General features: G+C 55.4%; 2 protein-coding genes across 10 annotated transcripts; one reads left to right on the top strand and one right to left on the bottom strand.

Moving 5' to 3' along the window:
* Positions 1–9638: 9638 nt before the first annotated feature.
* On the top strand, positions 9639–77540 carry CAMKK1 (calcium/calmodulin dependent protein kinase kinase 1). Of its 7 annotated transcripts, XM_074190557.1 has the most exons (17): positions 38246–38958; positions 44755–44945; positions 45549–46051; positions 50361–50408; positions 53692–53745; positions 57231–57282; positions 59253–59386; positions 60073–60109; positions 60936–60957; positions 61303–61391; positions 66043–66242; positions 66441–66494; positions 67424–67497; positions 70388–70475; positions 71909–72037; positions 73264–73361; positions 75977–77540. In XM_074190557.1, the coding sequence occupies exons 3-17, from the start codon at positions 45596–45598 to the stop codon at positions 76032–76034; spliced, it is 1593 nt and encodes a 530-aa protein (XP_074046658.1). In that variant the 5' UTR covers positions 38246–38958; positions 44755–44945; positions 45549–45595; the 3' UTR covers positions 76035–77540. The 7 variants fall into 7 exon arrangements, with proteins under 7 accessions (XP_074046659.1, XP_074046662.1, XP_074046661.1 ...); XM_074190558.1 differs by lacking the exons at positions 38246–38958; positions 44755–44945 and adding an exon at positions 9639–9721; XM_074190561.1 differs by lacking the exons at positions 38246–38958; positions 44755–44945 and adding an exon at positions 25610–30260.
* Positions 77541–87827: 10287 nt separating this feature from the next.
* Positions 87828–101396, bottom strand: MELTF (melanotransferrin). Of its 3 annotated transcripts, XM_074190564.1 has the most exons (16): positions 101263–101396; positions 100090–100244; positions 99331–99430; positions 98994–99176; positions 98575–98731; positions 98196–98263; positions 96412–96599; positions 96013–96193; positions 95484–95635; positions 94732–94828; positions 93955–94149; positions 93510–93666; positions 93342–93409; positions 92716–92903; positions 90372–90570; positions 87828–89353 (listed from the first exon to the last, which is right to left on the bottom strand). In XM_074190564.1, the coding sequence occupies exons 1-16, from the start codon at positions 101309–101311 to the stop codon at positions 89277–89279; spliced, it is 2214 nt and encodes a 737-aa protein (XP_074046665.1). In that variant the 5' UTR covers positions 101312–101396; the 3' UTR covers positions 87828–89276. The 3 variants fall into 3 exon arrangements, with proteins under 3 accessions (XP_074046665.1, XP_074046664.1, XP_074046663.1); XM_074190563.1 differs by lacking the exon at positions 101263–101396 and having other exon boundaries at positions 93955–94146; positions 100090–100558; XM_074190562.1 differs by lacking the exon at positions 101263–101396 and having other exon boundaries at positions 100090–100558.
* Positions 101397–103313: the final 1917 nt, after the last annotated feature.

The following is a 103313-nucleotide window of genomic DNA, read 5'->3' on the forward strand; positions in this document are numbered from 1 at the left end:
ACTGATGATGTGAAAATAAGAGAAAAGAACATGAATGTGAATGTGATAGTTTAACAAACCCTGTGCAAAACTGAGAACTATATTAATGTATAAATGAGATATAGGCATGTATGTAAGCTAGGGGGCACCACAATGCAGGCCTTCAATCCTGAAGGCCTGAGCTTAAAATCAACCTCAAACATTTGCTAGTTGTGTGACCTGGGTAAGTCATTTTGCTCTGTTTGCCTCAGTTTCCTCATCAGCAAAACTGGGATAAGAATAGCTTCTATCTCCCAGTGTTGTTGTGAGGATCAAATGAGAGAATCATCATAAAGTCTGTAGTGTGTATCTAAGAAATGGGAAGCATCTTGGAAAAGTTAGCAATTACTCTATAGCTCACTATAGTTATAATGTTTGTGTGTTCTTCTGAGAACTCCCATTCTCACAAAAGTCTTGCCATTGCAGTAGCTCTTGGAGACAAGTCTTGGATGTTAGACCAAGGCTGCATCTGCCTCAGAGGATTAGGGGGATCCCTAGGAGTTGGAGGTGATGTTTAAAGCTGTCTGCTTAAGCCCCCACATTTATGCGTGTGTTATTCAAAATTCAATTCAGGCAGAAAAAACTGTTGTCAAATTTCAAAACTAATAAAGACAAAGAAAACTCCATTTACTGAGAAATGAATATTGTTTATCATATTCAGGACTTTGTGAAGTGGAGATAAAGGAAAACACAGCAACCCCTTCCCCCCAGAACTCAATGACATTGTGCAGAACTATATTGATAAATAAACACAAAATAATTTGGGAGGGGGATAGTAATGAGAAAGACTTCTCTTTTCATTTTGTCTGAGTCCTGAAAGAAATGGAGGATTCTGGGCTCTAAATGTGAGGGAGTAGTAGAGTCAAAGGAAGTCTGTGAGGCTCAAATAAAATGAGAAGCTTTGAAAAATGCATTTGCATCAATTCTTCCTGATAAATGCAGATCCCTGGAACATGCAAGGCACTGGTCCTTCATTGTAAACTCAAAGCCATTCCCTCGCAGAGTGATGCAGTCACTCAGTTTTCAAAGGAAGAAATGCAAACTATCAATGACAATAAATGCTCCAAAGTCTAATGAGGAGAGATCAGTGAAAACCACCCTGAAGTTTCACCTCCTAGAATAGGACCAAGAACAGAGGACTCCATATGGGTTGCCATTGACCCTTTCATGGCACCTTTTGGGGTCCAGTCATTTAGCCACCCTTCCATAGCCACATAACCATCCTGCTATCTAGCCGACATCTTTCCACCTTGTTCACAAGCACCAGCATGAGACCCTTGCTTGGGAATTCCAATGAGGAACTGGTTGGCATTGCTCCTCAGTTATTATGGCTGCAGCCACCTCTCTAGTACTCATGGCCTTAGAAATTTTCTCATGGGATTTAAAACCAATCTAGGGATAAGCTTTGGAATATTCTCAGAAACCACCAAAATTAGAAAAATCTAATGTCCCAGCCCAAAGGAACCATCCCTCTCTCAAACCCTGAATTTATAGACCTAGACAAAATCACCAGGAATGGCCACGCCACTATTAGCCTTGATTGCATAGCCTAATTGCAAGGAAGCTGCAGGGACCCGCATTAAATGTTGTTGCTCACCATCAATGCGACACTGTGAGACCGTCCCTGTGAATGATCCCTAAGTCAATCAGCATGGCCAAACTCTGGTGAAAGGTGCCGGCTCCCAGGCTGGTCTTATGCAATCAGCACAAGGACCCCATTTTTGTAGGGATGCCCCCCCCACCCTGGAACTCCATGAGCTGGTAGCAGCCCATCCCACCCCATGTGCTTTTGGGCAGTCACCCAGCCAAGTTCAGTTTTGGCATCCCTTACAAGGGATCTGTTGTGATGTGGCACGTGTATAGGCGGCCCCCTGCTGGAGGAGAGTGGGTCACGCATGCAGTTGGGCAAATGCTTATGAAGAGCTCCCCGGGTCCAGGTTACCTGCTGCAGCCCAGGGATGCGAGGACCAAAGGAAACAATCCCTTGGCCTCAGTAGCGGGTGTGTAAAGTGATTCTAGGAGGAGGAAATGGCAAAGTGCTGCTATCAGGAAAAGCCTTCTGCGCCGAACAGGGCAGCTGAAGAACCTGGAGGTTCCAAGAGGCAGAGGTGAAAAGTGGGACTTCCAGGCCTGGGGACAACCTTGGCAAGGGTGGGGACAGAGGGAGGGGGAGCGTCATATCCAGGACATGGCTAATGGCCAGCTGGGCCCATATAAATAGGAGTGAGGAAGAAGCATGTGAAGATCTCTCTAGAAAGGAAAGTTGGAATCAAACAGATCATGGAGGACTTTGAATGGCAACCAGAGAGTCTGTATGTCATCCCAGAGGCAATGAGGAGTGCCATTGCTTCTAAGCAGGGCAATGACATGGTCAGGCTCTTGTAGGAGGATTCCTTTGGTAACTGCATGGACGACAGGTGGAAGGAGGGAGCAGCTTCCCCATGGCTCTTAGTGCTGCCTTATGGGACTAGCCAGAACAAGGGCAATCCCCTTTTTCTGTAACCCCCCCACCTCAGATCTTTGAAGACAATACCGTGTCCCCTAGAGGCTTCTTCAGACTCGTACTCATTTTTTCTTTATTCTGTCCTTAGGCAGCTGTCTCGAGAAACTGCAATGTCCTGCCTGCCTGCCTGTCCCCCTCTAGATGCTATACAGTTTTCTACATGAGATATTCACTTTGGGGGCTTTTTGCTAGGCAGTAGAATTAAGTAACTTGCCCAAGGTCACACAGCTAGGTCATTATTAAGTGCCTGAGATCAGATTGGAACTCAGGTCCTTCTGACGCCAGGGCCGGTGCTCTATCCACTGTGCCACCTAGCTGCCCTGAGATAATATAAATGGAATTTTTCAAACCTTAGAGCTTTATATAAGAGCTAGCCATTTATATATAAATCTATATAAATCATCTTTTATCGGTATTCTTTCTATTCTATGGTGGCCAGATTGGAGCATCCTAAGGGTGATGATAGAGGGCTGCTTTCTTTCCTCTTCCTAGAACCTCTGCTCTCTTTCCCACTGATCACATCACATCTGACTGGCTCATATTGGGCTTGTGCAGTAGACCTTCCTCAAGCTTTCTGACCCCTCCTCCCCCTAGCTTGTGCTTAGGGAATCAATTTTCTGAGCTTCAATGTTAGACCAGTCATTTATTCCTGGATAGGACTCTGACCACAAAAGCAATTGTTTGGAGAAACTATCAGCTAAACTATCCCAAGGTCAGGCAGATTCACAGGTGAATTCTACCAAACATTCAAGAAACAATTGGTTCCAGTTCTCTGTGAGGAAGGCAGAATGAAGCAGCTCAAAGGCAATGTGACATCGGTAAGTTCAGTGCCCACCCCAGATCTTCCCACGGACTATTTGCACCCACACTGTGGTAGAGCGTTTCAGGCACGTATTGGTCTGATCAGCTGCAGTGGAGCACATTGTACTTTGTCTCAAACATAGAAATAGCATTTGGGTCTTCTTCAATAACAAAGGACAAGAACGAACCAACCAAACATTTGAGGAACAACTGGTGCCAATTCTATATAAACTGTTGGAAAATGTAGGTGTAGAAGTTCTACCAAATCCCTTCTTAGTCAACGCTATGGTGCTGATACCTAAACCACAAAGAGTCAAAACAGAAGAAACTTAGAGACCAATTTCCCTAATGAATATGGATACAAAAATTTTAAATAAAATATTGGCAAAGTGATTAAAGCAAGTTATCACTAGGGCAATGCACTATGATCAGGCAGGATTTATAGCAGGAATGTAGGGTCAGTTCAATATTAGGATATTGCATAATTGATCATATCAATAACAAACCTAACAGAAATCATAGAATTATTTCAAAAGATGATGGAAAAGGGGTGGCTAGGTAGCCTAGTGGATAGAGCACCGGCCCTGGAGTCAGGAGTACCTGGGTTCCAATCTGACCTCAGACACTTCATAATTACCTAGCTGTGTGGCCTTGGGCAAGCCACTTAACCCCATTGCCTTGCAAAAACAAAAACAAAACAAAAAAAGATGCTGAAAAAGCTTTTGACAAAATATAGCACCTATTCCTATTGTATACACCAGAGAGCATGGGAATAAGTAGATTGTTGCTCAGAATGATAAACAGTATCCATCTAGAATCATCAGAAAACATTATATGGAATGGGGATACATCCCAATAAGATCAGAGGTGAAACAAGGATGCCCCATATTGTATTTGTTGTTTTCTTTGGGGGGGGGTAGGTTTTTGGCAAGACAATGGGGCTAAGTGGCTTGCCCAAGGCCACACAGCTAGGTAATTATGAAGTGTCTGAGGTCAAATTTGAACTCAGGTCCTCCTGATTCCAGGGCCAGTGCTCTATCCACTGCCACTAGCTGGGCCCCATATTGTATGGGGGGAGGGAGAGAGGGAGAAAAACATAAAACTCAAAACCTTGCAAAAAAGATAATTGTTGAAAACTGCTGTTGCACAGAGTTGGGAAAATAAATAAAACATTTTAATTAAAAAAGAAATGTGAGCTTTGGCAATAAGAGAAGAAAAAGAACTGGAAGGAGTTAGAATAGTACTGAAAAAACAAAGCTTTCACTGCGGCTGATATGAGGGTAAACTTTGAGAATCCTAGAAAATCATCTAAAAAGCTACTGGAGACAATAAATGCTCAGGACAAATCTCCTCCTCCAAGTCAAGTGCTCTAGCTGATCACTGGCAGTTCCCATCAGGCACATACAGCATAAAAGGGAGGAGAACCTCGAGATCTGAGCAAACTGGATGGAACACTGGGTCTCACTAGGAGAACGGTGCTATTCTGTTCTTGGACAGATGGGGGCAGCAGGTCTATCCCAGGAATAAGGAGCATTGATGATGATGCGATTCTGGGACAAAAATTCTGTCAGTAGCCTGGATTTCAGTACCATAGTTGGAACTTTCCTCTTTCATTGTCTACCTGGAGCCTCTTCTGGGTCTTCAGATTTCCACACCTCTTAAATTTCATCTTCTCACATTCAGCTCCATAGTCTGTCGACACCTTGTCATTCAATGTTAGTTATCCTTCCAACCAACCAGTCTTAGAGGCTATGTGATATTCCCAAGCTCAGGAAGTTAGAAAATATCTGAGGCAGGATTTGAACTCAGGCCTTCCTGAGGCGTGTGCTGTGTCTACAAGAGAAATGGGAACCCCATTAGACACTAGGACACAGATTGATGAGGAGGCTGCTGAGAAGATGGCCAGAGAGGAGGAAGTAAAAGTGAAGCAGAGTGAAGTCAACCTGGGGCCTGCCTGAAACAGGGGGCCAGCCAGGGATGGCACCCTGGGCCTCAGAGCAGAAGCTAAGGCTGAAAGGACTAAAAGCCATGGCTGGTTGGAGTATCAAGAATGGGGTAGAAGATACTCAAAAGCCAGAGAGCAGAAGTGTACTGAAATATGGACTGGGTGCCTGCCTATTAAATATATTCCATGAATAGTCTGGTGGAAAGAGCCCAGGGTGATGTTTGTCCTTCATTCTCAAAGAGGACCATGTCAAGCATATGAATTCGATATGAGTGAGGGGTGGGGCAGTTAGGTGGCCCAGGGGATAGAGCACCAGCCCTGGAGTCAGGAGGACCTGAGTTCAAATCCGGCTCAGACACTTAATAATTCCCTAGCTGTGTGGCCTTAGGCAAGTCACTTAACCCCATTTGCCTTGCAAAAAACCTAAACAACCACAACAAAAGATTTGAGTGAAGGGGTGTTGTGCAAAGTCTCCAGTCAGCCGGGATCAATGGCCACCAGATAGGAATCTGGATGACTGGAGATGACCTTGGAAGTGAGGCTAGCAGGGTGGAGAGACTTACCCAAGGTCACACATCTAGTAAGTATTAAGTGTCTGAGGCAGGATTCTAAATCCCTTCCTCCTGACTCCAAGGCCAGTGCTCTTATCTACTGCACCATCAGGATAGCAGTGAGAGGAACACTTTGACTGTGGGCTTAGCCATGAATCTTTTCTATTTTTATTGTGTAAAGATTTTATTTAGCCTTTTCCATGCTTAATGTCATTGTTAGCTTGAATGCTTTCAGGATGCTGAAGGAGTTTTTTTTCTGAAATAAACCACATTAGACCATACAGGTCAGAGTATTCCTGGATGGGGACATGTGCCAGAGAGACTATGGAAAAACGCCCCCCAAATTGTGCATCCTCCTGGCAGGAGAGATGCCCCAGGACTAAGGCTGAATTAGTGCGTATCTGCTGCTATTTTCATTCTCTCTCACTTCATCTTTCTTTCTCATGTCTTGTTCCAATTTGTCATTCATTCATAGACAACAATATGTTTAACCTTTCCTTTGTCACTGGCCAAATCAGCAGTTTGCAGTATTTTTTGTTATCATTACTAAAATAGAAATACGATTTGGCCTTTCCCTTCTTTCAAACCTCTTTATTGTCCAAGAAGTGGAGTCATGGCACCAGAATATATAACTTATTAGATATAACATATATATATATTTCCAATCAAAAGGAGGAATATATAATTAATATATACATAATGTATTCTTTTTTTTATAATGCTACTCTATTTTTTCAGTAAAATCCTATCAATCTCACCTCTACCTGTAGTTATAGGGTGCCTGTGTTCCACAGCATTGAGGCTTATCATTTCCAACTCTTTTCCCCTTTTAGTGCCTATATAATGGGTTCATGCATTGGTTTGGAATTGAGACCAGCATTGATGTCACTGGCACAGGACCCCCCATCACAGTATGCCCTTAACGCTGAAGGTGCTGTGCTCTGTGAGCCAAGGAGAGTTGAAGGAGGTCAAAAGAAACATGAGAGGTGCAAGTTTAGAGAATCCACCTGAAATGTTTGCATAGACCATTTGTTCCAGGCCTTGGCAGAGCTTTCAAACCTCATCTTGGACTGATCAGACGCCCTGAACCTTGACTCTAATGGGTTGATGCCATTTTGGTCCTCTTTGAGAACCAAGGAATCCTGATAGTTTTCATTTGAAACTCCACTGAAATACTTTTCAGCAATTATTGATGATTTGTGTATCTTCTTTCAGTAACTGCCTTTGGTTGTCTCTCTTGGAGGGAGCACGTCTTACTCAGAAATTTGTGTCATTCCTCCACAGTTTCGACGTCTGCTTTTTATAAGAAATGTTTGCAGCAAAAGCTTCTTCTTAATCTATTTTTTTCCTTTTAAAATAACTGTCTATGGACTCAACTGCATTTACCTTTGGATGCTCCTTGCTTTGAGTTGTGCCAAAGGCCCTTTCAAAATAAGCAGCTCCCTCTCCTTTGCCCCATTATGCCTTCTATCTGTTGAGTAGAGATCATAAGAACAATCAGAGGCTTGGTGGCTAGTTCTCTCTGCTGTTCTATTTTGCTGAGAATCTCCTATGATTAACTTCTGTGCAGGAGGGAGCTTGCTGCAGACAAGCTTCACAGGCAGCTTGGTGCCTGAACCAGCCAAACGGGTTTTAGTCATTTGAAGAGGGTGTTAAACCCTCCCAATGGGTTCTTGAGTTCTCTTTCCCTTGGAGTTGGTTGTGTGGTTGCAAAGAGAACCCACTGTGGCATGTGCCTGACCAAGGTCTGACTTTTCCTGTCACTCTTCCTCATGGATGCCTTCAATCAACCAGCCAATCAGCAAACACTGAAGTGCCAGACATGGTGCTGTCTGTTCACGGGTGGGCTTGGTGCTCGTTGTGGATCATAGGTGCTGGAGACCCAGACTACAATGGTAGAGTTTCTCCAGTCAAGGAGTTTATAATTGGTCTTCAGTGGCATCCTCCCACCACAAATCTCAAAATATGAAGGTTTCTGAAGAATTCAGGGCAGCAGAGTCATGTGTGATGGAGTCATGGGGACTGCCAGGATGACCGGCCAAGGGTTGCCCAGAGGAAGTAGGGTACATATGACCAGACAAGCTGATCGTTCAGGTAGCAGGAGAGATCACGGGAAGACAGCCCAAGAGACAATCATAAGACATACAGGCTGTTGATCGGACAGAGGATTTCCAGGAGGATGCCCAGGCTGGGCTTTGATCTGCAGGGCTGGCTGGAGAAAGGACCCCCATTCCCAAGATCCCAAGTGCTACCTCATTTCCTCTGCCTAAAGGTGGCTTTGCCTTCCCAGAATTCATCCACAGAGTCACAGACCCTCAGAGCTGGAAGGAGCCGTGAGGCTGCTAAGCCAAAGCCCAGACACTCTTCAGACGCCAGCCATCTCACTATGACTGAGCACGTGGATGTTGGCACTGGCCTTCCTGCCCACCTCTTCAGAGGGTGAGAGTCAAGACCTGTTGGCCTAGCTGAGCGTGAGACCGGATCTCAAAGCCCTAGTGAGTTCTTCCGCCTCGTGAGCACGGGTGACCCAATGCTTATCCTGAAACCTTTCTTCCAGTTCTGGAGGAAGCTCGAGGTTGGAGCTCCTGGATCAATTCAGGCTGAGTGGCAGCGTGGCAGCGTGGCAGCGTGGCAGCGTGGCAGTGTGGTGGCGTAGCAGTGTGGTGGCATGGGGGGGGGCAGTTTTTGGACAGTGCAGAGTCGAGGTCCAGTGGCCTTCTTCCTGTTTGAATGTTTTAAGTCTCGCCCTTGCAGAGAGTGTAGCATCGATATCTGCCCACCGGCCTGTCCGGCCCTCCCGCCGTTTGTGCTGGTGGCGGTCCTGCACTTGGCCTCTGGTGTACTGGGGCCCCGAAAGCCTTTCTCCTCTCTGGAGGCAAGTCAGGAAGAGTCAGAGACAAGGAGACGAGGAGGCTGTTCCTCCATCCCCGCCATCCCCGCCTTCCCCGCCCGGGCTCGGTCCAGGGCTAAGGGTGTACAGCTGGGACGGGCCTCAGGGCCTCTCCCGGCCCTTGGTCCAGCGGTTGGGGCTGCTGTTCTGGCGCTATGAGGCAGGAGCTCTAAACGTGCCTTTAGCCGACAGAGGCCTGGGGGCCTGGTGCCTCGGGGGCCCCCAGCTCCTCTCTGTACCTGCTGGGCCTCGCCGAGGGACGAGGAGGTTCTGGGCAGTGGCCGAGGGCCAGGCCCGGCCCGTGTCGGCCCCCGTGACGCCGAGGAAAGCTGCCGGTGGCGGCCTGGTGCGAGGGGGCCTTGGGCCGGCTGCACCCCGGCCCTGCTCCAGGCTGGGCGCCGCGGCCCCAGCTTCTGCCCCGATGCCCCCACCCAGGAGGGGGGGGAAGGTGGAGGCGAGGGTATGAGGCCCCGTCCCTGCCCGCCCCACCCGGAGAGTGACCACCCTCGGGTGCCCGACCGGCCCGTGAGCGAATGAATGAAGGGATGAGTGAATGGGTGAATGGATGGCTGGACGGAGGGTGGGCAGTGGGTGGGCAGTGGGTGCCTGGGCCTGCCCGGGGCGGCGGCTGTGGCCCGCCCGGCCTTGGCGTCCCCCGCCCCGGCGCAGGGTGAGGGGCCCAGAGGGCGGGGCTGGGTGCCAGTGCGGGGGGGGGGGGGGGGGCGGGGGCGCGGTGAAAGGCGGCCCGGGGCGGGGCCCCCCATCCGCCCCCCCCCCGGCCTGCCATTGGCCGCCGCCGCGCGGGGGCCCGCTCCCCCGGCCCAATCGGGCTGCGGCGCGGCCAGGGGCCAATGGGCGGTGGCCGGAGGCGGGGCGCCGGGAGCGGGCGGGGCGGGGGGCGGGGAGTGGGGGAGGGGAGGGGGAGGAGGAGGAGGAGGAAGAGCGGCGGCCCCGGAGCCGGAGGAGCCGCAGCCGGAGCCGGAGGAGCCCCCCGGGGCTGCGGCCCAGGCCAGGTAAGCGGGGCCCGGGGGGCGGGGGGACTCACCTGTCTGAGCTGCCCGGGGGCCCGGTGCGCGGGGGCCGCCGCCAGGCCCGGACCCTCCCCTCCCTCTGGGGCTCCCGGGGCCCCCCAGCGGCTCCCCCGCTCCCCGCCCCCCACGGCAGCTTCCAGGCGGGAGTGGGCGTCCGCTCGGAGGAGCCGGGGCTGAGAACCGGGGGTCGCCCCTCCGCTCCCGGGGGGCAGCCGCAGCGGGGGCCTGCTCCCCGCAGGTCCCGGGGCTCTGCCCATGGGGGGTCCCCGTGGCCCCGGCAGCTCCTCCTCGTGTCATGATTGTAGGTGAAGGCCGGGCCGTGGGGGCCGGGCCGTGGGGTCGGGCCGTGGGGGCCGGGCCGCGGGGTCGGGCCGTGGGGCCCGGCTCCCCTAGCCCTGCGCCCCCCTTCTGGCTTCAGGAAAGGGCCGAGTTCACCCACGCTTCACGGGCAGGTCCCGGGGCGCCTCCGGGACGCCTCCGTCGCCTCGGCCCCCGCCTGGGTGGGCCGGACCAGAGAGGGTCTCCCGGCCCCATCCCGGCTGGAGTCCTGGGGTCCCCGGGCCTCGGCCAGGCTGGCACTTGTCCCGGCTAAGCCTCCGGCCCATCTGTAAACTCGGGGCTGGGGAAAGAGTGACCCGCAGACTCCAGGGCCCTGGAAGGGGGGGAGCCTCCTGCGGGAGGAAACGAGGTCCCTCTCCAGTATTGGGAAGGGGCTCCTCCGGCCACCAGGCCCAGCCCAGCGATTTTTCTGAAGTACGGCCTCAGGCCTTGCAAGCTCTCTGGGGGGAATCTCTCCTCTGAGGCAGATTGCAGCCCTTCTTGTCAGTGAGTGCCGGGTGGATTTCTGGACTCCTTTCCTGGTCCTCAGATGGTCCACAGAGCCCGTGCTGTTCTGGCCGTGACTTGGTGGGCTTAGAGCCACACCGGGGGCCCACCCACACCACAGTCACAGAGGCTTCCGAATAGAACTTCAGAGGAATTCAGAGACTCTGAGTCTTCTCTCGGAACCGAGCTTCTCTTCCGGAGGCCCCAGAGGGGCCTACAGGTCCCCAGACCCTAGAATTTGAGTCAGGACACCTTCCTGCCTCTGACCTCACTGGCTGTGTGGCCCTGGGGCAAGTTGCTTGGTCTCTTGGCAGCCCCCCCCCAGATGAAGAAGCTGAGGGGTTAGCGCTCTACATCAGCAGAGGGACTTTCCACACAGGGATGACATCATCCACGGCTCTACCCCCAAACCGAACCAGTGAGTCAACAAAATCCCATCGGAACAGACTGGGAGACTGGAACCACAGTGGGCTTTGGAGTCCAGACCTCTCGGCCCCCAAGGCCACACCCCGGGCCCTCGCCGGGGCCCTCCAGTGACCCTCACTTGGATGCTCAGCAGATTTTCTCCACAGCCTCCCTGAGGCATTCCCTGCACCTTCCAGCAAATGGAGTGAGTCTAACAGATACATGAAAAATGGTTTTATGACTGAAATGCAGAGGACTGAAGAGTCTGGAGATGTGAGCCGCATTCAAGATTGCCAGAACGTGGCACCAGAAGGGCCTTCGGGAGCCATCACCCAGCTCTGTCCAAGACCAAGCCCCTGGGTCTGGGAAGAGAGGAGGAGGCTAACAGGGAACAGCCAGGGGCAGGGAGGAGGCCATGTTGGCAGCTTGATACTGGAAGGTCGGCCGTCCGGAAGGTTCCAGGCCCTTGGGTGTCCCCAGAAGATCTCCTCCCAGGGTGGCTGGCAAGGGCCAGCCAGGCTCTGATGGCCTAGCCAAACTGCAAGCAGCCCCAGGTCTGTTCCCTCTGGACCTCTGATCACAATTGGAAATCTAATTTGTCGGTGGGAGACCATTGGTACCAGGCCAGGCTGGGGGAGGATGTGGATGCTCACCTCTGGTATTCCAGCTCTCTGGGCCCTGGACAGGGCTGCCTCAACTGAACCTTCTCAGAGAACCAGGGAACCAGGGGAAAGCCAGGGCCCATCTATCCCTCTTATTAGCTCCTCCGCTTAGACTACTTGCGGCTCTCCATGTGGGGCAGCCCTCTGCCAACAACATGCTGGAGGTCTCAGGGCCCAAGACTGGAGGGAACTGAGGCCAAGAAAGGGGAGCCAGGGACTAGCTCAACCCAGATGGGAGATCTGTTCAGCTCCAGGTAGAGAGCAGCCCCAACTTCAGTCAGAGAGAGCTTGGGGAACCTGGTTTCATGGGCCCCTTCTAAGCCTTAGGTCAGCTTCTTCAGGACCTGGAGCTCGGGCAGCCTTGATTTGGATACATTGGTGGCAAGCTTAGCTGTTTTCTTGGGATTCAGTCAGGGATGAGATGGGAAATGAGATGTAGAAATGCTTGGGGGATATAAAGGGTCCTCTTGGGCCTCAGCAGAATTGGAGCTAGGGAGCCACCCTTGAGGGCCCTGGGCCACAGCTGCCCCTTTGAGCTCCCAGTCAGAGATGGCATTACTGGCCACTCAAAGTGGTCCTCAAGAGTGCTCCCCTGGTTTGGAATCCCTGGTAATACTTGTATGAACTACAAGACCACAGTGCGGGGAGAGGAGGGAGGTTCCTCTGAGCAGACAAGCCAGTGGGGGGGGGGGCTCACTCAGCCCAGGGAGGGAACAGAGGACCCTCAATGAGTGTCTCAGCCTCATTGATGGGGCAGCAAAGGACTCCCTGCCACCAGAAGTTGGCTATGACCTTGCCCTCCCCCCATGTCCACCTGCCATAATGGTCCCATTGTTTCCATGTACCCCATGGTGGGCCATGGGAAGCAGACTGGCAACAGAGCTGGATGGGGCCTTGTGTGAGGCAGGAGGTCTTCAAGCTGGGGCTTGTCCCACAGGGCTGTGGTGACAGGTCAGTGGAAGGAAGTGGGCAGGATGAAGAGAGAGATGCAGTCAGGGGGAAGACTGTGTGAACCTAAAAACTCTAGAGAGGATCAGCACTCCCCCTCCCCCTCCTCCTCATTCTCTTCTCCCCTTCCCCCTCCTCCCCTCCTCATCTTCCTCTTCCTCCTCCCTCTCCTCCTTTCATTCCCCCTCCTCCTCCTCCTCCTCTTTTCCCTTTCCTATCCTACCTCTTCCCTCTCTCCCTCCCTTTCTTCTACTGTCCAGTATGGGGCACCTGCCAGGGGAGAGGATAATCAAACCCATCTGGCTTGTCTGGGAGCCTGGAAGATGTGGGCCCAGAGACTTCGGCCCTGGGCCTCTGTGGCCACTTCAGTCCCAGCACCAGGTGCTCAGATTTCTATCCAGGAGAAAGCACTTGAAGCGGGGAAGACCCTGCGCATCCTTCATTTTACAGATGGGAAAGGTGAGGCTGAGGAAGGTCAAGTAGCCAGTGAGAGAGGTAGAGTGGGCCTTCCCTTGAGTCAGGAGGGTCCCCCCAAGTCCTGCCTCCTATCTTGGGGCCCCTCTTCCCTGCCTCTTGGAACATCCACACTTCCAAGTGGCTGGCTGATGAAGGAATCTGGAGGATGGGGAGGAGGGAGGTGGTTGTGGCAGCTGGGCCCGGCTCTTGAGCCACCCCACCTAAGCTGCTGTCCCCAATTAGTCATCACAGAATTGTATTCTGCCTGTAGATTTCTCCCAGAAATAGTCTCCCCATCAGCTGACACAGGCCACCCTGTTCTGGAAAAGGTAAACAGCCTCATTCTTCCCTTTGGCTCCACGTTTCATCAGTAATTACAGAACTTTGTCAGGGAAGGCTCTGGGGGCTCTGTCTGGGTCACCATGGGATAAGATGAATCAGGAACTCTGGGATCCCAGGCAGGGAGAGTCCCTCAATTGTCTGTGCTCTGCCCTGGTCAGGATGGCCTCGGTTCTGGGAACCCTGGTTTAAGAAGGTCAGAGACAGTCTGGGCATGGCCACAGAGGGGCAGCCAGGACAGGGAATGGCCTGGAGTCCTTTGGTTCATGAGAAACAGCTGAAGGGATTAGCGATGTTTAACCTGGCTGGGAGGAGGCTCAAGGAGACATGAGAACTATGTTCCCAAAAGGAAGAGATTTGGTGAGTTTGGCCTCTAGAGACAGAAGACAAACTGAGGTTTGATGTCACAAATACCTTCCAGACATTAAGAGCTGTCCCACAGTGGGAAAGGGGCAGCCTCCAGAGCTGGGGGCACCCTCTCCCCGAAGGTCCATTCTCATTGGGTTATTGTAACACAGAGTCAGTTCCACCAGGCCACCGTGGCCTGGGCCCCTTGTGGCTCTCGTCAACCATCTCTGACTCGATGTTCCCAGGGAAGCCCAGGGCCAGGTGCTTGCTTCTGGGCTACTCATGGAATGATCCAATGGATGCGTGAGAGTGTGCATGTGTGAGCTCACCTGTGTCCATGCCAAAGCCCCCAAGGGCTGGTCTGCTCTCCTCTCCTAAGCACCTTCAGGCACCATTCTGTAGCAGAGATAGGAGGGGTGGGGGCCCAGGCCAGGCTTCACTCACCTCTGGGGCTCAAAGCCTACCTCAGTTCTTTGCACAGCCTTGGGCAATGTGAAGACCTGGGTTCAGTGAATACTTGGTGCATGGATTTGGGAGTGAAGGAGAGAGAGACAGAGAGGTCCTGGAGCTGCTGCATGCTGGGATCTCTATGGCTTTGCCATCCTGTCTGAGGGATTGGTAACAGGGCACAGCAGAATGGCATTTGGGATGTGCTGGGGAGGAGGTGAATTCGAGGGGAGTTCCCTTGGACCATGCTTTCTTCCCAGTTGTCCTGGATCCCCCCCCGACCTCCCCTGCCTGGTCAACTGAGGCCAAGGGGCTGAGCACCGGCCCGGAGCCTGCGCCACTTCTGCTGCCCCCACAGTCAGGGTGCCGAGCCTGTCTGTGAGCACCACCATCGAAGAGGCTGATGCTTCCCAGCTCTGCCAGGCTCTGACTCATCTCTGCAGGCTGGCTGCCGGCCGGCCAGCGAGGCGGGGGGTGACTCACTTAACCTGGACAGGAGTTGCTTGTTGGCAGCCACCCCCAGCACCACTTAGCACCAGGCAGGGGCTCCTCTGATCCTGAGCGGGAACAGAAGTCTGCTCACTGGGGCTTTGCTCCCCACTTAGCACCCTATTTTTGCACCAAGGTGAACCTCCACTCTCTTCTAGGAAAGGCAGTGGAGAGCAGTGGAGAAAGAGGGACCAGAGGGTTGAGCCTTCTGCTCCTTCCTGCCCAGACTCAGAGCATCCCTGAAGGAAAGGGATTAGGAGGCCTTCTGCTCATACCCTCTCCAATTGTGGCAGAAGAAACTGAGGACCAGGGGTCTGATCCAGGGTCCACAGGGAATGAGAAATCGAATCCAGGACCTATTCAGGGAAGGGGAGAAACTTGGCCCCCAGAGGCATCTGAGCCTCAGGGCCCAGATTTAATCCAACCCCTGCTCTGGCTCACCTCTGAAAAGCAAGGACTGGAAAGTGGGGGAGGATAATCAATCCCAATGCTCCCTTTCAGCCAGAGCTTCTAACCCTGCTGTCACCATAGCTTTCTCCTGGTTGGCTCTAAGGAATGTCAAGTGCCCAGTGGGGGGGCAGGGAGGTACTTGTGAGCAGTGACAAAGCAGGGAGAAGGGGCATTGGGACTAGGCCTCTCCTTGTCCCCCTGATTAAAGGCTAGTCAGTCAGACAGAATGGGGTGCCTGGATAAAGGCAGAGAAGGCAATGTTTGGGTCTGATACAAAGCTGGGAAATGAAGCCAATTACAGAACAGGTATCAGAAGCAAAAGTCAAATTGAGTCAGATGGGCTGGCAGAAGGAGCCCAAACTCATAAGGAGAAATGTAGAAAAAAGTCTAGCATGGGGGTGCTGCCAAACCTCAAAGGCAGGAACAAGGAATGGAGAGAACTGATTTCACAGCAGTTTATGAGGAGACCAAGGTTATGACCGACCATAAACGCAACATGAAAGTCATTTGAGAAGTTTGGAGAGAGTTGGAAACCAGCAGAAAGGAAAGATGGCATTGCTTGGACCTCTGGAGAGGACTACTCAGTGAGGAGCCTGTGGTCTCTGGCCAGTGGGGCAGCCTCTTTGTCTATCCTTCCTCCGAGCTCTGTGAATGGAGAGGATTGGCCTCCTATGAGATGGTTGCAGTGATGGGGCATCCTCAAGGGAGAACCAGGTTATAATGAAAGAGGATGTGGGAGGGTGCTGGTTGAAAAGTGGAAACATTGAGGGAAGTATTTGACAGTAGAACCCAACCCTTATGCCTCAGTGTGGTATGGAGGTGATCCCTATTCTTGACTTCAAGGTTTTTGATAAGTGGCTCTTCCCAGATGGAGGGACTTCTGGTATGGGGAGGGCTGACATCTGAGAACTGACGCAGCTCAGCATGGCAAAAAGTTTATTGGTAGCCTGACCAAGGGATGATAACTGGAGGGACCATGGCCTGTTATCATTGGAGGGATCACATGGTGGTCACTGGGGATCATCAAGGATTAGATGTCCAATCAGCACTTGTGGGAGGTGGGACAAGAACATTGGGATGGGCTGTGAATGGACAAAGGACCATTAGGATGATTAGAAGCCTGAGAATCAAACTGCTTGTTCCTGAGATGGACAGACTGAACTCACCTCAGGAAGTAGGGGAGAGGAGCTTGAGGACCATGTGGACCAAGTTGACCTGATCCACATGGAATTAGGCCCTGGCCCTTGAAGGGGAGATGTCTCTGAGTAGGGATCATTTCCTTCATTGGATATGTCCCTGATGCCTAGAACCCAAGAGGTGTAAGACATTGATTTATTGAGAGAACTGACCTTGGGGCTCTGGGTTCTAGACTGTCATGCTTCAGGGGGAGAGGAGCCAAATAGGACTCCAAATAGCAAGTCTATCCTCATTGGAACTTCTCTCTCCAAAATGCCGCCTATAACACTGTATGTTGTAATTCCAAATTGGTTGGTGTCTCATCTCTTCCTAGACTGTGAAATTCCCGAGGGCAGGGGGTATCTGATCTAAGTTTGTGGTCCCAGCACTGTCCAGCATACAAGAAGCACTTAATGATTGCTGAGTTGAATTGGAGATGCTTCCTCCAGTCTCCATCTTCAAAACTATTCTCTGTGGTCCAGACAAACTTGATTCATTTGATCATTCTTTGATGCCCTCTGCACTCTCCCTTTCTGGTCATCTGCCCCTGTCCTTGCCATCCAGCTTGCCAGGACAAGCCTCCTCTCCCCTGGGCCTTCTCAAAAGCTTTCCCTTCCTTCAGGGTTGAAACACCAATAAACCCGCCAGCCTGGCTCCCCTTAGCAGGATCTGAACTCTACTCCCTCCACTAATCTCAGGTCCGAGCTAGGAAATTGTCATATTCTAACGTACGTGTGTGTGTGTGTGTGTGTGTGTGTGTGATGGGTTCACCCAGGCCCTGCCGGAGTAGGAGGAAGCCTCTTGAAGGCAGGCCCTGACTTTCTCTTCTCCAGGTCCTCAGAGTTTAGTCTTCCCCAGTTGCTGAGATGAAATGAGGTTTTGAACTGGCCTCCTAAGGACTTTGCACAGCTCTGCCCCCCCTAAGTCCAATTTATAGTCAAGTGAAGGCGTCACCCTCATGATGTTATTGGTCCTCTGCTGAGAATGAAGGGTGAAGAGCAGCAGTGGCGACACAGAGCTCGGCCAGTGGGACTGGCCATTTCTCTAGTAGGTGAAGAGCTTTGCAGCCCTTCCACGGTCACCGCGCTTGCGCTTGCTTGCTAGGAATTTAATCATCAGACGGTCATTCTGTCCTCTCCCCCTCCCCCCAACTTGAGGAGAGGCTGGCATCAGCCCTCTGGGTGTAGCCTCTGAAGTTGGGCTTTCTCCTCAGCTTGTACTGGGCATCGCCCTTCCCCACTGGGTCTGAGGGAAGGAGGGGAAGGAGGGTGTGGGGAGAAGATGGGTTAGGGCGAAGGAGGCTCTTTATTTCCTGTCTCTTGTCGCTCACAGCTCAAACCCTGAGAGAGGAGCTGTGTTTGAAAGTACATTTAGCTCTTTCATCAGGGAAGGAGGGGAAAGATAACTCGGCAGTAACAGGGGAAGTGGGTGAGGGAAGAAGAGGAAGCTCCTCAGAAGGCCCCAGCAGAACCTCTGTGTCTTGTGGGGGTTGGCCTGGGAGGGGGAGCCCATGTTGGGGGCCAGTGGGGGGGTGCACAGCCAGGCAGGGGCCCGTGATGGGGGGCCAGCCCGGGGAGGGAGAGTCCACAGCTCCGGCAGCCCAGTTTGGCAGTCATCCCTACCTGACCCCAGATCAGCTGCCTTTTCAGTTACCTAATAAAAAAGAACTTATTGAACCTGTCTTGTGGGCCAGACGGCCCAAATCAGCCTTGCCCTCAAGGAGCTCCCAGTCTTTGATTGTTGAGGCGCATGCCAGATCCATACACAGGAGATCAAATTACTATTCCTCCAACCAGAGCAATCATTATTTCATCAGTTACATGGCAAAAATTGCCAAGGGCGTTAATAAAAGGCAAACCCATCTGCTGCGTCACTTTAGAGTTCAAGATTTATGTTTTATCAAATTGCAATCATTCTTAATTTTATTTGAATAAAATAAAATCTCCTTGTGGTAAAAAAAAAAAAACCAAAAAGAGGAAGGAGAAATGGGTGTTGCTACACAAGTTTGCAGGCCCCTCATGCACAAAGGGATGGCCGGGGAAAGCAGCATGGGGAAATCCTGGGAGAGGGTTCATTCCACTGACACAGATCGAGACTAGTGGTGCCAAGAGTCAGAGAGACTCCTTGACTTTCTAGGGTCACACAACCTGCATGGGTCAGAAAGCAAAGCCAGACTGGAATGCAGGCCTTCCCTTTCAAACTGGACTAATTGGGGTTGAGGTGAGCCGTCTGGCACACAGTCGGAGGTCCTGAGAGGAAGCTGAAGCCCTGGTACCCACCTGGGAGGTGACAATCCCCCATGGCTTTCCCAGGGAAGCAATGGTGCCTTTGGCCTTGGAGAAGATTACATAGAAGCTAGCCTCTGGGGAGGGGGCAGCCCATGGGCTGCTTTGTGTTTATGGAGAGCTTTTACCATCCAGGGGAGGACCTTGAGGTCAGAGAGGTGGACTGCATCTTTAAGGGTCTCTGGAGTAATGGGCAGAGCTGGGAAGGAAGAAGTAAGCATCTATTGAGAGCTTACTGTATGCTCTCAGATACCGCGCTAAGACTCTACAAATGTCTCATTTTATCCTTAGAACAACTCCGCAAGTAGGTGCCCTTCTTAACTCCTTTTTTAACATTTGGGGAAACGGAGGCAAACAGAGGTTAAGTGATTTGTCTAGGGTCAATGTGACTAGTAAGTATCTGGGACCTATCATGTACCAGTTGGAATTTGAACCAAAGTCCTCTGAGACGCCTATTCAGAGAGACTGGTGGTTCTAGAAAGATGGACAGCGTTGGATTAGAGTAGGATTAGAGTCCCCAGTTGAGAGGTCAGGAAGGAAGGTGTCCAGCCCTGTGGGGTGATTGTAGGGTGACTTCAACCCAGAGAAGCTTGGCAGTCTTCCCAGAAAGGGCCCAGTCCATGTCAGCCTGCCTTTACCTCCCTAGAGATACAAGGTCAGTCCATTAAGTATCTTCATAGTCAAATGGTACGAGACTGTACCTTAGCTTCAGGCTAAATGTCTGTTTGGAGGCAGTGAGTGGGTCTGGAGTCAGGAAGGCCTGGGTTCAGATTCAGCCTCAACCACTTCCTGGCAGCATGACCCAGGCAAATCGCTTCATCCCTGTTGGCCTCAGTTTCCTCACCTGTAAAATGAACTAGAGAAGAAAATGGGCTGGACTCCATGGGGTTACCAAGAATTGGACATGACTGAACAAAGGTGTTTTCACCCCCAGGCCCTCATCCAAAAGAAAAAACTTGAACAGGACTTGTGGGGTGCAGTGCTCCCTTATTTCACGGCCTCCCTTAGTTTCTCATTTGGCAGGGTGCCATCACTGGCTGGGCATCAGCTGCTGTTGGGTTAGCCTTGGCTAATCCTCCAATTAGCTCGTGCTCCCACCCAGAGAAAGTCTGCTGAGAATCTGGTTCTCTGGTTCTCTCTCTCTCTCTCTCTCTCTCTCTCTCTCTCTCTCTCTCTCTCTCTCTCCCTCTTTCTCTCTCTGACTATCTCTCATCTCTCTTGTCTCTCTGGCTCTCATTTCTGTGTATCTCTTTTTGCGTCTCTATCTCTGTGTCTCCCTGACTCTCTTTGTGTCTCTGGGTCTCTGTCTCTTCTTCTGCCACCCCTTCCTTCTCGCTCTCTCTGTACTTTTCCTTTGCTAAGGTGCATACTCTGTTCACCCTGCCCCAGCAAATAGGAAGCTCCTTAGGGGCAGGGTATCATTTTTCTTTTGCCCTCCCCCCCAAGTCATGGCCAGCATAGGCACTAAATATTGCAGATGACCAAACTGAGGCCAGAGAGAGGAGAAAGGATTTGAGACAGGATTTGAACCCGCGTTCTTTGACCCCCAGTCAGGGTCTTCCCCATCAGACAACATGGGGGTGGGAGCGCTACTAAATTCACTGCTAAAACAGAACTGGATACTGTGTGTATGTGTGTGTCTCTGTGTGTGTATGTATGTGTCGGTGCGTGTCTGTGTCTTTGTGTGTGTGTGTGTGTGTCAGAACTGACAATGACGTCCCCCCCACCTACCCCGGGGAGGTTCCATTTGTGTCCCAGTTTCTCTGGGGCTGACTGAGCCCCTTCTGGCTTTCCTTCTTTCAACCAAGCCTTCTCGCCCATCTGAGGTCAGCAGCTCTCTGGCTCCTGTTGTCTCTGCCCTGTTCTCTTCCCCAGACGGGCCCTGGGAGTCACCCCCAACGAGTCTCAGCCCTCGTTGGCTTTCTGCACAGATTTCCTGAGGAAAGGACTTGGTGTTTTTGTTCAAGGCCTTCAGCCTGGATGTGGTGGGACACCAGGCAGTGTGTCCTGAGAAGCAGCCACATAGGGCCTTCCCCTCCTCCTCAATGCCACCACCCAGCCCAGGGCCTGACTTTGGGATTCCTGCTGGTCCCTTGCCCAGGCGCCAGCAGGTAGCCTTAATTGCAGACACAGGACCAGGGACATCCTCATAGGCCATGTCTGGGGACGTTCTCCTCCCCAGGACGTGACCCCATCACCAGACAGCCTAGGCCAGGGTGGACAAGTGGGCAGCAGAAGCCAGAGCTCTGTTATGAACCCGTCTACCTGGGGACTGAGAGACAGAGCTGGCAAGGGAGGGAGGGAGGGAGGGAAGTGCGCAGTAGGCACCCAGTGCTGCCTGGGGCTGAGCCACCCCTAGCTAGCTTTAACTGCCAGCCCACAGCCCTCACTGAAAAGTGATTCTCTGTTTGAATTCTGCAATCGGGAGGCATTTCCCTCTCCCCTGCTCTGCTGGGTCACTTACTGACCTTGGCCGCACCCTGGGTCCATGTCCCAGGAAGGATGTCAGGAGGCCAGCCTTGACCCAAGGAAATGAAAAGACATGAATTCAGGGTGGGGGTTGGCTCCAAGTCTGGGGCTCCAAGCCAGGATGCTTGATCTCAGGGAGGGGTTGGAAGAAAGTGCCACTTCCCAGGGGAAGGGCTCTGCCCTTCAACGTGTCTCTGAGATCCTGTGGGTAGAGGGGCTGGGAGGGAGGGATCCAAAACTAGAGGTGAACCCTCCCCCCTCCAAGCTAGCATCTTCCCGCCTACCGGCGCCTGCTGCATTTGGGCTTTTCCAGCCCAGGGCCTGGTAGGGAGGCTGAGATCCCACCGCTCCAGAGGGCCCTCAGAAACACAATAACACGAATGAGCAAGAGCAGATGTGTCTGGAATGCCTTCTGGTCTGCAGAACATTCACAGACTGTGATCTCAGTGGCGCTTCCCAACAATTCTGAGAGGAGGCACTGGCATGCCCACAAGACAGATGAGGACGCAGTCACAGAGCTGGGGTAGCTGAAGCAGATTCTGAACTTGGGCTTTCTGCCTCTAGTCCTCATTTCCCAGTGGATGTCAATGCCCTCTCATGGCCTTCCCAGCTCCCCCAAACTCCAGCCACTTTAATAGAAGCAGGATGCCGGCAATTTCATTGCGCCTAAGGCCTTTGAAAGGGGTCTTCCTGTCTCTCTCTATGCCACTCTGGGCTGGCAGGCCCACCAAGTTCAGGTCAGTGGGCTTGAGGTGAGCAGCTCTCTCTAGGCAGTCAACGAGCCTCCTCCATCCTGGCTTGCATCAGTTTGAAACTAGGGCCCCCTCTCTTTGGTGGTGGGTGGGTGCTGGGAGGGGTGGGGTTTGTGGGCTTCTCTGCTGGCCCTGAGTAATCTCCATTAGCTCAAACCATGGGTAAATTCCCCCATGTAATCCAGGGCCCGGGCTCGGCCAACACTGTTGCGTTGACGACTGTAACCAGAGAACGGCCGTGCACTCAACAAACAGTGATTAAGCCTCTACTGTGTACAGACAGGAGCAGCAGTTGTCTAGCTGGGCTGCTGCTTGTCCACGTGGATTGTCTGGCAGGGGGTTGCCTCCCTGCTCCAGGGTTTTCCGAAGCTCTGTTAGGCAGGGTGTGGTGCTGGGGCTGCTGCTGCTGAGGAGCAGGGGACCTCTGAACAGTTTGGAGCCATGCAAGTGCTGGGGTTTCCTCGGTTTCCCCAAGACCAGGTCCAGGAAGACTAGGGCTGCTGGGTGAATTTTTCTGTTCTGTTCCAGCCCTGGCTGAAAGCTCCTAGTAGCAGCTGCTCTCTCTTTTGTATAGGAATGAAAACAATATGTAAATAAATATTTGAGTAGTTTCTTCCAAAGGGACCAGCAGTGCAGAAACCTCATCTGGGTGAGAGATGCTTCCTCAGCCTTCCCATTGCACACTGGCATTCTCATTTGCCCAGGAACCCATCCTCCCTTCAAGACTTTGCTGCCAAAAGCTGATGGGGGGGGCAGACAAATCAAATTGCTCTCTGTAATTTTTAAAAAATTAAATGGCCGCCTGACGAGAAGTGGAGCCAGAGTCCAGGGATGATGGCTGCAAGCACAGCAGCATGTACTTGACTGCTTTTCTCCGAAGGCTGACGTCACAAGATGACGCAGCAGACGGTCCAAGTCACCTATTGGATTCATTCTCCTGGCATTGGAGAGAGCGTCCCTGGAATGGGTCAGGAGCCCAGAGCCCAGCCAGGCAGGAACATTGGGCATCATCTTTCAAGATTTAATTGTGGTTTTAAGGATAAAACACCATGCTGGTGCCAGAAAAGAAGAAAGAATCTCCTTAAGAACCAGATGGAATAGGAGAAATGCCTCAGGGGTGGGTGGTGTGCTGACAGCTGGACTCCCCTCCAGTTCAGGCTTCCATGGAAGGCTTTATAGAGGAGATGAAGGTGCCCCGAGGATGGCTTGAGCCATGTCCAGAGGTGTGCTGGGGACAGCCCTTACTCAGCCAGTTGTTGAATGCTCAGGGTGAGCATTTACCCCTTAGACTGATTTTTTGGTTGTTGTCTAGTCTTAGGAAAAGGATGGAGAAAATGATTCTGGTGCAGCTTATTTTGTTTTTCATTCATGTGTTTTCAGGGAACCAGTTGTTAAAAGATTTACCTTGATCATGTCCTGTGTTGGTGATGAGCCTGGTCTGGCAAGATTATGGAGAAATGGGAGACAGTTACACAAAGGCATGTTAGAGCCACCGTGTGGAGTGGGGAGGGGGCTTTGAGTGTCAGATCAAGAAGATGGCACTTGATGGGTCTTAATGCCCACAAGATCTGTAAGCAGGTTCTTCCACTACCCAGGTGGGTAGGGGTGGGAAACACAGCAGCAGAAAGGGGGACCAAAGGTCGGAGGTAGAAAAAGGGTCAAGATAGAAGTGACAGGGCTTGATCACTGAGCGGAGGAGAGAGAGGGAAAAGAATCTCAAATATAGGAGACTGAGGAAATGGAGATGCAGGTTTGGGAGAAAGAATCCTGAACTCCAATTTGCACTCTCAGAGTAGCAGGTGCTTGTGGGGCCTCCAGGTGGAGATGCCTGAGGGTGCCTCCGTCTTCCAGAAGCAGGAGGCTGCACCATCATCTGTACGGGTGGTGAGGAGGAGAAGAAAAGTTTTAGAACCGAGGCTGAATAAGGGGAGTTCACATGGGTAAGGTCGAGGAATTGCCTCCCAGGGGTGAGAGCTCAGCTGCAGTTTTACTCTGAATAGCTACGCTTTGATTTCTTCCTTGTGACATTCTGCTCATGCATGCTCAGCAGCCCTGGAAGGAATTCTTCCTTTTCTCTGAGATATATTTTAGAGCAACCTCAAAGCTAGGCTGTCGGCAGCTTTCACTAGTAATTATAGTACCTGGGGATGGGTTTTGTCTAACTTTTTTAAAATAACTTTTAACACAGAATTTCAGGCCATCTTTGGGGTTATAAATGTCCAAAACTTCTTCAGATTTTGTCCTGAATATTAGCTGAAATGAGTCAACATTTCCTCACCCATCTCCAACTCCTGCTACTATTTAGTGAATGAAATGCCTTTCTTTTAATACATGAACCATTTGTGATTTATAAGTTTGACCTTCATTTGGGGAAGCACTAGCTTAGCTTCCATGGAGAGTAGTTAATAGATCATAGATTTGGAATGGAAGGGAATTTGAGATGTCCTCCAACCTACTGCCTTTCTTTCCTCTTACACATTTGCTTCTGAATGAAAGCAGAGAAAATCATCAGTCTCTTCTACTGAAGGTGGGACAATTTTAATCTCCTCATTGGGTCCACAATGCCCTCAGCTGGGCCTTCACTGCCCTTTGTGGCTATAAACTTGGAAAAGGCTGCCTTCCCTATGACTCTCTTCTTCCACCAGTATAGTCTGACTTCTGAGCTCATCACTTCACCAAAACTTAATCACCAGAACCAGAGCTCTTTTCTCATCCTCATTGTCCCCGACCTTGCTGCAGTCTTAGACACTGTCGGTCACTCTCTCCTCCCATATACTCTCTTTTCTCTAGGTTTTCAGGACATCCTTTTGTGTGTCTGTGTGTGTGTGTGTGTGTGTGTGTGTCTGTGTGTGTCTGTGTGTGTGTGTGTGTCTGTGTTTCTGTGTGTGTGTGTCAGTCTCTTTCTGTTTCTGTCTCTCTCTCTTTATCTCTGTCTCTGTCTCTTGTCTTTCTATCTCTCTGTCTTTCTCTGATTGTCTTTCTCTCTCCTCCTACCTCATCCTTTGTTAGATCCTCCTATTTGGGATTGCATCTTCGAACAACGGCAGTAGCCTCTAACCATGGGAGTCCCTCTCACTTCTGTCCTGGGCCTCTTACCTCCCTTTAATCTCCTCAGATTTGACTTTAAGACAACTTGGACTGGATGTCCAGTAGACATCCTAAACTAGACAAGTTTCAAACAGAACTCATTACCTTTCCCCCTCAAATCTTCCCATATTTCTGCCATCCCTGTTATTGTACAGATACTATATGCTCCCAGTCCCCCAAATTCTCAATCTAGGAGTCATATTGGACACCTCCCTCTCTCCCACCCAAATAGTGTCTTTGTGGTATCTCCCACCCCTGTTCAAAACTTCCTCAGCTCTGACCTGGACTGTGATGATAGCTTCTGTGTATGTGTTTGGGGCAGCAGGGGTGGGGGGCTCTAGAGGTTCTCCCTACTCTAGTCCAGACTCTATTTAGAGATTTTCCTAAGATGCAGATCCAATCATACCACATGTTCAACTCCCACTCAATAAATTTCAGTGATTTATTCTAAGTTTCAGTTTAAACCTGATCTTCCATAGGAAGCCTTCCTTAAACCATCCTCATTCCACTCTCTCCTGTATGTAACTGGGTTGCATATATTTGCTTATGTGTTGACTTTGTACAAAAATTTTTTAATTTTACATAACCAAAATGATCTATTTTACATTTTATAATGCTTTCTGTAGCTTCTTGGGACCTAAATTCTTCCCTTATCCGTAATACAATAGATGATAAATGATTCCATGCTCTCTTAATTTACTTATGATATTACAAAATGGGTAAATCAGGTACCCATTTTGACCTTATCTTAATATACAGTGGAACTGCTGGTCTGTACCTAGTTTCTGCTATACTGTTTTCCAGTTTTCCCAGCAGTTTTGGGCAAATGATGAGTTTTTGTTGGCTCTTTGGGTTTATCATATATGAGATTACTATGGTCATTTACTATAACGTAGTTTGTAACTAACCTATTCCATTGATCCACCATTCTATTTTTTTTGCCGAGTACCAGACTGCTTTGCTAATTGTCGCTTTATAATACAGTCTGAGATCTGGTATGACAGTAAGACCACTGTCTTAAACATTTTTTCCCCTTGATTCTCTTGCTATCCTTCTTCAAGATGAATTTTATTTTCTAGCTTTTCAATTATTTTTGATAGTTTGATTGATATGTCAGTGAATAGAATAATCTAGGTAGAATTGTCATTTTGATTATATTGTCTTGGCCCACTTATGAGCAACTAATATTTTTCCATTTGTTTAGCTCTGACTTTATTTTTATGAAAAGTGTTTTATAGTTGTGTTCATATAGTTCCTGGATTTATCTTGGCATGGAGACTCCCAAGTAGTTTATATTGTCTACAGTGATTTTAATGGAATAGAATTTCTTTTTCTATAACATCCATTTCAAACTAATACTGCATTTGTTTCCGTTATAGTTACATTCAATGGCATGGCTTATTTTGTGATTTTCAAGCTAAAAAGTGCACTATCACCTTAAGGAATTCGTTGTTCTGTTGACCTAGAATTTCTCCTCTACCGGCTGTTGACCTCTTTGTACTTCTATTTTGTGAATAAATTCTTTGAGGTTTTCAAAGAGATTCTTTAAAGGGAACTAAGGAGTACCAGGGGGTACAGACAGATTATTTTGATCCAGAGTGAGGAAAGCCTGAGTTCAAATATGACCTCAGACACTTATTAGCTTCATGACTCTGGGCAAGTCTTTTCACCTGTTTGCCTTGGCTTCCTCATCTGTAAAATGGAGCCCATAGCAGCACCTGCCTCACAGAAATCCTATGAGGATCAAATGAAATAATATTTGTAAAGTGGCTTGTACATGGTAGACCCTCTCTAAACTGAACTTCCCCATCCTTCCCTTTCTCTTTCTCCTTTTCCCCCTCCCCTTTTACAGAATATATAGAAAGATATATAATTGAGAGATTGACTCCTGGGCCTTGCTTGTCATCTTTCTCCTGTGACTGAGACGAACTATGATTTAGTTGGTGTTTTAAAGTAGTTTTCTTTTTTTTTTAATGGTTAGAGATTCTTTCTTAGCCTTTATAATTTTGGAACCTAGCAATCATGTCCCTAGAAGGCTTCTTGATAGGATTCCACCTTGCTGGGGTCCTGTGAATTTTTCTACTTGCCTCATTTATCCAAAAGAACAATTTTCTGTAGCTGCTGAAATGTTAGGTTTTTGTCCATTTGCTTGTTTTTATATACTTTCTAAAATTTTGACTAAAAGTGAAATTTTCTGGCCTTTCTTCCAAGTTTTCTGCTCTGACTCACGTTGCTACTCATTGTTTTCTAAGGTTTGTGACATTCTGGTCATTATGCAATTTTATCTTCATTGTCCATTGACTTTTCTCTTCTGCACATTCTGCTGGATGGTCCCTTCTGAGATATGTCATTGTATGTATGTGTATGGGAGGGTCTGGATGGCTGTTGAGGTGCTCCCCAGCTTCCATTCTGGGGCTTCAAAGTCTACAGCTTTCCATAGAGAGTTCTGATGCTTCTAGGTTCCTTTCCTGTATCCCTATGCCTTTTTCCCTCTCTAAGTTGGCACACCTATTTTGTCTCTTTGGCCCATTTACTGTTTCCTGTCTTTTCTCCTTTCATATTTCTTGCCTGCCTGCCTACCTGCGGTGTTCTGATGCCAACACTGCTGCACTAGGCTCTGTCCTTGTCTCACTCGTTATCATTTAGATAAGTTTTATTGAGCTTGGTTTTGTTTCCAAAGTGCTGTGGAAGCCTTGAAACCTGCTCTTTGCTGTTGCCTCTCCCAGAGGTCTCTGGTCCTGGGTCTTCGTGTTCCCTCCTCCTTGTCCCCTCTGGTTATTCCTTCCTTGTTCCTTTGCCCTCCCAGGACTTGGAATCTCAAGATGCCAGGACTGTGGCCAGCATGATACCTTAAAATGAAATTGAGAAAGTTTACAAAATGAAAATAAAACATGGTGTTTCAAGATAATGTGGTTTTCTAAGTCAATCTGTGCCCATCCTTATGGATGGTTTAATGGGGCCCACTTGCTGTTTGAGTTTCATGCTTGAGGGTGAAGGAAGCACTGAATTTGAATTTAGGGCCCCTAGGATTGAGTTCCAGTTCTGATACTTATTCCCCCATGACCTTGGGAAAGTCCTTTCAGTTGACCTCAGTTTCTCCTTCAATTCAGGGAGAGGACCAGGTTTACAGAACCTATGAGACACTTCTAACTCTAAAATGGCAGTTCCTGACCTCACCTTGTTTCTCTACTTCACTTGCCTTCCTTCCTTTGGGGTGACAGTCATAGGAGGAACAGGCCATGCTTACAGCATACAAGGCCGAGGCTGTGGGTCTTGGAGGGATGGGTGCCAGTAGGAGGCAAAAGCTTCTGAACTGAGTGAGACCAGAGGCCTTGGGCTGGGACCAAAGGGAGCCATAGCCCAATCGAAAGCCCTAACTTCTAGACGCTGGTGAGCTGCTAGGCTTGGCGGTGAGACAGGACTGGCTACCTGTTCCCTGCTGGTCAAGACTAGTCAGGGAGTCCTCCCCACTGTTGGCAGGTCAAGTTCTGGCAGTTCAGGGGCAGCTGAGCTGGACTTAGTGGTTTCCTGCCCTAGCTGTCCCCTCTCCTCCCCCCCCCCCCCAGCTATGTAGAACTCATTAAGCTCAGTGCTAGAGACCACTCCCTACCCGTACCCCCACACTGCCCCTCTTGGGCAGCTGGTCAGCCAATTGGCTACCTCCTCTGTCTCTTAATGACTTAATCTGTTTGTGTGAGTATAAATAGGGGAGGGAAGGGGGCAATTGGAACTTTTGCCTCCCTTGCTGCTCTCTGCTTCTGCCATCCATCCAATTCATAATTGGCAGCAACTGGACACGTGCCCTCAGGAGGCCTAGAGGCAGAGAGCAGGAAGCAGAGCTTAGAGGCAGGGAGCTCTCTGACATGTATGGGTGGAAGGGAAAAGTTCTGGTGGCAGAGGAGAGGAATAAGATGGGGGTAGAGGGGCATCGGCCTTGATGATGAACTGGATAGGAAAAGGAAGCCAAAGATAATAGCTTGAGTCTGGACTGGAACTTTGGGGGGGGGGGTGTTTGTGCCTTGAGAACTGGGCTTCCCAAGGGTCAGTGAAAACCACCTGAGCTCAGCCAGTGACCATAGCAGCAGAAACCAGGGGCCTGGTGGGAGGGACACTAAAGACTGACCCGACAGGAGAGAATGATGCTTCTTGCCTTCCATCTGGGGCTGCTGAAGAGTGGGCAGCCCAACCTAGTCCAGGGATGCCAAGGCAGGGAGATCATTCCCTGGCCTCAGGAGAGCCCCCCCCCCAAACCCTTCCCTATCTGATGGCCTGATTTTCTGTTCCAGAGGTGCCTTCATAAGCCTTAATTAAAGAGGAGATGGTGATTTTCAAGCCTCAGATGCTTCCCTGTGCCACCCTGACAGGACCTGTTTGGTAGAGGGGATGGGGAAGACTCTCCTCCTCCTTGGCCTAGGAGGGCTGCCTAGAAAGGGCCAGGGCTAGGACACCCTCCCTCCCCTCAGCCAAAGGTGGGGACCGTGCCTCCCTAGTCTTGCTGCCAAGGGGTCTGGCTGCAGCTCACTGGTGAACTTTTGCCAGCATGGGCCTCTGTGGAGACCTCTCCTCCCTTCTTCAGGACAAGGGGAAATTGCAAAGGAATTCTAGCCTGGTGCAGACTGTAAGGTCGGGAAAGGAGGGCCACCAGGGCTCCCCTTCGGGAGTGCTGGGGTGAATGGCAGAGCTCTAGAGGTCCCATCAGACCACCAATGTCTGCTAGGCGAGGCCAGTCCTGGGTCTGAGGGGAGACAAGGCCTGAACTGGAGGCTGGAGGAGCACACCCCTGCAGAAGCTCAGTCTCAGCTCTCAACTGGGGTCCAAAGACTGGGGCTGCCTGCCTGTAAAGTTCTAAATTAATCTATTGATCAAATAATGACCTTTAAAAACTGCCACCCTATGTGCCAGTTCCTAGGCTGGTCCTTGGGGTGCAGAGACCCTCAAGGGCTGCCACTCTAATAGAGGAGGCATCAAGGAAGAGGGGAGAGGGCTAGGCAGGCCAAGCTGCCCAGGTGGCTCCTCTGTACACACCCATCAGCAGGGCTTGGTCCAAGGGTGGGAGCCCTTGATCAGCACTTCCCCAAGGACTGGGCCTGCGTCCAGGAAGGCCCAGAGGGGCCTGGAAAGTCAGGCCTGGGGATATGCCTGGGGAGTCATCTGGAGGGTTACACACGGCTCTCTCGCTGTGAGGATCTTCTCTATCCACCAGCTGGTGGAGACTGGGAGACTCCTGGGTGGGGCTCTTCTCTGAACTCGACCGGCGGGTTCTCCCCCAGCAAGCTGGGCACTCTTCCCTGGACCTGTGCCCATGCTACACCACACCTGCCAGGCTGACATGTGGGGCAGAGGCCTGCAGACATATGTCTGTCACGGTTGCATCTGCTAACTGGTAAGATCTGGGGCCTGGGTGGAGGGTGTCTGGGGAGGCTGAGCCCTGCCCGCCTCTCTCCTTTCGGAGCCAGGCCTCCAAGTAGAAAGCAGCCCGATGAGACGGCTGGTCTAATCCCTGGGGCAAGAAGCAGCCTGCAGAGGTGAGCAGGGAAGATCAGCAGGCAGGGATCCTCCCACTTTAATCTGGGGTCTCCCTGGGTCTTCTGGCCTCTGCCAACAGGCTCCTCTCTGGATCTGTTTGGGTCCTTCAGATTTCCAAACTATCTGTTGGGGCGGGGGTAGTGACTGGGAGACATCTGGCCAGGCCTGGTTGCCCCCTGGCCTCTGGGAAGGGCTCCAGGCTCACCGTCCCTCGGGTTTGGGAATTGAGGGGCCAGGTGCTCACTCCTCAGCTTTGTACCCACTTTGGCCTCCTAAATGGATTTTTAATGTTTTTTTTTTAAAAAAAGAAAAGCGTTTTGTGGGTTTTTATATAATTCTGTCTGTGAGTCATCAGGAGTGGGCAGTAATACAGAGATTCTGGGCTGGGTCTGGTGGGAGCTTCTTCATGGTTGGTGCTGGGGGTTCCCTGGCTGGCCCCCCAGGGAAGGCAGGCCCCAGCCTCTGGCCCCCATGCCAGCCCTTCCATGGATTTCCTCCAAGCAGGGCATTTTCCAACTTCCCCAACTGCCCCAGAGGCTCCTGGTGGGCCCCAGGGACCCCTTGCCATCATTAATTGGGCCATTTTGCCCTCCCCTGCTACTACATCTGCTAGAATTCTTGGCCCCCTGAGCCTTGGGAAACCTCCTTGTTCTCCACCTCCTACCCAACCTGCCCCATTCTATCTCCTCCCCGCTCATCCAGGGGGCCCTATGCTCCAAGAGAATGTAAGCTTCCTGAGAGGAGGGCACTGGCCCATACCTGGCCCAGAGACAACCATTCCTCCCCAGGAAGGCCACCTGAGCCCTCCTGTCTTTCAGCTGCAGAGACCAGGGCACCAAGTCCTCTGGCACTTGCTTCTAGGTGGTCTTGGGTAGTCCCTGGTCATTCCAGGGTCTTTGCTAGGCATTGACTTGGAAGTGCAGTTAGGCTGACCATGGCTCTGGGCTCTTGGTTCCTCCCTCAAGGACAAGGTGGCTACCTCTCTGAATGTGCCATCCAAGGCAGGCTGAGGGTCCCAAAGGGGAGCCCATCAGAAGTTGTAAAATTTCACTTGTTCTACTCTTGGGGTCCTGAAGGGAAGGTGCCAGGCTTGTGCTTCCTCAGTGGATCCCTCTGGCATCCCTTGAAGCAGCTCTCTTTTCCCCCCTTTGGAATGAAGAGAAAAACAGCAGGGCAGGGAGAGGAAGGCAGGGTTGGTGAGACCACACTTCTTAAGCCTCTTCTTTGCCTCCAGAGGGCCTGAAAATGAGTTAGTGTGGGTTTGTAGCCATTGGAGTGGACGTGTGTCATTTGAACTGCCTGCTGGAAGTGCCCAAAAAGGCAGCTGGTGATGGAGGGCTGATGCTCAGGAGAGACCAGGGTGGACAGAGGAATGGAGGCATCCCCTGCCCGGAGATGACCATGAAGCCCATGGGAGCTGATGAAGCCCCAGAGACGGTGGAGAAGGAGAGGGCCAGGACACCTACAGAGAGGGATGGGCACAGAGGAGACAGGGGCATACCACTGTGAGGTATGGAGGAGATGGCCAGCTTGGGGAGAAGCCTAGATGGAGTTCTGGAAGAATCTTTTGGGCTTGCCAAGCACAGTCACCTCAATGCCCACTGACAGTGTCATCTCAGAATAAAGTCCGGAGGGGTTGGGCATGGGTAGCCCAGGGAAGAGAAGGCTATGGGGTGCTCAGGAGGGCAGTCAGGGACTTGGGTGAGGCTCGTTCTAGGAATGAATGGGCAGTATGGAGAGGCAGATAGCAACTCAGTATTCAGAGAAGTCTTGACTCTGGGGAGGAGAAGGGCTCATTGCCCTCTGAGGAAGTCCAGCAGAGCAGGAGGACCCTCATTAGCCAGGGGCTGGAGTTGGGCTCCACTGATGGGGCTCTGAGATTCTGCCGTCTCGGTACACCAAGGGGCAAAGTTCCGAGTCACCTCGGGACCTTGCGTGTCTGCTCATGTGACAGGATTTCCCGCTCTCTTGGGCTTCCTAGTCTCCAGGCACTAGCAGTAATGGCCTGCTGAAGAATGGGCAGGTACTTCAAGACTCCTCCTTGGTCGTCAGAGGTTCCATCTGGGGCTACATTTCTCAGATGGGAGGATTCCATCCCATGGCAGAGAAGGGGCCCTGAGGGGGAGTTCTGGAAAAACCCCCTTTGCTTTGGCTCAGCCCCCTCTCCAGGGCAGCTTTCTTGGCCTCACTGCCCATACTTACTTTTCCCTCTGAACAGGATTGGCTTTGGGAATACCCAGCTACCCTGCCTGCTCTGCCCCCTCTCTGCTTCCCCTGCCAGCTGCAGCAGGGCCTTTACTGTTACCCTTCCCAATCTCCTGTTCCCCCTCTCCTGATTGAGGTAGGAGGTGCCTGGAGGACCAACCCCTGGCCTGAGCCAGGTTGGCCCTTCCATCTAGTGACTCTTTTGGTCTTTATCCTCTCCACAGGACCAATTCCCATAGAGCCTTCCCTTAAAACAAAAGAACAGTTAAGCTTGTTACCCAAACAACAGCCACAGGTATTGGTGTATGCAGCTTCCCTAACCTGTGGTTCCCCACTTCTCTGTGGAAAGGACAGACGGTGCTTTGCTATCTATTCCTGGGGACCAGGTAGCTTCATGAGCTACCTTTCTGTCCATCTCATGTAGGTGCAGACTGTTCTCCTGATCAACTTTTAAGACAGCTGGTGGCTCCATGGTTCGAATGCTGGGTGTAGAAGAGTCAGTGAGACTCAAATTCAAATCTGTCCTCAGATAATTTGAGGAGCAAAGAAAATACTATCTGTGAAAAACTTAGCACATAGAGCCTGTTTATCCTGCTCCCTTTCTTCAAAGGGGGCTTCCCAAGTCTCTTTGGATTCCTCAGTGTGGTCATCTCAGGACCCTTCTGTCCTCGCTACCTAAGCATGTTGGGGGATTATTGTCCTTATGTCATCTCCCATCCCCCTTCTCCTTTTGCCATCCATAAACTCTCAGTCGAGACTTTTCCAACGAATCCCATCTTCTCATGATGTGTGGCCAAAGAATTATTGAAGCTACTGTTTCCGATTTGACCTTCCAGTGAAAAATAGAATTTCTTAAAGTATTGACTGATTTGATTTCCTTGCTGTCCAAGGGAGCTCAAAAGTGTTCTCTGGCACCACAATTCTGCGTTTTGCTTTGCTTATAATCCAGCTCTCCCAGTCAGACATTACCCCTGAAAAAGCCCTCGCTTTGACTGTATGGACCCTGTCTCTGCTTTTTAGTCTTCTGGCCAGATGGGCCATAGCTTGCCTTCCAAGGAGGGAGCATTTTTTTATGTTCGTGGCTGTAGTCACCATCTGCAGTTATCTTTGAGCCCAGAATAGAAAATCAAACCTTTACTGGGACCTGATTGGTTGTTCTCAAGAAGCTCATTGCTCAACCATGGAATTTCCTTTCTACTCCTGGTTTAGCTGAGAGGATGAAGGAACGATGTATGGGAGAGATGGCACTTGGACTGGACAGGTCAACATTAGAGTGGAATGTAGTCCCAGCCTTCAGGAATTCCTAGGGTGGGGTGGAGGAACATGAGATGAGATCAGGGAACACTCCCTGGTCCAGTTTGTCTGGAAGAGGAGGAGGATTATGCAATGAGGCTGGATGAACCCAGTGAGGAAGGACAAAGGGAAAACAGTTTGGCTGAACTGGGGGATGGGAGGGGCCATCCAAAGCTCAGCCCTTGGAGGATGCACACAGGCGATGGTAGAAAGGACATATATCAAGGATATGCAAGAGGGCAGGAATGCTAGGAAGAGGTGTTGAGTGGCAGCCCCTTGAATGCAGGACATCTTCCTTTTGTGTCTTGGTAGCTCTGCTCCCTGCCAAACACAGGGCTTGGCCTCTTGGGGCTGAATGAGTGTCTGGGGTGTGCTGAGACTTGGTCTCAAAGCTTCCAAAGGGTCCGAGTCAGCCGTCTGAGGAAGGGAGAAGCCACTAGCTGCTTCAGAGAAAGCCAGAGAGTGCCAGTGTGATGGAGCAACCATTTGTGGCTCATCTCTTACTGTGGAGGAGGAGGGTGATCAGCCTGGAGAGGGCGGGCGGCATGCCTTGGAGAGGGAAGCTTGGCAGAGTAGGTGGTGAAACCACAGCCAGACCGATCGGGTCTCTGATTTGAGAAAGGAATCTGCTGCTGGGATCCAGGAGCCCCGACTGGTCATCTGAGGACCATGGTCAGCCTGCCAATAAACATTTCTTAAGCACCAGCTATGGGCCACACACCGTGCCAGGCGTCGGGAGAGGGCTTGGGGGAAAGGCTTGCTAAAAAAAAGTCAAAGATCCCAGTTTTCAAAAGGGAGAGGGAGGAGGCAGATTTCCAGAAGACAACATTACCCAGAGTGTTGTAGGACCTGAGAAAGCCAACCTCGTTAGCTTTCTGATAATGAAAGTTACCATATTCATATGATGCTTGAAAATTTGTAAATCTCTCTGGACTTGGAAATTCGATCCTCATAGATCTTCAGGGTTACAGATGAAGAAACTGAGGCTCCTGAGGAGAGTAGTGGCAGGACCAACCTTGAGCAGCTTTTATGTGACAGCCCTCTCCCCCACCCCACCCCGTGCTTCTCCGGGGCTCTTCCTCCTGGGCCACTTTGAGTCTGATTGGCTGTGGCAGGGAAGGATCATGCCAGGCTTCCAGCCAGTCTTTGTGGACATGATAGAAGTGTGTGGATTACTGGGTTGATGCCAACTTGGAAGGGTCAGGTCTTGAGGGGAGGGCCTCTGGGCTCTGTCTTGTTTTGTCAGTGAAGCCAGCAACTGGTACTTAAAACTCTTCTGAAAGAGTGAGCCAAAATGAACAAGGAGGTGTGACTGGATGAGAGGGTGTTCACATAAGGAGATGGAGAAAACCCTCTGCCCGCATGGGGGCTACCCATTCTGGCTGCTCCCTTCTGGGCCCAGCCTATCGTCTCCTTGCAACTCTGATTGGACCGTTAAAGGACGATCATGCCAAGTCACTGCCTTTGTCTGAGAGCCAAAGACTCAGCTACTTCATAAAGCGCCATCCTGAGCACTGATCCAAGAGCTCCATTATCGTGCGTCAGTCAGTGGGGGCTGGGGCTGAAGAAGACTCGGGGCTCTTGGATGGACCAAGGAGCTGAGCTGGGGCCACGCCTGGGCCAGAGAGAAGGAAGGGTTCTAGTAAGGTCTGAACTGTCAGATCAGTTCCCACTGTAGGAGGGTGGCAGGACCCGTGCCCTCCCCAAAGCCCTCAGGGCTTGGCTGTGGCAACCTCCAACTGTTGTGGCCTCTCTGGGAGCTTGGGGAAGAACCAGTCCTGGCAGGAAGGGAGCAGGTAGGTGGGTGGGAGTTTGTGGGTTGTGCATCCATGTGAGGCTATGTGTATGTACGTGTGTGTGTGTGTGTCTATTGTAGAGTCCTGGCCTAATGGTACAAGTGGGCAGTGGCAGGGTGGGCAGGGAGTGGTTGATCCATTGCTGGGTCAGTGGGGCTGGCACCTGGGGTGGAACAGCGGGGTGAGGCCTCTTCAGATGCAGACTGTGGGTCTCCTGTTGAGGGGGGGGTCAGATGATCCCGTCACACGAATCCCAGTATTTGGGCATGCTGGGCAGCCCAGGGGAATGGTATCGGAAAGCTGACCCCGAGAAGACTGGATCGGGCGAAGCTCCCGAAGCAGCCTTCTGGGCCTGCCAAGAATGGCTGATGTTTCTGTTTGAGTGGATTTTAGACTGTGGAACTCTTGGCTGGGCTGAGGAGCCTCCTGCAGGTGGCGAGGGTGAGGGGCGGGTGCCCAGCCAGGCACTGGGGTTCAGAACCTTTCCTTTAGGTATTGTATTACACTCCAGTCTGCAGAACCCACCCTGGGCTTGTCAAGATGCCTGGAAATCCCATTCCTAGCATTACCTGCATTTGAGGAGGAGACCTGGCAGGCCGAGACATGTCCGGAGAAGGACGGCCTGGCCGGTGATGGTGACCAGGATGGGGGCAGGGTGGTCAAGAGAGCCACTCCCAGCGTCCCAGTCACAGCATCCTCCTCCTCCTCCTATTGCCGCCTTTTCTCTTTACACCAGCGTCATATCAACCCTCCCTGGCCCTCTGCCCCCCAGGGGCACTGCTGTCTGGTGATTAAGAAACACATTTAGCCAGGACTCAATAGACTGAGAGAGCTGTCGATCCCAGCAGCCCCTCACCTCTCCCCAGCGAAGCTGATTTGCTTTTTCTGTGTTCCACTCCTCGGAGCCTCTGTTGAGCTCTGGCTCAACTCATCCCAAGCCTCCCATGTTTCTCCAGATTGCTGACATTCCTCATTTCTTATAGCTCAATGGTGACCCTTATCTTGGCCAGTCCCCTAATGGCCTCTTTCTGGCCTGTTCCCCCAAAGGTGCTGGGATGGATGTTGAGGGGCCTCTACAGGAGCTTTCCTTCTCCTTGCCTGCCTTGAGTCATATGAGGTCACTGGGTCAGAGGACAGGGCCAGTTGGCTCAGTTTTCTTCCCCAGCACCCCAATTCCCCATGGGCTCCACCTGCTGGGTCCCCGCCTTTTGCTCAGTGACTGGCTCGGACACTTCCCATTTGTTGATGCTTTTGCAGTCTGTTTTTAAGAACAGAGGCAGGAGGTCCCAGCAGCCCCAGGGAGACATCCTTCCGGAGAGCTCGGCATCTCGAAGGTGCGCCCATCCTTTGGGGACCCCTGGAGGAGGCGGCTGTGTTCATGCCTTTCCCATCAACAAAGCTGAGCCAGTTTTTTTTTTTGAGCTTGATCAGTAGGTCACAGCCGGATCCCCAGGAAGGTCAAACCCTGCCCTGTGGAGCGGCAAGCCCCCCCCATGTCTGGCTACCCCACGAGAGCCCCAGGGTGAGGGTGGCCCCACGCTCGGGGCTGGGGCTGGCTCCTCGGGCCTCCTGGCGCAGCTGGCTTCTGGGAGGGTTTTTCCATGGTGTTTGTTTTTCCCAATGTGAAACCTCCTCATACTGACTCATCAAGTAGAGAGAACCGAGAAGTCCTGGGAGGCACAAGTCATGGGGGCTGAAGAGCCCTGGATCCTCTGCTCTGACCTTCTGCAAGTCACAGCAACTCTCCAAGCCTCAGCTTCCCCAGGTTGGGGAGAGTATTGGAAAGGCTGTCACACGGAAGAGGGAGCAGAGACCGAGGCTAATTAGAGAATGGCTTGCTGGATAGGGCAGTGAGTTCCCCGTCTCTGGAGGTATTCACGTAGCAGCATGGTGCACTTCTGCCAGGAATGTTTGCTGTTGAGGACTTTTCTGTTTTGGTGGGCTGTTGGTCTAGACCCGTGGGGTCCTCTTGATTCTCTGAGAGACTCAGCATTCCCCCCAAGGTGTCTGGTTGTGTAGACCATCTCTGGCTGGTTGGGAAGGGGGCTCAGTTCTCCTGGAGAGCAGAAGCCCGGGAACCAAGGGTGCCAGACTTGGGAGTGCCAGCACCCCGATGTGAATCTGTGATCTGCCTCAGTGTTCTCATGTATAAGTGGGGGAGTGTAGACCAGGTGGCCCTGTGATCCAAGAGGCACCAGGCAGGTGGGCAGGGGCCTCACTGCCCAGGAGAACCCCGCGAGGAGACCAGGGGTTGGGGGGGGCTGCTGTGGGAGGGAGGCAGGCCGTGGTGATGTGCCTGCCTTGGCTGGAGAGGGGTTGCCATGGCAGCAGCTTGTTGTGCTCTTGGATCCAGGCCTGGGTCAAGGCCCCCTCCCGTGTGGCAAAGGAGCCTAGAGCTCCCTTGGCAGAGGCAATGTGGGGCTCTTAGAGCACTCACGGGGCTGGGGACGGGCCAGGATGTTGCCCCCATAGAAGAGAGAGCGGGCACAAAGCCAGCGGGACAAAAGACACAAGGAATCAATCTAAAGGAAATAAGGTAATGAGTTCCCTGTCACTGGAGGGATTCCTGCCTGCTTGGCCTCCTGCATGTCCCTTCCTTCTCCTCCTCTGTCTATAGAGGGGGAGCTTGAGTGACCTCTGGGGTCCCTGCCCGGGGGAGGATGATGACCATGGGGGAGAGAATGGGCACATCTGCATCAGAAGAGGGACAGGGGCTGTGGGGGAAAGAGGAGGACCCACGCCTGCTCTGGTCCCTCCACGGGCCCCGGGGGCCTCCTCACTGGCCAAGCCATTGGCCCCTTCTTGAGCCTTGTCCATGGGGCCCCTGGTCCGAGTCAGCCCTCCTCCTCTGGGGCTGCCCCTTCCCAGCCTCATTTGTTGGTTCTGTCCCAGGGTGGGCTTTCCTCATGCTGCCCCCCAGGCTCTGTCTTTCCCTCCCATGTAGATGCTCCTGAGAGGCCCATCTCTCCCTCCTGGACCAGATCCCACATATCCAAATGGAATCTCATTATCCCAGCCCCCCCCCATCAACACCCTCCTTCTGTTTATGCCAACTTAACTTTTACCCTTCCCTTTCTCATCAATGATATGTAATCAGTCGCCCCATCGGGCAGATTCAAACTCAGCCGGGCCTCTCAGCTCTGTGGCCTGAGGGTGAGCAAACCCTTCCCAGGACCCTCGAGGAAGAAGCCTGGCCAGCTCTGCACTCTGGGGGTCCGGCTCTAAATCCTGGCTCTGCTTTCAATGAGTTTGTGACCTTGGGTAAGTCACTTCACCTCCGGGCCTCTGTTTATCCATCTGCAGATTGAAGATCCAGAAGTGTGATCAGATCTTAAGGGTCCATAATAGATGGGAAAGGGCCCGGGAATTTGGATTCAAAACAATCCACAAGGGAGCCCCTGGAGGCCCTGGCCCTCAGAGGGCCCATCCCACTGCTTCTAGAACCTTCTCTCAGAATCCCCACTCTTCTTCCCTCCCCCAACATCCCCTCTGCAGTCAGTCCATCCTGACTTCACATCCTGGCCCATTCAGTGAGTCAGAAGCATTTATTGAGTACCCAGGGTGGGCCTGGGGAGTGCCAGGGGCCGGGCATGTCTGACCTCGTCTCCTCTTATTCAATCATCTCTCGGCTCCTTGTTGCCGCCTGCATCTTCTCGCGCTCCTCAGAGTGGATTTCACGGCCTCCATGGTGGCACTTTGTCAGCTTGTCTGCCCTCCTCTCCCTTGGGTGCTCTTGGAGCCAGACCAGCCGCTCCTGGGTGCCCCACACTTGGGGGGGCCTCCTCTCCTTCCTCGGCCCCTCTGTACAAATAAGAGCCACTAATACCAAAGCCTGCCCAGCCACATCTTCACGGCCTGGGTCAGGGCGAGGGAGGGATGGCTCCTCTGACCTTGGCCCTCCTCACGCCCTGGGCGACCCCTTTTAGGAAGCTCAGGAGTAAGCTAGAGAGGAGGGGGACAGGAGGGGCACGGCCTGGGACGTCGGGGGGGCCTGGAGAAGAGGAAGGCCTGAGGAGGTCTGAGGGTGGAGGGTCAAGTACTGGTGGAACAGGTTGAGGCCAGTTGTGCTCAGCCCAGTGGGCACCAGGGAGGGCCGTAAGGGGAGAAGCTGCAGACTCACAGTCAGGGGAAGCTGGGACATCCCAGGGCCATGGCCAGCCTCCGCAGCTGGGGGGAGCAGCCCCTGGGGATCTTTGAGCAGCCCTGGACCCCTGGTGGGGGCATTCTGGGGACTCCTTCAGTGGGTGTGTTAGAACCATGGCTGTGGGCCTCCCTCCTTCTCCCCCCACGCTCTTCCCTGCCCCTTATCCCATCCTCCCTTTTCTCAGCCCCATTAGTCTGGACTCTGCCGCTGATGCCTGTGTGTCCTCAGAGCCGGTCACAGGTCCTCCCCGGGGAGCCTCCCTGAGATGATTGGGCCTTGGAGCTGAGGCAACTGGAGTGCCGGAGGCCCAGCCTCCTCCAGGGGCTGTCAGCTCTCCCCTCTGGCTCCTCAGCTTACCCAGATGAAGCCGTCTGGCCTCCCAGGCTGGCGGGAGGCCTGCCCCCAGTGACGAGGCCAGAGGATTTGAAGCTTGCCTGGGAGAAAAGGCAGGGTTTGTGTTGGCAAAGAGGCAAGGGCTTGCCAGGGAGCAGGAACTCCTGGGCAAAGATGCCAGGGCAGAAAACCACAGGGCGGTCCAGGGAGCTGTGCGTTGTCCAACGTGACTGGAGGAAGACTGAGGTGGGGGGCCGATGAGTCACAGGAGCCTGGAGCCGGACTGAGCTCCCACCCACAGGAGGAATCCTCTGAAGCAGCCCTAAGAAGGCTCAGCCCTTGTCCGGGTGCATCCCTTCCCTGGGCTGAAGCTCCCCCCACCTTCCTGGGCTGAAGCCCACCCCCACCTTCCCTGGGCTGAAGCCCCCCCCCCCACCTTCCCTGGGCTGAAGCCCCCCACCCCCACCTTCCCTGGGCTGAAACTCCCCCACCTTCCTGGGCTGAAGCCCCCCCACCCCCACCTTCCCTGGGCTGAAGCTTCCCCACCTTCCTGGGCTGAAGCCCCCCACCCCCACCCCGTGACCTCTCATTTTGCCCTTGGAGATAGTACAGAGTGGTGAGTCTGTCTAGGAAGGCCTTGAATGCCAGCACGGCAAGTTTGGACTTGATCCCAAAGGTGATGGGGAGCCCATGCAGCAGCAGTTAGGTCTGATGTGTTTGAGTCACAGACTGTGGGGAATGGGAGCGGGGAGGGAGGAAGATGAACAGACCTGTGTCTCCCTTCCCCCTTGCGGTCGTCCTCCTTGTCGACCTCAGTGTTCACGCCGGGGGCCCCACGAAGAACTCAGTGTTTGGCCATGTGACTTTGGTCAAGACCCTAGGACTCCATTTCTGAAAAATCAAAAGGCTATTTTGGGGATTGTCCCAGCCCCAGATCTCCATCCCTCTTCAGCCTCTTGCCTTCTGGCTTCCCACCGGAGCCCACCTTGGTTCTCTGCTCTCCTCTGTCCATGCTCTCTCCCAGTGAAGCCCCTCACCTTCCTGGCTTCAGCTGTCTCCTTCAGGCAGGTGGCTGCCAGCTTTGGAAGCCCCAGTCCTGCTGCCCCTCCCCGGGCATCCCACCCGGGCCTGAGCCCCAGCTTATCCCACAGCTGCCCCACCTCAATGACAGCAGCATCCTCTCAGGTACCCAGGCTGACACCTGGGCTCCATCTCTGACTCCCCCCGACTGAGTCACTCACCCCCACTGTCACTCGGCCAGTTCAGGTTCTTATCACCTCCCACTTAGAGAAGGGGCATGTAATGAGCTGTGTGGTGGGGAGATGCTGGGGGGCCAGGGAGCGCAAGAGTCACTAAGGGGTTAGTGTTTGGGGGATCTGTGCCATCCCAACTTCTCCTCTCCCTGCCCCCATTGTCCAAGGTGCAGCATGGACTGCCCTCCATCTCTAGGTTCACAGTACGATGCCCCGCACGGGCATCGCCCTACTCTCTAGACCTGGACAGCTGATCAGTCATGGCCTTCCAGGTCTCAGACCCAACACTGGCAGTCTGCTTCATGATAATGCCCAGTCTTGGGTGCAGAGCCCAGTGGGCAGGAGGCCAGAGGGTAGAAGCTCCCTCTGTGCCCTTGCTGGCTCTACCCAACCAGTCTCCTCCTGTCTTGTCAGTCACCTGGAAATGTTGGTGCCTCGGGAGCACAGGATGGGCCCTTGGCCAGGTCAGAGACAGGACCCACTGGACCAGGATAGTCAGGACTTGGACAGGGGCATTCTTGCTTCCTAGGCACTAAGTCCAGCCTAGGAGTACAGTATCTTTCTATGGGATGTCCAAGCTGGGAAGAGCCCCATCCACCACACCATTCTCCCACTAGAGTGGAAGCCACCGTGTTGGTCCCCTGTGGGAATGTAAGCTCCCTGAAGGTAGGGGCTTTTGCACATCCATTTTTGTAGCTATGGTACCTAGGGAGCACCTCATTCATGCCTACCGATTGCTTAGTTTGGCCTCTTCTTTCTTTTCATTCCTTCACATCCTCTCCCCTAAAATCTAGGGCCTGGCATTCTCTTATCTCCTTCCTGTGTGGATAGAACCTGGCATCCCCCACTGACCTGCCTACCTCTGCTAAGGGCGATGGATGGTGGGAGAGGGGAAGCCCCGCTTGGGTGAGTCTGGGGAACCCCAGGCTCTTGGGCTTGGAGTTCAGATGAAGAGTACAGAGCTTTGCTCCAGAGAACTCTTCCCTGGATTACTCTCCAAAGGGGAATTTGGAGGTAAAGAAGGGCGGGAGCCGGCTAGCAGTGAGTGGGGCCACCTCGAAAGTGGGAAAATCATGAACTCAGCAACACCAAACACCCTTCCCCCAGTGGTCCTTAGCTTGGAAGAATACAAGCCTTCCTGGATCAGAGAAAATGGCCCTAGATGACAGCCACCACCCAGGAGGCCTAAACCTGAGGAAGTCTGCCTGGCCTTCTCAAGAAGAGAGACAGAGACCAAGAGATAGAGAGACAGAGAATGCGAGAATGGGACCAAGCTGTGAGTCCAGACTGAACTTCCAGCCTTCCTGGTTGCTACCTGTGGCTCAGCTTCCATCCCCATATCTTTGAGCTGGGTGGGCCGGGTGTACAGAGGGCCCAGGGAGGTGGGGCAAACCCACCATTTTATTGTCCGGTGATTCTCTCACCACCCTCATCTCCTCCTGGACTTTACCCGGCCGCCACTCCCGCCAGTGAGGCAGCTTCGGGTCGTTTGACCTCTCCCTTGTCTTGCCTTTCATCTTCTCTGCTTCTTTTAAGATTCCCCTCAGAGAGATGCCTGTGCAGCCACACCTGCCTTGTTGGGGTGCTCCCTTCCTGCCCTTACCAGAATAGCCTCGAGTGTCTCTCAGGTCTGCAGGACTGGGCTCCCTTCCAAAGAGATTTTCACTCTTCCTCCCTTTTCAGACTTCCGATCCCCTCCTCTCCTCCATGCCCTTTCTGGTCCAGCCATGTTGATCCTCTTCGGCACTCTTGACTCCCCATTTCCCACTGCTGGGCCTTTGCACCGGCTCTCCCAAGACTCTACCTCTTAGAATTTCTGGTTTTCTCTAAGCATCAGCTCAAAAGCCCTCTTCTTTCTCCCTGAAGTCTCTCTTCATCCTTCCGGCTGGTCCCTGGTGCTCTCTGACCCTGAAACACTGTATTCATTGGATGATTTATTTATTTATTCATCCCATCAGCACCCGCCTTCACCTCCACGTGTTGGCTCCCTGGTGGAGTGTGAGCTGCTGAGGGCAGGAGCTGATCTTCATCTCTGTCTTCAGTGTCCTGGCCCAGAGCAACATTTAATTAATAATTGCTGTATTTTTCTCACCTTTTCATTACTTGACATCCCCTCCTAAAGTCTGAGGTCCACTTAGTCTGCCTGGCATCTCCCTATTGTCAAGAGTCTGCCCTGTGCCAGTCAATAAACATGTCCTAAAGCCCCTACTCCGCATCTCGCTATGCTCAGTGGTGGTGAATGAAGCCACCCCCACTCACTCACTCCCTCAGAGCAAACTAAAGGGTGCAGGTCATTTGGGGAGGGAGGAGAGGCCTGACTGGGGCAGCGCTGGAAAGGGCAAGTCCAAGTGGTCACAATGTCGAGGCTTCTGCACCAGCCACAGCATTGTGAGAGTGGTGGCTTCCTCGGCTCCCCAGATCTGAGAGGCCATGGGAGCCCCACCTGCACCAGAGGATTGCACATTAGGGACTGGAAGGAAGCCCAGAGGTCCTCTGGTCTGAAACCTTGAGAGAGGCTTCTGCACAGGCTGCCTGGCTACAGATGCCACGGGTACCCATGACCAGCACATTTCTGTCTCTTGAGCTCCATGGCCTCTTCCTCAACAAGGGGTCACTACTTCAAGACCCCACCCCAGCAGTAGGGAGTTTATGACCCTCCAGGCTCCCATGCACCTGCTCTAGTCTTGTTGGATCCAAGCTGGTTTTTCAGAGGATCTCAGTCATGAAAAGAATCAATATGGGGAAGAGGGAAAAAAGAGGCAGTGGCTTAAGGGGACCAAATCCCCCTTCACTGGGAACGTCTTGGAGTTTGTCTTCTTGGTCAGTGTGTAAGAAGGGGAGAAAAGCATGGCAGCTGTGCCCCTTCCTCCTGGAGAGCTGACCAGGGCCTCAGGGGGGACGGGGGGCTGTCCTCCGGGCCACTTTCCACCACTGTTGGCCAGAAGCTTTAGGCCAGGTCTTCATTTACTTTCCCTAGGTCTCAGTTCTCATCAATAAGTAAAAATGAAAATGACCTTCCTACGTGTCCTTCCTAGGAATGAGGAGGAATAGTAAAAAATAAAGATTCATAACAATGATAGAAATAATAAAAGCATTCATAGCAATGATGATTTTCCTCCATTCTAGGGTTAGCATTCAGCCATGTGCCTGGAGACAGACACAAAGAAAGAGGGGAAATATGCCTTTGTTCAAAGAGTTGACAATTGGTCAGACTTGTATTTCTAGATTAAACGAAGTTTAGCCCTAAGTAGAATAGGCTGCTTGGGGAGGTAGTGAGCTTCCCACCCCTGGGGGTCTCCAAGCAGAGGCTGCATGCTCTCTTCTCAGATATGCTACAGTGAGCTCACTTCTTCAGGGATGGAATGGGTTGAACTCGGCGGCCTTTGAAGTCTCTGCCAGCTTGGAGGCTCTATGCCTCCTGCATCCTACCCCTCACAGCATAAGCTGAACCAGATCTTAAGTTGAAGAGACCAAGTAGGGCCAGATCTGGTTCTGGTGGAGCTGCAGTTCTCCTCAGGGTGAGTGAACTTGGCCAGGGGCTAGGAAGCTTGGAGCACACACCCCCCACCATGGGCCGTTCTGCGCCTTGCTCATCTCCAGGAGGGGCTGGGAGCTGGTTGACCACCAGCTGGGTGAGCTCCCTCCCAGTCAGGCTAAGCTGAGGTGCTCCAGGTGTTCACAACTTCTCCTGCATCATCAGTTCTGTATCCTCCCTTCAAGGAGTTCAGGTCGGGTTCTGGTTGGGTTTCTGGAGCAGTTCCCAAGTATTTTGTCTCCCTGAGCACTGGGCAAGTGAGAAGAGTCTGGGTTTGTTGATCCAACTACCCGGCTACCTTGGGGTAGGCTCCTAAGTCCTCACCCATAGGTGGTGGCCTTGAGGGAGTGGACGAGACCAAAGGGCCCTGGAAGGTAAGGCTGGACAACAAGGAACCTGGGATTTGTTTTGACCAAAAACTGGTTTTGCAGAGGAAGGAGAGGAGGTTCAGAGGGGACAAAGGACTTGTCCAAGATCATTCAGGTGTAAGAACCAACACTGTCATGTACAGGGGGAACAAGAAAGGCTGCATCTGGACAGGCCTGTGTGGCCGCTTATCACCTCTTTCTGTGTCTTCTCTCCCCAGGCTGATCGGCTGTTCTGACCAGATTGAGACCCAAACTGCATCAGTGCATGAAACTGGCCCTCGTCCCCACCATGGAGGAAGGCTCAGCCCTGTGCAGCCAAGACCCTTGTACAGAACTGGTGGAGAAAGTGGTTGCCCTTGATGTGACTGATCTGGGGGGAGTGGGCGAGGGGGACGACTGTGGAGTCTTCTCTGGGAATGGCCGCAACCAAGACTGTCGGGCAAGCAGCAGCCCCCCTGAAGCCAGAGAGAGAATTCCATCAGCCCCCTCCCTGACCGCCATAGATGCCCATCCCCCAAAGGACCCCAAGAACATCCCTGTCCGGCCTTCCCTATCCAACAGGAAGCTCTCCCTCCAGGAAAGACCAAACAGAAGCTGTCTTTCAGCTGCCTGTCCTTCTATGAGCGGGCCCTATGCCACAGGTCCTGCCAACCATATCTCGCCCCGCATTGTGCGCCGACCCACCATCGAATCCAACCGTGTATCCATCTCAGATGTGGAGGTAGGTGAAGCCATAGGCAAACAGTATGGGGACACCCAACCTAGAAACAGAAATGGGAGTCATGATTTGCTGAGCCCCTCTGCCAGTGGCAAGGAAAGGGAAGAAGCTCCTAAGTTTTCAACAAGCCTTTCCTGATTTCTCCTATAGTCCCAGCCCTCCACTAGCCCCTATACTATAGGGCAATCAGGAGGAAGAGGAAACACTGGGCCTTGCCTGGAAGGTGGGGTGGGTAAGGGCAGTAATGCAAGCATAGATAAGGAGCCTGGCTATCCTAGGAGGGAGTTGCAAGCATGAGGAAGGAGGAGGCCTATCCTAGAAGAGTGCTGCAAGCATGACAAGGGCAGCTATCTAGGAGGGTGCACAAAGCAGCCTCCTCTGGGTGATGGCAGAGGAGCCAGGGGAGGCTAGTGACCTCAGCTTCCTTGCCATCCATGCCCAGCTGGAGAATTATTCATTATCCTACTAAGCTGCTTGGTGAACATTTGGAAAGAGAGGCTGTGATCCCAAAGGATTACCCCTGGGTCTGTGGAGTGACAGTCAGGTCAAACAGAGCACATTTCCTCTTTGAACAGGAGAATCAGAGAGCTTAGGGGAAGCTTATAGCTGGCACGAATCTTAGTAAAGTAGCTGACAGGCCAAGGGGCCTCCTTTTGGCTATATGCCATTCCATAAGGTTATCTATCCTTGACTAAGATAAAGGACCAAGTGGCCATATGTTCATCAGGTGTGTAGGTGATGCCCAGCTGGCAGAGAATACTACCATCCTGGGGGTCAGGCTCAGGATCCAAAACCTCTCAGAGCACTGAGCCAAATTAAATCAAATGAGACTTTGTGGGGAGACATCCAATCTTTTTAATTTTTTTTATTTTTGCAAGGCAATGGGGTACAGTGACTTGCCCAAGGTCACACAGCTAGGTAATTATTAAGTGTTGTATTTGAACTCAGGAACTTCTGACTCCATAGCCAGTGCTCTATCCACTGCACCATCTAGCTGCCCCCATCCAATCTTTTAAAAGAAATTTTACCATTTTTAAAACAATGAGCAGGCACAGGGGAAGGGGGAGGGAAGTGAGTGGGACTGACCAACAATGGCATTTTGGTGTATTCTGTGACCAGCTCAAGAGAGTGTGATGATGGGAGGGCTGTCTCACACCCAGCTAGTGACAGTCCTCTGCCTGGGCCAGAGCACAGAGCCCCTCTAGAAAACTATGCTGAGTCCTGAAGAAGGACCTGGAAGTCAGATCAGGTGGGGTTGAATTGGCCCGAGTCTCCTAATATTTAAGGGCCATCACCTAGCAATGGAGTTAGGGTAGGTTCCCCAGGAGAGCCCCCTGGTGGCTGGTGTACCAGAGAGGCCAATTTTGACTGGCACATCTGGCTATCCCAGAATATAAAGGACTTCCCCTAGCAGTGGTTGACCCATCCCTGAGGTATCCCAAGAACATTCCAGACAGACACTCTTCAGGAAGTTCCTGAAGGGGTTCCTCCTCAGGAGTGATTGGGCTACCTGCCCTCCACAAGCCCTGAGAGCACAGGGGTTGACATCCTCTCCAACCTCCTCTACAGCCTTCAGCAGGGACTTCCCAGCTCCCCACACAGGGCCCTGCATATAGGAGGTCATGAGATTCTTCTCATCTCCTCCTTTGAGTCTTTGGGGCTTCCATTGTCTTCTTTCTGCTCAATGGCTTGCTCCTAGAGCTTCCTGCCCTCTGCCCACCAGCTCCCCTCCTAGGCTATTGGCATGAGTAAGTGATGGGGGAGGGCACAAGCTCAGGACTGAGCCAGGATTTTCTGGGGAGCTCACCTTTGTGGGCAAAGACACAAATGGGGCATGCCCTTTGGGGGGCATGGTTAGATGATTCTGGGTATCATGATTCTCCACAGCGTCTGGGTTCAAAGGGCAGCTTGAGCCCAGGCATAGGGACCAACTGAAGAATGGTACAGGCCAAGATGGCCTTGAGTTGCCTCTTCGTGTCCATCAAAATGTCAGGAATCTGCAGGTAGATCCCAGAGATGAGGGCCAAAGAATAGGCAAAAACACTTTTAAAAGAAAAAAAGGTGCCAAAAGCACAGGGAGGAGGATGAGCTTCCCAAGTAGCCAAAATCCAGCCGAGAGCCATTCCCCTTCACACAAATGGAGAGCATCCGCAATGTGCAACTGAGGAGGGAACAAACGGGTTTGGGGAAGTAGGGCATCATTAACAGTGCTCATCTCATGATGAACTAGATGACGGTGATTCAAATCCAAGACTCCCTATACTTATTGCTTAGGAAGACATTTGGATTGGCAGAGCCAAAGACCACTAGAAGGGGTCTCTTGTTGCAAGGTTTCTCTCACCCCTACTGTAAAATGACTCAATATTTCTTGGGAAATGTAACAATAGAAATAATAAGCCACCGATAGTAAGCATCAGATGACACAGATTCAGAGAAATGTCCATTGGTCCAAAGCAGAGACCCCATGGAGGGTCAGTTCCTCTGGACAAGTTGTTGGTGGCATGAAGCGCCGAGACCCAGCAGAGCCTCCTGGAAGAGATCTGGGATCACTCAAGAGAAGTTCAAAACACACACACACACACACACACACACACACACACACACACACACCAAATGACCAGATTCCAACACGTATCAGAGTGGACTCCCTATGGAGTTCCCCCCAGTGTCTGAGCCTGTTCAGCAGGACAGACTGCAGAAGGCCAATGGGCTCAGATCAGATGAACCAAGAGGAGAGCAAGGTAGGAACTGACACGTCTCATGCAAGTAAAGCCCTATCCCTTTAATACCAATATAGGGGAGAGTGATGAGACCCACACTGAGAGCAGTGGAGAGGCTCAGTGGGGCAAGCAGACCCCCTAGAGGAGGCCGCAAGGAACCCCAAAGAGAACCAGAGCTAAAGATGTCATCAAGGAGCTGTGGGGCAGCAAGAGAAGATGGATTGGTCATGTTATGAATGCCGGTGGCAGATGGAGAAGTGGGGAGAAGGGAGGAAGACCCCTCCCCTTGCCCCCTGGTATACTGGGGAGAGTCTGTGGCAAGCTGCTGGGAGGTGAGGAACACAAGTCACATAGGATGGGCTGCAATCTGCCCTATCGGAGGGAATGTCCAGACTGGTGAGAACACAGATCTGTGTGAGAAGAGATGTCAGAGGCACAAGGTGGTGACAGAGATATCAGTGGAGAATCAGATAGAACCATGGCTATGATCTCTATTTCTTTTTTTTAAATTTTTAGGTTTTTGCAAGGCAATGGGGTTGTGACTTGCCCAAGGTCACACAGCTAGATAATTATTAAGTGTCTGAGGCTGGATTTGAACTCAGCTCCTCCTGCCTCCAGGACTAGTGCTCTATCCACTGGGCCACCTAGCCTCCCTGACCCATGGATATAATCATGAGCTTTTGTAGCTTCTCAATACCCTCCCTTCCCCTGCAGCTCTCTAAAACTGTCATTTAGGAGTGGTTAATTGGCATTGGAGGAGGCACTTTCCAACTCTGGGAGTTCCCTTATTGCTGACATGAATCCTAGTAAAGTAACTGACGGGCTACAAGGTTCAAATTCACTGTTGAAAACTACCTTTTTGCATGTAAAAAAGTTACTGATTCAGGCCAGGAAAAACCAGGGAGGATCAGTTCTGCCTGGGGTCTCCGGAGGCAGATAGGTCAAGGGGGAGCACCAGAAATGATCTGCGGCACTTTCCCCCAGGTTCCAGGGCAGGTCCACACAGACATTGTCTTCCCTGTTTCACAGATGGTGGTGACGGTCCAAGGTTTTGCTTTGTTTTGGCCTCAACACCAAATCCTTGTCTTATAATAGTGACCACCTCCCAGAAGCCCATTTCCAGACACAGGCATTAATGATGCCAGTTGAGACGATGCTATTTGGCATTGCCCGTAGTTTCTGCCACCTGTCTATTCCTGGGACTGCTGCCAAGATGGGCAAGCTGGAGTCTGGGGGGACAAGGCTGGGCCCATGCTGGATCTGGCGAGTTCTTTACCATCCAAATCATCAGCTGGCCTGCCAGCCCATGGATGCCAGGGAAATCATGCCCTTTGGCAACACCTGCCCAGAAGGCCTGCTTCTCCAGTGGGTTGCTCTCTGCTGAGTGCCCTTGTGCCCGCTCTCTCCCTAACCAAATGAGTCCCAAGCTTCCCCCCAAGGCTGAGATGATCATCCTGGGGCCCCACCCTTGGATCCTTAGGGGGGCAGGCCACGGATGTATCGGCCCATGAGATTCTGAATGCTCCCAACCTGGACAGGGTGGCACAAGGCTTGGCTCACCCTGACCCTTTGCTTTTGTCTTTCATCCGCAGGACTGTGTCCAGCTAAACCAGTACAAACTCCAGAGTGAGATCGGAAAGGTGGGTGTGCTGGTGGTGGCCTGAACTTGCTCCCCTGGCCTGGATTCTGCCCTTGCTCCAGGCCTGAGCTGGTCACTCCCCAGAGGCAGCTTCTTCTTTGCCTCTACTGGGGCAGAGGTCCAGACTGATACTGGTGAGCAACGGCGGTCAGGGCTTCTGGTCTACCTGCGCAGGGAGGCAGTTTGCATTCTCCTTTCCACATGGGAAGAACCTGGCACTGAAGAGCCAGCCAAGAGGAGAGACAGAGAGAGACAGACAGAGAGACAGAGACAGAGAGAGATGAGAGAGACAGAGATATATAGATATAGATATATGTACAGAGAGAGAGAGACAGAGAGAGACAGACAGAGAGACAGACAGGGAGAGATAAGACACAGAGATGAGAGAGACAAAGATATATAGATATAGATATATGTACAGAGAGACAGACAGAGACAGAGAGAGATGAGGCGGAGATGAGAGAGACAAAGATATATAGATATAGATATATGGACAGAGAGACAGAGAGACAGAGACAGAAAGAGAACAAGGTGGACAGACAGACAGAGACAAGAGACAAAGATATGTCGATATATACAGAGAGAGGAGCCCCTCCCATCCAGGCTGCTCCAAGGGCTGGGAAGGCGTTGGGGGTGGGTCTCTGCCCCTCACTGCCTGTGGGACCCCAGGCACTATGGCTCACTTCTCTGGTCCTTGGCTCCCTCTCTGTGAAATGGAGCTGACCCCAGGGAGGATCTGAGGAGAAGGGAGCCAAAGTTGGGGAGCATTGGGCTAAGAGCAGGGGACAGGCAGCAGAGGAGACCCAGGCCCAAGTTCCCCCAAGAGCTGAAATGGGTGGTCAAGGGGGAGGGACGCACCTCTTTTCTGCCACAATGGTGATGATCCAATTAAATTCAGTGTGTGTGTGTGTGTGTGTGTGTGTGTGTGTGTGTGTGTGTGTGTGTGTCTGTCTGTCTCCAGAAATGAGGACTGCTCCTCCTTCCCTCCCCTGCACCCCTTAGACTCCCTGCTTCCTCTAAGGTTCATCTGGAATCCCTGCCTTGGACACAAAGCCTTTTCTGGTTTCCCCACCGACCTTGGGTTTCTTTTTATCTATTCTGCAACCCACACACACACACACATTCTCTCTTTCCCACACACTGACACGCTCTCACACACACTCATACATTCACTCACACACTCTCACACACTCACACTCACAGACACACTGTCCCACATACATATATTCACTCACACACTCACACATATACTCACACACACACTGACACACTCACACACAGACACATATATTCACTCACATACTCACACACACATTGACATACTCACACATACACTCATACACACTGACACACACACTCACACACTCACACACTGACACACACATATTCACTCACATACTCACACTCACACACACTGACACACACAGACACACATATATTCACTCACATATACTCACACACATTGACACACACACTGACACACACAGACACACATATATTCACTCACATACTCTCACACTCACATACACTCACACACACACTGACACACTCACACACAGACACATATATTCACTCACATACTCACACACACATTGACATACTCACACATACACTCATACACACTGACACACACAGTCACACACACTCACACACTCACACACTGACACACACATATTCACTCACATACTCACACTCACACACACTGACACACACAGACACACATATATTCACTCACATATACTCACACACACATTGACACACACACTGACACACACAGACACACATATATTCACTCACATACTCTCACACTCACATACACTCACACACACACTGACACACTCACACACAGACACATATATTCACTCACATACTCACACACATTGACACACTCACACATACACTCATACACACACTGACACACTCACACACACTGACACACATATATTCACTCACATACTCACATACTCTCACACACATTGATACACTCACACATACACTCACACATAGACACACATATATTCACTCACATACACTCACACACACTGACACACACAGACACACATATATTCACTCACATACTCTCACATTCACATACACTCACACACACACTGACACACTCACACACAGACACATATATTCACTCACATACTCACACACACATTGACATACTCACACATACACTCATACACACTGACACACACAGTCACACACACTCACACACTCACACACTGACACACACATATTCACTCACATACTCACACTCACACACACTGACACACACAGACACACATATATTCACTCACATATACTCACACACACATTGACACACACACTGACACACACAGACACACATATATTCACTCACATACTCTCACACTCACATACACTCACACACACACTGACACACTCACACACAGACACATATATTCACTCACATACTCACACACACATTGACACACTCACACATACACTCATACACACACACACACTGACACACACACACACTGACACATATATTCACTCACATACTCACATACTCTCACACACATTGATACACTCACACATACACTCACACATAGACACACATATATTCACTCACATACACTCACACACACTGACACACACACAGACACACATATATTCACTCACATACTCTCACACACATACATTCAGACACACACTGACACATTCACACACAGACACATATATTCACTCACATACTCACATACACTCAGCACACATTGACACACTCACACATATACTCACACACACTGACACACAGACACACATATATTCACTCACATATACTCACACACACATTGACACACACAGTCACACACACACTGACACACACAGACACACATATATTCACTCACATACTCTCACACACATACATTCACACACACACTCACACACTCACACACAGACACATATATTCACTCACATACTCACACACACTCACGCACACATTGACACATTCACACATACACTCACACACACACTCACACACACACAGACACACATATATTCATTCACATACTCACACACACACACACGCTGTCACACAGCATTCAGCTCCTGTTGGCAAGGGAGGAGCGGGGGTGGGGAGCGGGGGAGAGAGGGGCCTCCCTGTGGGGAGGGGGCCTGAGCCCCAAGGGTGGGACTGCCGGAAGCTTCTTTGTGGAGGCTGAGCTCTCCGGGCGGGGGGCCTCAGCCGGGCTGGCCGGCCAGGCGAGGAAGCCAAGGACCCAAGAAGCTGAGCCGTGTCCCTTGTGTGTCCACAGGGCTCCTACGGGGTGGTGCGCCTGGCCTACAACGAGTCTGATGACAAGTATTATGTAAGTGAGCACGCTGCATGGAGCTCGGGGGATCGGCACCATTACTGCCAGACCGAGGCAGGGGAGCTGAGTTCAAATCTTGCCGGGCAAGTTGCTTGGCCCAAAGGAGAGGCGTGCCTCAGCTTGATGGGGCACCCGATGGGTGACCCAGGAGGCTGAGCTCCCTCAGAACTGCATGCTCCAGGTGGAAGGTGGGGCCCAGATGAGCCCCCACAGAAAGACCCAGTTGTCCCTCCTGCTGAGTCCTCGGGCCCTGGCACTTGGGATTCCTTCTCTGTCTTTTGTGAAGCAGCCGATTCCACCCCATAAGCATCACTAAGCACCAACTGTATACCTTCCCAGGGTCAGACGCAAATGAAATGGTCTCTGATCTCAAGGCATTTCCATTCCCCTGGTCGGGTGTCAGTCACAAAGGCCACGTCAGAGCTGTTCTCCATTAGCAGAAGCCCCTCCCTGGAGGCCAAGGGGACCCCAGCAGCCTGTAGTCCAACCCATCCATGGCAGGGGCACCCCCTCCCAGCCTTTGCCAGGAGCCCCCCGCCTCTGGAGGCAGCTCCTTCCATGCCCGGAGGCGGGGAGAGTTGACCAGTGGCTTCTTCCCATCTACCACTTTTGGGGTGTCATCAAGGATGACATAAGGATGCCTCCCTGGCACAGACTGGTCTTCAGCAGCCTCTGAGGGCCTGGGGCACACTTGCTATCACATTATCTAGGATGGTTCAGGAGGGACTGGTGTTTCTAGGGATGCCCTGCAGGAGAGTGAAGAGCTGTGCCAATTTGCCATCTCAACCCAGCCCTGGTAGGATTGGGCTTAGGGGAACAGTGGCATCTGCCCCCCACTAGAGGACCAGGCTGCCATGCTCAGGACTAGGAGACTCTATCAATGCCAGTCTAAGATGGCAAACCCTGTGAAGACAGGTGAGGAGAATTTGCCAGCCTGCTGGGGGAAGGTTTGATCAAACAATGAATAAACATTTAGAAAACGGCATACTTGCAACATGCCCATCACTGGACGTGCCAAGAGGAGGTGCTTGTTTCTAGTTGTTGGGGAGGGCGATGGGACCCTCTTGGCTCAGGAGCTGAGGAGGGACAGTGTGCCGTCTGCCAGCAGGAAGGTCAGCTGAGGGGCAAAGCCAGGAACAAAAGGAAAGTGGAGCTTAAAGTGCCAAATGATGGGGGGCATGGAAGGCTCCTCCTCCTCACTCTTAGTTCCCAAGAGGAGAAGGCTCAGTCAAGGAATGGCAGAAGTGGAGTTGATGGGCAGGTCAAGGGCCAAGTGGTGGGCCTCCATCTCCAGTCTGGGTGCCCACAAGGAAGGAGATTTCCCAGCTCTCCTCAGCAGGCTGACCTCTTGGCAAGTGGCTGGGCCATCTGTGCCTGTGTGACCACGTTGGTCACTGCAGGACCCTCAGAGGCTGCTGAAGACCAGCCTGTGCCAGGGAGGCATCCTTATGTCATCCTTGATGACACCCCAAAAGTGGTGGTTGGGAAGAAGCCACTGGTCAACTCTCCCCGCCTCCGGGCATGGAAGGAGCTGCCTCCAGAGGCGGGGGGCTCCTGGCAAAGGCTGGGAGGGGGTGCCCCTGCCATGGATGGGTTGGACTACAGGCTGCTGGGGACCCCTCGGCCTCCAGGGAGGGGCTTCTGATAATGGAGAACAGCTCTGACGTGGCCCCTGCGGCTGACGCCCAACCAGCGGAATGGAAACTCCTTGAGATCAGAAAGCCAGTGAGAGATGAGTACCTTCGGGGGAAGCAGGGTGTGGGAAGGGGCTCTGTGAACCTGAGCTCTCTCTGAGGGAGAGGGGAGCATCCTGCTCCAGTGGCCAGAATTTGGAAAGTTTTGGGGGGTCAGAGGACCCTGAAATTATGTCATGTAGGTTATTCCCTACCCTGCCCATGGTTGAGATCAGCCCTGCAGGGTGTGAGTCAGCCCAGGGTGATAAGAAGAGCTAGTCCCCCTGCTCTGGGAGGAATGTGGAGATCCCTGGAAGAAAGGATCATTTCTGAGGTCCAGGGGTTTTCACAGCCAACTTCAAGTGTGCCGGCTGCTTCGATAAAGAAAGTGGGAGACTGGACAGCTCAAATGATGGAAACTGTGGACCCCAAGACCAAGGACTTGAATTACAGTGAGGAGGAGGGAGTCCAAGAGAGACAGAGAGGGGGGAGAGGAGTCAAGGCGAGAGGACGGAAGGTCCCTCTGCCCTCTGCCCATCAGGTCACATCGAATGTCTAGTGCTTGGTTCTGGCCACCACATTTTAGGGAGGGCATCAGTGATTTGGGAAGTGTCCAGATTGGGGGAATTAGGAGAGTGAAGGGCCTTGAGATCCCACCATGTTGGGATCAGTTGAAGGACTTGGGGATGTTTAGTCTGGAGAAGATTCAAGGGGACGATGCCTGGCAGATGCCCCTAGGGCAGTGGGTGGCAGCTTCAGAGGGGCAGAGGAGAGCTCCCCCAAAGTAGCCTGAGTTGGTTACTTGGGAGTGGGCTTCTCCTCCCTTCAGGGCTGGATGACCCTTGGGTCATGTTTTCTATAAGGGATCTTAGGCCTGCCCAATTTGAACCAGGTATCCCAGAGGATCCTGGCAGCTGGTGCTTGGGAACCCAAAGATGGGGTGAAGTTCTTCCCTGCTCACCCCAAGGCAGCTTGGAGGGGCAGAGCTTTCCTTGGGACCCACAGTCACAGCCCTGGGCTGCTCTCTGAGGTGCTGAGATCGGGGACCCCTCCCTTCCCCCCCAGTTTTGCAGCTGGAGGTTCAGTGGTGGTGAACATCTAGACTAGCTCAGCTCCATGGCACAGGACCCCCGATCTTGTCTGAGCCCAGCAGCCGTGGCCCGGCCCACTGCTTGGGCAGCAGCTTCCTCTCGGGGGTGCTGGCCTGACTGAAGCCTCCCATCCATGGAAGGTGAGGGGCCAGTCTGAAAGACTGAGTGCTGTGATGGGCGACCCCTGATGGGCCACACGATGCCTTCCTTAGAGACTCTGGGAGACCTATGGGTGTCCTCCATTGATACAGGTCGCTGCCCACCCCTGCCTGAACGGAGCGTGGGCTCTCTTTGAAGGGCACCCCATGACGCCCCACTGTACTGGGGGCCTCCTTCACGTCTGCCTGACATCTCCAGCTGAGGGGACCAGCCCCCCCTTTTCCATCACAATATCCTTGCTGGCATCCTTTGCTCTGTTAGCTTGTACCCGCCCCCAGCGGTGGCCCCCCTGCTCTTCAGAGATGGCTGGGATTCGGGTCTCCCAGGAGTCACGGCATCAGAATGGGAGGACTTGAGAAGCCCTGGAGGGGCAGCCCTGACCTGGGGGGTTGTGGGAGGTGACTGGGGGGTCTAGGAGAATGGCAGCCCCTGCCAGGCAGGCCAGTTGATCCTAATGACTGGCCCCAGTGGACTTGGGATGTCCAGGGCAGCCCTCCCTGGGGGCCCGGTCCAGAGCAGGGGCAGCAGGGAACACTCACCCCATTTCTCTCATTCCCAGGCCATGAAAGTCCTGTCCAAAAAGAAGCTATTGAAGCAGTACGGATTTCCACGTAGGTACCTCCCTGCGGGAGCCTCGGGACTGTGGGCTGCCCCCTTCTCAGGCCTGGCCATCTGGAGGGACCTGCAGGGACAGGGGAGGGATGGGGGACTGTCACTACAGACCCGGCCCCGGAGGAGCTGGAGTGTCGGGAGGGAGGAGCGGATCAAAGCTGAGGGTCCCCTAGGAGGCTGTGACCAGCCCGGCTCTAGGACCCCCCCCCCAGCGGCCCCTCAGAAAACACTTGAGAGGGAACTCAGCCTGCTCCCCACGGGCCAGGGCTCAGTCTACATCATGGGCAATGTCCTCACTGGACAATGTGGCCGTGGACCCTGGGATTGCCATCATCCCGTGGGTGTCCCACATGGCCCGGTCCAGGGCTGGGGCACTGCCAGTGTTCTGGAACTCGAGGATTCCCTCCTGGGATCCAGTTCCCAGGAGAAAGGGGAACATTTTAGGGGATCTAAGATCCCTTATAGAATATATGACCCAAGGGTGATCCAGCCCCGAAGGGAGGAGAAGCCCACTCCCAAGTAACCAACCCTGAAGCTGAGGGTAGTGAGCTCCCTGCCTGGGCTGACTCAGCAGCGGCTGGATGATGTGTGTGGATGGCGAGAGGACAAGCGTTCCATCTAGGTTTGGATACTTCCTGAAAGAGGCTTTGGATCCCTTGTGTTGAGGGGACCCCCCAGAGGTTTGGGGCTGTCCCTGAAGTCTGGGGTGAGAGATCGAGCTGGCCCCTCCTGGCCTTTCCCTCTGGGCCCTGCCAGAATGAGTGGCTGGGCAGGTGGGATGACCATGGGGGACACTCATGGGACGGTTTCCAATGCCGGGATCTTCTCTGAAGGGGCCACCCGGCCCTCGGCCCTCTCCTGTGGGTGCTTCGTCCTCTGCATCCTCTTGCAATCCTGATCTCTGATGCCCCAGCCTTGGATGGGGGAACCCCTAGTCCAGGCTCCCACAGCATGTTGGTGATTGTAGGAGAGCAGAGGATCCCCCGGATCTGGGGGTGCCATGGCTTAGAAGCCTCCCTCCATGGCTCCCTGCCCACTGGATCCGTGCCCTGGTCTCCCTGCTTCCCACCCTCCCCAGCCGGTCTCAGGGCCCTCTCTCTGGTCGCCCACCTCCCTCACGTTCTCTCCTTGTCCCCAGGATGGGGCTGGTTCCTCCTTTCCTCCGTCCCTCTCTAAGTCTCGTCCCCCACAATAACAAGACCACACCCGAGGGATCTGGGCCTTTGCTTGTGTCTCGGGGGAGCAGGAGGTTTACCCCGTCCTCCCTCTGGGCTATGACTGCAGAAGGGGAACAGTCTCGGCCATCCTGAGACCCAGCACGTGTCCCATCTTCAGTTCTGGGGAGGAGGGAAGCGTCCTGCGGCTGCCGAGGCTCGTCCCAAACTCCTGGACCCCTCTAGGCACTTGTGGCCAAAGCCAAGGTCACACCCTGGAAGGCCTCCCAGAAAGGCCATGCTCTCAGTGCCCTCCTGCCCTGTCCGTCCCCGGGTGGGAGGGAAGCCGTGCGGCGAGGAGGCTGGGAAGCCCCTGGCCTGGAGGAGAGGGGCCAACCTCTGAAGGGTCAGCGGGGGGCAGGGGGAGCGTTGCTCAGCCTCGTCTGACTCGGCCCCCGAGGAAGAACCAGGAGCAGGAGGGGGGCTACAAGGTCAACTGGGGCCAGAGTATTGAAGGGTAGAATAAGAGGGGTGCTTCCTAGAGGCGCCCGAAGATGGGAGACGGGGAGGTGGGGGGCAAACTGGAGGTTTCGTCAGGCAGCTGTGGGGGGTCCCATAGGGGCCCATAGACACAGGCTGGGTAGCCTGGAATGGCCCATCAGGCAGAGGCAGGGAGGCCGCGCTGGGCAGAGGCTGGGTTACGTGACGTGCCTCCGGCCATCACCTTAGTCTTGGTGGGGGGCTCCCTCTCTGCCTCTCTCGGGCAAAGCCTCCCCAACCCTCTCATGACTCTGGGTTCCTTCCTCTGTCTACAGGTCGCCCTCCCCCACGCGGCTCTAAAGCAGCTGTGGGTGGACAGACCGTACCCCTGGCACCCCTAGATCGGGTCTATCAGGAAATTGCCATCTTAAAGAAGCTGGACCACGTGAACATTGTGAAGCTCATTGAGGTGAGTCCACATGTTGGGGACAGGAGGTCTGGGACGGGCAGACACCGCAGCCTTGGGTGGCAGAAGTCTGGGTCCGGGGCACCCCAGCACCACTCAGAACTGGTCTCCTGGGCAGTCTGGGGATGGTGGTGACCAAGTAGGGGAGACCACTGCTCAGGGGCCCAGCCCTCTCCTCACCTCTTCCCCCCACTCTCTATTCCCCTGCTCCCTTTGGGGAGGGTTTCTCCCTCTTTTCCACCCCTATTGACCCCCACGTTCCCAGAGAAACTCTTCCTTCTATGATTTCTCTGGTAGAATTCCCTCCACCTAGCCAGGGTGACCCTCGCTCTGACTCTCCATTCCCCCAACCCCACACTGCCCTTCTCCCCTCCCCACCACACACACACAGAGACATACATGCACGCACACACACACATACATACACAGTGCACATACACAGAGAGACACATACATATGCATACACACACTCACACATACACACATGCACACATACACACATGCACATGCACACATAGATGCATGTACACATATACACACAGACCTGCAAGCATAATGCACGCATGCACATGCACACATACATACACACGTGCATGCACACATATATACATGCACATAAACATACACACATGTGTACACACGAGAGGGCGCTGGCTTCCCTCCTGCTAATGGCGCTTCCCCTTGGACAGGTCCTGGATGACCCTGCTGAGGACAACCTTTACATGGGTGAGGTCATCTTGGTGGGGAGGATTCCCTTTGCGAGTGAAATAAACTGGGGTGGGGGCAGGGTGAGCGGGGTCCCCTCCCCTGGGGCCCAGGGCCGTGGCAGGAGACGCGGAGATGCTCCTGCTAAGTGGGGGCCGGGCCACCCAGCCCCAAGTGGCAGGCCTGCCCCTCTCCCCGCACCAGTCCTTCCTGTCTGCCAGGCTCCTTTGCAGGGACTGCAGGCCTAGGAAAGGCAGAGCGAGACTTCATGGAGGTACCAGAGGGAGCTGGGCTTGGGCTCCAGAGGACCGGGTGCGAATCCTGCCTAGGCAGCCATGAGCTGGGGTGGGGGAGCTCATGGAGCTCACCTGTAAAATGGTGATGCCACTAGGCCTGCTGCCAGGGCTGTCGGGAGGCCCAAGGTTATGGGCCTTGTCCTTGGGGACCTGCTTCTCTGCCCCCATTCCATTCTGGATAGATGATGTGGATTCTGGATCAGTGAGGTTCTCCTCCATGTTCAGTGGCCGTGTGCATGACCATACCTGGCAGGGGTAGGAGTCTCTCTGACTTAGCACATCATTTTACATATGGGGAAACTGAGGCCAAGAGAGACCTAGGATCCTCATGAGGATCATAAAGTCCAGTCCCCTTACTTTCCAGTGGGGAAACCGAGGCTGAAGCGGGTGAAGCAAGTCACCAGGTGCCTGAAGCCTGAGCTGGTGCTTTCTCTGCCCCCGCCCAGGGAGGGGCCTGGGAGGGCAGTCACACAGCTTCTGGGGGGGGTGACTCCTGGCACGTGCCCGTGTCTGGGCTGGGGACCTCACAGCCCCTTCGGTTTTCTTTCCAGTGTTTGACCTGCTCCAGAAGGGGTAAGTAGCTGCCCAGTCACTGGATCCTCCTGTGCCACCCATGAGTGCCCAGGCTGGTCGGCGGTGTGGGGTCCTGGCAGGGAGTCGTGGAGGGGATTCTCAGCCAGAGGTGGTCCCATAGACCCCTGGGGGTCCCCGTGGGAATAAAAATGTGTTTCGGATAGTCTGGGAAATGCAGGTTTGGGAGAGTGGGGGCGGGGAGACAGGGACAGACATGAGAGAGAGTAGCCCCGGCCCCCAGGGACTCGAGCCCACTGACCCAACTGGACGGCCCCTCCTGCCGCACCTTGCTCCACTGAGGCTTGCAAGTGGCCAGGAAATCACGGGGCCCCGTGTCCCCCACAGCCCTGTCATGGAGGTGCCCTGCGACGACCCCTTCACCGAGGAGCAAGCCCGGCCCTACCTGCGGGACATCGTCCTGGGCCTGGAGTACCGTGAGTAGCTGAGCTGGGGAGGGGGCTTGTCCCGGTAGAACTCATCCTCTGCGACGTCCGACTCTCCCCCTTGGTATTTGTTTGAAGTTTGTGCCCCCAGTGGATGCCATCCCCTTGTTCTCCGAGCTGATCTCCCCAGCAGGCTGGCAAGGCAGGGAAAGCCAGCAATTCTCTTGTTTCCCCAATGGGAAACTGAGGCAGGAATTGGCTAAGTGACTAAGGCCTCAGGGAGTCAGGAGCAGGTGGAAACTTTAGTCTCTGTGGTGCCCACTGAAGGGAAGGGCAGCTGGTGCCACCTACTTCCTGTAGCCATTCACAGAGCACCGCACTCGTTGTCCCAGAGAGTACCCGGCACGATGGCGTGCCGGGCAGACAGCGCGTACGCACCTTACGGATTCAATCTTATTGGACCCTCACGGAAACCCTGGGAGACAGGTTGCTACTCTTGTCCTCATTCTAGGGAGCTGCCTTGTCCAGGGTCACAGAGCTAGGAAGCATCAAAGGTCAGACTTGAACTCAGGCTCTGCTCTGCCCCAAGTGCCCTCCTGAGTCTGGGAGCAGACCCCTCACCTTTCCTCTTCAAAGCCCAGCCCGGTGCCACTTCCTGTAGACAGCCTGTGGCGCCTACTCACCCCCCGCCACTGGTACTCTGGACATCGCTGTCTCTCCTCCCCTCTTCTTGCTACACGCGTGCACACACACACACACACCCTGCGCCCTCCCTAGGGCTCAGCCTGGAGCCCCCACTGGCTTGGGCATCAATTGGTGATGGACGAGGGGGCTGGGAGACATCCCTCGTCTCCTCTGCTTGCCGTCTCTCGCCCACGCCGCATTGCCAGCCTCTCTCCTCTCCAAGGACTTCGCCCTTGGGCTGCCGAGTCTCCGGGAGCAGAGCTATTTCCAGAGCCCACCCACTCCTGGGCCCTGACTCCCCGCAAGCTCAGAGCTGGGAAAGCAGACAAGCGTGGGGGTCTGAGAGCACAGCAGGCAGGCCAAGCTGGAGGCGGGCGCTGGAGGAGGATGGCGCTCAGGCAGATGGCACACGGGCTCCCAGCCAGGAACGACAGGAGAACAATAGCGAGTCCGGGGAGGGCCTGGGGCTCCCAAGCCATCTCCAGGACCACGTGCTCTGTGCCCACTTAGCCCTGCCACTTTCTCCAGAAGGCCGGCAGACAGGTTTCCTGGAGGAGCTGAGGAAGGCAGGGAGCTGCATCAGGGCCAAAGCCCTCGAGGATCCCAGTGAGGGAAAAGCACGTTACTGCTGCGGCACCCAAGGGGCAAGGGTGGCAGCCTGAATGCTACACCCAGATGCAGAAGTCCGGAGCTCAAAAGGAGGGATGAGGAAGAGCTGCCCTCTGATCTGCCAGGTCTGGAGGGTCAGAGAAGCACCAAGACTGGCTCCAGGCCTAATAACCTGCTGTGGCTACTTGAGCAAGGGCCCCTTCCCAACCTCCCTGATGGTGGCCATCCAGGATCGCCTGCAGTGATGGGGAGCTCATTCCTTACAGCAACCTGTTCATTTTGCTTTACCTGAGATGAACCAAGCCAGCCTTTCTCGAGAACTGGCCAGGCCCCTAGGTAACAGAGCAGAAAACAGGGTCCTTGCCCACAAGGTCCCCGACCTGCTATCTCCCACCACCCTGCATTAACACAGACTATCCCCCTTGTCCTGGATGCCTTCCTCTTGGTTTCTGCCTCTTGGAATTCCTCCCCTGCTTCCTCGAAGGTCCCTCCTGCTCAGAGACCACCTCTTCCAGACCCCAGCCATCCATGATCTCTCTTCTCCTTTCACTATTCCAGTCTGTGATGGGCACAGCTGGGGCACTGCCACTGAGACCATCTGCAGTCCAAGCATCTGACTGCAGGCCCTTCTCTGGAGTTGGGTCTCCTTCCCTCCCTGCCCCAGTTGGGTTTGCTCATTCCCGCCCCTCCTGAAGGCAGGGCCTTTGGATACCTAGGACCCCTTGTACAGGACCGGAGTGTCATGTGTTTGCTGGGTGGTGGAGGGCATCGCACAGTAGGCAGGCCAGGCTCTCGTCAGTAAGCACTGGTGAGTTCCATTCGGTTACTGAACCCAGTACTCCAACTGGAGATCAGACTCACAGGTCCCAGGGGCTCCGCTCCCCACCTTGCCCTGCAGGGGGAGGCCCCATGCAAACCCCAAAGACAAGACAGGTGGTGTCCGAACCTCTGGGCTACTCTTGGGAAGGCGGGGTCACCGCAGCCCTCTGAGGTGAGTATTCTCCTGAGACTTTTGTCAGGTGAATGACTTGCCCAGGGTCACCCAGCTAGTAGAGGTCTGCAATTAGAACGGAACTCAAGAAGATGCGTCTCCTGCCTTCAGGCGCAGCACGCTATCCACCGGGCCACCTGCTTGCCCCTTCCCACTACAGAGCAGCTAGATAGTCCCATGGATTCGCTGGAGCCTGGAAGCCCAAAACTAGCCTCAGACACTCCCTGGAGTGATTAGGCAAAGGGGCTCAGGGAAGCTGAGAGCCTGCAGCTAAGCCTCCAGAAGTGGCTCCCCAAAGGCTGTGCCTGCTAAGAGTGACCTTGTCGCCAATCTGTGGGCTCTTTTCTGTGTTCAGAAAATTTCAATACTTCACTTTTAGTATTTCTTGCAATAAAATGCATAGTTTTAAAAACTTACATTCTTGAGGCAGCTAGGTGGCACAGTGGATAGAGCACCGGCCTTGGAGTCAGGAGAACCTGGGTTCAAATCCAACCTCAGACACTTCATAATTGCCTAGCTGTGTGGCCTTGGGCAAGTCACTTAACCCCATGGCCTTAAATAATTTTTAAAAAAAAATTTAAAAAACCTTATATTCTTCAGGGAGCTCTAGTGTATAGAGATCATGCTTTCTTAACATCATTGGATTTTTCCTCTTCCCCCAGATTGCCCTTCACCTCTGTGAGCGGGCTCTCCCATGCCCAGTTCACAGTTCTACCCTGCTCTGGCTCCATGATCTCTTGGGAATCCATAAGGACTTCTGTTTCTTAGAGTTTGATTCACTTTCCTTTAACTTGTGCTGTTTGTTCATCAAAGCCACATTCTTTCCCCCGATCTGTTCCTGATAGCCTCCCTTTTGGATTACGTTCCAGGACTTTCGATGAGGTTTCTCCCTAACTCTTTGGTCCTTTCAGTCATCTGGCCTCCTCTTCCCTCATTGTTCACTTTCTGACTCTCTCCCTTTGGATGGCGATCTCTTCTCAAACTGGGCAGTTCACGGTTCCCCAGCCCAGCCGGCTTCGGGGCCATAAAGCTTGCCCTCGGCCTGGTGGAATACCGCCGAGCCCCCTTGTGTCCTGCTCTAGTCCTTTCTGTTCCTCAGGTCTCTGGCTGAGCTGCTATTGAAGCCTGTTCCAGCTTCTGCCATTTTCCCCTCCCGGTGCTCAGGATGGGGGCAAGCCCGTGGGGCAGGAGGAGCCTCGGATGGTGGGCAGTGATGGAGAGGGCGCTCAGTGAGCATCCTTGGGGTTAGAGATGTCGGACTTCTATCTTGTACGTTGGGTTCTTGGCATCCCGGTCTATGGAAGCAACTGAGATAATTCTGCCTCTTATACATAATTCCTGTTTGGGAAGGTCATGAGGATCAGAGAGAAGGGCGAATGCTAGCCTGTTGGTCGTGTGATCCAGCAGTTGGTACCATCCCTGGAGGGCCCAGAAGGTCTAGCCTTCTCTGAAACCCACTTGTCCGGCTTCCCCAGGGACACAGGCAAGTCCGTGAGGCAGCGCAGAGGCCTGTGTTTAGGAGAGAATCCATCTGGAGGCTTGGGAACAGTTTCGGGGTCCCAGGGCGGAATGGCCATTGCCAATATGAAAGGGGGGGCAGAGAAGGGTGAGGGACCTGGGGGCCATGCCACAAAAGGCATGAAAAAGAGAGGACTGAGGGGACAGGAAAGCTGTGTCCAGATATCAACAGGACAGGGCAGACGAGTTCTGACCAGCTGCTCTGGTTCTTGGGAGACATTCCTTCATCTCAGTAAACTGAGGGGGCTGGTCTTAGTGACCTTGGAGAGCCCCCCAGGTCTGGACTGACCCAGAGCAGGAGCACCTTTGGATAGATACTGTCCTGAAAATGAGTGGTTCCTGGGTAGAGAAGTAGCATCAGGAGGTGAAGGACCCCTGAGAGGAGGCAGCGTGGCTGACCCTACCTAGGGTTGGGACCTAGGGCATAGGCAGGACTGGATGGCTTTGGGGGGGTCCCTGGGATTGGGGGGCCTGATCTTCAGAGAGGATTAGGTCCAGGGTCACAGAACCTGGGAGGAGTCAGGGAGCCAAAGATGGAGACCCAGGAAGTCCGGGAAGTGAGTGGACAATTGCAGGCCACCATGGACCCTAAACTAGGGGTGTGAATTATCCTGGCAGCTCCTGGCCTGGTGCCCTGCATGACCACCGTGGGTTCTGAGCCTGAGGAGGGGGTGATGGTCAGTGCCGCTGCCAAGGGAGATCCAACAGGGATCTTACAGGGCCTTGTGTCCACCGGGGCAGAGGTCCCCAGGAGCAGCGTCCCTCAGCCCTCCCTCTCATGGCCTCGTGCCTCAGGCTCACCCTGGCTCCCTCAGGACAGCCAGTCCATGAGCAGGTGCCCCCAGCCAGCTGCCCAGGTTTCTGCCCTGACGTCCCTTCTCTTTTCTCCTCTCCCTGCAGTGCATTACCAGAAGATCATTCATCGGGACATCAAACCATCCAACCTGCTCTTGGGGGACGATGACCACGTGAAGATAGCCGACTTCGGGGTCAGCAATCAGTTTGAAGGGAATGACGCCCAGCTCTCCAGCACTGCGGGAACACCAGCCTTCATGGCTCCGGAAGCCATCTCTGATTCTGGCCAGAGCTTCAGAGGAAAGGTGGGTACCCGGGTCCAGGCTGTGCACACAGTAGGGCCACAGCCAACTTAGAATGGAAAGGCAAAGGCAGAAGTCCTGGTCCTCCATCATGGAAATAGCTTGGGCTGGGTCAGGGAAGGCCTGGCTAGGACCAGGGGCTGTGGGGAGAGGGGCTGGGACACCCCAGCCTTGTCACCCGGACTTTCTGCTCTCTTTCAGGCCCTGGATGTCTGGGCCACAGGCATCACCTTGTATTGCTTTGTCTATGGGAAGGTGAGTGGAGACACAAGACTGTCTCATCTCCAGAGTCCCATTTCACATCAGCTCCCACACCTCCTCTCTCCTCCCCCCTTGATGGGTGGCTGCCTGGGCAGGGCACCCCCGCCTATAAGAATAGAACATGCCCACACAAAGATCTCTGCCTCGTGCTGGCATGAATTCTTTAGCTCTCTCCCTCAGAGCTAAATGTGCCCCCTTCCCTTGAAAGATTCCTTCATTTAGTCCCTCGATGCCCTCCCTCCTCCCCTCCATATAAATCACAATTTGGGCCTAGGGGGCTGGGGTCCAGGAAAGGGAGGGGGTGCAGCCAAGGACAGCCTGTGTCACCTTCCCAGCTGGTCCCCCTAGGGGCTGGGCTGTGTCGTGGGAAGTGATCAAGCTAGGGTAGAGAGAGCCTGCCTCCTCCCCGTGCTTCTCTCCCTTCTTTCTTTTCGTTTTGCTTTGGCTTTTGCAAGGCATTGGGGTGAAGTGACTTGCCCAAGGTCACACGGCTAGGTCATTATTATCTGAGGCCAGATTTGAACTCAGGTCCTCCTGATTTCAGGGCTGGTGCTCCATCCACTGCACTACCTGCCCATTTCTGTTTTGTTTTGTTTTGTTTCCTCCTTTATTTCTTCCCCAACTTCTTTCCTCCCTCCCTCCTTCCTTTCCTGTCCACCCCTCCTCTCTCCCTCTTTCCTTCCTTTTCACCCCTTGAGAGGGTCTTTCACCCCTGTTTCCCTGACTTGGCCATTTCCATGCCCATCCCCTCGGTCCTGCCCTACGTCCCAGCTGCCTGGCTTCCCCCGACCCCCCTCAGCAGCTTGGTGGCTCCTCCCTCGCCCTCAGTCCCCTCTCCAGGGTGTCATCGTTCTATGGGGGCCCCTTCCTCAGCCTCCCCCGTCTCCGGACGACCTCTCCTAAAGCCCCGCTCTGCCTTCCAGTGCCCTTTCATCGATGACTCCATCCTGGCCCTCCACCAGAAGATCAGGAATGAGGATGTGAGCTTCCCCGAGCAGTAAGTAAGCTCTCCTGAGTAGGCAGAGGCCTGGGAATGGTGGTTGCCCAGGCTGTGCAGTGGCTGCCAGCCTGGGCCGGCAGGACGGGCAGGCTTGAGGTCCCACCCTAGAAGGGCCCTCTGGTCTTTGTCTCGCCTCCCACCTCCCCTTCTCCTGCTCTCCATCTCTCGTTTCTGACATGGGCTCACTGCCCAAGAGACCATGAAGCACCCCTAGGCAGAGATGGCCCCCCAGGGCTCCCCAAAGTGGGACCAAAGGTTGGATTCTATGACACTGGGCAAGTGGAAAGCAAGCACCTTGGATCAGGAGACCTGGGTTCCAATTCTGCCATGTACTGCGGCTGTAGGATGTTCAACAGATCATCTCCAGGGGCCTCAGTTTCCTCATCTGTAAAATGAGGGCCTGGTCCCTCCCAACTCTAGTCCTGTGATCTTTGGGGCTCCGAGGTCAACAGAGCAGAGTCAGTCTCCAGACCTGGCCTGGCAGGGGGCGGGGGGCAGAGGTACATCTTCCTGGGGCTTCCTGGTGAGGCAGGCCCCTCAGTCCCAGCGTCGGGTCATATCTGCTGCTTGTTCATGACAGCCCCCCACCCCCATCCCAGGGCGCAGGCTCTGAATTATTTTTACCAGGAAGTTCTGATTGAAGGATCCCTCTGCCTTCAAGGTTCTCCCCCCAACCCGGGCTATTACCTATGGAACAGAGTAGAAAAACCGAATCTGGCCTTGGAGCCCTCCCCAGTCTGGCTCCTCCCTGGCCCCTCTCTGAGTGCACCCCAGCCTCCGGCTCGGGGCAGGGAGTGTCACATCTCTGTCGCTCTGCCTAGAGCATCCTGCCCCTGTTGTCTGCACCTGCCCAGCTCTTCCCTGCCCACTAGCAGCTAGCCCAAGCGCCACCTTCTCCAGGAAGGCCCCCACCCGTCCGGATCACCTGTCCTCCCTGAGGAGCAAAATATCCCCCCGCACTGCACCCCACCCCGGTCCTTCTCCAGTGGTCTGGTGTATGGCAGTTGTCACTGGAGGCTTGGAGGGTTGCATCCTTACACCAGACTGTGAAGGCCCCGGGTCTTCGTGTGGATATATGTTACACTGACCCAAAGGTCAGGTCCTGGGTAGACTACAATCAAAGACCCTGGGGGTCTTTCGGACTAGACCTAGGGTCTCTTAATGAGGGACCCAATAGTCCCTGAAAAGGTGGGGGCCTCCGTCCTGCCTTTAGAGTTGGAAATGGTTCTGCCCTGGGTGGAGGAGGAGTGAGGAAGCCTCCCCCCACCCAGTTCTCATTCCAAGATCAGAATTTCAACCTCCTGCTCAGGGAAGGACGGGAGGGTATGGATGGGGTGGGAGGGGGAGTCAGTCTGTTAAAGAACAGAGCTCCTGTCTGGCCGAGGCCTCAAGGACAATTCTGAGGAAGCTGGGACTGAAGAACAGAGCCCAGCTCTGCCTCCGGTGGGGTTGTAGGAGAGGACACCCATGGACACCAGAGGAGAAATCCCCCTTCTGAAGGGGGGCTCTATCTGGCATCTGGTCCCACCCTGAAGAGATAACTGGCAGAAGCCAGATCAAGCCTGTGGCCCTCCCTCTCTGCTTGGATGAGGGGTGACTCCAGCCTCCCGGTGGGGAGCAGATGACCCCACTGAGCTCACCAGCAGGCCAATTTCCCAGGTTTCTGGTGATGCCTCCAAAAGAAGCACTTGTTCATTTGTTCAATCAGCCAACGTTAGCAGGCACCAGATGCCCTAGACCGGCCTGGCATCTTCTGACCAAACTGCAAATTAGGACAGCAGCCAGCAAACCAGCAAGCAAGGGCCACCCAAGAACCGGCCCCGCTGGCTTTGGGGGCCTTGTTTTCTGTCTGTGGCCTCCGGCCTGCCCCTCCAAGACTCCCAAGCGGATCCATCAGCCAGAAATTGGATGACCCCTGGTCTGGATGCTCCTGAGGAGCTCCCTTGACCTTTGAGGTCTGTCTGGGCTAGCTCTGAGATGTGGGCCCCGGGTCTTCTGGGAAGGGCCTTCAAAGTCACTGAGCAGTATGTGGGGCCCCAGGTCAGTGGGATAGCACCACAGGGGTCTCAGTGGGTCTCTTGAGCACCTTCAGATCTGATCTGCCCCCAGAACTCTTCAGTGATTGAAGGGTGTGTAAGAAGATGACCTTGGGGTCCCCAGGGGCCAAAAGAAAACAAAGAAGCCAGGTGACTCCCCTCTGTCCAAAGACCCGAAGCAGCTTCAGCAAAAACTCCCAAAGCTCTCGGTGTTTCAACTGGACAGAGACCCCACAGGGCTTCAGTGAAAGCTCCCAAAGCTCCCGTTGACTCCACTGAGGCCACTGGGAGGCACGAAGGTGCAGAGAGCACTGGGCCCGGAGACTGGAAGATCTAAGTTCAAATTCAGCCTGAGCTACTTCCTAGCTAGTTGACCCTGGACAAGTCACTGAAGCTCTTTGTCTCAGTTTCCTCTATTATAAAATGGGGGTCATAGCAGTCCTTACTGAGGTTGTTGTGAGGATCAAATGAGATGATCATTGTAAAATGCTGGTCGGCTACCTATCATAGCACATAGCAGACACGGCAAATGTTTATTCCCTCCCTCCCCTCTCCATGACCCCACTACTTAGGAGAGGAAACTGAGGCTAAGAGCTGGCAAGGGTTCTCCCAGGGTTGATGGCAACGGACACTATATAAGTGGACAGTTGGAAGGAGAAGCCTAGGATCCTGTTCCATGACCACCCCAGAGTGCCCTGCCCAGTGTGCCAGAGCCTGGCATTGGGAATTCCAAGGCAATGGTTGCCAGCCTGGACAGGGGCCAGGGCTCCCTTCAGCCCCCCAGGCAGAGATGCTCTCACTGGTCTAGCTTGGGGCTGTTCTTCCTGCCATGCCCTTTCCTTTCTTCACAGACCCCTGATCAGTGAGTCACTGAAGGATCTGATCCTCCGGATGTTGGACAAGAACCCCCAGACAAGGATTGTGATCCCCGAAATCAAGGTGAGTTCTCTGAGCCTGGGCCCTCATAGAGCACAGGAACAGTGGGAGATGATGGCAATGGGAGGCAGCTCCCCATGCTTCTTGCCTCACTCCTCTGTATCAGCAGCCTCCGATGGCCTCCCTGTCACCCCCTCCTAGTGCCACCTCCTTTCTGACCCTCACATGCCCACCTATCCCTTTTGCAAGGCATCGAGGCTTCTGCTGTCATGAGACTGAGGCTGACTCACATACTGCCTCTTTCTATGCCTCTACCCACTCCTAATTTCTGGCTTTCAGAGGAGGGGATCCTGTTGGCCAAGACCCATCTCTGCCTTCTTTCCTTCCCCATCCCCTCCTGCCTGCCCCTGACTGTGCTCTGTCACTGCACCTACTTCACATCATCCCCTCATGTCACACTTCCTACAAGAGTCTCCTCTGGTTATGTCTGTGCCTTCAACCCTTGTAGACAGTCGTGAGCTCCATGAGGTAGAGAAGATCTTAGCTGAGCTTTGTACCACCACCCCCACCCCGTCCCTCCTCCCAGCTGCCACCCAGAACACTGAATGTTTAGAGAGGGTGACAGAGAGCCAGTAAAGGAAGGTGCCATTGGGGAGGTTTCAGGAGAACCAGAGGGTGGGGAGTCTCTGAAGCCATGGGCTAGGAGCTCAGTCAGGGGGCAGGAAATGGCCAGTGATGTAAGACCCCATTGAAAAATCAGTGGTTTGGGGAGAGCAGACCCTGCTCTGTGCTGGGAATGGGAACCAGATGGCGAGAGGGTGGGAACGTGGGTCAGCAAGAAGCAGAGGCACTGGAGGCGAAGGGGAGGAGAGGAGAGGGAGAAATCAGCAGCTAGACAGTATAGAAGCGTTAAAGTGGGTCTCTTTTAGGTTTCCTCTCCTGCACGTTTGCAGGCAGAAGGAAAGGACAGGAGAGGTGAGGGGCAGTGGTGATGACTTGCCTTGGTGGAGAGTCAGGGTGTTTCTCCTCCTTTTCCTGGAGGGGAGGATAAGGTGCAGGAGGCACCTTGGAAGGGACTCCAGGGGTTTCTGTCAGACGACCTGGATCTCAGAAAAATGGAGTCTGTCAGAGCCGAGGATGAGAATGCAACTGGGGACTTGTAGGAATGGGACAAATTCATTAAAATAAGGACCAAAAAAGAGGAAAGAAAGAGACCAAGCAGTTGAGACCACAGCCCATAAATGGAGAGAGGGAGAGACCAGCTTGATTTTGCATGTGGGTCCCAGGAGGATGGGATGTGACCTAGCCTGCCCCGAGGGCCAGCAGTGAGAGGTTGGGGGGGATTAGGCATCCTGGGTGAGGTTCCCTTGAAGGACAAGAGAAGGTGGGCCAGGGCAGCATTGGAGGGAGATCCCTGAGGGCGTGGAGTCTGGATGCCGGGGTCTGAGGTGCTGACAAGGCCCCTCCATTCTTCGTCTCCTCTTTTCCTCATGCAGCTACACCCCTGGGTGACCAAGAACGGAACGCAGCCTCTCCCCACGGAGGAGGAGCACTGCAGTATTGTGGAGGTGACAGAGGAGGAGGTGAAGAACTCGGTCAAGCTGATCCCTCGGCTGCCCACTGTGGTAAGGGCGGGGAGCTGTCCGCGGTGCTGCTCCCCGACGCCGGCCAGAGCAGCCCCTTCAGCCTCCTGCAGACCGGGAGGGTCAGGGTGCCCTCTCAGGGCTGTCTAGGGGGAGCTTGCCCAGGCTGCCCTCGCTGCTTCAACCTAACGGGGCGGGAGCCAACTCTCATGGGTAGGAGGTGTAGACCAAGCTGCATGTAGGAAACAGCTTCCCTGATGGAGAGGCTGGCAGTGGTGTGGCCAATCTCTCCTTGAAGAGCAGGGGAGGCTCAGTTGAAGTAATCTCACCATGGCATGTTCTGCTGTGATCACCGTGGGCGATGCCAAGGAGTTGGGAAGGAGTTCTTGGGAAGGGCAGACAAACCCACTTGATATCAAGATTTCATTACTGATTTGTTCAGCAAACCTTTTTTACACAGAGGTCACACAAGCTGGGAGCCCTAGTCAGCCTAGCCCAGCAAAAGGTAATTCTTGGAATGGTTAGGTGGCACAGTGGATAGAGCACTGGCCCTGGAGTTGAGTCCCTGAGTTCAAATTTGACCTCAGACATTTAATAATGACCTAGCTGTGTGGCCTTGAGCAAGTCACTTAACCCCATTGCCTTGCAAAAAAAAAACCTAAAAAAAAGGTAATTCTTAATTGGTAGGGTTTGAATGAGTCAGGTTTGACATCTTCCTGAGAAAAACCCACAGCTCCGTGACCCCAGAGCAGCACTCGATTTCGTATTCCTAGGTGCCTCTCAAGCATGGAGGAAGGGAGCCTGAGCTGTCCTTGTTATTGGTATAACTGGTTCGGAAGAGATAAAAAAGGTTGAAGGACCAAAGGGAAAGTGCAGCATGTGGACACAGTCCCTGCACTTGGAGCTGAGGGACCTGGGATTGGTCCTGGGTCCCCCACTCACTGTGGGGGGATCTTGGGCAAATCCCTCCACCTCCAGGGCTTCTGGCTCCCCATCTTGGCCTTCATGGGGCCCCTGCCAGTCTGAGTCTGTGGCTCAGGATCAGTCCTCTCCTTGGGGTCACGAACAGATGATTGCTCTCTACTGTTATTATTAGAAATGGATGTTCAAGGTGGGTCAAATTGAACTGTGTCTGAAGTAGGATGTCAGCCCACACACAGTTAAGGGTGCCCGGTCCCTGAGGGGCAGCCCAGCGCACACATCACCCTCTACAACTGAGAGCTGCCTCTGTCAGCCAACATCCAACACCATGTATTCGTCCTCTCCAGATCCTGGTGAAAGCCATGCTAAGGAAACGCTCCTTTGGGAATCCTTTCGAAACTCACCTCAAATCGGAGGATAGGTCTCCGTCAAGAAACGTATTAAAGTAAGTCTTGGGTTGGGGAAGGGGCTTGCTCCATGAAGTCAGAGACCCTGGGGCTGTTGCAAAGTCTCCTCATATGGGATATCTAAGACTCTAGTTCACACTGGGGGAAGGGGCCACAGGTCTTTCCTCTGCCTTCATCAGGCCTCATCTCCAGCAGTGAGTTCAGTGCTGGGTCTGTGAAGGACCTTAATGAGCTGGACTCTGACTAGAGGAGGGCAAGCAGGATAAAGGACCTGGAATCCAGGCTGTGTGGGGCTCAGCTGAAGGGACTAGGGAGGAGAGGAGTCGGGGGTGTGAAGGCTGTCAGGTGAGTGAGGCACAGCCAGGAGCAATGGCAGGAAGGTGCGAGGGGTCCACCGAGGCTTGCCTTAAGGAAGAGCTTTGTCCCATGAGAGCTGCCTTGGGAGGCAGTGAGCTTCCTGTCTCAGGAGGTCTGAAGGCACAGGGTGGGTGACCCCTTTGCAGTTGAGGATCTGCATGGGATAGGAAGGCAGAAGCCCCTCCGTCTGGCGACCTCCTGCTGACTTAGTTCACTGCTTAGAAGGAAGCTGGGAATACCAGAGCTCTGAATGGGGCCCCTCCCTCCCCCACCTCAACCCAGCTCCAGCAGGTTCTGAGACCAAGAGTGCCCCTGCTTGAACATGCCCACCTCCTTCTCACCCCCACCCACATCATTCTTGGATCTCCCAGCTGCTTCTCAAAGAGGCAAGCTCCTATGACCCATCTGATAACTACTGATATCCCTTGACTAAAGATCAAATGCACAGGGACCACCTGCCCCTTTGAGTCATTCTTTAAGACATTCATTTGTTTTCAAAGCCAGAGCACAAGGAGTGAAGCCAGGGTGCGCACCAAGGGGACAGTTAAGTGGTGCAGCAGATAAAGGATCAGTCCTGGAATCAGGAAGAGCTGAATTCAAGTCTGGTTTCAGACACTCAATACTTACGTAGCTGTGTGACCTTGGGCAAGTCACTTAACCTCATTGCCTTGCCAAAAACAAAAAAATGCCCCCCCTACCCCTGGAAGCCAGCAGAAGCTTCCAAAGGCATCTTGGCACTTTGCTTTAGTCATGGAATCAGGAGGAATTTGCTTAAGAAGTCCCAGAGTGGCCGGTGGTCCCTGTGAATTTGCTCTCATCAGTCTGGGTTCCCCTGGTCTGGCTGCCTAAGCACAATTTACTCTGAAAATCGACAGGGGCAGGGACAATTGTCTCAGAGGCAATGATGCTGGAGACAGTCCTGAGACAATCTCTTTGTGGCTAGAAAAAGAAAGAGATCCTTTCCCATGTTCAACCTTTGACTAGATGCCCATAAATGTACAGGGTGAATCAATCCAGGGGCTGCTGGGTCTTGGTCTTTAGCCAAGAGTGGTTGAGGCCACTGACAACTCAGCCCTTACATCTCCTCCAGACACTTCCTTTGGGGTCCTCTCCAGGACCCTGCCTGAATGCCACTAAGGGCTTTCCCCGGTCTGAGGGGACAGGCAGAGGTCATTTCGCCGTCACCTCCCTCTCAGCTCTCCATGCTCCTGCACCTGACATTGCTTCATGAAGGCAACATTTTGGATTACGGGCAGAAACAGAGTAGGGATGGGGGTACAATGTGCAGCAATCAGTGCCCTGATAGGATCCACTTGGTAAAGGGAAGCAGGAGGAAGAAGAGGGAATGGCAAGCCTTCCTCACCTCCCCTAGCTCTCTCCCTGTTGCCCTTGGCTCCCTCCTCATTACTCCTGACTTCCTCCCTATTGGCTCTGTCACCTTCCCACTGCCCCTAGCTCCCTTCCTGAGGCCCTTGGCTCCCTCTCAATCACTGCAAGTCCTTGTTTGCCCCATTGCCAATGTCTGGGCTCCTGAAGCCCCTTCAGATAAACTGTCACTGGCTTTCATTGACTCTTTTTAAGTCAAGCAGCTTATTCCCTGGTCGGTACTCTCTGCTAGAGCTTTCTATGTATTCATGGCTCGAGGGGTGAGGGGAGAGGGAGAGGGTAAGGACTCTGTAACTCCCAGGGCTGATGAGGAGTGATCTTACCAGATCTTGCCAGAATCTTACTAGATTACCAGAATTGCCTACACTCTCAAAGCCTCAGCTATGAACACCTCCCAGAAAAAAAAAAGCCCTGGCCCTGACTGTCGGCCCAGAATTAGTCTGTCCCTTCTGGGGTCCGGCCCCAGCTGAGGTGCTATTTCACTTGTGGGACAAGACTTGGTATTCATGCCAGGGTAGGATGAGCTGGGGAAGCCAAGGGCATGTCTCCTGGAGAGACCAGAGTAGCATCTCCAATTATCTCCTCTCTGGGGGGAGTCCTATCCCTCACCCCCCACCCCCAGGCAGCCCCTCTTCACATCAGGCCCAAAGTGGGCTCTTTGCCTCCCCCCAGGGCACACACTGGATAAGTCAGAGCCTTGGTCCAGGTGGTGACCCACCGTGAAGTCTTCTGTCTGGCAACATCATCCAGAGGTGCTGCCCTCAGGGCCTGGGGGTATCAGTTATAACATATGAGTAAGTCAGGCAGGAATAGTGCCCTGGGGGTGGTTTGCCTCGTTTTTGAGGGGAAGAGTAGCCCAGATTTCCCAGGGGCAGTCCTTGTGCTGATAGGCTCCCTTCCCATAACGTAGGAAAGAAGACTGTAACAAAGATGTGCCTGACCTGCAAGAGGACCAGCCTGCCTCCTGAGCCCCCCGTGGCCCCCGCAGGGGTCCTTGCACTGCTGCTGTCACCTCTCATGCTGGGATCATGCGCCCACCCCCATGGACTGCCACCAAGAACCAAAGGTTGTGAAGCAGCCTCCCCCAAAGGACAAGAAGAGGGACGTGTGGGAGGGGAGGAGCAGCCGCTGGCTGGCCAGGGAGCTTTGGGGACATTGTTTACAGCAAAGCATGGGCCGAAATCCTGTCCCGCTGGCCTCATCCAGCCCCGGAGCCTGTGCCTCATCTCCATCTGTGCTTGAGCCCCCGCAGTGTGCGGTCGACAGCCTCCAATACCTTGACAAATGAATGTTTAATTTATAATCCAAGTGGCAATGGAGCTTCCCAGCCAACCCCGAGTGGTGCTGGGACTTCGGATGTGGGAGAGGGAGAATCACCTTGGGTTCCTACAGCTGGGTGTGGGGGGAGGAGGGTCCCAGAAAGTCCATCCAGGTAAGGTGGGGATTTGGGTGAGATCACGACTCCTCAGGCCCACCCAATATGTAGGCAGGGATGCTCTCCCAGAGCTTCTGGCGGCTTATCAGACCTGGATGTGACTAGAATGAGGGAAGCAAATGCTAGTCCCTCCCCTCCCCCACCAAGGACCTGGCGGATGTGGGATGGTCCTCTACCCACCCAGCCTTCCTCCTCCCTCATCTTTTCTCCTAGTCCAAAGACCAGATTGCAGGACAATGCCCTCAACAAATGGCAGTGCCCTAGGCCAACTACAAAGGAAGCCATCCCCGCCTCAGGGGCCCGATGTGGCAGCGGGGACACTCCCCTGAGCCGAGGGGATTAGCAGGGACGGTGGACAACACCCCTGGCTGTTCTTGAGGAAAGGTTGGGAAATTTGGGAAGACCCGCTGAGGGCAGGGCTTGGTCCTCTGCAAGACTTTCCAAGTCTTGACAAGTAGAGAATTTATGGCCTATTGCTTCCCAGCCTTTCCGCTCAGTGCCATTTGGCCCAGTGTCTCCAGGACAAGGTAACCACTGAGCTGACCTTGGAGACGCCCATTCTGAACCTAAACATTCAGATGGAGTATCAGGAGAGGAACAGAATCGGCTAGCTGTGGGGATATTTGGGGTTGTGTTGTAGGATCTTTCCTGGGGTTGGGGCAGCGCTGCCAATTAGGTCTCATTTTGGGGCCAGGGGTGACTGGGTAGTTGGTTCTTGCATTAAATTGGGCCAAATTGTAAAGGGCCCCATTTCAGGCCCTCAAGGGCATTTCTTGGGGTCGAATTTCTGGCCCCTTCAGCCAGCCAAGCCTCCCCATGCCCAGGGCCCCACTCTGCAGACCCACTGAGATGTGATGCCAGGGGCAGAGACTGTCTCTTCAGCACTCAGGTTGCCTCTATGCAGGTGCCACTTGATTTGGGGTGCTAAATAGTCCTACTAAAACTTTTAAGTGGTCGCTGCTGAACCCACGAAACAAGGCTGGACAGCCCCGGGGCCACGATGGGAGACCGGCCGGGGCAGGAGACACCGGCCCTTTGGGGAGCTCTGGTGCCAGGGCTGGAGACGCCCGCACCCGGAGAACACAAAGGGGCAGCCGCTCCGGCCGGTCACGAGAGTGGGCCCTGGCAGGGCATGCTCCGCTAACCAAGGCCCGCACCTGTTCGCATACCTGTCCACACCCTCCGAAGAGGAAGCCAGGTAGCTCGGAGAAGGCTCCTGGGGGCCCGTGGGCAGCCAGCGGGGCTGGGAAGGATGAAGCCCCCTGTGCAGGCTCTGTGCGTGGCCCGAGGCAGGCTCGCGGCCCTCTGCTCCCTCTCTAGGGGCGGAGGGAGGTAGGAGAGCAGCCCCGGGCCAGGCCTGGTAGCCCGGGAAAGCAGGGCCGGGGCCGGGCCCGCCTCCGACACGCGTGGGGCCGGGGGCTCTGGTGGGCCGGGGGCCGAGCCGGGGCGGGCTCCTCGCCCCTCTCCTCCGGCTCACCTGAGGCCCCTGCTTCCCTTCTTCGCCAGCCCCCACTGCCATCCAGGGGGCAGAGGGGGCTGTGCCCGTGTGCCCGCGGGCCCCGGGCCCGCTCCAGCCGGGCACACGGGCCGCGCAGGCGCGGGCGGCCCCGCCGGGAGAAGCGGGGGCGGGGCTGCCCCGGGGTCTCCGCCCACCACGCCCCGTCACGTTCCGCACGAACGCCGCAGGACGTCGGGAGAGCCGGAAGTAAGGGCTGGGGCGGGTCCTTCCGGTTCCGCACTCCGGGGGTGTGCGGGGCGCAGCGCGCCCTTCCTCCCGGCAGGCCCTGCGCCTCGGTCCCGGCCCTCAGGAAACGTGTCCCAGGAACGAAGGTTCCGGGACGCCTCGGGGGGTCACAGACGGGGAAACTGAGTCAGCCCAGAGCCAGGCCGGGGAGTGGGCGGGCCCGGCGGCAGCCCGGGGGGCACCGGCAGACCGGGGGCTGGGGGCCTGGAGCCGGGGAGACCCGAGTTCAAATGCAGCCGCGGCCGCGCGCTCCGACACCCAGAGGCGGGGAGGCCCGGGCGGGCCCGTGGGGGCCCGGGAGGATGCGGGGGGCGCGGGGAGGGGCCCCCCGGGGCGCCCCCCGGCCCGCGCCCCTCCCCGGGACGCCCCGCCGTGGCGGGGGGCGAGGGGCCTCGTGGCAGCGGGCGCGGGGTGGCCCGGTGCTGCTTGCCCGCAGAGCCTCGCGGGTTGAGCCCCCCAGAAGGGTGACAAGTAGTCCGGGGGCCCCGGGCTCCGTGCCCGCCGCTCTGTGCCCATCGCTCCCAGACTTCGTGCCCGCCGCCCCCGGCTCCGTGCCCGCCGCTCCCGGACTCCGTGCCCGCCGCCCCCGGGCTCCGTGCCCGCCGCTCTGTGCCCATCGCTCCCAGACTTCGTGCCCGCCGCTGGTCCTCTCATTCCAGCATTCCTTTTCAGCCTGATTCCCATCTGGCCGCTGGGCCCAGAGGACTCTGCAGTAGAAAATGAGGCTGGGGGCTTAGCACCACTCCCCTCACTCCAATTCAGTTCACGGCTTGCTTTAGCATCCCCTCCCTGATGTCCTAGTCTTCAAAAATGAAGGACGGGGCGGCTACGTGGCCCAGTGGATGAAGCACCCACCCTGGAGTCAGGAGGACCCGAGTTCAAATTCGGTCTCAGACGCTTAGTAATGACCTAGCCGTGTGGCCTTGGGCAAGCCACTTAACCCCATTTGCCTTGCAAAAACTTTAAAAAAAAAAAAAGGACAAAAGACCATCCTCCCTTCCTATGTAGAAATAAGGCGCCTGTCCGTGGCCCGGCTCATATCACATACTGAGTCAAGGGTGACTTCCTCTTCCCCTCTTTTGGAGCACCCCGAGATTTGGGAGCCCTCTATGCAAAGGGACCGAGCAGCCCAGCTGGCAGCAGAACGGGAAGGGACTGTGCACCGGTCCTGGTGGGCTGGAAGGCCTTAGAGGCTCACTCCAGTGACTACTGATAGCTTCCCCACTTTGGGGAGCCCCTGATTACAGCTCATCTCTTCTTTCTATTTGAACTGAGCTTGCTTATCTGTCATCCTCCGGGAATCAGGGTGTCCTCTGGTGCAGGGAAACTGGAGGAATTCTGGTGTCCATGAGCGAGCTCTCCTCTGTTTGAAAGGACCTCTGGACAAGTGTCTGGGCTACAGAATGTGCAATAGGGCACCCCAACTCAAATCCAGTTGGAAAATCTCCACAGGAATCCTAAAGTAGGCTAAGGTGCCATGTCTCACTTGAGAGTAAAGTGACTCCCGTGGGGCCACAGGCCCCTCAGCAGTGTGTGGAAACCCCCACCCATTCTGGGAGCTGAGGAGGGACAGGAGCTTCTCTTAGGAGGGAAGCCCTCTTTCTTCCCCCCCCCCCCTTGGATTGGCACTTGTCTTTTACTAATATCAAATCAGCTTTGCAAAAAATCCTCAATTAATTTTTCTGACTCTGTAACCCAGATTGTCAGACTTTCTAGCCGGCACTCCCCCTTTCCCTCATTCCAGGGTAAACTATGGAGAGTCCTTAAGGTTAGGGGAAATGGGGGGTGCCCTGGAGAGATCTTAATGGGAAATGAATCACAATTCGTGTCTTTGGAGAGAATTTCCCAGAGTTTCATGTGGAGGCACAATGAGTCAAGCTTGTGATATGTCCATGAAATACAATTTGTGGCAGGCCTAGGTTCAGTTTAGAGAGATCTAGGCCAAGGAATGGGGGACAGTCTCTGGAAGACCACCCACCATCCCCAACTCTATGGTCTCCTTTACCTGGGGCTCTTACACCCAACTCCACCCAATCCTTTATGTGCGTTTCTAGTCTCTATAAGTCACAGATTTAGTGTAGAAGAGACCCTGGTGATCCAATCCCAGATGAAGACACCAATCTTTGACTTCTCATAGCCTCAGATGTGGTGAAGTCAAGACTTGAACTCAGACCTGCTACACTACAGTCTGGTGTCCTTCCTACAGTAGCTGACACGTGGCTACCCTTGCCCAGGGATGGGCAAAGTCAGACCTTTCCATTCCCCTCCTTCTCCTCCCATATCTATAGGGGTATCATCCCACAGATCATCAGAGCAAATGCCCAGTCCTACCCTGCCCTTCCCCAAGCCCAATTCAGTTTCTTCTTTCAGATGCCATTCCCTGTGACACGCTAACACTAGGCTCAATGGAAGACCAAGAACCACTGAACTGACCTGCATCCCTTGCTCTGGCCACTGGGTGGTGGGACAGGCTAAGGAGCCCTTCTGTCTCAAAGCCCTTCTGTCTCTTTATTGAGCTACCCTGGCCTGGGGCTTTGGCTTTGATATTGCTGAATTGGATAGAAAACTTTATGGCCCAGTGCTTGCTGCCCTTCCCAACCAGAGTCCAGAGATCTGGCAATCTGAAGGACCAGATGGAAGCAAATGAAAGGGGAATGGGGGGGGGGGGGGGAGTCTGGGATTTAACCCAGGGCTACTAGAGGAAGGGAGGAGGGCTTGCAAAGTTGCAAGGTGGTGGAGAGCTATTTCCCCAGGAAGTGGTCTAGAAGAGACCATCCCCTGAGAGTCATCCCCCCTGACCTTTTGTTCCTGGCTCCCCTCGTGAGGGATTAATCAATCTGCCTGTCCTTGGGCCCCAGGATTGTGAAAGCAGTTGGAAAATACAATAAGTTCCCAGATCATTAACAGAAGTGACCAGAGAGTCGTGAAAAGGTGAGATGAATCACCCCAATATCACAAGCTGGGCCTGGAACCCTCAAGTTTTGCAATCCTTGCAAGTCTCAATGGTCAGGTCTTATCTGCACTGGAGTCTTCTTGGACGAAGTTCAAGTATTTCCTTCTCTACCCTTGTCATTTATGGCCGCAAAGGCAAATAGTGGTCTTGAGAACAAGAGAGAATCATGTCCCCTGTGCTGCTGCTGTGCTAGGATCAGGGTTAAAATGAGCAGGTTAAGGTGACAAGAAAGAAAAAGTGGGAGCAGCAGGGCTGGGACTGCAGATTTGTACACCTAGTGAATGGAAGCAAGCATGGCTTCAGTTGGGGGGTCTGGCATGCAGTAGGCATTTAATTCTTGTTGGTTGGTTGATTGCTTGAGGAGGAGGGGGTGGACTTCATGGCCAAAGCATGGCTGCCTCCCAGGGCTCTGCCTTTGGCCATCCCCTCCCCACACCATCCCAGTTCTAAATCTAGGGTCCTCTGTACAAACTAGAGCTCCATAGCCCCCTCCTTAAAACCAAGTTCTCTTACCTTCCCCATTTCTGTTCACCTCCCCTGCGGCATTTCTTCAAATCTCCACAGCCTGAGTCCTTTTCTCCCCTTTGTCTCTCAATGATCAAGTGATCAGTGCTAGGAGGAGCCTTTGCTAGAATCACAAGATGGTAGGTCTCCCATTCACAATGGCAGCTGCCAAAGAATATTTGCAAATAGCAATTATTTCCCTGGGAAGTGGGTTGAGAAGAGAAGGATTCTGTGTCCTCAACACTTCTCTCACCTGTCCCAACCTTTCCCATAGTTCTCACCTGGTTCACTCAGTGGCCTCCTCACCAGACCCCTGTTTTCACTCTCTAACCTGTGTTCCTCACACCTTCCAAAATATCTTCTTTTTTTAAAAACAATATTGTCTTTGTTTTCCAATTATATTCATTAGTAGTTTATACCCATGATTTCTGGTAAGGTTCTGAATTTTACACTTTTCCTCCACCCCCACCCCCCCTTCCCTCCCTTCCCCACAGAAGGCAGTCTGGCCATCTTTCCATTATTCCCATGATATGCATTGGTTGGAATTGAATTTGTTGGGAGAAAAAAACAAATCCATGAGGAAGAAGGAAATTTATTAGAGACAGCAAACTTATGGAGTGCATAAGACACTTTTTTTAGGGTGTTTTTTTTTTGCAAGGCAAACGGGGTTAAGTGGCTTGCCCAAGGCCACCCAGCTAGTTAATTGTTAAGTGTCTGAGACTGGATTTGAACCCAGGTACTCCTGACTCCAGGGCCGGTGCTTTATCCACTATGCCACCTAGCCATCCCCCAATAAGACACTTTTTTAAGAAATTAAAGTTAATAGTCCTTGGTCTTTGTTCAAACTCCACAGTTCTTTCTCTGGACACAGATGTATTCTCCATCACAGACAGCCCCAAATTGTCCCTGATTGTTGCACTGATGGAATGAGCGAGTCTGTCAAGTTTGATCATCAAGTAGTCTGTGAGGAAAAAGCTTTTTCATGTTGCTGTTAGGGTGTACAGTGTTTTTTTCTGGTTCTGCTCATCTCACTCAGCATCAGTTCATGCAGATCCCTCCAGGCTTCCCTGAATTCCCATCCCTTCTTGTTTCTAATAGAACAATAGTGTTCCATGACATACATATACTGCAGTTTGCTGAGCCATTCCCCAATTGAAGGACATTTCCTTGATGTCCAATTCTTTGCCACTACAAACAGCGCCACTATGAATATTTTTGTACAAGTCATGTTTTTACCCTTTTTCACCAGCTCTTCAGGGTATAGACCCAGTAGTGGTATTGCTGGATCAAAGGGGATCCACATTTTTGTTGCCCTTTGGGTGTAGTTCCAAATTGCTCTCCAGAAAGGTTGGATGAGTTCACAGCTCCACCAACAATGTATTAGTGTCCCAGATTTCCCACATCCCTTCTAACATTGATCATTGTCCTTTCTGGTCATATTGGCCAGTCTGAGAGGTGTGAGGTGGTATCTCAGAGAAGCTTTAATTTGTATTTCTCTAATAATTAGTGATTTAGAGCAATTTTTCATGTGACTATGGACCACTTTGATTTACAGATGAGGAAAATCATTACTGATTAGAGAAATGCATGTCTTCTTAAACCTGGGTCTGGCTCTGCCAGTCTTCTAACTGAAGAAGTTTTGATGAGTGGACCTTGCCTGCTTTTAGGATAAAATACAAATTTCTCTGCTTAGCATTGAAAGCCTTCACCATATGACTTGCTCATTTTAAACCTGGGATCTGCCAGAACCATTCAGGTCTGCCCTCTGGGCTTTGAGGGATCCCAGGATGATAGGGGTGCATTGGAGGCAAGCAGTGGAGCAAGGCAATCTTTCCCTGGGCAGCTGGTCAAACAGCAAAGGTTCTCCATTCAGCTCTCAGCATCCAAGCCTTCCCCCGTCAGGTTGTGTCCCTGCGTCCCCTGCAGATTGACTGTCCAGGCAGCTGGTCTTGCCTGGGCTCTGCTCAGACCAGAGGCTGTCTTCTTCTCCCTGCTCTCTACTCCATCAGTGTCTCTCTTCTTCCTCAGTTTCTCTTACTCAGCTCTCCTTCCCCAGTCTTGTGTATCCATCTCTTAGGCTGAGATACCCCAGGTCTCCACTTCATGACACAAAAAGTTCTTTGATTCAGCTTCCCAGCAATAAACTTCCCAGTCCCAAAACAGGGCCGGGCACATCAACTTTTGGAAAGCTCTGGCCGGCAGGAGTCCCTGGCACCTTTGCTGCCAAGGGGCAGCTGTCCCTGGGCTTCTCCTGAAGCTTCTTTTCTTTGTGCTCCACACACACACACGCACACACACCCCGTTCCTGTTGGACTCTCCATGTAGGGAAGGGACATGTGTTGGGGCTCCTCTGCTGCAGCTCTCTGGCTCTACTCCTCCCAGACTTCTCCCTCTTCACCTTGGCCTGGCTGGAATCTCCAGCTTCCTTTGAGACCCAGCCCGTGGTCAGGACGCCTCCATCCTGAACCATCCTATGTTTACATGTTTTGTCTTGGCCTCCTTGGGTACATGTGGCACCCTCCCCATGGGACAGGAACTCGAAGATGGGTCCTGTTTCTTCTCAAGATCCCCAGAGTCGGGCTGCAGGGCATCACGAGGAGTGGGTGTTTAGAACTGCATGGCCTCTGTGGGGATGGGGGCTCCACGGGCAGCCCAGTGCTTCGTGTGTCATGGGCAGAATTGAGCAGGAGCCTGGATTACCTCCGGGAAGTTGGGCAAGGCTTTCATGGACCCACCAACTCATTTTCCTTTTACTTTGGCTCCCCAGGTGATAAAATAAATGCACAAGAGAGCATTTGTCGAGTGCTTTAGTGATACTTTAGTGCCCTAGTGTTGCTCTGGACCACCCTAATCCCCAGAGACCCTGAATGATGGAGGGTTCAAGGGCAGCAGGGAGACAGTTGCACGTTGGGCATGTTACCAAGGTCAACTGATCCAGGAGACTGACAGATATTGTCCAGGAAGCATATGGCCACGGCAGTCTTCACAACCATCAGCTAAGCCAGAGGGGCCGCAATCTGTATTGGTGTAGGGAGTATCCATGCTGAAGAACCACAGAGCAGTGAGGCGATGCCTAATCACAGGACTGGGGATGACCCGGGACGAATCCACACCCATTGCCCTGCAGAGGACCTGCATGATAATGTCAGCAAAACCCCAGGGGGCCATTATCTCTCCGAACCCTGGACTTGAGTTGGAATGAACCCATCCCAGGGGTGCGGGGTGGGGGTGACACTAGTGCGCTTCTCCTCTAGTCACTGTTTCTCAAGGGCTCCCCATAAAAAGCAGGACATGGGGGGGAACTCCCGGCCTCACATGCTTGGCCAATTCCAAAAATTCCTGGAATTCCTCCAGCTGGGGGGGAGCCTTGTCCTGATAGAGAGATTGGCTCCATGACCACGCCCCTCTTCCTGGGAACAAAGCCGGCTCTGAGGCTGCTCCTCGAGGGGCCTCCGGCCTCACTTTCAAAGGTTAACTTCAGGTTCAAGAACTGACTATGTAGATGGCATTAGCGCTCTTCTCCACCACCTTGGGATTCAGGGCCCCGGGCCAGCTCCCTGCCCCCCAAGGCTCAGCAGCCCCTCCCCGCAGGCAGACCCTGGGGTGCCCCACCTCCGGCCTCTTGGTCCTGGGCCTTCATGCAGCCATCAGGGACTGCTCCCACCTGTGATGTCATGGATCACAAGCCCAGAAAGCTCCTTTGGGGAGGGGGCAGACCCCGGGCCCAGTCCGAAAGCATCAAATGATGAAGGCGCACAGAGGCTCCGTCGTCCTCCTCAGCGACCCAAGCTTCCGAACTCCGGCTCAGTCTGGTCCCCCCTTTCTCTCCACCACCACATCTAGCTCCCCCCAAGTCCTGTCCATTCTGCACCTGCAGCCTGTGGCCCCCTCATGCCCCCTTTAATGGCAGGGTTAATGTCTGGGGTCCACGATCCAGAGCTGAGCCCCCCATTTTATGGATGAGGAAACTTGAGGCCTCGGGAGGAGGAATGTCTTGCTTCAGGTCTCCCCCCGTCTAGCATTCAAGGCCCCCCCATGAGCCCGGCATCCCTCCAGGCTTCCCTGCCCTCCCCTGACAGAGAACTACGTTGGGTGGTGCAGTGGACGGAGCACTGGCCTTGGAGCCAGGAGGACGGAGTTTGAATCTGGCCTCAGACACTTGACTCCTACTAGCTGTGTGACCTTGGACAAGTCACTTCTCGCATCCAGGGCCATCTCTAGCCGTCCTGATTCATCTCTGGCCACCGGACCCACATGGCTCTGGAGGAGAAGGTGAGGCTGGAGACAGCACAGCCGCCCTCACTCCAGTCCGGTTCCTGTGCTTGTCATGACATCACCTCCCTGATGGCCTGGTCTTCTTGGGGAGTGAAGGACAAACAACCATTAAGCTCTGGTCAGACTGACTCAGTGTTCCCGAGCTGCTCCCCCCATAACCCCAAATGTGCCCCCTCTGTAGTTCTGCTGCTGGTGACCGCCCTCCTGAAATGCCCACACATCCTGTCCCCCCACACCTCCTGCCCCCCAGGCCTCCCCAAGGCCCCCCAGGAAAGGCAGCCGCGCCCGACCGCCGGGGCGGGAGCCCTGCCTGGCACAGGGGCCCACTGTGACTGTCAGAGCACTGAAGGCTTATTCAGGCCTGGACTTCCTGCGTGGAGACGGCTGCCCAGAGGCGCCACACCCGTGCCCCTCGGGAGAGGTTGGTTTCTCTTGGCCTGCCCCGTCCGGGGCAATTGCCAAGCCCAGAAAGTCTTGTCTGAAAACGGCCGCGGGCCCCACGGCCTCCTTCCCTCCCGCTGCCCCCTCCACCGCAGTCTGGATGCCCGTCCCAGGGCCAGGAGTGAATCACCTCCGCTTGTCCTGGAGAAGCCCGGGAAGAGGGCGGGGGCAGGCCGGCCGCCCTCGGCGGGGCTGGGGGCTGGTTCTCGGAGGCAGCAGGGGACGGGCCTCCGGAGCAGCTCCTTGGCTCTGGAGCATCTTCCAGACGGGCTTAGGTTGGCTCTGGGAGGAGGGCTTTTCCGTGCTGGACAGCTCAGGGCTCAGGACCACTGTCTGCTTCACTACCCAGGGGGTTCCCTAGGCCACAATGTCTGGGGTCCTCCTCCCCACAGGGGATAAATATAATTGTGGGACCAGGAGTCCTCTCAGGTCCTTCCAGGAGATTTGGGGCGGCTGGAGACGGTCAGGGCCTTCATCTTCATCAACCCCCCAGCCCGGTCCTCCAGTACCTCAGCCTGAAGTCTCACCAGCCCTGCCCAGCCTCTGCTTCCGCCCTGGAGGAGTCTCTCCCGGGCCTTTCTCTGATGGAGCCGCAATCCCTCCTGGTTCTGCCCCCACCCCCAGTCCACGCTGGGCCCTCCCACCCCACAGCTCCCCAGCTTTCCAGTTCCTTTGGGTGTTGTCTCCTCCAGTAGAACGGAAGCTCCACGAGGGCAGGGACTTTTTGTTTGTATTGGTAGCTACAGAGAACGGTGCCTGGCCGCTAGGGCTGTATCCTAAAGTGGATGATCCAGACCCTTGGGATCCTCTGCTGCCTGTGCCATGGCACAGCTCATGGGCAGTCATTTCCCTGGTGATGGGTCCCCTGAGAACCACAGGAGAGGGACCAGAAGCCTCCTTATCGGGGTACAATAGATCAAGGGTCAGACTCGTCTTTCAGAAGCCACCTCCAGCAGGCAAGGACGGGCTCTGCTCTCAGTTTTCCCACCTACTTAATGGGGGTGCCAATAGCCCCACCCTCCCAGGACCAGGTGAGATGATGCACATGCCAACCTCCAAGAGCTTTGAATGACTGCTGTTCTCATGAGGCCCCGGGGAAGGAGGCTGCCCAGAGTTATGTCTGGGGCCTGCACCTAGGCTCAGGTGGCCCTGGGCTCGGTGAGGTTCTGTCTCCCACCAGCACCAGAGCCTCCTCCAGAGGCGGCAGCAGCGAGGGTTAGGTGGGTGAGTGGTGGTTGCCCAGTGGTTGCCGTTAGGGACAAAGCTCCCCAACTCTTCCAAACGGGGCCCTCAGGGGACAAGGAGCCAGCCTGGGGGTGCTCGCTTCAAGTGGGGAGTCAAGTGTGATAACGCTCAGAAAAACAAAACGGTGGATGACGACGCAAGTTCAGGCCTGGGTTGGACCGCAGGTTTGTTTTCAAACCACTCTTTATTAGTGCTTCAGTCTGTCACCCCCATCGCTGGCCCCCCAGGACCATCTACACCATGGAGCGCTCGGTGGCCTCCCTGTCAGACTCTGCATGTAGCCATGAAGCTGTAGCCAAGGCCGGCAAGGGCCCGGGCCTCTGGGAGCCGAAAGCTTCACAGCCATAGACCGGCCCGTTTCAGAACCTCCATCAGACGTCCAGCCCAGGGGAGCGGAGCAGGACCCAGGCAGGGTCTGGGCCATCGAAGGAAGGGGGCCTTGGATAAGAAAGAGGGGTCTCAGCAGCCTGGCAGTCAGTTGTCCGTGAGAGCAGGGGGCCATGGCAGGGACTGGAGGCCACGAGAGCAGAGGGTCCCAGTCTAGAAGCCTCTTAACCCCCACCAACTCCAATCCTCTATCCTTGCCAGAATGGTGAATTTTGTCCCTTTGCTTAGAGCAACAGGACCCATGGGACAGGGGCATGGAACAAGGGCAGAGAGTGGCCCTGGCCCCCCTTGGGGGCACCTATGACCATGGAATCCATGAAAGGGTCCCTGGGAGGAGTTCTGAAGTGGTCACTGGGAAGTTCCCCGACCTCCCTGGCTCCTCAGTGAGAGGATCCTGCCCTGTCCTTCAAGGCAGTGTGGACTGAGGCCTCCCAGACTGAAGGGACTGTTGGGACGTTGGCCTTGCTCCTACACTGCTCTCTGGGCTGCCCTGCCCCTTAGCCAGCCCCCCAGTGTCCATGGCAGGCTTGCTCTCTGATGGGCATCTCCAGAATCAGCCAAGAGGCAAGGGAAGGAAAGCCAGGTGGCAGTCAGAGAGGGCAGCCGGGAGAAGCCTCGGCTGCTGATTGGCAACTTGCATTTGGCCCAGGTGATGGACTGGGCAGGCATGGGGGCCCAGAGTGGCGTGGCAGTGAGATGGAGCCCCAAAGCCAGAGCGGAAGCTTCCTCGGCCGGGCCTGGGAGGGTGATACAGGGGTGGAGGCTGGCAGGAAGGAGGCCAGGCCTGTGGAGAAGGGAAGAGCAGCCCCTGGAAAGCAGGACGCGGGCTCTTCTCCCCCTCCATCTCCGGCTCAGAGATGGGGTCCTGTGAGGCTGCTCCCCTTGGTGTGGGCAAGGGCCTGGGCTCCAGCCAAGCTGAGCCCACCGAGGATGCTGGCATGCCTCTCCTCCACCCCAGCCCCATAGGAGGCTCCCAGAGCTCAGCCTTGGGGGGCGAGGGGCTGGGGGCAGCTCTTCCTTCGAGCACATCTACCTTTTCCATTCAAATTCAAACACTGGGGAGTAGGGCTGGGGGTCCCTAGATTGTATTCTTGCTATAGATAATGCTGGCCCCAAGTGGGCCGAGGCGACTAGCTCTGCAGCTGGGCCCTCTGACTGCGCCCAGCCCACCCTTGCCTGCCTTTCCTGGGGGCCTCGCATCCTTTCTTCTCCCGGTGGGGGGGCTGTCACAGGTCAGGGCTGCTCAGGACGGAGCAGAGGAGCAGCTGCAGCAGCAGGAGCAGCAGGACAGGGCTGGCGGTCGCTGCCAGAGAGGAGAGAGGTGCACAGTGAGGGAGGGACCCCTCGGTGGCGGTGGACTGGGGCTGGGGGGCTTCGGGGAGGGAGGCCTGTCCCCACTTAACAGATGAGAACACTAAGGCATGGAGGCTGGGGTCTTTCCACTAGCCCCCCGCCCCAGTCCCTGGGCCCAGGTGCTCACTCCCAGGGGGAGGCCACCTTCAGCCTCTATTTACACTTGGGGCAGTTTTCCTGGTACACTGTGGGGCAGCGGACACACTGCTGGCTCTGGATTCAAGAAGGCCTGAGTTCAAATCTAACCTTGGACAGTTTCTAGCTGTGGGAACCCAGGCAAGCTGGTCTCCCTTTTCTCAATGGTTAACACAGGATTACAGTAGCCCCTCCTTCCCAGGGTGGTAGTGAGGATTCAGTGAGGTCAGACTTGCAGTGCCAGCATGCAGCAGGTGCTCTATAGATGCTCATTCCCTTATCCCTCCTCTCTTTTCCCCACGCGATCTTGTGCACAGATCTAGCAAAGCTTGGACTCTGGATCGGCGGCCCTGAACCTCTGGGCTCCGCAGCCCAGGCCTCTATTGGAGGCTTTGGCTTCATGCACCTCCTTCATTTGCTCCTCAAGGGATGCCCTCCCTCGACCCACAGTCCCTCCCTGGGGTTTAACACTCCATTCACCCACTAATAGCACTTGAGCCCCCAGCGGTGGGCTTCCCCTAGGGTACATGGGTGGAGACGCCTCCAGAGCCGTCCACACCCTCTGCCGGACTTCTGCCACTCGGGGTCACTGGAAGAGGCTAGACCCCCCTCCCAGCAGAGAAGCTCTTCCCCAGGGGAGGGCAACGCCCCTCTCCAGCCCAGCCCAACTCTGCCCTTCACATTCGTCCTTCATCTATGCCACCCAGGCTGCGGGGGCCTGGGCCAGCTGCTCCCCAAAGGAGGGGGGTCTTGGGGGCGGTCCTGGCTGCCAAAGGCCATGGCCAGAGGCCTGCTGCACGTGTGTGTGGGGGGCTTTCCGGGGTCTTCCTCACCTGCTCCGGAGCACTCGAGGGACTGAAGCCCCTCCAGGGAAGCCATGTAGTCCTGGCCCAGCCAGGCTGAGTAGGAGGTCTTCTCCCGCACGGGGACCACTCGGACCGTGGAGTCTTTAAACAGCAAGTCGCGGCCGTGGTAATCCGCGGAGTCAAACATCTTGAATCCATTCTTGTTGCTGTCGTTCCCAAACAAGTCCTGGAAGAGCAATCGTTCATTCGTTCATTCATTCATTCGTTCTCTCATGCATTCCTTCAGGTGAGAGTCATTTTTCAAGCTCCTTCCAGGCCGCTTCTTTCCTGGGAAGCTCAACTCGAGCCGCCCGCCTCCAGAAGCTCTATTCTCCTGCACCTGCTTCATCTCCTCTGGGAGCCAGGCCCTCCCCCCGGGGGGCAGCCCAGGCTTCGGGGACCATAAACGGATCCGAGAAAACAGACTTTTCAATAGAAATAAATGACAAACTCAGCTATGGAGCAAATGAGAGAACTGAAGGGGGCGGAGATCGGCAGAGGGCGATGCTAAAGGAGAGAACGGATCCTTCCAGAATCAGAAAGCTCGGGGGTCAGTGCCCCCCCAAGAAAGGAATTCTTGTTGTGAAGTCCCTGACAGACGAACAGGAGGCTCACCACCTCCCGAGGCAGTGCCTGTCTCTTGGGGCAACGCTAACTGAAAGGGAGTTTTCTCTGGATGAAACCAAAATGTGCCTCTTTCCAACTTGCGCCTGCTGCTCGTGCTTCTGGCCTCGAGGCCCGCTTCTCCGGGGACACCCCTCCTGGCCACCTGAACCTCCTCTTCTCCAGCCTGCTCCTCGGATAGTACGGTGCCAGGGCACTGCCTCTGGACATGCCCTTCCCAACCCTCCCATGGCGCCCCGGGCAGAGAGGTGACCCGAACCCTGCAGCCGGAGGCCTCCCCAGCTTTTCTGGCTGCCACATCACTCTGATGATTCAGGCCGAGCTTGTGGCCCACTCTCCCCGTCAGGTCTTTTCTAGAACAACCACCGTCTCTCCTTGACTCCCTGACACATCTTGCCCCGAAGTTGAGTCTGGGTACCTAAGGGCAAGGCTACACTGGGCCAGACCGATACATGGGGCTTGTCCTCCCCCTTGCTAGCTCTCTCTCCCAGCGTGGTGTCATTGGCAGAGCCCTTGAGAACATCCTCCCTGAGTCCGGGACCAAGTGCAGAGCCCGGGGGCCCTGCCCCGGAGACCTCTGCCTGAGGAGGGCAAATGCTCTTCGGTTCAAGTCTCCTTCCCTTTGTCTTCGAGCCCCCAGCATCGGGCAACAGCGCCGGGGACAGAGCGGGGGCTTCCGACGTGCCCGGTAAAATGAGATCCAGCCGGACTCTCCTCCTTGGTAACCATCGGGAGCTTCAGCGCCTCGGACCGGCTCCTCCACTGGGCAGGATGGGAGGTCAAGGACAGAAGGCCCAGCCTGGTGAGGCGTGGACAGATGGAGCCTCTGGCTGGACAGGTGTGGCCGGAGCGCTGCGGTCTGGACGACTTTGCCCCTCAGCCTCCCTCTGGTGTAGATGTGACCTCATGGGGGTTGTGCGGTCCTCAGGACCCAGGGCAGCCCGAAAAGCTCACCTCAGAGCCCGGAAAGGTCAGTGGGGCTGGACTCTGGCCAGGCCCGGCAGCCGCAGAGCCCTGGGGGGCGGCTGGGGACTCCTCCTGAGACTTTGGACCCCCAGAGCAGAAGATAAGGAGCCTTGGGACTAATGATTAAGAGCTGGGGAAGGGGACACTGCCAGGTGGGGGAGCAGCACAGGAGCACTGGGTGCGCAGACCGGGTGGGCCGACTTTACCAGCAAGGAGGTGCCCAGGAGGATGGCAGCCCCCTCGGGAGAAGGAAGGGTCTGAGGGGAAGGAGAAGGGCAGCTGGTGTGGACCAGCTGGAGCCTGCGCTGCCGACGGGCCAAACTGGGCCTGGCCCAGACCACCAGAGGGAACTCAGCCCAAAGGTCGGGATTTGGGGGTTGCCACGGTGGCAACCAGATCTGCTCATCCATTGCCACCCCACCCTCACCCCTTGCCCTGCCCCCCCCCCAGAATGCTGGAGGATGTTGGGCATAGACGGCCCTGAAGAGGGCCCAGCTCATCACAGAGGAAGTCCCTGGGCACCCAGACTAATTCACCCCACTCCAAGGAGGAGCCTGGAGGACAACGTCCAGAAAGGAAACTGAGGCTCAGGAGGGGGGGCAACTTGGGACTCTGGCTGCTTCCCCTGGTCTGGTTGACTAGCTTGGCAGGGGGCTCAGCTGGCTCGGCACGGTGCCCCAGTCGTCTTGGGACGGGGCCCTAGCCAGACTGGGCTTGGTCTCCGTCACTCCACTGTCCTCACCTGTGCTTTGTCCAAAAGCCCGTACACGGCAAAGATGTTGGTGTCTGGGTGGACCATCACAGCCTGCGCTGGCACTTGGGCAAGGTTGCAGGCCTCAAATTGCGTGACCTCGGCCCGGGCGCCGTTGGGACATAGCAGCTCATAGTCCTCAGACTTCAGGTGGACGGCCCATGCCTCAGGGTTGTGGCCTGGGGAGTAGAAAGTCACCGTGGGAAGTGCCCCAGTTCCCAGCCTCAGCACCCCACTTTTGCCCCTGTGCCCTCCACTGCAAAAGGGGAGAAACCCCGGAGACTCAGAGTCTCAGTCCCCCCTCCTCTTCCCCTCCTCTTCCTCTCCAGGCGGTTCCGGGGGCTCGGCCAGATCAGCTCCAGGCCCACGGCCTTACAGGGTCATGGCCAACCCAAGGCCTCAGAGCCAGGCTGACCTCGGGCACAACTCTATGGCACCCTGTGGTCACGAGAAGCAAGAGGCTGATCGGTCCAAGCCTTTACTGAAGGGGAAACTGAGGTGCACAGAGAGGGGCGGAAGGCCCCAGGCTCCGGAGGGTGGACACAGAGGGTGCTTGTCCATTCAGCAAGGCGTCTGGGGGCCCCGGCCCAGCCCCCCGCGGCCCCGAGGTCTCTCACCATTGGTGTTGTCGAAGACGGTGGAATGTTTGACAAAGGCCACATCACCAGCGCCCTCAGCCAGACACCTGCCGAGACCGAGACCAGAGAGGGTCAGCACCCACAGGCGCTCCAGACATGCTGGTGGTGCTAAAGATGCCCCCCAAGAATGCCAGGGGCCCGGGGTACCTGAAGGCCCCACTGTCTCCATAGTAGCGCTCCTGGCTGTTCCCATGGCATCTGTTCAGACCGTGGTCATCCCCCACACAAAGCTCACAGAGCCCCGGCGGGTAGGCCTGGGCATTGTTCACAGGCACACAGCTGGCGGAGAAGAACTCACTCACAGCTGGAAGGGAAGGGGCAATGGGGAGTGGGGGTGCCAGGGACTATGGGCCCCCTTCTCGGCTGGCACACACATCCTCTGGCCAGAGGCCCGTGCCAAGCCCTGGGGTGGGGGGTGGAGGCCGGGAGGGCCTGGAAGACCTGATTCTGCATCTTCTGGAATGGGAGGGGGCGCTGGGGGAGGAGGCAAGGGATAGGGCAACCCAAAGCCCTGTGGGGGCGGTAAGGAAAATGGTCACCCCCCTCCTCACCTGTCCTCTGACCCTCCTGACTGCCCCCTCCCGCTCCCCACCTTGGAGGATAGCACAGCCCTTGGGCCGGATGAAGCCTCTCTGGACCAGGACCCCGATAGGGATGTCCCAGCCGGAGGGCACCCCGTAGCTGGAGTGACAGGACCGCTTGCCCCGGAGCTCGTCGATGGTGAAGGAGTAGGAGCTGTTCCTCCTGACCACAGCCACGGCATAGTACGTGTCCTTGCCGTCGTCTGCTGGCGGGGCAAAGGGAGGCCCATCGCCCTGTGTCGCCTGCCACGAGGCCCTGCCCATCTCATCAGATGATGAGGTTGGCACCGGGCCCGGACGTGCCCCCTGCTCCCCGGCCCTCCGACCCCTGAGAGCCGGTGGAGGCCTGGGGGTGGCCGAACGGGGAATGCCGGCCACACCCCTCCATGGTCCCCCCGACCATGTGGACCCCCGGGGCCTCCCCCCTGCACCGGGAGCCGGCGACGTGCCCGGTTGCTGCCACCCCCTGCCCAGGAGCTGCGTGAGACCTCGGCACCATCTGGAGCCTCGGTGGGATTTTTCTCATCTCACTGAGAAGGCGCCAGGAATGGGAACATGAGGGAGGGTTCCCACACCCACGGGACAGGCCCGGATGCCAGGCCAAGCTGAGGGGCTCCGCAGGGGGCTGACCAAGTGGGAGGGAGGGAGGTCTCGTCACTGCATGGAGGAGCTGAGGGCTCTCCACCAACACCTGGACCAGTCCCCCCCACAGAAGGGAGTGCCGCCCTCCCTCCCCCCCAGGCCTCCCGGGGCCTTCCCTCGGGTCTTGGCTCTCTGCCTCTCCTTACCCGGGTAGCTCTCCCCCGCAGCTGGCACCAGCCCGTAGGTCTGCCCTGCCGTGTAAACATCCCTTCCGTTCAGAGTGACCACATCGGCTTCCTTGGCCTGGGGGGGGGTGGGCATGAGTCGGCTTCCTTGTCTGGTTTCCCAGAAGCCTCCTGCACGTGCCCAGTGCTGGCGGGGGGTACGGACAGTGGGGCCCGGCCCCTCTGTGCCCTTCTCCTGCCTCAGGGCCCAGCCCTCTAGAGCCATAGCTTCCCTGGACGTCTGGCGGAGCCAGTGGGGCTCCCTGTGCTGAGCCCATGGTGGGGACGCCCCTGTCTGGGACCCGGGGCATCAGTAAGCCAGCCGGCAGATCCGGGGGGCGTCTCCTGACGGCAGCTGAGGCAGCGGGCCTGAGGACGCCACCCAGCCGTGGCCCTCGGTCCGGTGGTCGGGAGACATTTAATCGCCCGCCTAGTCAGGAAGGCCAAGAAACAGACAGGCCAGTCCTTGGGACCTGTCCCTGGGCACTTTACCCATGCCTGCCAACGGGCACTGCCAGTCTCAGTCATGCCTAGGTTCCGGCCTCTCTTGGAGGAAGAATGACCCCTCAAGCTCTGCCCCCACCCCAAAGTGGGAGGGAGTGGTGGGCCCGGGGCCCAAGAGGAAGTGCCCGTGGGAGGGGGCAGGGCCAGGGCCAGGGCAGAGGGACACAGAGCTGCCAAGGGATGGCGGCTCAGGCCAAGTCGTGGCCTCCCCCAGGATCCCAGGGGCCCACCTTGATCTGCTCCATGCAGTGCCTGGCAGACGCGCTGGAGACGCACTGGATCTCGGGCCTCAGCTGCCGCCGACTGAAGGCCACCGCCATGTCGCCACACTTCTGGATCTCTGGCGTGGAGAGCACGCACCAGCGGAGGAATCTGGGGAGCCCTGGGGGTCAGAGAGCCGACGTGAAGGAGGCCACACCCCAAGGGGCAGCCTCTCAGCTCAAGCAGGGGAAGTGGGGGGAGTCCCTCTCCAGTTGCTGTTTGATTTTATCTTCCGGATCCGCGTTGGGAAGGTCCCCCACCTTCTGAGCTGCACAGCCCCCCGAGGTGACCACTGTCCAGCCACATGTATGGCTGCCTCCGGAGTCCCTGTCCTGCGTCAAGCGGCCCCCACCGGCAGCCACTGGGTGAGGCGGGGGACCCCCGGGATCCCTGGAGCCGCCCATTCCAGGGTCTCGCCCTCCCCTGTTCCCGGGGTGCCCTGGGTGCCCCGAGGAGGGATTCCCCACCCCGGTCGGCCGGCAGGTGACGGCTACTCACTGTTGGGGTCGCAGGCCAGGCCCATCATGGCCTGGAGATACTCGGTGCCCAGCCAGGCCTGGTAGGTCGGGGTGCTGATGGGCACCAGCTCCAGGGTCGAGTCCTTGAACAGGAGGTCCTTCTGCTGGAAGGTGTCCGACTCAAACATCTGGAAGCTGGCTCCTTCGTGGTTGAACCTGGCCTGTGGCAGGGCACGGGCTGGGGTCAGTGCCCAGGCCTGGGCCTGGGTGGGGGGGCTGAAGGTCAACCGGGTGCCTGAGCAGGGCAGGGGGAGGGGAGGGAGACAGAGTGCCCCTCCCAGCGTCGGGGGGCAGACAGCTGGAGGCCGGCGCCCCGGAGAGGGCACCCCTGGCCTTGGAAACCATCGGGAGGAGCGGAACGTCCTGCCTCCTGCCTCACCTGGCCTTCATTCAGCATCTGGAAGACCAGGGCCCCGTCCGTGTCGGCCCTGACGACCACAGCGTGAGCGGGCACCCGGGCCAGGTGGCAGTGCCGCCACTGGGTGACTTCTGCCCGGCTGCCATCCCTGCACAGCAGCTGGAAGTCACGGGACAGCAGCGGTTTGTCCCACGAGCTCAGGGTTTTTCCTAGAAGAAGACCCTGCGCTCAGACCGGGGCCCCTGGAACTTCCCGGCTCGTCCCCAGACACCCTTTGCGCATCTGGGCTTCACCTTGGCGCAGGGGCCCTCGGACGACCCCCTCCAGCCGCCTCCTGCCCTCCTCCACATGGCAGGCCGCAGCCGGAGGGAGCCACACTGTGCCACTGAGCCACACACCGCCACCACTGTGGGCCCTGCCTCTCTAGGGAAGAAGGGGGACCTCGGGAGCCCCTGGACGCCAGCCCCACCACGTCAGCGTCCGTGAAGGAGCGGCGCCCGGGCTCTCCCGCCAGCCCTGGCCACTGCCCGGATCCGGTTCTGCTCCTCGGACCGCCGGCCCGGGACCGCTTCCCTTTCCTGGGCACTCCCGCTCTCTCGCCCCTCCCGCCTTCTAGAAAGAGCCGCCCATCCTCGTCTCCCTCTCGTCTCCCGGCCGCTGGCCCCTCACGGTGGCCTTCTGACTCTTGTGGTCATTCGTCAGACTCTCCAGGACCCCCTCAGGGCAGAGATCCTGGAGCGGTTCGTGTGTCATATATAACAGGTGGGGAAACTGAGGCAACCAGGGTCAAGTCCCACAGTCAGGACGCATCTGAGTTGGATTTGAACTCAGCTCCTCCTGACTCCAGGCCCAGTGAGGCCGGAGTCGCCCGTCTCTTGGTCTTTCTTCAGTGCCGGTCCTCCCATCCTCTGGGCGGGCTTTGACCCTGTGACCGTCCTCTCCTCCTGGAGACTTCCCTGAGTCTGGGGATGTTCCTCACCTGCTTCTTTGAGCCCCAGATCAGCGTCCAGCCCTGACCTCTCTCTGCAGGCCCGATGCCCCTCCCGCAGTCTATTGTGCACTGCAACCTGACTTGGCAGGCAGGCTCCCCAGGCTAAGCATTTGGACACCCCTCATTTTTCTCTCCCCTCCCCCCTCTCCCTCACATCGCCACCCCCTCTCCTGCCACCCCGTTCATCACTTCTCACCCGGAAGACCTCCTCCAACCTCCACGGCCCCCCAGTAGCTCCTATCGCTCCGAGGATGAGCCGTCTGCTCCCGGGGTGCTCCCAAGTCCAGCTGCCCGTCTGGTTCGGGGACCCCCCTTCACCCACCCATTGTCTCCCACCTCCAGGCTTCTGTACAGCCTGGAATATATGCCCCAATCATGGAAGGACCGCAGAAGCCCCAAAGCAACCATTGCCTTCTGCCTGGAGACCTCCACGGGGGGAAGGGGGGCAGACAAGGGGCCTGAGGGGGGGCCTGCTTCACAGCTCATCCGCAGGATGAGTCTCCGCATACAGCAGGCACCTAATACATGTTCACTTTGAGTTGACCCGATGCTGAGCACCAGTCGGGAGTCCGGCACCCAAAAGTCGTCCCCAAAGCCAGGGCCAAGCCCCCTAGCCACGGGAGCCCCTTAGAAATGAGAAGGGCTCTCCTATTCCCAGCCTCCCCGGCTGGACCCACCAAGGAAGCCCCCACCTGGAGGCTCTGGGGGGGGGGCACTTTTCCCTACCAGGGATTGAGCAGGTGACCTCTCTGGGCCTCTCCCAGCCTGGGTCCCCCTCCCCCAGAGCCTCCCCCAAGGAGAAGCCGGCACCCACCATCCGTGTTCTCCAGCACCGTGCTGTGCTTCACGAAAGCCACGTCTCCGGCCCCGTCGGCCAGGCACCTGCGAGGCAGGAGAGGCTCTCGGTCCCCTGGCCCTGAGGGGCCCCAGCCCTTCTCCGGGGTCCAGGAGGCAGGACAAGCCTTGTCCCCGGATGGGGCCCCCCGTCCTGCCCCGAGACCATGCACAGAGAAGGGGAGTGGGCCCATGGCCCCGGGGACTGGCTGCTCCGGCTTGTCCAGGGCATGGGGCGCTGGCACTCGACCACCCCGCGGGCACGGCTGTGGGCACGGCCGCGGGGCCTCCGCCCCAGGGAGGGGCAAGACTGCTGTTGGACGCTGCGCGCCCCCCCCGTGGCCCCCCCAGCCCCTCACCTGAAGGCCCCGCTGTAGTCGTAGTAGCGCTCCAGGGGGCTCTTGGCACACCTGCCCTCCCCGGCGGCGTCGCCCCGGCACAGCCGGCACAGGGAGTCCGCGAAGCCCGTCTCCCCGGCTCCAGGGACGCAGCTGCCCCCGAAGTAGCCGCTGACCGCTGCGGGGGTGGGGGGCAGCTGTGGGGGCGGCCCGGGGGTCCCGGGCAGGGGGGTCCCACGGGCCTTGGCTTCTTGGGGGGCGTCGGGAGCTGGGGGCTGCCCCAGGGGCAGCTGGATGAGGGAAGGGCCCCAGGGCAGATGCGCCCCGCGGAGCGGACGGACGGGGCAGCCGGGGCGCGGGGAGCGCGGCCCCGGGCTCCCTCTGCACCCTCGGTCTCTCCCTCCCCCCGCCCCTCCCCTCCAGGGCCCCCCGGGGCTGACCTCGGAGCACCCCGCAGCCCGGCACGGCCAGGCGGCCGCTCTCCACCAGGTAGCCCACGGGCACGTTCCAGCCGGCCGTGCGGTTGAGGCCGGTGTGGCAGGACCTGGCCCCGCGGAGGCCGTCGATGCGCAGGGAGGAGGCGCGTCGGACCACGGCCACGGCGTAGTAGGAGGTGCCGGCCTCTGGGGGGCAGAAAGGGGCCGGGCAGGGGCGGGCTCCCCGGGGGCTGAGTTCCAGGGGAGGCTGTCGCCCCCCGGGGCCCCTCGACCCCAGGCGGGGGGTCACTTCTCCATCCCAGGCCTCCTGGGGCTCCCCGCCGCCCCGCCAAATCCCTACCTTGATCATAGGTCTCCCCGACCACGGGCTTCAGGTGGTAGAGCTTCCCGGCCTCATAGACGGCGCCCCCGTCCAGAGTGATGGCATCCGCCTCCTGGGCCTGGTCGGGGCCGGGGCGGGGGGGGGGGGGTCAGAGCCTCCAAGGAGGCCTTGGGGTTCCGCCTGTCTCCAGCCCCCTTGCCCCCCCCCAGAGCTGGACCAGCCCCTCCCTTTACAGCAGGGATGGGGGGCCTCGGGGTCTTGCCCCTCCCTCCTTCCTCCGGTCCCCCGGGGCCCCCTCCCTTAACAGGTCAGCAGCAGCTGATGATGCCCAGGAGTGGGGCCCGCAGGCCCCCCCCCCACTCTGCTTGATTTGGACCTAGACTCTCCAGTCGGGGACCCCCACGGGCAGCCCTCCCTGCTCCCTTTGGTGGGCTGCCTTGTCCTCAGGCGATGATCCGGCCTCTGGCCTCTTCCCCCCATAAGGCCTCGGGGCTCCTGCCCTGCTGGCCCCCCACTCTCCACCTCACTCTCTCAAGGTCAGGCCCGGGCCCAGCCATCACCTCTGTCTGCCTCGGCCAGTGACCAAAATGAGTCATGTCCCCCAGGCTGGGGGAGGGGAGGCTGCCCCATCCCAGCCCCTCCCCGGGGACTCCGGCCGCATCCCCCCGGGCCTTCCAGCCTGGCCCCCCGGGAGCGGGGCCCACAGTCCGTCAGGCCTGGGGAGGGGCCCATCTGCCGCTCTTGGCCGGGAGGACGGGAGGTCGTGGGGACACTCACCTGGATGAGGCGCATGCAGTCGTCAGCGGAGGTCCCCAGGACGCAGCCGAGGGTGGGACGGATTCCGGCCTCCTTGAAGGCTGCAGCCATGGCCAGGCACTTCTGCTGCTCGGGCTCCGAGATGGCACACCACCTCAGCTCAGTCATGCCCAGGGCTGGGGGAGGAACCCCAGGCTTCCTTGGCCGGTGCCTCCTCAGCATGTCTCCATGCTGGAGTTCCACCCCCCGCCCCAGCTGGGACTGGAGACCCTGTAGGCTCCACCCGTCTCTCATGGGTACAGGGACTTGAGGAGAGAATTGTCCCCCCCCCAAAAAAAAACTGGTGTCAGGGGCCAAAGGGGGACCACAGACACAAAATCACTGTTGCGAGGCACCCCCCTTGGCAACATCTCCCCACTATGTCGAGGGCCCCGGAGCTGCTCCCAGACCCCTGCGAGAGGGAGGCCGGGAGGCCGCTCCTGGAGTAGATAGGCCATCTCCCCCTCCAGGTCTGTTCCTGGCCGGGCCTCCTGCCTGAAATGTCTCCCTTCAGCTGTCCTTGGCCCAGCTAAGTTCCCACCTCCCCCAGGGCCCCAGGGCCCACCCTCTGGGACTAGCTCCAAGGTGCCCTGTCTGCAGTTTGTCTGTAGGAAGCCCCCTGAGAGTGGACCCCACCTTTGGCCTCTCTTGGAACACTCAGAGCTTCCATCAGCTCTGGGTATGTCCTGGGTGCTTAATAAATGTTTCTAGGCTGAGGTCACCCCGCCCCCCCAGCAGCCCAACGGAAGAAGTTGGTTCCGCTCAGTCAAGATCCTGGAAGGTATGGCCAGAGCCCGACGTCCTGCTGTGCCCCCCCCCAGTCACCCTTGCCCCCAGATGCACCATGCCACCCCCAGTTCCAGGGCTGCCCCCTACTGTCTTCTCCTGCCCCCAGACCCACTCTGCCACCCTTCCAGAGCTGCCCCCACTGTCTTCTCCTGTCACCAGACCCTCACCTGATGTGACAACCCCCCAGACCCAGAGGAGGTGCCTCCTCTGTACCCCCTTCTCCCACTGGGCCATTTCTGCCGGCCCCAGGCAGGCCAAGGAAGGGCCAGCCAGGTTTGGGTCGGGCTCCAGCGTCTCCTGCCCGCCACCACCTCTGGGTGCTGGCCCAGGGCCCCAGAGGGCAGGGTGGGGAGGGGGGTCACTGACCTGCCTGGAAGGAAAGGAGCAGCCCCACAATGTTGCAGAAGGTCCTCATGGTCAGCTCGGCAGACCCTCCCCCAGTGCAGACAGCGCTGCCCAGCCCCCTGGGTGCCTCCCGTCTGCTTCAGTCTCCCCGGTCCCTGGGCAGCCCTGGCAGTCTGGCTCCCCGGGCTCTCTTTGCTACTTAAGTGCCCATCAGACCCCTCCCACCGGGGAGGGCAGAGGGTGGGAAGGGAGCAGATTCCAGCCCGCCTCCCCACCCCTCCAGGAGTGGGGACACCTGGCCAGATTCTGGCACCATCTGCTGGAGCCGAGTAGACACAGCAGCCGCTGCCCAGGGAGGCCCTGCAGGCCAGCCATCCTCAGACCCCCTCAGCTTCCACCCCAAGGCTCAGGAGCCCGGGGTGGGGGGGCTCAGACAAATCCCTTCCCCTCCCTCAGTTCCTTCCTCTGATGAGGCTCTGAATACCCCGACCCCACCCCTAAGTCCTCTCCCTCTGGTCTTCCTCATGGGGAGGGGGCTGACCTCCTGCCCGGAGGGGACCCTGGCTGCGGAGATGCCAGCTGTGGACCCCTCTGACGCAGTGGCCAGTCTGCCCCGCTGAGGCATGGGCACGGGGGAGTAATCATCCCCTGCCTCCCAGGGGCTGAGGGGGGGGGAGTGCTCTGGGAGCCTGAAAAGCCACAGCCCTGGGGCCAGAAGTCTGACCCGGACCACTCAGCCCCTCACTCCATCCTCTCCAGCATCATCCTGTTTGGCGCCTCAGGCCCCTCCTCACCAGGCTTCCCTTCTTATCTTCCGTCATCTCCCACATTCCCCGACATCCAATAGACCCAGGGACAGTGGCCTCCAGGAGTCCTCACGCAAGACACTGCACCTCCAGCCTCCAGGTGTTTGCTTTGGCCGTGCCTCCTGCCTGGAAGTCTGCCTCCTGACTTCTCTCGGCAGGACATCTTTCTCGATGTCCCTGAGGGCCAGCGCCTTCCCTCCTCTGGGGTTCCCCAAGATTCATCCTGGCAGAATCTTGTTTGCATGGGTGTTTTGCACATTGTCCCCCTTCCCCACCCCCGTTAGATCACGAGGACCTCTTCACTGCATCCCTGCCTGGAAGACCTGCTAACTTGACTCCCCAACAATGCAAAGCCCAGCTGGTGGTGTGGGGCCCCCTATGACAAGACCAGCCCAAGGGTCCAGGGAGGAGCCAGAGAAGAGGCCAAAGACAGGAAGGCCAGACCCCTTTGGGGAGGAGGAAGTGAGCTCTTGAGGGAAGGAGCCCCCACTCCCCAGGCCTCTGCTCCTCCCCCAGCTCTGGGCTATGGGGCCCCAGGACCCGACATTTCCTCGGTGTATCCTCCAGAGCAGATCTCCCTCCCTCAGCCCTTGCCCCTCCAAACACCCCTGCCCCCCCACCTCCATCTCCATGTCCATCACTCCACTGCCCCATAGAATGAATCAGGGGTCCTATCAATTCTGCTTTAAAATTGCCACTATCAGTAAAGACAGGGTGGCGACTACACCCCCAAAGACACAATGGGTGCTGAGTGGGGGGATGACAGGTCATCAGTGCCAGGCGGCTTCTTTCCAGACCCAGCTTCTCCCCTCCTCTGAAATCCTGCCTCGGCTCCCACCTATCCCCTGCTCCCGGGGAGGGGGACTGGAGATTCCAGGGAGCTGCTAATGGCTGACACCCCTGAATCTGCTTCCAGAGGCCCATCACCTCGGGCACGGGCTCCTCCGGTTGCCCACTTCTCTGGCCCGGACTAAGGATGCTATTACCCTGGAAAAGACTGGAAAAGAAAGGAAAAGCTCCTGACATTGGAAAATTAGAGGAAATTCCTATTTCAGCGATAGCTTGGTTGGAACATGGTGGCGACCATCTGCTGAGCCCTCCGACCGTGGAGCTGAGAGGTTGGAACAGATGCTGGGTTTGGGTCCAATTCTGCTGGCCAAGCCCCAGGTAGCAGCCATCCGCCTCTAGCACCATGTTTTACCCTCTCACCATTGCACACCGTAGCGGAGACAAGAGAAGACAGAAAAGGGGCTTCGGAGGTTCTGC

The sequence above is a fragment of the Macrotis lagotis genome, chromosome 6, assembly GCF_037893015.1.
Source record: "Macrotis lagotis isolate mMagLag1 chromosome 6, bilby.v1.9.chrom.fasta, whole genome shotgun sequence".
In the NCBI taxonomy this organism is placed as follows: Eukaryota; Metazoa; Chordata; class Mammalia; order Peramelemorphia; family Peramelidae; genus Macrotis; species Macrotis lagotis.

Excerpts from the sequence above, each read along its gene's own strand:
- MELTF (XM_074190562.1), bottom strand. The coding sequence starts at position 100,362 with ATGAGAGACGGGTGGAGCCTACAGGGTCTCCAGTCCCAGCTGGGGCGG. Across the intron at positions 96,194-96,411 it reads AGATGCTGAATGAAGGCCAG|GCCAGGTTCAACCACGAAGG; the intron begins GTGAGGCAGGAG and ends GCCCTGCCACAG. Across the intron at positions 93,667-93,954 it reads GGGCTGTGCTATCCTCCAAG|CTGTGAGTGAGTTCTTCTCC; the intron begins GTGGGGAGCGGG and ends CTTCCCTTCCAG.
- CAMKK1 (XM_074190558.1), top strand. The coding sequence starts at position 45,596 with ATGAAACTGGCCCTCGTCCCCACCATGGAGGAAGGCTCAGCCCTGTGC. Across the intron at positions 53,746-57,230 it reads AGTCTGATGACAAGTATTAT|GCCATGAAAGTCCTGTCCAA; the intron begins GTAAGTGAGCAC and ends TCTCATTCCCAG. Across the intron at positions 66,495-67,423 it reads ATTGCTTTGTCTATGGGAAG|TGCCCTTTCATCGATGACTC; the intron begins GTGAGTGGAGAC and ends TCTGCCTTCCAG.